Raw genomic sequence first — 133,964 nt, 5'->3', positions numbered from 1 at the left:
CTGAACCAGCTGAACCTGCAGCTACAAGGGAGAGGGAAAACCATTGTGGACCTGATCGAGAAGATGGATTCGTTTACAAGGAAACTGGAGTTGTTCCAGTCAGATATATCAAGTGGAAGGCTCTTGCACTTCGCAACATTAAAATCACAGGGAGGGGGGCGAGTGACAGGAATAATGACTGAATTCATCGAAAAGCTACGGGCCAACTTTCAGTCACGGCTCCAACACTACTGTGTCCCAAGGGAAATCGTTGGCTTTGTCCACGACCCATTCTCCGTCCGAAGCGAGGAATTCTCCTCATTGGTGAAAAAAAACCATCAGCTCGTTAGACGAGGCAACGTTTCAGTTGGAGCTCATTGATTTCCAGACAAGCTCCCTCGTCCGTGATGCGTTTAGTGAGCATTCCGTGGAGGATTTCTGGATCGGATGCTCGGAGGAGTACACGGGGATTAAGAAACTTGCCCTTTATGTGCTGACAATGTTTCCATCTACCTACACTTGTGAGTCAAGCTTTTCTTCAATGAACGCAATCAAAACACACGAGAGGAACCGTCTGACCAATACAAACCTGGAGAACTGCTTGAGGATAAAAGTGACATCCCTGTCGCCCGACATCCACAAAATTGTGACCGAAGGGAAGTGTCACTTTTCCCATTGTGTACTGGCCTTGTTAATAGTCTTTTTAAATAGTCATATTGTTTGATCTTATTTAAATCGTAATTTCCTCTTTTTTCTTTCTTTATTTAGGAGCAGCGCAGATCCTTCTCCCACGCCGCTGATGTGCATTCGCTTTCTTCTTCTTCTTTTTTTTTTTTTAAATTAGGCTATTTGATATTTGAGCCGACCTTATGTTTTTTTTTTAATGTAGCCTAATGAAACATAGGCTATTTTTTCACCTTGTCCGTTGCGAGAGGGAGACAGGACACTTTTTTGTTTTCCATGAGATTACGCGCACACACGTGCCAATTACCGTTCCGACCTGTGTGTCAAGTAGGCTAAACAGGCTGCAAGGATGTTCTACCTGTTGCTTTTGTCACGTTACTTATCAGCTACACTTCAATAAATGTTACGAAATCGGTGGAATTGTTGTATTTTTTAAAATAAAACATGAGGTTTAAAAAATATATTAAAAATCATATTTTTTAAATAATAAATTAATGTCATCTCGCGGGCCAGATAGAATTGATGGCGGGCCAGTTTTGGCCTGCGGGCCCCTAATTGCCGACCACTGTTCTACAGGGTCGCAGGCAAGCTAGAGCCTATCCCAGCTGACTACGGGCGAAAGGCGGGGTACACCCTGGACAAGTCGCCAGGTCATCACAGGGCTGACACATAGACACAGACAACCATTCACACTCACATTCACACCTACGGTCAATTTAGAGTCACCAGTTAACCTAACCTGCATGTCTTTGGACTGTGGGGGAAACCGGAGCACCCGGAGGAAACCCACGCGGACACGGGGAGAACATGCAAACTCCACACAGAAAGGCCCTCGCCGGCCACGGGGCTCGAACCCGGACCTTCTTGCTGTGAGGCGACAGCGCTACCCACTACACCACCGTGCCGCCCATTGAAAATAGTACAAAGACAAAATATCAAATGTTGAAACTGAGAAATGTTTTTTTTTTTTGAAAAATATATGCTCATTTTGATGTCAGCAACACATTTCAAAAAAGTTGGGACAGGGGCAACGAAAGACTGAAAAAGTTGTGTACTGCTTAAAAAATAAACCCTAATCTGGTTAATTGGCAACAGGTCAGTAACATGATTAGGTCTAAAAAGAGCATCCCAGAGAGGCGGAGTCTCTCAGAAGTAAAGATGGGGAGGGGTTCACCGCTCTCTGAAAGACTGCGTGGGCAAACAGTGCAACAATTTAAGAATAACGTAACATTCTCAATGTAAAATTGCAAAGAATTTGTGGATCACATCATCTATGGTCCATAATATCATTAAAAGATTCAGAGAATCTGGAGAAATCTCTGTGTGTAAGAGACAAGGCTGAAAACTGACATTGGATGCCTATGATCTTCAGGCCCTCAGGAGACACTGCATTAAAAGCAGACACGTGTCTGTAGTGGAAATCACTGTATGGGCTCAGGAACACTTCAGAAAACCATCATCTGTGAAAACACTTCATTACTGCATCCACAAATGCAAGTTAAAACCAGATATAAACAATATCCAAAAACACCACTACCACCTCTGGGCCCAAGCTCTTTTACGATGAACTGAGGCACAAAGAGGAGAGGGACCATCCGGCTTGTTATCAGTGCACAGTTCAAACACCAGCATCTGTGATGGTATGAGGGGGCATTAGTGCACATAACATGGGTAGCTTGTACATCTGGGAAGGCATCATTAATGCTGAATGATATCTACATGTTTTAGATCAATATGCTGCCATCCAGACAAAATCTTTTTCAGGGAAGGCCTTCCTTCTTTCAGCAAGACAACGCCAAACCGCTTTCTGCACATATTAAAACTGCATGGCTCTGTAGTAAGAGTACAGGTGCTAAACTGGACTGCCTGCAATCCAGCCCTGTCTCCTATTTAAACTGTTTGTCGCATTATGAAGCGCAAAATATGACAAAGGAGACCCTGAACTGTTAAGCAACTGAAATTGTAAAAAATCAGGCAAGAATGGGACAACATTTCTCTTTCAAAACTACAGCAATTGGTCTCCTCAGTTCCCAAATGTTTACAGTGTTGTTAAAAGTAGAGGTGATGCAACACAGTGGTAAACCTGCCCCTGTCCCAGCTTTTTTGAAACATGTTGCTGACATCAAATTCAAAATGAGCATATATAATATATATGTGTGTGTGTATACTTGTGTGTGTGTGTATATATATATCTCATCTCATTATCTCTAGCCGCTTTATCCTGTCCTACAGGGTCGCAGGCAAGCTGGAGCCTATCCCAGCTGACTACGGGCGAAAGGCGGGGTACACCCTGGACAAGTCGCCAGGTCATCACAGGGCTGACACATAGACACAGACAACCATTCACACTCACATTCACACCTACGGTCAATTTAGAGTCACCAGTTAACCTAACCTGCATGTCTTTGGACTGTGGGGGAAACCGGAGCACCCGGAGGAAACCCACGCGGACACGGGGAGAACATGCAAACTCCGCGCGGAAAGGCCCTCGCCGGCCCCGGGGCTCGAACCCAGGACCTTCTTGCTGTGAGGCGACAGCGCTAACCACTACACCACCGTGCCGCCCCATATATATATATACACACACACACACACACACACACACGCAGGTAGTCGTCGACTTACGACCTATGCGACTTATGACCGATCGGCTTTACGACCGTCTGGTTATGACTGGCAAGTGTTTCCCAGCTGAGCTAGCTGAGTGTACGACAGTTTCCGCCCCAGCTCCCAGCAGCGCCTCTCGCCGCGTACAACAATTTCTGCCCCAGCTCCAGGCACATGCGCAGTTTCTCTCACACTCCCTCGTGCACTCCGTCATACAATTTCCACCCCAGCTCCTGCTTTATGAAACGAGCAAATCCTCCCGCCAGCCCGAGCGCTGCAACAGCTGATGATGACGTAGTCGACCCACAGCCAAGCACCAGTGATGCCAGCGGTCACTAAATTTTGTATTTTGCTATGTTTTACATTTGTATTTTGGTATGTTTCAAACTAAAATATTTTCTATTTTTCACATCTGTATTTTGTATTTTTTGTTTTGCACATATTAAACGAATTGTACTGTACGCAGTGTAGTATGCAATGTTTGACTTAAACCAAATAATGAGCCAAGGTAATGAAATAAGAAAATGTTGATAAAATAAGACTTTAAGATGATTACAATATCATTACACATCACAATATACTTACGTTCATTTAACATAGGCCGACTTACGACCAGATCGGTTTATGACCGGTCAGTCGTAAGTCGACGACTACCTGTGTATATATACTAGTGCATCTCAAAAAATTAGAATACCATGGAAAAGTTCCTTTTTTTCATAATTTAATTCAAAAAGGTAAATTTCATATATTCTATATTCATTACATGTAAAGTGAAATATTTAAAGCCTTTTTTGTTTTAATTTTGATGATTATGGCTTATAGCTCATGAAAATCAGAAATCCAGTATCTCAAATTATTAGAATATTCCCTAAGATCAATCAAAAAAAGGATTTACAATACAGAAATGTCCAACTTCTGAAAAGTATATTCATTTATACACTCAGTACTTGGTTGGGGCTCCTTTACCATGAATTACTGTATCAATGCGGTGTGGCATGGAGGTGATCAGTCTGTGGCACTGCTGAGGTGTTATTGAAGCCCAGGTTGCTTTGATAGCGGCCTTCAGCGTATCTGTATTTTTGGGTCGGGTGTTTCTCATCTTCCTCTTGACAATACCCCATAGATTCTCTATGGGGTTCAGGTCAGGCAAGTTGGCTGGCCAATCAAACACAGTAATATCATGGTCAGCAAACCATTTGGTAGTAGTTTTGGCACTGTGGGTAGGTGCTAAGTCCTGCTGGAAAAGGAAATCAGCATCTCCAAAAAGCTCGTCAGCAGATGGAAGCATGAAGTGCTCTAAAAGATCCTGGTACATGGCTGTGTTGACTTTGGACTTGATAAAATACAGTGGACCAACACCAGCAGATGACATGGCACCCCAAATCATCACAGACTGTGGAAACTTCACACTGGGCTTCAAACCCCTTGGATTCTGTGCCTCTCCACTCTTCCTCCAGACTCTAGAACCGTGATTTCCAAATTAAATGCAAAATGTACTTTCATCTGAAAAGAGGACTTTGGACCACTGAGCAACAGTCCATTTCTTTCTCTCCTTAGCCCAGATAAGACACTTCTGACATTGTCTCTGGCTCAGGAGTAGCTTGATATTAGGAATGCGAAAGTTGTATCCCCTTTCTTGAAGATGGCTGTTCATGATGGGTCTTGATACACTGACCCCAGCCTCAGTCCACTCCTTGTGAAGCTCTCCCAAGTTCTTGAATCAACTTTTCTTGACAATCCTCTCAAGACTGCGGCCATCCCTGTTGCTTGTGCACCTTTTCCAGCCACCCTTTTCAGCAATGACCTTTTGTGGCTTACCCTCCTTGTGGAGGGCATCAGCGATCATCTTCTGGACAACAGTCAAGTCAGCAGTCTTCCCCATGATTGTGGTTGTGTGTACTGAACTAGACCGAGAGATACACTGTGTTCATACTGTTTTACTCAAACTCGAAATGAAATATTCTAATATTTTGAGATGTTTTTTTTTATGTTTTTGTACTGTATGCCATACTGATTAAAATAGAAAAATGCTTGAAACATTTTAGTTTATGTGTAATGAGTCTATAATATATCACATTTTCACTTTCTTAAATAACTGATGGAAAATATTGAACTTTTTCACAATATTCTAATTTTTTGAGATGCACTAGTGTGTGTGTTTAATTCTCAGTTTCAACATTTGATATGTTGTCTTTGTACTATTTTCAGTGAAATATAGGATTTCCAAGATTTGCAAATTATCACATTGTTTTTTTATTTACAGTTTACACAGTGTCCCAACTTTTTTGGAATTGGGGTTGTACCTCATGCACTGTTTAGATGTACGTATTGCAAACCGGGATTTTGCTTAGTGCCACTGTTCCACTTACATGCATGTGGTTCTCCTGGTCAGTAGATGGTCCCATAGGTTCACTGATCGCCTTAGTGTTGTCAGCAGGCTCTGTACCCTCTGATACAGCTGGAATGGGCACGTCATTTTCACTATGACCTTTTGCATTATGTATTTCAATGGAAGCAATCTCCGCAATACTTATGTTCTCAAAAAAGAAGGGGTCCAATCCTTTTTCAATGGACTCGCTCAGTTCAGGTCCATCTGACTCAGGTTCCTCAGTGGGAGCCATTTTGGATGGACATTGCTCTTCAGTCTCTATTTCACTTTCTTCCAAGCCAGCTGGAACCTCTTGGACCTCTTTAGTGACTAAGAAAGAACCTTCAGAGATTTCTACTGCAGCACAAATTGAGCTAAAAGTCACTTCCTGAGCAACTTCAACTTTTGTCGCAATTTCATCAGGGTCCTCATCCACTTTATTATCAGCATGAAGGTTTTGTTTCTCAGGCAGAATGTCATGTTTCACGTTAAACTCGATATCTTGTTTATTGTTGGTCATCTCAGTCCCAGGGAAGTTTGGTTCATCACCACAGGTTGCAGTTTCCATTTCATGGTCACTGGTAGAAGCAGCTACTAATGGTTCATCTTGGATCATGTTTATGTTTTTCCCAATAGTGGGACTTCCCAGCGTTTGTCCCACCTCTTCTGTTACATCTTCTAATAGGTTAAGCTCATGTTCTAAAACCATTTGTTTAGCAGTTCCTTGGTCATCCACGATTACAGTACTGTCATTTTCCTCTTCTAAGATGCCTTTATTCAGAACATCTCTATTATCTGTGTGCGATTCATCTGTGGTTATCTTGTCATTCATCAATTCAGTGCATTTATTCATGTTTCCCAGTGCATATCTATTTTCTTTTTCTGCTACTCCTGTTCTTTCATCATCCATCACTGCAGCATCATTGTTCTGCTTGTCTTTCAAAACCTCTTCTTTTTTTTTACATGCTGCTCTGGTAGTTCCTTCATGGTCCATTGGTGTGGTAATATCATTCTCCAACATTGTGCTATACAGGTGCTGTACACCTTTATTTCCTTTACTAATTCCTTCTTCCTTCGGTCTTCCGACAAGACCCTGCTGACACTGGTGTCCATCAAATGGGAGCTTCCTCTTCCTATCTCTTAGGCCACACATACCCATTCTTCTTTTTAATCTTTTCTTTGCTGGAGGCTCCAAAATTTCAACCTCTTCAGTCACCTGCAATTGTATCTCACTATGAAAACATGTTTCTTCTAAATGCTCTGGTACTATACCTGATAACCTTCCAGGACAATCATCTCTGTCCTTTGGAACTATCCTAATCTCTTCTATTTCTTGAAAAAGCATTCCATCTCCATTCACATCCAGAGAATGTTCACGGGAAGGGTTTGGGGAGCTTTGGTCTTTGTGAGATGTCTGTGGTTCAGGACTAGAAGTTGTCTTGGTCCCATTCTCCACCTCATCAAATTCCCCAAGGAGTTTAATGACAGGACCTTCCAAATCTGGCTGGTCCTGAGGCTCATTTTTGAAATCAGTCCTATGTTGTTCTTCAGTTTCCGTTGTGGTTACATTGGCTTGATTCACTTCATAGAGGACTTCAGAAAGGGCTGGATCAATTTGATGAAGATTGGCAGGCTCCAAGGCCAATTCTGTAGATCCTAATCTGTCACTTACTGCATTGTCTTGTATCACATCAGAGAGGATCACAACAGGAGCTGAAACAGCTTCTTGCTCAGCAACATTGATGGATACCTCTTTGTCTGATTCTTTAACTTGTACTGCTTCACGTTCAGGCTGATGCTCTTTAAACTTGTTTAAATGTGGTTCGGTTCCACAGCTGGAGTTTACCATTTCCACAAACTAAAAGAATTGTGGAAACAAACCATTGGGGAGATGAACTGATATTGAACACCAATCATTAAGACTATTCTTATTGGCATATCAAGTTGTATGGCTAAAGCCTGTTTCACACTGTGTGATTACACCCATCTTCTAAGATTGTTACCGGCCACACTCTACAAGCTTGCTTCAACAAAATCAGCCTGAAAATCATACAGCAGAAACCCAGATTAACAGTTCTTGAAAGCCTGAACTTCTGCAAAATGACCTACCAATCTGCAGCCTATAGGCTGTAACTCTTCTTTTTCACCAGATGTGGAGCTTTCTGTATTTTACTGACTTCTTACCATCACTTATCTTTGATGAAGAGGGCTTGAACTTTGATGGTATGAAGAGATCACCTACGTTTCATGAGGTATATTAATGTTAGGGTGGATGAAGATCAAATGGATATTGTACAGCTTTTTAAAAACGAAATAGATACATCTGTCTAAAACGTGAACGAAAAATAATGCCATCATTGTCAAAAAGTCTGTTACAGACCCCTTATAAAATAAAACTTTTGAGGAAACTCAGAGGGTGGATTGAAGATAAATGGAGTGAACACACATTTTAAGTAAATTAATTCTTCTTAAGTGTGTGAGCCTGTTGTTTATGCTAACTCATGGTTTGTGTGGTTCTTTTCATTGTGGATCCACAATAAAGATGAATATAATGAACTGCCAGCACATTACAGTGTTCTCCACGGGCGCTTTTAAAGGAACAGTCCACCGTATTTCCATAATGAAATATGCTCTTATCTGAATTGAGACGAGCTGCTCCGTACCTGTCCGAGCTTTGCGCGACCTCCCAGTCAGTCAGACGCAGTCAGACGCGCTGTCACTCCTGTTAGCAATGTAGCTAGGCTCAGCATGGCCAATGGTATTTTTTGGGGCTGTAGTTAGATGCAACCAAACTCTTCCACGTTTTTCCTGTTTACATAGGTTTATATGACCAGTGATATGAAACAAGTTCAGTTACACAAATTGAAACGTAGCGATTTTCTATGCTATGGAAAGTCCGCACTATAATGACAGGCGTACTAACACCTTCTGCGCGCTTCGGCAGCGTATTGATACGGAGCTCAGATATCAATGCGCTGCCGAAGCGCGCAGAAGGTGTTAGTACGCCTGTCATTATAGTGCGGACTTTCCATAGCATAGAAAATCGCTACGTTTCAATTTTTTTAACTGAACTTGTTTCATATCACTGGTCATATAAACAGGAAAAACGTGGAAGAGTTTGGTCGCATCTAACTACAGCCCCAAAAAATACCATTGGCCATGCTGAGCCTAGCTACATTGCTAACAGGAGTGACAGCGCGTCTGACTGCGTCTGACTGACTGGGAGGTCGCGCAAAGCTCGGACAGGTACGGAGCAGCTCGTCTCAATTCAGATAAGAGCATATTTCATTATGGAAATACGGTGGACTGTTCCTTTAAAGTGGCACACTGCCACGTTATAATTCTGGCCCGCTGCCCTTCCCTTGGCCAAAAAACAAAAACATAACTTCATCAGTATGCACCAAATAAATCGTATTCGCTTTATTATAATTTTGTAACTATTTAACACACCAAAGACCCTTAAACAAATGCATATGGGGCTACCTGAAGTGGCCACACGATTGCAATAGAAAACCAGATTAAGGTCTATCCCTGCGTTACCCTACACCGCACCACATTACACTATACTGACACGTAGTAACGCTGGAAGCTGCAGCTAGCCAACAACTAAATAACTTTGTGAGTGTTTGTCGCGTTATTGTGCAACGGTTACGCTTATCTATCGTCTTTTCTGATCATACACACTTACAGTAATCATATAACAGCACACACACACACACACACACACATTAGTTAAGTTCAGGTCTTTTGTTTTCCGTATCTGTGATTGTGTCGGCGAGAGCTGCATTTTCCCGTTGCTTCCCTGTGGTTGTTTACTGCAGGACTTCCTGGGTCAAAGGACCCGAATTACGGAGGCCGGGGTGGCTTTGTAGTGCCAGTCTCGGGCACATGCACCAGCTCGTGCATGGATTGGAGTGGTTTCACCCAGTTAACATTAATTATGTGTATTGTAAAAAATTTATGCATTTAGTGTAATTGGGTATTTTGTTTATGCATGGAAGTTCACTCATTTTTCACACACAGAAAAAAAAACATAGGGCGGCACGGTGGTGTAGTGGTTAGCGCTGTCGCCTCACAGCAAGAAGGTCCTGGGTTCGAGCCCAGCGGCTGGCGAGGGCCTTTCTGTGTGGAGTTTGCATGTTCTCCCCGTGTCCGCGTGGGTTTCCTCCGGGTGCTCCGGTTTCCCCCACAGTCCAAAGACATGCAGGTTAGGTTAACTGGTGACTCTAAATTGAGCGTAGGTGTGAATGTGAGTGTGAATGGTTGTCTGTGTCTATGTGCAGCCCTGTGATGACCTGGCGACTTGTCCAGGGTGCACCCCGCCTTTCGCCCGTAGTCAGCTGGGATAGGCTCCAGCTCGCCTGCGACCCTGTAGAACAGGATAAAGCGGCTAGAGATAATGAGATGATTTAGCATTTGATGAGTAGCATGCTATAGATGCACAATGGTGTAACATAGGGAAAAAAATTAAAAATTCAGGTTTTGATTTTATGTACTGAAATAACTATTAGGCACAATTTTTACAATATCTATATAAATTAGTTGTTTTTACCCATTTTAACCTTGAAATCAGCATTTTAATGATTACCCATAATGCATTGTTTATCGCGCTAAAACAAGCAAAAACGTCATAAGACAGTGGAAATACTACCTTTACTACCTTCACGTGGCGTCTTTCTCGATTGCACGTGCCTAGAAGCGTACCTTCTAGAACATTCCTGGGTGGTCACGGACTGTCATGTAGCCTAGTTCGGTTGTGAAACTCGCTAGGATGGCGTATTTTCGCGAGTTTAGTGGCAAACTTTTGCGCCGCAATTTCTCTATTCTCGAAATTTGTAACCTGAAACCCGACAAGAAATGTTTCATAATGTTTTGAGATTTTGAAAAATGCTTCTAGCAAATTTATTTCGCTGTATTTTTCCGTGAAACTCGGCATAAATCATCCTTAAGTGATGAGCGTGACATTGTTATTTTGGTCTGGGTCACGGAGTTAGTTGGAAGTGGGAGAAATGAGAGTTTCTCAACTACAGCAGCACTTCTCACCATAGATGGCTGGCGTGTTTCACAGCGTTTGGGATTTACTAAATCGACTAAATCTCTAGATCTACTGAAGCTACGAGGATATAAATCACCAGGATTCTAATTTACTGGGTGAGAAGTAGTGTATATTCTTTTGAAAGGTTTATTCGCGCTACAAGTCCACGAAAGTTGGAATTGTTTGTGAAGGGGTTAGTTAGATTTTGGTAGCGTGACGCGCACAACAAGCAAAAGAAAAAACAAATTTTCTTCCGAATTTCCTTGCTTTATCAAAATTATTTTTGATACATTAAAAGACTGTGTGTTTATAATATTTAAGCTATTTTTTATTATAGAGAATATTTGATCAAAACTTTCAAAACAGCATTCAAAGTGATTTTTCATGGGTGTAAATGTTACGCGTGACGTCCATAATTGCGTTAAATTTTAAGAACTAAAATTCTGTTAAAAATTCTAGATTTGTGCTATCATTCTGGGGTTTTGCTGAATAATACTTTAGGGAGTCCTCTTACAATGCTGAAAATTCAATGAGTTTTGGTGAAATTCTAGAAATGTTATTTACATTTTAACGCGCCTGATAGCGATTGTGCTCACACAGCGTGCTACTCATAACAAGAAATGTTTCATAATGTTTGGGATTTTGAAAAATGCTTCTAGCAAATTTATTTCGCCGTATTTTTCTGTGAAACTTGGCATAAATCATCCTTAAGTGATGAGCGTGACATTGTTATTTTGGTCTGGGTCACGGAGTTAGTTGGAAGCGGGAGAAATGAGAGTTTCTCAACTACAGCAGCACTTCTCACCATAGATGGCTGGCGTGTTTCACAGCGTTTGGGATTTATTAAATTGACTAAATCTCTAGATCTACTGAAGCTACGAGGATATAAATCACCAGGATTCTAATTTACTGGGTGAGAAGTAGTGTATATTTTTTGAAAGGTTTATTCACGCTACAAGTCCACGAAAGTTGGAATTGTTTGTGAAGGGGTTAGTTAGATTTTGGTAGCGTGACGCGCACAACAAGCAAAAGAAAAAACAAATTTTCTTCCGAATTTCCTTGCTTTATCAAAATTATTTTTGATACATTAAAAGACTGTGTTTATAATATTTAAGCTATTTTTTATTATAGAGAATATTTGATCAAAACTTTCAAAACAGCATTCAAAGTGATTTTTCACGGGTGTAAATGTTACACGTGACGTCCATAATTGCGTTAAATTTTAAGAACTAAAATTCTGTTAAAAATTCTAGATTTGTGCTATCATTCTGGGGTTTTGCTGAATAATACTTTAGGGAGTCCTCTTACAATGCTGAAAATTCAATGAGTTTTGGTGAAATTCTAGAAATGTTATTTACATTTTAACGCGCCTGATAGCGATTGTGCTCACACAGCGTGCTACTCATAATTTCCTATCCATTTATTGGCCAGTTTCACTGTCAAAAAAGCCCAAAGTCGTCAGCTTCGTCCCCCTGGCCCCCGAACAGGGCTCCGCCCCGGACCCCATTAGAGGCCTAGGTGGCCCCAAACCCCCCGCCACCACCTTTTATTTTTGAAAAGTGGAGAACACTGCATTATACCAGTATTTTAGCATGCTGTAATATTAGAATCATGTTTCTAGTCAGAGAGGAGCTTAGCATCCAAGCTAGCTAGTTAAGTAGCTGTAGAACCACCTGCTTTCTTGTTTTTTGGTCACTTACCTGTAATAAAGTACCTTTATGAGAAAGTACAAAATTAGACTACATTATTAAAATTACTAAATTGAGTTCAGTGCTCTAAAGAGTCCATTTTTCTGTCAGAGTTTTGAATCACGTCAAGCTTTTTTCTTTTAGGCGGGAAAGGACTGAGAGACTGCGCACGAGCGTTTTCTCATCATCTTCTCGGTAGCTAAGCAGCTAGCTACTTTTTAAATTACTTTTAATTTACCACTATTAAATCAATTTAACAAAACACACAACGATAAATTACCGTAGCTTATCCACTAGCACACAGTAATATCGGGATTTTTTTTTTCCCTGTCAGAATCGGTGAAGAATAAAAACACTTCCGAATCATTAAGGAAAAACAGGAATCGATTCTTTTTAAGGAGTCGATTCTTTGGTTCAAGACATTGACATGGATATAGATGAAGTTAATGTACAAACGACGGAAAGTAAAAGAGTAAAGAGTTAAAGTTTTCACTCTCTGACCTCAAGACGTCTGGAAATAATAATCTCATGAGTTTGTAGAGCCAACACAAACCCAGGAATCGGCACAGAGTCGACTCTAAGAGTTTAGAGACTCGAACAGGTGAAGGAAAGATGTTAAAGGACTGCACTCAGGAATTATTATTACTTTACTGTTTAATAATGATAGAATATTCCAAACATTACTGCTAATACTAATATTAATAATATTTAGCCTGGCTTTCTTTTTGCTCTTTGTTTTATTATTATTTGCTTCACAAGCTAACATAAGGTACTGCCGTAAAGCGTGTAGTTGTCGTGACAAGACGGAAAGCAGGAAGTCGTAAGAGTGAGTGAGTGAGAAAGTGACAGTAGCTTAGGACAGTTCTGGGGATTAGAAGAGGTTTATGTTCGCTGAATAAGGTATTATTTCGCTAAAAGGACTTTTAATACTACACAGCACTACATAACAGAAGAGGAAAATACATGTTGAAGGTGAGAGTGTTAATTAGACGATGGAAACTCGATGTGTTTTGTTGTTAGCCTTTAGCTGTGAGTTTAGCAGCTAGAGGCTGCATCTCAAATGGTTCCCTAACTAAGTGCACTATTTAGAGGGTTTCCTGCGAGATGTAGTGCACTATTTGTGCCACTTAGATTTCAGAAAAACCGCCTTATTTGCTGATTTATGTTAAAAAGTATTGCAAAATGTTTAACTTAAGATCAATGTTTTGATCCTTGTTGCTGTCCAGCTACACAACTACCAAACATAGCAGGTAATCAAAATATGTGGTGATATACACTAAATAATAAAATCTCCAGAGAAATGAGGTGAAAAATAAAGAGATTAGGACGACTGTGTATTCCCGGAAGTGTTTATACTTTGAGTGTGACGTCACACAGGTGCCAAGTCCTTTGATCAGATTTCTGTGCTGCTTAAAGATGCAGGTCAGAGAACCATCTGATATGAGTGGTGTAATTTCTACTTTTACCCAGAGATATTATTATATACACTACCGTTCAAAAGTTTGGGGTCACCCAGACAATTCTGTGTTTTCCATGAAAAGTCACACTTTTATTTCCCACCATAAGTTGTAAAATGAATAGAAAATATAGTCAAGACATTTTTCTGGCCATTTTGAGCATTTAATCTTCCCCACAAATGTGATGCTCCAGAAACTCTGTTTAAAAAAAGGTACAAAAAATATTTTTAAACAAGTATATAGAAGAGGAAGTATGTTAATGGAGGATGATGAGGGATAAATAGAATAGGGTTGATTGTTATGTTAGAACTAATTTAGCATATGGTATATATTTATTTATTTATGGGGATAGTTTATATCTTCATATTTACAGGGATGGGTATGTAGTAGATATTTATTTTTGTAATTATATATTTATATAGATATTTATGAAGTGTATATATGGAATGTAGTATATATTTAATTTTGTAATTAAATATTTATATAGATATTTATGAAGTGTATATATGGTATGTAGTATATATTTTTGTAATTATATATTTATATAGATATTCATTTAGTGTATATATGGTATATATTTTTATAGGTGTATTAATGTAGTTTGGATTTCAGGGTAGTTAAAAAGGGGTGGGAAATTAAAAAAGTATTGTACTTCTTCCCACTCCTTTTTCAAACAATGTGCGGTGTATTGTAATGTCTTAGCTCTTTGTTATTTCATTTATTCTTTTTTTTTATCACTTTCTCGTTTTCTTTCTTTTGTATGTACAAATAGTTACATACCTTTTTTTATACATGTTCGAAATAAAATAAATTCATTCAACGCAATCTGCTCAAAGGAAGGTCAGTTTTATAGCTTCTCTAAAGAGCTCAACTGTTTTCAGCTGTGCTAACATGATTGTACAAGGGTTTTCTAATCATCCATTAGCCTTCTGAGGCAATGAGCAAACACATTGTACCATTAGAACACTGGAGTGAGAGTTGCTGGAAATGGGCCTCTATACACCTATGGAGATATTGCACCAAAAACCAGACATTTGCAGCTAGAATAGTCATTTACCACATTAGCAATGTATAGAGTGTATTTCTGATTAGTTTAAAGTGATCTTCATTGTAAAGAACAGTGCTTTTCTTTCAAAAATAAGGACGTTTCAAAGTGACCCCAAACTTTTGAACGGTAGTGTATAGTTAGCCAAGTGTCTAAATTCTGCTCATTTTTTCCTCCTTACTGTTTTGTTGTTTCAGCAAACACGTCACCCGGAATCCTTTTTTTTTTTTTTTTAAATCCACACCCATATCTTTGTAATCTTGCTTCAGTGCTTTACATTTTTTTTTTTTGAGTCTGGTTGGTCAGAAGATCTTAATTTTCACTGCCACCAGCTTTATATTCAGTGTCTTCTATCGAGTACATTATAGTTTCAACTGTGACAGCTGTTTTTTTTTTTTTTTTTACTTTCTTAAAGAACAAATAATCCTTGATATCAGATGATTTTTGTAATAAGGAGTCTCCGGTGTCAGAGCTTTATAACAGTCATATGTTTTCTGACTAACTATAAGAAAGAGGAAGAAAAGAATTGAGGGAATATATTTATAGCTGGGCGGCACGGTGGTGTAGTGGTTAGCGCTGTCGCCTCACAGCAAGAAGGTCTGGGTTTGAGCCCCGTGGCCGGCGAGGGCCTTTCTGTGCGGAGTTTGCATGTTCTCCCCGTGTCCGCGTGGGTTTCCTCCGGGTGCTCCGGTTTCCCCCACAGTCCAAAGACATGCAGGTTAGGTTAACTGGTGACTCTAAATTGACCGTAGGTGTGAATGTGAGTGTGAATGGTTGTCTATGTGTCAGCCCTGTGATGACCTGGCGACTTGTCCAGGGTGTACCCCGCCTTTCGCCCGTAGTCAGCTGGGATAGGCTCCAGCTTGCCTGCGACCCTGTAGAACAGGATAAAGCAGCTAGAGATAATGAGATGAGATATTTATAGCTGCTATAAAGTAAGTTAGAACAGGAGCTAACTTGTTTGGTGGATGTTTAACAACATGTAACGTAACTATATAGAGGGTATTACACGGTCACATGAAGATTTGAAGTTTATCTTCAAGTGGAGAGTGTATGTATCACAATTGAATATATTTGCAACACAAGAAGATACGAAACTTATCTTCACACCACTGTGTAATGTTCTTTTATATTATCTGGACACATCCAAAAAAAAAACCACGCAAGTTAATCGAAAGAATTTTAATTTTGTCACCATTTTGACAACGCACATCTAGTCACACTGGGAGTGACGTCATCAGAGTGAAATATCAGGAAATATGTCACTCAGATCTGCGATGTATCTTGTATGAAAAAATGCGAGTTTTCAGCACGAGAAGATCTTCAAGCCAACTTGTGATTTTTCTTTTTATTATGTCGACACATTCACAAATAAAAAGTCCCCAAATTTATCAAAACAACTCACTCGTAGATTTCCTCACGAGTGGCGTATAGAGATTTATGTCACGGTTTTGGTTCTCCATGTCCCAGATAGAGCTCGGATGAAAAATTAACACAAGTGGTGTATTTCCCAGTAAAACACTTGTGTCTATGGAATATAAATGGATAAAACATACTTGTCATTCTTTAATAAAAAAAAAAAAGAATTGGCCTGATTACACTCCTGAATGAAAAGTCCAGGAATATGCTATTATAGAAAAATAATCAATGTAGGTGTTGTAACAGTAACTTTTTTTTTTTCATCATGCCAACCCATTGTTGATTATTTTACTCTAACCGCACAACAAGTAATAGTGTTTTTTGTTCCTTACATATCTCATTTCCAAATAAACACTTCTGTAAAATGGCTGATGTTCAGGATTCCTACATTTGAATTAAAGAGTAGATTATCTGCATCTCTTCCAGCTTTCTGCGATGAGTCCACCTTCAAAAGTGTGGGAGGCGGGGCTTAAGTGGGAGGTGGAGTCATGCCAAACTGTGCTGAAAGGAAAAAAAAAAAAAAGGCGATTCTGGTTTTCCAGCTGGCCTGAATTAAACAAACAAACAAAAAATCCCCTGTCATTCAGTTACGTATTGTTTGTTTTGAGATGAAATGAAGGCAGATTTTAGGTGAGGCAGAGCTCCATGACTTGTCAGGTTCAAGTCAGAAGTGAAGCAAATGTCAGACACCAAACATGTCATGGCTGGATTACAACCCCGATTCCAAAAAAGTTGGGACAAAGTACAAATTGTAAATAAAAACGGAATGCAATAACTTACAAATCTCAAAAACTGATATTGTATTCACAGTAGAACGTAGACAACATATCAAATGTCGAAAGTGAGACATTTTGAAATTTCATGCCAAATATTGGCTCATTTGAAATTTCATGACAGCAACACATCTCAAAAAAGTTGGGACAGGGGCAATAAGAGGCTGGAAAAGTTAAAGGGACAAAAAAGGAACAGCTGGAGGACCAAATTGCAACTCATTAGGTCAACTGGCAATAGGTCATTAACATGACTGGGTATAAAAAGAGCATCTTGGAGTGGCAGCGGCTCTCAGAAGTAAAGATGGGAAGAGGATCACCAATCCCCCTAATTCTGCGCCACAAATAGTGGAGCAATATCAGAAAGGAGTTCGACAGTGTAAAATTGCAAAGAGTTTGAACATATCATCATCTACAGTGCATAATATCATCAAAAGATTCAGAGAATCTGGAAGAATCTCTGTGCGTAAGGGTCAAGGCCGGAAAACCATACTGGGTGCCCGTGATCTTCGGGCCCTTAGACGGCACTGCATCACATACAGGCATGCTTCTGTATTGGAAATCACAAAATGGGCTCAGGAATATTTCCAGAGAACATTATCTGTGAACACGATTCACCATGCCATCCGCCGTTGCCAGCTAATGAAATTTAAAATCACCTAATGTTTCTCTTTAAATGATACATTTTCTCAGTTTAAACATTTGATGTCATCTATGTTCTATTCTGAATAAAATATGGAATTTTGAAACTTCCACATCATTGCATTCCGTTTTTATTTACAATTTGTACTTTGTCCCAACTTTTTTGGAATCGGGGTTGTACTTCATTTGTCATAAAGGGAACGTTTTTCTGAGAAATTCTTCATTTAATTGCTATCCAGTGTTTGGCTGTTATAGAGGACACCAGGTAAACTTCCTTTGCGTTATGTTTCTGTCCCAGCAGCCGTCATGAGTCGTAGCAGAAATCCGCCACAGAAAGGCCAAGGAGCCGCCCGAGCCAAACAGGTAAACATCGCACCACGTGAACAACAGATATCCGCTGCTGGGTTTGTGATTGTGGGTTGCTTCAGAAGTGACGTTTCCTCCGTGTCTATCTCAGATGGGTTTGCTCTTGGATCTGACTCCGGACACTGGCCTGGACGATTGTGGTGGAAATGAAGAGTTAGAGGCGGAGCTTCTTTCTCTGATTGGTGGAGGTGGCAGGGGCAGCCTGCCTGGAAAGAAACAGGATGGGAAAGGTGAGAAGAATAACTGAACTAACACGGATAGAATAACTGATTGATTTGTTTAAATGATTAATTTTTAAAATTGTGCTCCTGTGGTAGCTCCTGTCCCCATGGAGGACATTGAGCGAATGGCTGCCCTGTGCATGAAGGACCTGGACGAGGACGGAGAGGACGACGCGGACCTGGAGGACGACGCCGATCTCCTGGTAATGAGAGAATTGGGAATCGCGCAGTACGCTGGGGGTTCAGTTGGGATTGTTCAACCCTGAGTCGAAAGCCATCACTAGATTGTTTACTAGATTAGTTTTCACTTCCAAGCTCAGCTTTTGTTTTATCGACAAACTTTCATCTGTTGGTGTACGTTTCAATCTCTGCGTTAAAGTGCATATCCTGGACCAATTTCAGGTTTTTTTTATATGAAAATATGTCCCTTTACACACTCATCCAGAAGGGTAATTTTGCACAAGGCCATCTGTCTACAGCAGAAAAAAATAAAATAAAACGCGTCTGGAAAAATCCCAAGGGAGTCTGGAGCCAGATTCGTGACGTCACCTGCGGAAGCGCCAACAGGCTGCGAGAGCTTGCACGGTTTCAGTGCACAGCCTGTGTAGACCAAGTTTAGCAGCGAGCGATTTTGGATTGAAATATGGAATTGTCACCTGAGCGCAATGTTACTTCACCTTTGGATGAAGAATATAATGAGATGTCAGAATTATTTCTTACCCTGGAAACAGTCAACTTGTGAATTGCCGATTTTCTTGGTCTTTTTCTCGGCTCTGCTTGGTCCTCGGCTTCGAGGGCCTCAGTGGATGCGGCACTTCACCTTCTGTCAGAGGAGACGAACACAGCTGGCTCCTTTGGTGACGCTGACGCAGATGGAGACGGTGTTGCTTTAGCCTCGGTCACAACCGGCCGTACGTGCTCCTACGGCCGGTCTACGTGCAAAAAACGCAAGAAACGCACGGAGGGCGCGCGTGTGACGTGCTGATTTTCGAGCCGCAGACCGGCCGCAGAGGTTCTTTGTCATGTCAAACAAACTCTACGGGCGCTTACGTTTTTTCAGGTTGCAAGACAAACTTACGGCCAACGTGCGTCTTTCTCCATGAACAAAAAAACCGCAGCGATTTGGGAAACGCCAAAAATCGCACGGCCAAAAAAATCGTACGTCCAGTTGTGACCTAGGCTTTTGGGCATTCTGACAGATGGAACTGCGTCTTTTTTCAGATCAAGTTGCCTCGCGAAGCCCATTTCCCACTGCAAATAGTTCTCAAAGTCGTCGGGCCTTGTGAAGTGAGCCCCGCAAATAATGCTGCAGTCTGTAGCATGTAGCCAATTTTTCCAGGTGCCTTGCACAAAGCGCTTCCATTTCTCTCTCATTGTCCGGTCTTTTGGGAAACGATGAGTACTAATCCCATCAAGATTTGTGTTGCTACACCCTCCTACGATACATCTGTTAACCATTTTAATAATTACATGATAACGTTGAAGAAATTTGCAGAAAACCACCAGGTCGTTTTCTCATAAACAAACCAGCACTGATGTAGGATTCAGAGGGAGGCGTCCCGCACGCGACGTCACAAAAATCAATGTTTCCCGGGAAATCCAAACGCCAAGTTTTTTCAGAGGCGGACCAATTTGCCCCAAATGGCTCGATTTCAACTGAATTTTTCTGGTATTGCGCAAGGTAAAAAAATTGCACAAAATGTGACAGATATTTGACCAAAGTTTAATATAAAATAGGAGAATTACATTGATCTCGCTCCTGAATTTACCCGTGATATGCACTTTAACTTCAACTGGAAGACTTTTACTCACTCGCTAGATTTTGGTGAGTAGATTAGAATTTTGCTTCCATATGCAGGGTTAGGGTTTTCTTGCTAAGCCGCTCAAAGTTAACGAGGCATTTAATCGTGAATGTAGGTTTGATTACAGCTCTGTATCGAAGGGATGACCGACATTAGCCTTGTCATTGGTGAGAATTGACAGTAACGGCACTTAAGGCTTACGGAATCAATTTTGTGCCAAAATGTTCATACAATACTTTTGAAATATCAAACAAAAACGACAAATCAAAATACAAAAAACTAAAAAAAGTCAATTTTTTTAGACTGGCAAACAAATTATTCGTGTAATCGAACAAAATATCAGTCTGTTACTCTTCAGAAACCTTTTATTTTTGTTCCGCGTCTTTCTCGGTTTTGTTTGCTGTAATTTATTTTGGTTGCGATTCCAGCTTTCTCGTTTGCGCTCCCTGACTTTTTGCTTGCGGTTTTGGCACAAACTTCACGTGTGGGTGGGCTGTCCAGGAATGCGTTCCCATTGGCTAACTTGTGTTTGACTGACAGCTACGCTCAGCCGTTCCCTACTCGGATTCTGGCGGACTGTTTGACGAGTGACCGATCCATTGACGGTAAACAAGGATGGAGTGGACTTCAGTGGTGACTATGATATTGAATTTACACTTTGTTGAATTAATTCAGTATCATAGTCGCCACTGAAGTCCACTCCATCCTTGTTTACCGTCAATGGATCGCTCACTCGTCAAACAGTCCGCCAGAATCCGAGTAGGGAACGGCTGAGCGTAGCTGTCAGTCAAACACAAGTTAGCCAATGGGAATGCATTCCTGGACAGCCCACCCACACGTGAAGTTTGTGCCAAAACCGCAAGCAAAAAGTCAGGGAGCGCAAACGAGAAAGCTGGAATCGCAACCAAAATAAATTACAGCAAACAAAACCGAGAAAGACGCGGAACAAAAATAAAAGGTTTCTGAAGAGTAATAGACTGATATTTTGCATGATTACATGAATAATTTGTTTGACAGTCTAAAAAAAATTGACTCTTTTTTTTGTTTTTTTGTATTTTGATTTGTTGTTTTTGTTTGATATTTCAAAAGTATTGTATGAACATTTTGGCACAAAATTGATTCCATAAAGACTAGCCCCGCCCACTTTAAAGTAAAGGAGAGGTTTTGAGGAGCGTTGATTTAGAACATCAATGATTCAAGATTTAAAAGTTCATTCGTTGATTTTGTTTATTCCTTAATTGTACAAATAATCTGGTAGATATGTAGAACATGATTTAAAAAAAAAAAAACAATTAGGAAAAGTTTTATACTGCTAAAGAAACCCTTCTGGAAAACTGACTTGTAATCTGGAATGCTGTTTGATGCCATTATCTAATCAGTTAATGTTCACAACGTTCAAACATCAGAATGGGAAAAATTGTGATCTCAAAAAGTGTGCCTTTCTTTCACTGTGGTATGGGTGTTGGTTTGAGCCAGATGGGCTGGTTTGAGTATTTCAGAAACTGCTGATCTCCTGGGGTTTTCACACACAACAGTCTGTAGAGTTTACACAGCATGGTGCAGAAAACATCCAGTGAGTGAGCGATAGTTCTGTGGGTGGAAGCAAACGCCTTGTTGTTAAGAGAGGTCCAAGGGAAAAGGCCAGGTTCATGGTTCGAGCTTTTTTTGCCAGGAAGGATATAGTAACTCATCACTCTTTGCAACTGTGGTGAGCAGAAAAGCATTTCAACATGCAACAGCAGAAGAACACCACATTGGGTTCCGTTCCTGCAGCCAAGAACAGGGATCTTAGAATCAACAAGTTCCTATGAAAGTGACCAGTGATGCCCCTTTTCCACCAAATCAGTTCCAGGGCTGGTTCGGGGCCAGTGCTGGTGCTGGTTCACAACTCGTTCAACTTGCGAGCCAGCTGAGAACCAGTTTGCTTTTCCATAGCTCGCGGTGCTAAGGGAAGCTATGTCATTACGTCGCTGTATACATCAGTTACGTCGCTGCGTTTGCATAAACCTTGGTGCGAATATCGAAGCAAAAACAACACGGAAGAAGCAGCAGCAACAACAACAGTAATAATGGCTGACTTCGCGTTTGTACAGCTGCTGCTTCTCGTCGCTTAAAATTGGCGATCTTTCGCGGTCTTGTTATTGTTGTTGGTCTTAACAACTCCGCCCCTCCCCCGCTGACGTAAGAGGTTCTTTCCTCTGGCCCAGCAGAGAGTTGGTGCTAGCCTGGAACCAGTTTTTCTGGCCCCAGAGCCAGTTCTTTGTCAGTGGAAACAGAAAACCCGGTTCCAAACTAAGCACTGGCCCCGAACCAGCCCTGGAACTGCTTTGGTGGAAAAGGGGCATGAGTGTACAGTCCATGTACGACCTTGAGGGTGGAGTTTTATGACCTATAACCATTACAGACTTCATCTTACCTAATAACACTTACAGCTTGATTATAATTTATAGCTCTAGTTTCTCATGCCCGCCCCAGGTTTCTGTCTACATCCACATCAACAAAGACCTTCAGAATTACAGATATGCCTACTCGTACGTATTGGCTGTATTTTGTACGGAAAAGTTATGTAAATACGATGTTACGGCAAAGGGTGTTTATTCTGTACAGAATAGTTGAGAAATCTGTAAAATGTTTTCCAACAAGTTATGTCTACAAGACGTTTTCGATCCATGCGACGTGCCTCTCCGACTAGCTTGACAATCTATGTGGACTCGACTAGATATGTGTGCCAGTCCACCGCCGCTACCTAAATGTAGATAAGGTGCTGGCAGAACAGCTGTGCGTGCAGATCACCGAGTGAATCGAGTGTACGCTGCGTCATACGCAATCGAGTGCTGCCTGTGATTCAGTGTTGTTCAGCATGCTTACAACGACCACACGTGTTGTGTGCATGCGCAGATACTGTGTTTTCGTTTGCGCTATTTTCGCTTGACACCACATGTGTTGCCAGCGTGATGCATCAATAGAATACATTTGAAAACATGAAACGCTCAGTGTCGGGACAAGTAACATGGTTTTCCCCAAAGCGTTTTAGCGTGTCGGGCCCGATCCGCTCGCTCTGCCTGCCGATCCACTCAGCCGCTTTAGTTACAATCCGATCCACTTAGATTTATACCGATACGTTACATTTCCTACCCACAAGTAACGAGATCCACAGGAGAGCAAATAACAGATCCATTTACATACTGATTGATATGTGTTAAACAAGCCGTCTCTTCTTCTGATGTTTGTGTTGATTCTGTCAAAGTAATATGTCCGCGCGGTATGATGTAAGCAAACGAATCTGTTGACTATGCAGGGCTAGAATTTCGTGAAAATTTGCAGGAATCTGTTTGGATTCTCGCAAAACCATTTTGCGAGAATCCTGAGAATCCAATAAAATTTTTCCCATAACTCATAACGTCATTAACGACCTTGCCTCTATATCTGAAAAAGTAAATTCAATATTCTCTGTAATTGCATGTCTTGATAACTTATTTATTTCAAATTCTGATGGTGTTCATTTTAATTTGAGTGTAATTTTATTAACGTAAAAAAATTATCGAATTTCTCATGTCAGTAACCTGTATTTTTGTGTGTTTATCATATATTTATTCATTTCATTGGTCTTGTCTTTCTGATTCCGAATGACTGCACTAGTGTGTGTGTGTGTGTGTCAGACTCCTGTATAGGGTATATATCATTATATGCGTGACGATCATCGACCGTGAAACAGAATGCCCACCGTGCTTTGATTCTGTCATAGTGCAGGCTGCATGTCTTAAGGCCAATTTATGCTGACAACCCAGTCCTCGCAGATGGCGTCGCAGACAGTGTCTGCGTAGCCTCCCCACCTTCGCAGACGCTCTGCGCGCGCCTCCCAAAAGTTGTGACCACCGCGGAAGCCTCGCAGACAAGAGGGCTCTGTCCACTCTACATCCGCTGTACACGCACTTCCGCTTCCCTACTTTCCCGGTTTGGTTTGTTTTCACGACCGCCATTTTTAAAAACACGAGCGAAGATGGAGCAGCACGAAGAGCGGTTGATCGAGGAAGTGAGGAAGTACGGACATCTATACGACTCCAGTTCTAGTCATTATAAGTAACCAGAGGATAAACACTACACTAACCACACCCACCAACTACTCCTAGCGATTTCGCGACTTTGCGCCCCCTTGCGTTGTGGCGGTGAATAACATCGCGCACGCCTATTACTCCCCGCTCAACGATAAATTACAACTGTCTGCGAAAAGCTATCTGCGAAAGCCTTGTCGCAAGAGCATGCAGAGGCCCTTACACCTCGCCTTGACCGCGAAATCGTCTTCAAAGTCGAAGTCATAATTGTCTAGTAGGTCATCGCCCCACGCCTATAAACCGTGCCGCGATATTCTTTTCATTTTTTCAACGGATTTCGAGGTGTTTGGCTGACTATCACTTGAGCTGGAGTCCGCCATCTTGTTATTCTTGACAACAAAAGCCACCTGGCGAGTACTCGGCGGACTACATGCAAGCGACAGCAAGCGAGTGAAACACACTTTGCACATGCGCAGAACGTTTGTTTATCGAAACCGTTTGTGGAATTTTTGTGTTGAAGTGATTACTTTGATATTTTACGATAAAATTACGATATTTCTTGAATATTTTGCGCGAATCCGTTGAGATTCGCCTGGGGAACAATTTACGTGAATACTCACGCGAATCAATTCGCGCCAAAATTCTAGCCCTGGCTGTGTCAAGATCACTTGTTCAAACCGTCCAATAAAAATATCGAAAGAAAACGTCAGACATCCCGGAATTTTCCGATTCGTTATAAGCGATCTCATTGGCTGCCGATGTTGTCCCGCACCAGACGGACAAAGCCGACTGACTTTAATCACAAAAGTTTGACCGAGTCTATTATCATTATGGCTTCGATCAAAGATTGGTTGACTAAACGTCAACAAACCCACGTGAGTGATGGTGCACAAAACCAGACAACTGTCACGATGACGAAAACATCAATTTTGATCACAGCGACTGGCTCAAAAAGCACAACTACTCTGTCCACCGCCACGACGATGACACCTGGCACTACGGTGTCTACACCAGCGTTCTCTCAGCGCCAGAACTGATCAGGCCTGTGATCTTCCTTCTCACCGCCTCGCTGCTCTGTGCTGGAGTCGAGCTGACTGACAGGATGCGTCCTTCCTGTGTCCAAGCGGAATTAATCTGCTCTAAAGGAGGAGAAAACTTCATCCATTAGTTTGGGTTTGCAGAAAGATTATGTGCTTATAAACACTCTCACGAAGTGAAGTTGTCCAAATGTGTCAAATACAGCATAATTTCAAATAATAATCATAAGCAGTTTTGGCAGTGTGATGTCACTGGGATCCATTTAACAAAAGGCAGCTCCAGATTATTCTTTTGTTAAAGGCTCACAGTGACATCACACTGCCAAATACGCTTATTATTATTATTCAAAATGATGCTACATTTGACGCTTATTAACGAATTCTCTTCATGAATGTGTTTATCGGTACATAATCTTTCTGCAAACTTAAATGTATGAATTAAGTTTTCTTTTCTTTTAAATATGTTTTAATCTTAATCTAGTCCATTTAATAAAGTGCCAAAATTTAAACTTTATAATACGCAGTTGCCTTACTTTTCTTTTCAGTGCATCTTAGTTCTACATGTATTACGGTAATTGTATCAGAAACATTCTAAATCATTAGTTATAGTAATACAGCAACTTATTTTAAGGTGGCAGGTCTGAGGTTCAGATCCCTTTGTGATCAACAGGAGGTCATGATGATCGATTCTCTTCACTGGATTGCGTAAGATGGAGCAAATGACTGGTCATATTTTCATGCATATTTTTGTTACAACACGACTTGATCAGAGATAATTAAGGAATCCCCGTAGATTTTCAGTCGATCATATACCTCAGTAATCTATAACAAAAGAGTTTAACTTGCATGTTGAACTTTAAGGTCTCATCTCATTATCTCTAGCCGCTTTATCCTGTTCTACAGGGTCGCAGGCAAGCTGGAGCCTATCCCAGCTGACTACGGGTGAAAGGCGGGGTACACCCTGGACAAGTCGCCAGGTCATCACAGGGCTGACACATAGACACAGACAACCATTCACACTCACATTCACACCTACGGTCAATTTAGAGTCACCAGTTAACCTAACCTGCATGTCTTTGGACTGTGGGGGAAACCGGAGCACCCGGAGGAAACCCACGCGGACACGAGGAGAACATGCAAACTCCACACAGAAAGGCCTTCGCTGGCCACGGGGCTCGAACCCGGACCTTCTTGCTGTGAGGTGGCAGCGCTAACCACTACACCACCGTGCCGGCCGTACTTTAAGGTGAAATTTCAAATGTGTTTACGTTAAAGGTGCCCTTCCACCAAAAATGTTTAATACTGGCTCTTTTTGAAATACCATAGTTCACTCCGAGTTGCATATGCATGCTGCACGTGAAAAATGTAATTCTACCCCTATTCCCTGTATTAGCTTATGAAAGAAAATAGTCGGAAAAACGAGCGGATCAGAAAAAGCCCTGTGAAGTTGCGTCACTTCGAAAATTAGTATTCATGGCCTCGCCCACCTTGGCTTGCTACTGCCCACGGGAAGAAAGCGTGAGGAGAGAGACGTAATTCGCCCCGCGGCGCGGTGCTCCGCATCAGTTTCGTTTCAACGGCGGCTCCAGCCCGACTTTGCACGCTCGTAGCTCGGGCAGGGGAGGTCCCAGCCTCCCCAGACTTGGCAGCCAGCGACCCCTGCCCTCTCCCGAACGAACCAGCGCTGCCAGGGCCCGTCAGCTCCCAGCAAGGGGACGTTATTCCCCCCCCACCCACCCCGAGGCGAGCTCCGCTCCGTGCCTCGTGCCTTGATGAGAGCCGCTGCCGCAGGGAGTATTCAAATAAATGAATGAATGAATGAACAACTCCCTCTCAGTCACACGTGCGCGTGCGCACAAGTGTTCTGGTTGGGGAGAGAGCCCCCTTCCTCTGCTCTCCCTCTCCTCTTCTAGGGCGCGGTCACTGGGGAAGACACACAAACACACGTTAATTCCCGTCAGGTGCAGTGATTCTGCCACTTACCTTCCCTGACTCCGCCCTCCATTCATAGACCGCCGGTCGGCCACGCCCCCGCTGCCACATCTACATTGTTATTGGTCAAAACATCGATGTCGAGACCATAATAGCCAATCGAAACAGTTTTTACAAAGACATCCGCTTGTTCTGACTCACTGGAGGTAGTGTCACAGTGCTGTTAGCCAATCGGAGGTAACACGTTTACATGTCATGAATATTAATGAGTAAGAGCTGAAATCCTGTTGCTCTCCCGCCACCCACTCCTCCACCAAACTAGAACAGCCTGAAACAGGAGAACCACAGCATTTTTTTCACCAAAACCGGCTCACAGGGCATTCATTCATACTAGAGACCACCGCACAATTAATGAAAAAACGATGCAAGGGGACCTTTACTATTTAGGTCAGAAATAATTGAAACACTGGTAAAATCGATCCTATAATCATCATGGATCTAAAACGTCTCAGAGACCCTGAAAATGCACCTGAGAGCATCCATTTTCAAAAATCCCCCCCAGTTTCGCTTCACGCCGTTGGCGCTCAACTGTCTGTGTGTTATCATGCCAGAATTTAGGCTTCAATTTTTTTCGTGGGGAAAACACTGAAGTAAAACAAAGATCCCGAGTGTTTCTCCCGCGGTATACCCAGGGCTCGAAATTAACTTTTTTTCTTTGTGTCCCCCAGTGGTCCCGAATTCTGTGTTGTATTGTCCCGAATGGAAGCAATAGTGTCCCCATTTTTTTCCTCTCTGAAATAACCAGTGGTTAATATTATCATATGAAGTTACTATTATATTTGTAACTATGCGATTTTGAACCCTTTATATCATATCATTTTTACAATAAGTCACAAGACACAAGCGACACATATCCTATACATCATCTACTTCAAAATTACAGTTATTGCATTTTCAGTTTATTAAACTTTGGCGATCTCACTGTATGAATAGATACCCGTTTATTTAAAGGGCCCAACTAGCTCATTCAGAAAATGTTTCAACTCCCTACATCTGCAGTACACTTTAGTTGAAAATAAGACCCCTTTTATGTTCATTTCATCTACTTATACCTTGAATATCTGTTGGCACTTATAAGGCCAACTTATCATTTTCACCATTACCGTTATCCATTTTTATGAACTTTCCGTTATCCATTTTTATGAACTTTCCGTTATCCATTTTTATGAACTTTCCGTTATCCATTTTATGAACTTTCGCTGCCGAAACGTGGGTGCAAATGTTAGCAACATCAGCATAGTGCCAGCAGGTCCGAGCCTAGCTGTGCTGCTGACTGACTAAACTTTCTGAACTAGAAAGACACCAAGAAAACTCACTTATTCTGTTGAACAGTATCTTCCGTCAATATCATCCACATCATTCCTGTTGTATTTTATAACGTGTCTAACAGTGTTCATTCAGTTCATTCAGTTGCTAGCGTTGCCTGCAGACCAGGCGATGACACTTTGGATCCTGAAGGTCCCGGAGACGTTATGTCTGGGCTTTCAGTTTCTTCCCCGCGGTCGGTCCGCTTCAACCACATAAGCATTTTTGTTCTGGCAAGAGTCGGCGCAGCGTGTGCGGTAGCAATTCCATTCCAAGTCCATATAATGCGGACTCCGGCCGAAGATTCTAGAACAGAATGCGCTGCTCTGTAGCCTACGGATGCAGGTGCATCGAAAGTGTAGCTACTATGTATTTTTCGCTGTTAACGTTTTAAAATTAAAATTGACAAATTAGGTGAATGTCTACGTATGTGTTACGGCTTTGTAAATAATATTAATGTAGAACTTTTTTTCTAGATCTATTTTTTTCCATTGTCCCGGGATTGTCCCAGATATGATAATTTTGTGTCCCGATGACATTTTTTATGGTCCCCGGGACATCGGGACACCGTTAGTTTCGAGCGCTGGGTATACAGCTGAACAGCCGTGTATAATATCCAGTAAGAAGGGTAATGAATGCACGCACTGCAAACTGTGTAGAACAGACTTGAATATCGCGCACAGCTTGTCAGAAATGTTCAGGCATTTTTTTGTAGAATGTACCAAAAAGGTTTTTGTGCAGAATCGGTGATCACGTGCAGATAATCTAGAAGCTGGTCAAAATGAGTTGAACACATTTTGATTTATGTGAGCATAACTGATTTTTATTCACTTAGAGCAGACCTGGGCATTTTCCGGCCCTTTGGTTCATTCTGACCGGCCCGCGCAAGGTTAATTAGAAATTACAAAATAAACGTATTTCCTAATTTTACCTCATGCATGGATTGAATGTGCATTGCTTTTATTTTGAAATTGTGTTCAACAAAAACGCAATGCGCGCGACAGGAACATGACATGAAATCCCACGAAACCTAATCCCGCGATAACTACTTCCGTAATTTGTCCAGACCAACCACAAACTTGTACGTCATCCTTCAAACGGTCCAGCTAATCACATAGCGTGACGTCACCAGCAGGCGCCGGAGCCCGAGCCGATCTGTAGATCTGATTCCTACACCGAATCGACTGATGATCATCTGTCAGCTGTGCTTCGCATCTCCACCTCAGACATTCAGCCTGACTCTGATGCACTCGTTAAAGACCAACAGAGACTAGATTCCTCTCACTGAACAAATAAAAAACTGAAAAACACCAAATGAGGTGATTAGACTACAAATGTGGGCATCATTATTATAATCTGATGTATCTTGCTTGATATTTGGAGTAGAAAGACAATATTGTGATGTCTTTATTGTGTTTTGGGGTGAATGTGACTGAAAAAAAAAAGGTACAAACGTTCACATTTTGTTAACCATTGCTTTGGGAAATTTGATTGAATAAATGACATTTTTTGTAAGGCAACCTCATTTTTTCCATACTCTTACCAGTCTTAGCAGCTTGTAAAAACAATGATATTTACTGCTTTATATAAAGAAATACAATTAATATTATGCAGAATTTAGTTCAGCCTTTTGGTCCGGCCCTCCACTAAATTTTCTGTTTCTCATGTGGCCCCATGGAAAAAATAATTGCCCACCCCTGTCTTAGAGGAATGTCCAGCACTTCTTGATTCAGTGACTACGTTTACATGCACATCCAAATCAAGCTGCTGTCGGTAATCGAGCTAAGGGTCCCAGCAGGGTGCCAGAGAAATCCAATCCTACATGCACAACAATGAAATCAGGCTATTGTGTGAGGTGCATTGTGCACCCGAGCCACAGGTGGCGCTACACGCTCCATCGTGTTGGTACACCTCCGGTTGTCGTCATGAAGAAGAGCTATTCAAGAGTGTAAACAAAGTTATCAGTTCCGTGTTCTCCATTGCGCGTTTTTCTCCCGTCCATGAATTTTAATATATTCAACTCCTTAAGCTGAATGAGCATGAACTCTGTCTCCTCATTGCTCCAGAAGTGCACGTTTCTGCTCGCCATTTTCTCTTCTCCGTTTGTTCCTCCTGACCTCTTCTGCTGCTCGCTACTACTGTTGTCATGCCGACCGAGGCTGTTGTGTTTCCCGCTTGTGGTCTCGTCACTCGTCACTTCCGGAAGGGGCAGTAAGTAGCTCGACTACTAGCTCGATAGGGTTTACATGCACTAAGTAGCTCGGCAGAAATCGCATAATCTAGGTCGTGTAGCTCGATTCCGAGAAATCAAGTTCGGTTCAATTTCAGCCGAATTAAGGTGTATACATAGCATTTTGAACTTCGATTTCAGTCGAGCAACGGCAGAAATTCGATTCTCTCTATGTGCATGTAAACGCACTGAGTGTCTTTTCAGTTTTGTGTGTGTACTACCGTTCAAAAGTTTGGGGTCACTTTGAAATGTCCTTATTTTTGAAAGAAAAGCACTGTTCTTTTCAATGAAGATCACTTTAAACTAATCAGAAATGCACTCTATACATTGCTAATGTGGTAAATGACTATTCTAGCTGCAAATGTCTGGTTTTTGGTGCAATATCTCCATAGGTGTATAGAGGCCCATTTCCAGCAACTCTCACTCCAGTGTTCTAATGGTACAATGTGTTTGCTCATTGCCTCAGAAGGCTAATGGATGATTAGAAAACCCTTGTACAATCATGTTAGCACAGCTGAAAACAGTTGAGCTCTTTAGAGAAGCTATAAAACTGACCTTCCTTTGAGCAGATTGAGTTTCTGGAGCATCACATTTGTGGGGTCGATTAAATGCTCAAAGTGGCCAGAAAAATGTCTCGACTATATTTTCTATTCATTTTACAGCTTATGGTGGGAAATAAAAGTGTGACTTTTCATGGAAAACACAAAATTGTCTGGGTGACCCCAAACTTTTGAACGGTAGTGTACATGTGTAGTGCATGATCACAAATCAGTGCCTTATTTGATGATTACCATAGTTTGGTGTTTGGCAAAAGATTTAATTATCATTCTAGTGTGTTTGTGGTCATTTGGCATTTTTGTAAGAGTATTTTGTTACTAGAATCAGTTAAAGGTAACAAAGCATTTTGCCGGCGGCACGGCGGTGTAGTGGTTAGCGCTGTCGCCTCACAGCAAGAAGGTCCTGGGTTCGAGCCCCGGGGCCGGCGAGGGCCTTTCTGTGTGGAGTTTGCATGTTCTCCCCGTGTCCGCGTGGGTTTCCTCCGGGTGCTCCGGTTTCCCCCACAGTCCAAAGACATGCAGGTTAGGTTAACTGGTGACTCTAAATTGACCGTAGGTGTGAATGTGAGTGTGAATGGTTGTCTGTGTCTATGTGTCAGCCCTGTGATGACCTGGCGACTTGTCCAGGGTGTACCCCGCCTTTCGCCCGTAGTCAGCTGGGATAGGCTCCAGCTCGCCTGCGACCCTGTAGAACAGGATAAAGCGGCTACAGATAATGAGATGAGATGAGAAGCATTTTGCTAAATTATGTAAAATAACACGATAACTTGATGTGTAACATTGGTGGTTAATCATAATGTCTGCGAACAACATTGATCTTAATACTGACTGTGGTATTGTCTGCTCTGGAACGGAGTTGAGTGAAAATACAGTGGCTAGTGTTTTGATTTGTTTTTGTTTTTTTCAATTGATTAGAAAACAATTTTTGTTGATAGATAAGGTGTTATGCATCTCTTCATAATTTTTCTTGATAATTAAGGTGTTAATATGTTGGTATATGCATCTTTACATAATGGAAATGTGCATGAATTAGTGTTACTGAAATTTAGCCTGGCAAGCCAGACTAAGGCCATGTACACACGTAGCCGGGTATTTTTAAAACCGAACATTTCCCCCCCCCCCCCCCCCCCCCCCCCCCCCCGTTTATAAAAATGTTTTATCCACACCACCTCGTCTTTGAAAAAAATCCCTTCCACACATAACCGAACATCTGCGTTTTCAGTCACATTCATAAGCATTCCAAACCTGTAGATGGCATTATTTCCCCAAATCCTACCCCCTAATCACATCAGAATAGCCCTCTGTTGGCGTCACTTCCGCCTAAACATAAAACATGACGCCAAGCTCGTTCGTCTGGACAGACTCGGAGACAGAATTGCTTCTAAACGCAATTTGAGTATAAACTTCAAAAGACGCAAGAAAACGTTGATTGGGAATCTTGTCAGTAGTTGGGCTTCTAAAATTAAACATGTAAATAGCACCTGCACAATAATTAACGCTTTCAAGGCACTACTCCGATCCATTACTCTTTGTCCATGCTTAATCTGGCTTCTGCAGTAAACAAAGGTCGCACGTTTGACGTCAGGGCAGATTTGTTGTAATTTTTTTGGCGCAGATTGTGACGTTCTAAAACACAAAACTCCGGTTATCTCTGTCTACACGAAAAGGCATACACGGAGTTTTCAAAAATCTTCACTTTGCCCGGAGTTTTTTTAAATATTCGTTTTTGATGTGTTTTCATGTGGATGACAGGCCAAAACGTAGAAAAATATCTTCGATTTAGCAGATACCCGGCTACGTGTGGACGGGGTCTAAATGTGAATATTTAGTCTGGCCTCGATCCGTAGACATTTCTGACGGGTGTGGGAGGAACAACCCGCTGTCTTTCAAACTCTGTGCGTATAGGCCAACGGTCTGACCAATCAGCGCAACAGTGACTGTGACGTAGTCAGAGCGACAGAAAGCAGTGGGGGAGGCCTTGAAATAAATAATTTTTCAAAATGCGTATTAATTAATAAACAGGTTCTAGATATTAAGAAGTTTGGAGATAATGACCACAAGTTTGGAGTCTGTACCACATACTTAACATACACTCTTTATTTTTTTCAAGTGTTTTTCAAGGGTTTGCTTAAACTGTTTTTGAGAGTTTTTATTTAGTGGTGTTTGGTGAAATAATTTCCCTTAAATTTAAAATAACGGGAAAATAAGAAACAATCAAAAAGTAATGTTTCAAAGCTGTTTATTAATTCTTCGTACTGCACAAACTAGCCCCATCCTTTTGGCTACGAGTGGAGCCAGCTGGTAGATCAGACTTTTGCCATAGCCGGTCGGCAAAACAGCGAAAACGTCCTTCTTGAAAAGGAATGAGCGGAGAGCCTCTTCCTGCTCATGTTTCAACGAAAACTCCAAGTCTAATTCTTCTAAAACTGATTCCAAAGCGGAGTCAAACGCGCGCTGTTCACTAGCCGTAGCCATCTTTTCTGTTGCGCTTTCTCCAGCGTCGCGCAGCTTTGTTGTCACTCCTGCAAAAGCCCGCCCAAAGAATCCAAACAAAAACCTTGCGTTGTGATTGGCGGGCACGATTTGATGCCCGGGGTGTTTTTGTTTATATGGTGCGAGGCTAGACCCACTCGCTAGGCGGGTGGGTCTAGTTTACTAGGCTAACTGAAATTCATTTAAAAATACGTATATATTATTCACCAGCTGGGAGGTCTGTATCGTGAAATGCCATGACCGAGGTCAGTATTCAAGGCTGAGGTCACGGTATTTCACCATACGGACCGACCTTAAGCTGGTAAATAATATATTTATTTTTTTCTTTACCAAATTCTAACAGAAAACGAGAGCGCCTGAAAGGGAAAACCGAGCCGAGGCGCCATTTTGAATCCTCATTCACGGCTGTAATGCAAATTGCTTCCTCCTCGGTATACAAGTGCACTTCCATGGCAGGAAAAAAACTACATTTTGCCGCCTATGTCGTCCCCTATTTATACAAATAGGAGTCATTCAGGATTCAGCCATGGTTTTACTCGGCGTTAGCAACAGTTAGAGGTTTTTAGCTTTCTCCTGAAATGTTTTCTTTTATTTCTTCTTCCTCAGGGTAGTAAAACTCGCTTTCGCTCTGAACACTGTCGTTATCGCTATCCATGCTGTAAAATTAATGCTATTCTCCTGAGAAATGCTGGCAAAAATTTACAAGATTTTTAATAATCTTATAAATAAATCTTATTAAAAAAAGATAAATGTTGACAAAAAAATGCTACTACATTTGTTGTTGTGAACGAGCGAGTCGCTAGAGGTCAATAACCGGGGTGCGTAACTCCCGCTCGCCAGCCAATCAGAGCGCAGGATTTGCTGGAAACTGGACCGCGAAAAAAATAATGAAAAATATTTTCAAGAATACTAATTCAAAATTTTGGGTAGGCATCTCCTGGAATTCGACAAAACCGTTGTTGTGGGTTTTGTTTGTTTGTTTGTTTTGTTTTTGTTTCCCTGACTTCTCTGTCATGTCTCTCTATAAACCAGGCCGAACTGAATGAGGTTCTGGAGGATGATAAAGAGGAACCGGCTCCTGCACCAGTCCTGACTCAGCGCGCTAACGTAACACCAAAATCCACCCCCACTACCCCGAGTGGTGCAGGTGGACTGGAGTCCTGCCTGCAGGAGCGTATCGAAATGTACCAGGCAGCCATCAGCAACACCAAAGCTTCAGGAGAAGCCAGCAAGGCTCGCAGATACGAGCGTGGACTGAAGGTGATCTGACGGCTCTCATGCTCCTATCATAATGCTGAACTAATTCCAGTTCGAAGGTCTAATTTGTAGATTAGAGCAATTATATATAACTTCAGGTACGTTATATCTGTAAAATTACTATGCTGTGAATATCGGCACTTTAATTTGGCATTTTTCAGGGTCAGAAATGAGCTCCGCCTCCTGCTGAAATGTAGCCAGGGAAGGCAACTGATGAGACGAAAGTCATCTTGAGGAAGGAGTTGATTGGAAAAGGGAAGGGGAAAGCTTGTTGATGTTTTCTTTACACTTGCAATTCAATCAGCAGGGGGCCCTGAAAATTACATACTGCTGCTTTAAATGTGTGTTCATGTTAAAGGGATAATTCCCTACGAGTACACACTTCTGCAAATCAGTCATCCATTCATGATGTCTAGTCTGTGATGACATTACTTCAGCAACCGTTGGTTAATGTTTTTTTTTTTTCCCTCTCACTTTTTACTGTCAGGATCAAATTTGATAGTTTTGTGTCCCGGTCATATTTACATTCAGTTTTCACAGTATCAAATATGCATAGCGCAGACATGTCGTACTCGTCATAGCTTCTCTTGAGGATCCCTTTTTATTTGTAAAGTTACAATTCTTTTTTGAAATGAATTTGTGGGGGGGAAAGGCACAGCAGCGAGAGAATGAAAGTTAGCACAAACTGCTAGATTCCCGTCATTTGTCGTTTACATTAGCACTTCAGGTCAGATTAGCCTGAGTGTGCGTTTAATTGTTGTTACAGACACTACAGTCCATGCTGGCGTCAGTGAAAAAGGGAAAACCCATTAACGAAGAAGAGATTCCGCCTCCTGTCGCTACTGGCGCTAAACCCGCCCCTGCAAAGCAAGAACCAATCAGAGAACAGGAACAGCCTGCACCGGATTCCAAACCACCACCACCAGCGACCAATGAGAAGCCGCTGCAGGAGGCGAAGCCTGTAGCCCCGCCCAAACCTCAGCTCCTGCAGCCGCCCAATCAGAGAACACCGGCTGTGACGCCTGATACACCGGCAATATCACCCTTAACTCCCATCCAACCCCACGCCCAGCATTCAGGTACACGCACGCACTCGCACTGAGTCTCCGAACATATTGTGCTATATCAGAATTCATTTATTTGGATCTTCAACAAACAAACATAAAGCATAAAAAAGCAAAAATACTTGAAATATGAAAGATCCAGGGGACCTACATTAAGGTAATGAAAATAAAACCGCTATCATGCAGGCCACCATAGGCTCTCTGCAGGAACATAAAATATTTGTAATTGACTTTTTTTAGATTTTCATAATATGATGTTTAGGTATTGTGATAAAATTCACATTTGACTTGATAAATTTACACATAGCAATGTCACTTTTGAACAATCTTGCATATATAGCATACCGTATTTTTCGGACTATAAGTCGCACTTTTTTTCATGGTTCGGCTAGCCATGCGACTTGTACTCCGGTGCGACGTATATATGTGTTGTTGTTTTTTTTCACCGCGGAATAACTGGAGCTGATGCTGAGTCTGACGACAGCCACGCAGAAGAAGAGGAAACGGCGCTTCATCTGCCGCTGGAGTTGGCAGAGTTGTTCAGAAGCGACACCGAGGATGAGGAATTCAATGGATTTGCTGATCTGGAGTGAAATCAATCATCAGCTTGATAAACTTGACTGACCTGTGTTTTATTATTAATGATAGGCCTATAGTTATTTAAATAAGTTATGTAATGATTTTAGGCAGTGCTTAATTTGTGAAATGGGAGGTCCCAGAACGCAGGAGGTGGGTGGGTCCGGCGACTCAAAAAAAAAAAGGCGGGGGATGGTTTACTATAACTTTACGCACATGCGCTTATTGTGTGTGTAAAATAATAATAATAATAATAATATCAGACATTATGATCTTAGAAAACGCTTTAGTGACGAACAGTTACAGACAGTAATATGTCGTGATATTGTATTATAAAATATTAATTTTTACTAGTCTATATATTAAATTATATATTACATTTATCTTCTAAAATAACAGACTGTACTCATCACAACCGGTTTATTTCACCATTGGAGATCAGATCACACAAGACATGAGTTAAATGACTCATTTTAAGGATTTAAGTAGGGGATTTAAAAGCAGTTGTTGTTGTTGTTGTTGTTGTTTTTTTTCACTAGACGGTTGTTTTTACTACCGTACCTGTCTTTGGAGATGATATACCTATAGCCTACTTGACCTCTGATTTGATGAAATAAAATTCGACAAAAATGAAGAATGACACTCCTCGATGATGACTACAGCTTTAATAACACAGATGAAAGAGCCATGGGGCGATAATAAGCCCTACCGGTAAAAATATTCTAAAAGCAAACTGATTAATGCATCAGTAATAGGCTACTAATATTAGTTATAATAATAATATAGGCTATTAGTAATAACGATAGTGATAGTATTAAAGATAGTAGTAGATAGTTAAAATAATCAGACGAGGCTACTTACAGGGCAAAGGGCGCGTTATCACTGCTCAGCTGTTCATTTATTAAATAAACAATGCAGTCGCGCAGTAACCACGCGCTGCTTATCAGATACAATCACAGATTCTATGGATAGAATAACCCTTCAAAAAAGTGCGACTTATAGTCCGGTGCGACGTATATATGTTTTTTTCGTCTTCATAATGCATTTTTTGGCTGATGCGACTTAAACTCCGGAGCGACGTATAGTCCGGAAAATACGGTACTTAAACATAGTAATAGGCATGCAGTCAGTGGTGTATAAACAATATTATTTTTTATATTATATATATATATATATATATGAAGAACATCTATCTAGAACATGTATAACAATTCACAACATTACAGCTCACACTATAGTTCTGAATGATATGGCGTTTAACATATGGAGAGAACCCTTGAAGACTATGTGTATGAACCTTTTCTAGAATGATTTTTGGTGTGGATTTAATAGTTTGAGGTCGATCATATCTAACACATTTTTCAGCAAATTTGTGTTTAGTTCTTGGTTGATAAATTTGACTTGATGAGCGTGTATTATGAATTGGAGTTACAATATTAAAAGGTAGAGATTGAAAATAGCTGGGAAGAGTGCCTTCATGATATTTGAAATAGAATTTAAGTTTCTGTAGATAGAAAATATCTTCAAGCTTCAACAAATGGACGTTCTTAAGCAAGGGTTCTGTATGACGATTATATTTAGCACATGAAATGACTAATAATTTTCTTCTGAATCTTAAAAATCCGTTCACAATTAAATCCCCAAAGTAAGATACCAAAGTTTAGATGTGATAACACAAGAGAATTGTAAATCTTTATTTTTGCATCAAGGGGTAGAATATTTTTTAGTCTGTTTAGTATGCCTAAAGTTTTAGAAATTTTGTTTGCAATTTTGTCAACATGATCTTTCCAACTGAGGTTTTCATTTATTGTTAAGCCAAGAAAATTAAATGTACTGACTCTTTCAATAGAAATATTATTTATTTGGAGATCAATGTGCCCAACTGATTTTTGTGGTGTATGAAATACAATGAATTTAGATTTATTAACATTCAGTGATAACTTATTCAACAGCAACCAGTTGTTTACTTTTTGTAATTGATCATTTACTGTGGAGATGTTTGTAATTTGTTTATTATTTAAATCTATTATCAAGTGTGTGTGTGTGTGTGTTGCAGAGCTGAAGGCCAGTGTGTTGAGCAGACAGAGGGAATATAAACTGGCTGCTATTGAGGCCAAAAAGAGCGGAAACACAGACCTCGCTAGACAACACCTTGTCGTCGCCAAGGTAACCATGCACTGTCCAGCAGCTTGAAGTTTTAAATCCTGTGTATAACTACAAAGACAAAACATGTACACTACCGTTCAAAAGTTTGGGGTCACCCAGACAATTTTATGTTTTCCATGAAAAGTCACACTTTTATTTACCACCATAAGTTGTAAAATGAATAGAAAATATTAGTCAAGACATTTTTCTGGCCATTTTGAGCATTTAATCGACCCCACAAATGTGATGCTCCAGAAACTCAATCTGCTCAAAGGAAGGTCAGTTTTATAGCTTCTCTAAAGAGCTCAACTGTTTTCAGCTGTGCTGACATGATTGTACAAGGGTTTTCTAATCATCCATTAGCCTTCTGAGGCAATGAGCAAACACATTCAGTGCGTTTACATGCACATAGAGAGAATCGAATTTCTGCCGTTGCTCGACTGAAATCGAAGTTCAAAATGCCATGTATACACCTTAATTCGGCTGAAATTGAACCGAACTTGATTTCTCGGAATCGAGCTACACGACCTAGATTATGCGATTTCTGCCGAGCTACTTAGTGCATGTAAACCCTATCGAGCTAGTAGTCGAGCTACTTACTGCCCCTTCCGGAAGTGACGAGTGACGAGACCACAAGCGGGAAACACAACAGCCTCGGTCGGCATGACAACAGTAGTAGCGAGCAGCAGAAGAGGTCAGGAGGAACAAACGGAGAAGAGAAAATGGCGAGCAGAAACGTGCACTTCTGGAGCAATGAGGAGACAGAGTTCATGCTCATTCAGCTTAAGGAGTTGAATATATTAAAATTCATGGACGGGAGAAAAACGCGCAATGGAGAACACGGAACTGATAACTTTGTTTACACTCTTGAATAGCTCTTCTTCATGACGACAACCGGAGGTGTACCAACACGATGGGGCGTGTAGCGCCACCTGTGGCTCGGGTGCACAATGCACCTCACACAATAGCCCGATTTCATTGTGTGCATGTAGGATTGGATTTCTCTGGCACCCTGCTGGGACCTTCAGCTCGATTACAAACAGCAGCTCGATTTGGATGTGCATGTAAACGTAGTCATTGTACCATTAGAACACTGGAGTGAGAGTTGCTGGAAATGGGCCTCTATACACCTATGGAGATATTGCACCAAAAACCAGACATTTGCAGCTAGAATAGTCATTTACCACATTAGCAATGTATAGAGTGGATTTCTGATTAGTTTAAAGTGATCTTCATTGAAAAGAGCAGTGATTGTCTTTCAAAAATAAGGACATTTCAAAGTGACCCCAAACTTTTGAACGATAGTGTATTTGTCCAAAAAAAATGTGACTTGTCATAAAACCACTCCCCATCTTTTCTAGACCTTGGTGCTTACTGGTCGACTCGGAGCCTTTTGTGATCCAGTTTCTGCTTGACGCGGATAAACAGCATCTTAATAAACTAGGGATGTGCGATATGGGAAAAAATGAATACCCCGATACATTTTCTCCATTTCACGATATACGATATATATCTTGATATATTTAAATCTCCTCTAAAGGACCCCATGAAATCTAACTTTTACTCTTTACTGTTTTCACTACAATCCCTGCAGATTAAATAACATTCTTGGTTAACTTTACAGGTGGTTTTCAACAACTCATTTTAAATTTTCACGTTAGTGATTAATCACAATTGAGTTGAAATAAGACTATTTTTATTCAACAAAGATGTGGCACAAACTGCAAAAACAATCTTGAAAATTGCAACAAAGGGGCAACACAATACAGAGCTGCTCAGAGCTTGAACCAATAAAGTGCAGCTCAACACTGAGAAAGACATTTAGCCTAAATAAGAAAAGTGCTCATTCATTAAATTATTTAAAAAAAAATAGATCTCCAAGCTATTAACCTGACTACTGAGAACCACTGGAACATTCACAATAGAGAGAGAGAGATTGAGGGAGAGAAGAGAGAGATCTGCAAAACATCATTTTTCTCTTTGCACACTTTTGAACTGAATGTTTTCTGGCTCTGCCTCTCAGCAGGCAGCACTGTAAACCGAAACTAGAAAATCTTCCCGGAAGTTCCTTTCAGCACCGAGATGTCGCCCGGGATTGGTTGGCAAGTGCGTGATGTTATTGTTTTCTTTACCCTTAGGCAGCCTCTTACGTTACTGCCTGAGGGACAGGGAGAAAACCACCGGAAAAGGTTTTAAACAAACACGAAACAAACGCAAGTCGGAAGATGACCATAAAATACTCGATAGTTACGATATAATAATTTTATGTATCGCACACAGAATTTTCGGCAATACATCGAGTATATTCGATATATCGCACAGCCCTATAATAAACTAATATTATTGTTTCCTATTTATTCTTTACGTCAGCTCCGTTAATGTGTGAATGCTGAAGCAGAAACATCCTCAGTGCATAACTTCTTTGAAAGCACACTTTTGGAAAGATCACAGTATAAGAATTTTAGCGATATCACCCGTGAGTGATCATCTTACTCTGCAACAATAAAGAAATCGATTCTATTATCTGTCTCTCCCTTTCGCAGAAGTTGGACTCTGTAGTCGAAGCGATAGACAGAGGAGAGCATGTTGATGCCAGCTCACTTCCGCCCCCTCCTGGTTTGTCCTGAACATCACATGTCATTAATAATGAGATGCGAATACTCACTTGTACATGTTCTGTTCAGTACACTATTTTCCTCTCTGTCATACTCACTCACACACACACACACTCTGCTCTTGTCCCTGCAGGAGATGTTGTAGTTGAGCATTCTCCTCCAGCTCCTCAATCTGCCTCCACCAAACCCACCCCTGCTGCTCCACCTGCTGCTGCTCCAGCACCTGACGCTCGTAAGTTCTCTGCTTTTGGGGTTTGGGTGAGTGTGTTTAGGCTACACTGCAAAATGGATACTGAATACTAGGCTGGAAACAGGGTTTCCGCGGAGTCTTAAAAAGTCTAAAATTTGATAATCCTAATTTAAGGCCTTAAAAAGTCTAAAATACGAGCATATTTTGCATTGTAGGTCTTAAATGTCATTTTGTGAAGTCTTAAATCCTTACGTCCATTTACCCCATTCGCGCTTTTTTTTTTGTTAAATGCGTTGGTGATATTCATAATTAGTCATATAGGCTAGGCCTACTTAGTATCAGTAGGCTACGCTGCAAACTACAAATATGACACAGTGGAATCCGGCGTCTAGCCCGGTCAGGGATGAGAGTTTTCCGCTTTTCGGCGGATTTCCGCTTTTTGAGCGAAAATCGATATTATGCCAAATCCGTTGAGATGTTTTTTTCATTGAGGGGGGTTGGGGTATGTTCCTTCATGATACTCAAGCGTACAACGATGTTACATGTTTACATTTTCGCCATCTTTAGTCTCGCTAAGTCTCGCGGTAGAATACGTGTTATCTACAATGTAATTGGCCAAAACATCGCTGGCGAGAGCATGATAGCCAATCATAACAGTTCTTACAAGAGTGTGGGAGAGAACAAAAGCCAATCATAGCAGTTCTTACAAAAGTACCCGCATCTGTTCTATTTTATCGAAACTTGCACATGTTCATCGTCGCTGCGCTTCAAAAATGCGTTTCTCTTTCGTATCGGCTTTTTAACTCAAAATGCCGAATACAATTGACAAGCGAGACGAAGCGAAGGTACGTGAAATCAATGCTGGTATAAAAAACAGAGAGACAAGCTCTTGTCTTTGGCCAAAAGGCTGAAGAAGTCGTCGAAATGATTAAATGAAAATGAGAAGTGACTGTGAACTATAAATAATTGTATAAAGTGTACATAGACATTATCCCATAAACTTAGCATTCGTTTGATTTAATACATCGAACATGTATATGATGGTCAGTAAATCTGAATTAATGCTGACAGTTTTGAAAACTTAAATATTTCAAAAGACTTTGAAATCATATGCAACTAATGAGGACATCGGGTGACTGACCTTTTCTCCCTAAGAAATTTTATTTAATATATGTACATTTTGATAATTAATAAAACTTACGTTTAATGTGAATTTAGTTTGTCATTTTTGTTGATCATAAATTATAACCAAACCCTTGAATGTAGAATGTGACTTTATTTTGAATTCAAACAATTCTCCTATTGATTTGAAACATATTTTCATGTAAATATATAAAAAAAAGACAACAGATTTTTTATCTACTACAGCTCAGACTGCAGGAAAAGTGGTTTGTAAGGCCCCATTTTTCAAAATTTTCCTGGGGGGGTATCCCTCCCAGACCCCCGGCTTCAGGCGCCATCTTGTTTTCTGCTTTTTTGGTGACCACCCACTCTCATCCCTGCCGGTTGGCATGGTGATGCACAGAGCATGGTACGCGCGCATTTAGACAGTAGAGCCTGAAAGAAGCGAGGGAGATCGTCACGGTTTGTAGCAAAATGGGCAAATGCAAGTTTAACGACTGCTGGCTTGAACGCAATGATTTCGTAGACTGGTTAAAACGTGTACCAAACAATCCGTTTGAGGCGTACTGCACATTGTGCAAAAGAACACTCAAACTCGGCACCGGAATCGCACGCGAAAGCGGAGAAGCACCAGGCTGCCCATAAAAGTCTGCAACAATCGCATGCCATCACTCAATTTTGTTCACCGTTGTCAGGTCCAAGCACGTCTCGAGACGGTGCATCAGCTAACTCCGTGCGAACTGTAACGTTACAACACACAAACCGTACGGAATCGAATGCCTCATCCTCAAGTGATTTGCGGGATGTCTTTGGCTCCACTGCAACTTAGTTCCTCATTAATGCAAGAGCGCACCCTAGGGATGTAATGAGTTCATTGGTGAATGATGATAAATTTTGTTATTTTGAAAGTAATTCATGATCTCCCAATCTTTTTTTTTTTTTGTGCGGCATACACTACCGTTCAGGGCGGCACGGTGGTGTAGTGGTTAGCGCTGTCGCCTCACAGCGAGAAGGTCCGGGTTCGAGCCCCGTGGCTGGCGAGGGCCTTTCTGTGTGGAGTTTGCATGTTCTCCCCGTGTCCGCGTGGGTTTCTTCCGGGTGCTCCGGTTTCCCCCACAGTCCAAAGACATGCAGGTTAGGTTAACTGGTGACTCTAAATTGACCGTAGGTGTGAATGTGAGTGTGAATGGTTGTCTGTGTCTATTGGCCCTTTTCCACTACCCTTTTTCAGCTCACTTCAGCCCAACACGGCTCGCGTTTCGACTATCTCAGAGCAGCACGACTCAGCTCGCTTCAGCCCTGCTTAGCCCCTAAAACTCGCACCGTTTTGGAGTGGGGCTGAAGCGAGCCAAACCGAGCCAAGTGGGGCTAGGGGCGTGAGCAGACACTCCCCTGTGCACTGATTGGTGAGGAGGAGTGTCCTCACATGCCCACACACGCCCCGCGAGCACGCTGGGATCTGTAAACACCGTAAACCCGGAAGAAGAAGAATTACGAGAATTTCTGAAGCCTTATGCGCCTCGCCTCATCTATACGCTCTTGCCAGTATCTGTTGGCGTTGTCGGTGACAATAAGCCACAGCACCAAGACCAGCAACACTAACGACTCCATGTCCTCCATGTTTATTGTTTACTATCCGGGTTGTGAGACTACCGCTTAAAAGATCACTGATGTCACTGTTTGCGCCGCCTAACGACATCACATGACGTCCACCCACTTTCGCTAACTCCACCCAATGTGTCCACCCACTTCCAGCCAGCACGGTTCAGCGCAGTTGTAGTCGAAATGCAACTCCAACAGCCCCGCTCAGCTCGACTCAGCACAGCATGGCTCAGCCCGACTCAGCCGCGTTGGTAGTGGAAAAGCGGCATATGTGTCAGCCCTGTGATGACCTGGCGACTTGTCCAGGGTGTACCCCGCCTTTCGCCTGTAGTCAGCTGGGATAGGCTCCAGCTTGTGTGCGACCCTGTAGAACAGGATAAAGCGGCTACACATAATGAGATGAGAGACACTACCGTTCAAAAGTTTGGGGTCGCCCAGACAATTTTGTGTTTTCCATGAAAAGTCACACTTTTATTTCCCACCATAAGTTGTAACATGAATAGAAAATATAGTCGAGACATTTTTCTGGCCATTTTGAGCATTTAATCGACCCCACAAATGTGATGCTCCAGAAACTCAATCTGCTCAAAGGAAGGTCAGTTTTATAGCTTCTCTAAAGAGCTCAACTGTTTTCAGCTGTGCTAACATGATTGTACAAGGGTTTTCTAATCATCCATTAGCCTTCTGAGGCAATGAGCAAACACATTGTACCATTAGAACACTGGAGTGAGAGTTGCTGGAAATGGGCCTCTATACACCTATGGAGATATTGCACCAAAAACCAGACATTTGCAGCTAGAATAGTCATTTACCACATTAGCAATGTATAGAGTGGATTTCTGATTAGTTTAAAGTCATCTTCATTGAAAAGAACAGTGCTTTTCTTTCAAAAATAAGGACGTTTCAAAGTGACCCCAAACTTTTGAACGGTAGTGTAAATCTTAAATTTAACCTGTTATGGTCTTAAAAAGTCTTAAATTGAACTTGTTCAAGCCTGCAGAAACCCTGTGGAAATGACGTGTGTGTGTGTGTGTGTGTGTGTGTGTGTGTGTGTGTGTGTGTGTAGCCCTTCCTGCTCCCCGTAACCTGGCCGAGGCCCTGCAGCAGCGCATGGAGAAATACAAGAGTGCAGCCGAGAGCGCCAAAAGCAAAGGAGATGACCGGAAAGCTCGCATGCACCAGCGTATTGCTAAGGTACAGAGGCCACGCCTCCTTCACTGGGACTGACGCGCACACAGACCACACCTTCCTTGCCTCTTTACTATATTCAAACTAATGCTTGGATGAATCTGTCTAGGATTATACACACAATAATATTATTTGTTCTGTTTTTGTGTACGTGTTTAGCAATATCAAGATGCCATTAAGGCACACAAAGCAGGACGACCTGTCAATCTAGCAGAGCTACCAGTACCACCAGGTATAACATGCACACCTGAAGTGTGTGTCCAAGCATGTCCATATGTGCCCCAGTGTGTTTATGGTAGCATTTTATTCCCCTTTCTCAGGTTGTCCTCCTCTACAGGGTGCCGAAAATGCAGAGCAAAACTTCCTGGGTGTCCTGGAAACAGCCATGAAACTGGCCAATCAGGATGCAGACGCAGGGGATGATGATGACGATGATGGGCCACAAAAGGAAATGGCAAAGGTAACGTACCAAACAGGACATTAAGAGAAAAGGATTGTTATTAAGATTCACTCTGACAGGTTACCGTGATCAGGAAGGTGTCGAGTTGCTATTAATTTAGCTAAATTATGTGGGTTTTGTTTTTAAACATTGTCTGTCTGTATTTTTTCTGCTAATCTTTTATAGCCGTTTAAACGAGATGTAAAAAGTGCTCTATAAATGAAGTTGTCTTGCCTGGAGGTTACAAATTAGCTTAAACCATCCTCTTTATACTGATCCTGGGTTTGGGTTGTTTTTGTATGTTTTCCGTTGTGTTGTTTAGCCAGCGGTGCGTCCTGCTGCTCAGAAAGCTCGAGCCGCCGCCCCCTCACAGTCTTCATCCCCTGCAGTGACCCCCACGGCCTCCACAGACACCCCCAAAATGGGGCCTAAAGGTAGGTGTGTGAGAGAGAGAGAACTGGACAGAGGTTCAGTATGTTCTTCACTTTGCTGTATTAGCCTTGTTGATAGAGCAGCTGTATAAACCATACTGTACGGCCTCTAAAGCTTCCCCTAGTCGTGTAGTGTAGTGTAGTTAGTGTTTATCCTGTTGGTGTTGCTGTACTGTTTGCTGAGCTGGACTCAGTAATTTCATCATTGTTCTACAATGGCCTCGTGATAATGTCTTAATGTGCTTAAACCACATCACTCGCTTTAAATAGCTGATTTCCAGCTTACAAGTTAGCTTTATATATTGATGACAAACTATTGTAACTGCTGAAGCGGCACGAACTGTAAATGCACTAACAAATGGGTACATTTACTGTAATTGAAGCAATGCAGTAGCAATGACTGTATGAAACAGTAATTTATTCAGTAGCACTCTAAACGCGTGAGCAAATGGGCAGGGTTACCATAAATGTTGGAGTAGCGCTTTAAAAATGCTAACAAATGGAAAATCATCATAACTGCTGGAGTAGGACTGTAGAAGTGCAAACAGGTGGATGAAGTTGTGATAATTTAAGAAATAACAAGTGGACAAATTTACCATAATTTCTGGAGTAGCATTCTTAAAAACAATAAAATTCCTGCTGTTTACCATTTTGAAATGACTGGTGTATCTGGCGGGCGGCACGGTGGTGTAGTGGTTAGCGCTGTCGCCTCACAGCAAGAAGGTCCGGGTTCGAGCCCCGTGGCCGGCGAGGGCCTTTCTGTGCGGAGTTTGCATGTTCTCCCCGTGTCCGTGTGGGTTTCCTCCGGGTGCTCCGGTTTCCCCCACAGTCCAAAGACATGCAGGTTAGGTTAACTGGTGACTCTAAATTGAGCGTAGGTGTGAATGTGAGTGTGAATGGTTGTCTGTGTCTATGTGTCAGCCCTGTGATGACCTGGCGACTTGTCCAGGGTGTACCCCGCCTTTCGCCCGTAGTCAGCTGGGATAGGCTCCAGCTTGCCTGCAACCCTGTAGAACAGGATAAAGCGGCTACAGATAATGAGATGGTGTATCTGGCGTTACAGCCAGCCTTCTCTGATTGGGTGGCTGCAGGAGCTGAAGTTTGGGCGGGGCTACAGGCTGTGCGTCCTGCAACAACTTCTCACTGGACTTTGGTGGTGGTTTGTAAGCCGGTGCAGGCTTTTCCTCTTTTCTGATTGGTTCTTGCTGCGTAGAGGTGGGTTTAGCCGCAGTCACAATAAGGGGGTGTGATCTCCTCATGCGTGGGTTTTCCCTTTTTCACCGATGCCTGCATAGACTGTCAAATGGACAAAAATACCATAATTGTTGAAGTAGAACTGTAGCACCACTAAAAAAAACAATGTTGTAGAACTGTAACACGCTATAAAATGGACAAAAATACTGTAATTGCTGGAGTAGGACTGGAGCACCACTGGAAAAAAAAAATGGGCAAAATGCCATAATTGTTGGAGTAGAATTGTAGCACCACTATAAAATGGGAAAAAATACCATAATTGTTGGAGTAGAACTGTAGCACCACAAAAAAATAATTGGACAAATACCGTAATTGTTGGAGTAGGACTGGAGCACCACTGGAAAAAAAAAATGGGCAAAATACCATAATTGTTGGAGTAGAACTGTAGCACCACTAAAAAGAAATGGGCAAAAATACCATAATTGTTGGAGTACAATTGTAGCACCAATATAAAATGGACAAAACTACTGTAATTGTTGGAGTAGGATTGGGGCACCACTATAAAATGGACAAAAATACCGTAATTGTTGAAGTAGGACTGTAGCACCACTAAAAAAATGGACAAAAATACCATAATTGTCGGAGTAGGACTGGAGCTCCACTGAACAAAAAAATGGGCAAAACTACTGTAATTGTTGGAGTAAAACTGTAGCACCAGTATAAAATGGGCAAAAATACCGTAACTGTTAGAGTAGAACTGTAACACCCTGAAAAAATGTACAAAAATGCTGTAATTGTTGGAGTAGACCTGGAGCACCACTATAAAATGGGCAAAAATACTGTAGTTGTTGGAGTAGAACTGGAGCACCAATTTTAAAAAAATGGGCAAAAATACTGTAATTGTTGTAGAATGAATGAACCCTTTGTCACTGTTACCAGTGAAATTGACCATCAACCTGTCCTTACAGAGGGGGAACAGGACAGGAAGACAGGGATAAAAGAAAAAGAAACACAGTAGTAACATGAGGAAAAAAAGAACACCCCCCCCCCCCCACTATGCTCCTATCAGGAGTACAGTGTGGGAGCATTTAAAAACCTCCGCACAAGCACACAATAACACAAGTACACTTTAAAACATGGGACTTGAAGGGGGGAAGGAGGGGGCAATCAAGGGTGAGGGGTGAAGGGGGGGAGGAGGTAGAGGTAACCCAGCGCAAGCAAGCAGCCGTCCGCTCCTGCAGCCATGCAAACGGCGCTGGTCACGCACCCGCTTGTCACACTGGGGGTGAAAAACGGCGACTGTGGAAAATTGGGGAAGGAATGCGAAGAATGCGAGAGTGTCTCCCAGCAGTGACCTTCTGGGGGAAATGTTGCCCCAGCAACGGCCTTGATCGAGGCCAGTGCTGTTCAGGGAGCTGAATGTTGATAAGATAGAGAACTATAATGCAGCAAAAAATAGACAAAAATACTGTAATTGTTGGAGTATGACTGTAACACCACTTAAAAAAAAAAAATTGGGCAAAAATACCATAACTGCTGGAGCATCAATAAAAAAATGGACAAAAATACCGTAATTGTTGGAGTAGAACTGCAGCATCACCACTATAAAATGGGCGAAAATAACATTAATTGTTGGAATAGGACTGTAACACCACAAAAAAAGGAACAAATTACATGAATATAAAACTGATAACGCACATCTGTGTGTGTGTGTGTGTAGCTCAGCAGCAGCTGGACTTCCTGCTCCGTCGTAGGCAGCAGTTTGTTAAAGCGGCCCTGCGCTCGAAGCAGATGAAGGACGTTCAGGGAGCAGCGCAGCACTTTCGCAATGCCAAGGGACTCGACCCCATGATCACTGCAGCCAAAGGAGGCCTTCCTGTTGATATCAGCAAGGTGTGTGTGTGTGTTTTCACAATACTATCATGATGATTGTAGTAGTGATACCCTGTATATAATAATACAGCTAGACCAGCGTGCACCGGAGAGGATTCCATGGTGTGGTAAAGTCCTGGGAATCTGACAGTGGAGAAAATCGAGACTGCATTATTGTGTTGGACCTCAAACAGCTCTTTATTGACTTGCAAATTTGTTCACTAATTTGTTTCATTGACCTTTACCTGCCTCTCTCTCTCTCTCTCTCTCTCTAGGTGCCCAGTGCCCCAGCGAATGAGGAAGACTACGCTCTCCCTCATGCTCGCTCTTCCCGCTCGTCCCAGCAGTACGCTCAGCTCATGGATCGCCTCAGGCAGCAGCATGAGGTCAGCACATCCTCACCAACACCTACGTGCCTGTTACATGCTTATTACACTCACATCACACGTTAGACTGCAGTCTAATCTAATCTCCTGCATTAACTAATAATCCTGCCGTTTCATAATCCTGTTACTAAAATATGTAAAACGTGTGTGTGTTGTTCGAGCATGTTATTATTGTGAAACATGTGGTAGTCACACCTAAGTCGGGTTAATTGAAGTTTGCACTGCATGTTCAGAATCGGGAACCAGTGGAATTCTCTAGTCTGGCTAACGCGACTTCAAAGCTCTGTGAGCATTTGGTCTGGCAAAGATATTAAGCCCAACCGTTTCCCAAAGCGCGTGGTTGACCCGCCTCCCTGAAATGCCTCAGTTTGCTACTGGTCGAAGCCAGAAAAGGCTGTGACGAAGCTTAAACCAATCACATCACTCTTTCCTCTGACGTATGTGACGTGACGGAAACTGCTTGAGTAACAGGAAGAAGATAAATACCTCCAGGGCTGCTCTTTGCTCCGTTTTCAATGAGAACTTCCTGTTGAATGCTTTCAATACAGCATCTACCGCTGTGTCAAAGGCTTGCCGCTGCTCCATGTTCGTAATGTTTCTAGTGAATGAAGCGCTTCCGGCATAGATTCTGTAAACAATCTATGGCTTCCGGTCGCAGTTCTACTACGTCAGTGGCTTGAACACGCCTCTACCCAGGGCCGTTGGAGATGCTCAAAGTTGATTTGCTCCCAATTTTTCGGGAGCTTGGAAGAGCTGGAGATAGCTTGCCTTGCCAGACTAATATTCGCAACAGGCCCTCGTGTTGCGTCACACTTAGGATGGGCGGGCCCAGGCTAGGAATTCTCGGGCTTCAGGTCATTTTCCACCAAGCGACTGGAAATGATTACAGTAAAATCAGCAAAGAGCAGCGATGTTCAACGTTGAGGAGTCGTAATAATGACCAGGATTTAAAAAAACAAAAACAAAAAGACGCATTACAAAGAAATGAAAATGATTTTCTTTATTTTATCTGATTGGCAAAGAAAAAGGCACCGCATGACGAGGAATTAAAGTATTTGTTCGCTCATGTCGCGTGTCTTTAGTTTTTCAGAAATTAAATGTAAATACAGTTCTGTGCAAAAGTCTTAGAGAAATAATGGCTTCAAATATAATTAAATTAAATGTTTCTACATGGAAAGATACTGTAAAGAGCAGTAAACAGTAATAAATGAACCAAACTCAATAATTTTTATATTTTGCTTGTTTAAAAAAAAGTCAGTGTGTTTTTGTTTTATCATGAAATGAGCTGTAGGTTTTACTGAACATCTTACAGAACCATCCTCGGTTCTTCTGGACACTTTGTCACAGTCGCTCCTTATTCCTGCAGCAAAACCCCGTAGCCTTCATTATGTTTTATGTCTGAAAACTGTCTGTTATTCTGCTGCTTTCTTGACTGACGTACATACATTTAATTTTGTGCTGCAAAGCTGATGTTTGGAATCTAAAATGTTTTTGTACTGACTCGATAATGTAGAAGTCATAAAATAGAAATTTGTACTAAAAAAAATAGGATACGTAAAACTTTTGCAGTGCCAGGTGCGAAATAAAAAAGGACGGTGTTGCAATTTAATGCCGCAACCAGCATAACCCATTAGCAAATAATAACAGTAATGCTAGCCCCGCCCCTTAAAAGCAATATGCCGCGTTTGATTTAGCTCAGGAGCGTGATGTTAAGAAATTGTCCTTTTCGACATTCGAGCTACAAAGAGTTAACAAGTGAAGACGTCTGGATGTTGATTGATTTAAAGATGATTCATGTGTGTACTATAGTGTTACTGCTTTGTTTACTCTTGATGCCATATTGTTACGACGTCACTTGCTGAACGTGGGGTCGAGGAGACTGTCCTGAGTTTCCCAATAAGAGTTCAGGGCGATTATTTTTTTTTTTCTCTCTTCTTCTTCTTGGTCTAAGGATAGAAATTGAGTTACAACCTTAAATCGACTACACCGTTAGTTCCTGCTGGTGCTGATTTTGAGTACCAAATACTGAAAAAAAACACTCAACTAGAACTTGTGTAGTCAAGAAGGTGTTCCGGAATTCCGGATTTTTAGATTTTCCGCCGGATTTTTTCCGCTAATGACCCGGAAATCCGGATATTTGACAAAACTCTTGAAAATCTCCGGTTTTCCGAATGGAGAATTTTTTATTTTTCGGATTTTTCGCGTTCCTAGACGCGGCGTAATACTTCGCATCGTCCTCGCATGGGCGCAGTCCTTAAATAGCCCAAACATAGTTCATTGATTAAAGACAGGTGTTCTTTGTTAACGGCGCGCGTGCCGGAGCTCGTTCAGCGCGCCTTCAAGTGCACGTGCTAAGGCGCGCAGGACTGACACCGTTCTGCGCAAGCGCAACACAATCGCACTAGAAAGCGTGTTCAAGCTGCCAGTGTAGCTGCAGGCTTTTTAGTTGCGAATTACGAGTATTTCCTCTTGTTAATAATTCGCCATGTGAAAACAAGCAAAACTTTCCTCCTTCTTTCAACGTGAAGAGAGGTAAGCAATGTATTTGTTATATATGAGTGATTCCACACTTATGGGTACTGAAATGGGGACATGAACTTATTTTTAAAAATTCACCTAAAACCATTTCTTTTTTTACCATCAGGTCACAAAACATGTAATCTTTAATGAATGATATGTTAAAAGATAACTTTAATTTTCTGAGATGTAATAAAAACATATTTATATGCCAAAGTCAGAACGTAACAGAAGTGTTGTGGACATATATATTCTCAATTTTAACAATGTAGAATTACTTTTTGAAACATAGGAAGGTGATGTTTTAGCAAATATAATTAATAAACGTGTGTAGTAGAATAAACATACACATTCTTTCAATAAGATTAACATGGTATAGAGCTAGATTGTAATTAATTTGTAACAGACGCGAGATGGACAATCGTAACAGAAGTAATGTAACAGACATCATTTTGGAACTCATAGGCTTGACTTTGGCATATAAATATGTTTTTATTACATCTCAGAAAATTAAAGTTATCTTTTAACATATCATTCATTAAAGATTACATGTTTTGTGACCTGATGGTAAAAAAAGAAATGGTTTTAGGTGAATACGTTCATGTCCCCATTTCAGTACCCATAAGCGTGGAATCACTTTTTATATATATATATATATATATATATATATATATATATATATATATATATATATATATATATATATATAAATTTTTCCCCATCAAAGTTGCATTTTGTGGTTTCGAAGCTGAGTTTTAGTGCCGTTTCTAGAACACAATATCAAGAAACCGTGGAAGAAACAGCAATAATGGAAGAGCCGGTTTCTAAGCTGCCTAAAACTAGCAATGGGAATTTATTTTTTGTTACATACTGCACTCAGGCTGCCAGTCAGTGTGTGACACACACACACACCCTACGCCCCTGATTTACATGAGAAGTTTGGTATTCATTGGCGTGTTTAAATTTACAGACAATACGAACTAATGTAAACAATTGGCTTCAACTCGCATAAATCTGAATTGGAAATGTTTAGTTCACTTTAGCTTCTGCAAACGCACAACTCTACTAAAAGATTGATAAACGAGGCTCAACGTCCCCAACATTGAAACCTGAAAGCTTTAGAAACTCTAACAGGCCTTTACTTTTTAACAGCACTGAAGACCTTCACATTAACAAAGTTTTTCACCTCATTTCAGTATTTTTTCAAGTTGAGAGCCTAAAATAGTGTGAACTTTACTATGCTGATCTTTTTTTAATGGAAAAATATTTTAATGGAATTTTATTCTTATTTGAGGCTTACAGAATAGTTCTCATCACCGTTACAGTAAATGATGAAGCTAGATCATGAGTTAAAAACATTTTTTGACAATTTATTTCATATTTCCACAAAATATCCCATTAAATGAACAGCACAGTCCATGACAATTACTTTTTTTTTTTTGACATTTATTTATTGCCCTCACAGTGCATGGTAATGAGAACATTGAGTAACGGTAATGAGATACTCTTGGCTAATTTCACAAATAACCTGAAATGCTAGCAACCTATAACTTTGCCACATGTTAAAGCCTTATATTGTGATAATAATCATAAAAAAATATATTTTTTTTATTTTTAAAAGTAATGAGTATTAAACCATAACGGTAATGATAATAGACAGTTTAACTGAGGACAGATTTAGCAACATTAATATAAATATCACAAAGTAAGAGAAGAGTGAGCAACTGACCTTGTCTCCATTTTGAATCTTGTATCTGAAGTGATGCATCATGGGATAGCTGATCAATTTAAAGGCACAGTGTACTTTTTATAGGGGGGTGAAATCAGGAAACGGTAATGAGAAACATTTGGTGCGGACAGAGTTATTTTGTTTAAAATCAAGTACCTTTTTTTGTTCAACAGAAAAAATATTAATATTATGCATAAATATGTTTTAAAATAACTTGACACTGTATTTTTTTTATATAATTAGGAATTTTTATATGATTTAAAGTAAACATTAAAAAAGGGATGCGGACACATAACGGTAATGAGAATTTCCATAGATTTTTTTGTTTAATTGATATAAAAATTAGTTTATATGATGATGAAAACCATTTGTCCATACAGTGCTCCCTATTTTCTTTACACAAAATATCAGAGTTTATGTGAATTAAGTATTGATTTTGGAAAATGCGTCCTGGACATGTTCACTGCAGCTTCATGAGAATCACCTGAGTTTACCTTCAACTGTCTGATTTTTTTTTTCAAAGTAATGAACTGTGTAGCAGGAAAATCACCGCGTTTTCTAAATGCACTCCTGAAAATTACTCATTAACTAGGGGAATTAAATTTTATATTTTTGACATGTTAATCATTAATATACTTGAAAGAAAAAGGCTTAAAAGTTATAACTTGTTTTAGTGAAAATAAGTACTAGAATGCAGCGTTTTGCGTGTTATGTTATTAAAATATTTTCGGGGGACGTTGCCCCGCCCCCCCGGTTTCAGGGTTTTTTCCTTTGCTCCACTTTCATCTCTAACTTGTGGTACTGAAAAGTTCGGCAGTGTAGATGATGTGAAATGTGGACTTGTTAGTTCGTCTTAAACAGTCAGTGTGTTCACTAATCGCTGTTCTCTCGCTCTCTCTTGTTGTGCAGAAATGTCTGAGCTACTCGCAGCAGTTCACTCAAATGGGCAACATGGCCGAGACCGTGAGGTAGGAGTTCATCCAAAACGAAATCATTCCACTGTGGGATACTGGATTCTGATTGGTCAGTTCAGGAACTTGAATCAGTGTGTATGTGTAGCTGTATGTACTTGGACAAAGATTAACAGTTTGGTCTTATTAATGGAATTGTTTAACAAAACTAAAGTGTATCTGAATGTAATCTGTTAGCTGAGACGTGACCTGATGAAGCTAATGAGTGCGTTTACAGCTAGTGGACTTGTGTAATTTGAGATCATTTGACTTGTCATTGAAATGTAGTGTATACCGTAGAATCAGCTGGTGTTTGTTTGTTTGTTTAGTGAGGAGGCTGAGGGAGGAGTGTAGCAGATGAGAGCTCTCAGGCAAAGGGCTGTTTATTAGAATATTAGCCCACAGCCACTAGTGCAGTTTTCTGATCAGTGGGTTCAGCTGGGCTGGATGTTTAATATATAACGCTTAGAACTTGTAGTACAGCATGAAATGAGAAATATTGGTGTGTGTGTGTTTGCTTGCAGATTTGAGAAGCTGGCAGAGGAGTGTATGAGTTATATTGAGCTGCTGAAGAAAGCTAATGCTAAAGGCTATCCAGTTCCAGGTCACCACACAGAGGAACGCACGGTCAACACCGTCAAGTAAACACACACACACACACACACACACACACACACACACACCATACTTACTCTACCTCAAACTGGTTGGGGTGGTGATCTCTACCACTGGAACCACTTTGTCCGTATAGACTGGATGCAGATTTTGAGGCGCGTATTCGAGTAAGTTAAAAGAGAAAAGAGTTTATATCATAATTTATTTATTGTAAAATCACACACTTGGTATTATAGTTGACAGAAAACATCATGGTTTTAAACAGGGCTGAGTGTAATGAAGTATGTCTCTGCACTAACAGCACTCACAATACATGAAGCTCTAGTACTTATCTCTCTCACACACACACACACACACACACACACACACACACTATGAGAAGATGACCTGGGCTGAATTGCGTCTGTCTCTCTGTAGGATTTTCCCCAGTTTGACTGCCAGTGAGATGGAGCTGTCAATCGTAAAAGGAATCAACCTCCCCACTCCAGGTGTGTGTCGTGTCGTGAAGGGAAATGAGTTCCTTCTTACTTGTACTTGGGTCATTCTGCCATTTTCTCAGTCTCTCTCTCTCTCTCTCGCAGGATTTTCAGCCAGTGATTTGGACGCTAGTGTGCGCTTTGAGTTCCCTTTCCCTAGTTCGGTAAAAAAAAAAAAGTCTCTGTCTCTCTCTCTCTCTCTCTCTCTCTCTCTCTCTCTCTCTCTTTCTCTTTGTGTGTCTCTGTCTGTCTCTCTCCCCACTACCTTTGTCTCTCTCTCTATCTTTGTCTCTCTCTCGCTCCCCCCTCTCTCTCTCTGTCTGTCTCTTGCTCCCCCACCTCTCTGTTTCTCTGTCCCCCTCTCTGTTTCTCTGTCCCCCTCTCTGTGTCTCTTGCTCCCCTGTTCTCTCTCTCTCTCTCTCTGTCTGTCTGTCTCTTGCTCCCCCACCTCCGTTTCTCTGTCCCCTCTCTGTGTCTCTCGCTCCCCTGTGTTCTCTCTCTCATTCCTGTCTGTCTGTCTCTTACGTTCTCTCTTTCTCTGTGTGTCTCTCTGTCTGTCTCTCTCCCCACCACCTTTCTCTCTCTATCTTTGTCTCTCTCTCGCTCCCCCCTCTCCCTCTCTCTCTCTCTCTGTCTCTTGCTCGCTCACCTCTCTGTCTCTCTGTCCCCCTCTCTGTGTCTCGCTCCCCTGTTCTAGCTCTCTCTCTCTCTCTGACAAAATAGTGTCTTTTTTTTTTTTGCAATTTTATAGTTTATTTTCTGTGTAGGAAGAAGCTCAAAGAGACAAAACCAACACTGTTAAAAGCACCAACTGCCCAGGTACACACACACACACATATATATATATATATATATATATATATATATATATATATATATATATACACACCTCAACACTGTGTTCCCACTAGCAAGTGACCGATGACTGTTCAGCTCTTGTGTTGGTTTGAACAGAGATGAGCTCCATGTCGCATTATAATGTTCTAAAGTGAAAAATCTAAACGATCCTCTGCTCTCACTACTTCATATCTTGTATTTATTCTCCGTGTCACTGTTTTGGCTGACAAACATGGAGGCAAGACCGATAATCATGGTCTCATTATCCCCATCCATCCATTATCTCTAGCCGCCTTATCCTGTTCTACAGGGTCGCAGGCGAGCTAGAGCCTATCCCAGCTGACTACGGGTGAGAGGCGGGGCTCACCCTGGACAAGTCGCCAGGTCATCACAGGGCTGACAAACAACCATTCACACCTATGATCAGTTTAGAGCCACCCATCATCTCCTGGATGATATTACAATATTTAAAAAATGGTGGTTGTGCAGCAGCTCTAAACATCCTGTCAGTCAGTGACACTGGCCAATCACAGCTGTCCATTATGTTGAGACTTCTTGTGTGTCCAAAGTTGTTTTGCTTTAATCTTCAAACCCCCAGATTTGTGAGTAGGTGTTGAGATGGTTACGAATAGGTTTTGGAACTTTACACGATTAAATTGAGTGATGATGTTTATAAAATGCATGACGACATTTTAGCTACTGACATTTCTACTGGAACGTAAACATGAAACCTGGAAAGGCCACACCCACGAACGACAAACCTGAAGTGCTGTCAGTGACTCATCAGGTTGTGTAAATCATGGTTAGAATGTTTTTTCTTTCTTTTTTTCCCCCCTTTTCCTCTGTGAATGACAGAGTTCAGAGCGCAGTTTAAGTTGCACATCAACCGAACACACCGAGGCTTTAAGAGAGTGGTGCAGACCAAAGGCATCAAGTTCGAAGTCATCCACAAAGGGTGAGGTTTTATTTTACTTCTTCTGTCATCCAATAAACTTTGTTTTAAAATGCGGTTAAAAAAGCATGAGCTCACAGAATACAGCTGAATTTATGGAGAAAAATCACACCATCTGTTCACAAGCCTTACTGTGTGTGTGTGTGTGTGTGTGTGTGTTGTGCACGTACGGGTTTAGTGGCCTCTTCAAAAATGATAAGGTGGTGGGAAATGCTCAGCTGAAACTTGAAGCACTGGAGAATCAGTGTGAGATCCGAGAGATTATAGAGGTGAGTTCTATGTGTGTGTGTGTGTGTGTGTATATATATGACTACCGTTCAAAAGTTTGGGGTCACTTTGAAATGTCCTTATTTTTGAAAGAAAAGCACTGTTCTTTTCAATGAAGATGACTTTAAACTAATCAGAAATCCACTCTATACATTGCTAATGTGGTAAATGACTATTCTAGCTGCAAATGTGTGGTTTTTGGTGCAATATCTCCATAGGTGTATAGAGGCCCATTTCCAGCAACTCTCACTCCAGTGTTCTAATGGTACAATGTGTTTGCTCATTGCCTCAGAAGGCTAATGGATGATTAGAAAACCCTTGTACAATCATGTTAGCACAGCTGAAAACAGTTGAGCTCTTTAGAGAAGCTATAAAACTGACCTTCCTTTGAGCAGATTGAGTTTCTGGAGCATCACATTTGTGGGGTCGATTAAATGCTCAAAATGGCCAGAAAAATGTCTTGACTATATTTTCTATTCATTTTACAACTTATGGTGGGAAATAAAAGTGTGACTTTTCATGGAAAACACAAAATTGTCTGGGTGACCCCAAACTTTTGAACAGGTGTGTGTGTGTGTGTGTGTGTGTGTGTGTGTGTGTGTGTGTGTGTGTGTGATATACACACGCACGCATGCACACACACACACACACACACACACAGTGAGAGTAAAAAGTATTTGATCCCTTGCTGATTTTGTTGGTTTGCCCACTAATAAAGACATGATCATTCTATACTTTTAATGGTAGATGTATTCTAACATGGAGAGACAGAATATCAGAAAGAAAATCCAGAAAATAACTTTAAAGAATATATTTTAATTGATTTGTATTTCATTGAGGGAAATAAGTACTTGATCCCCTAGTATGCATTAGGAGTTCTGGCTTTCACAGACCAGTTAGACTCTACCAATCAACTTGTTACCTGAATTGAAGACACCTGTTCTAACTAATCACCTGTATGAAAGACACCTGTTCACGGAATCAGACAAATTCCAAACTCTCCAACATGGGTAAGACCAAAGAACTCTCTCAGGACCTCAGAGACAGGATTGTTGACCTGCACAAATCTGGAATGGGCTACAAAAACATTAGCAAGATGCTGGGTATTAAAGTAACAACCATTGGTGCAATTGTGAGAAAATTTAAGAAGTATAACATGACCATCAATAGACCTCGGTGTGGTGCTCCACAGAAGATTTCACCTCGTGGGGTGGCAATGATCATGAGAACTGTGAGAAATCGGCCTGCAACCACACAGCAGGAGTTAGTGAATGACCTCAAGGCAGCTGGGACCACAGTCACCAGGAAAACAATTGGCAACACTTTGCGCCGCAATGGATTAAAATCCTGCAGTGCCCGAAAGGTACCCCTGCTTAAGAAGGTACATGTGGATGCCCGCCTAAAGTATGCCAATGATCACCTCAAAGATGTACAAAGTGATTGGGAGAAGGTTCTGTGGTCAGACGAGACCAAAATTGAACTATTTGGCCTAAACTCTACTCGTCATGTGTGGAGGAAGAAAAATGCTGCCTATGACCCCAGGAACACTGTGCCCACTGTCAAGCATGGAGGTGGAAGCATTATGTTTTGGGGGTGTTTCTCTGCCAAGGGCACAGGGCTACTTCACCGCATCAGTGGGAAGATGGATGGAGCCATGTACCGTGCAGTCCTGAGGGACAACCTCCTCCCCTCTGCCAGGAAGTTGAAAATGGGCCATGGTTGGGTCTTCCAACATGACAACGACCCGAAGCATACAGCAAAGGCAACAAAGGAGTGGCTCAAGAAGAAGCACATTAAGGTCATGGAGTGGCCCAGCCAGTCTCCGGACCTCAATCCAATCGAAAATCTATGGAGGGAGCTGAAGGTCCGAGTTGCCAAGCGACAGCCCACCAACCTTAATGATTTAGAGAGGATCTGCAAAGAAGAGTGGGCCAAAATTCCCCCTGATATGTGTGCTAACCTTGTGGTTAACTACAACAAACGTCTGTCCGCTGTGCTTGCAAACAAAGCCTTTGCCACCAAGTATTAAGTGCTTTTGGCTAGAGGGATCAAATACTTATTTCCCTCAATGAAATACAAATCAATTAATATATATTCTTTAAAGTTTATTTTCTGGATTTTCGTTTTGATATTCTGTCTCTCCATGTTAGAATACATTTACCATTAAAAGTATAGAATGATCATGTCTTTATTAGTGGGCAAACCAACAAAATCAGCAAGGGATCAAATACTTTTTACTCTCACTGTGTGTGTATATACGCGCACGCACATGTCTACACACACTCATGTTTCTCATGTTTTACCCTCATAAAATATCACTCATCAGAATCTTCATCACATCTGTACATCACGTACCGGTGCATACAGAAATGTGAGGCAAATACATGAGGTGCTGAGCAAAAGTGTGTGTGTGTGTATGTGTACAAGGTGCTGGATGGCAGGAAGGCGACAGGAGGGAAGCTGGAGGTGAGAGTGAGGATTCGGGAGCCGCTGGGTGGAGTCCAGCTTCAGTCCGTCACGGAGAAATGGATCGTAGTGGATCCACCGGCCATCACCCCTGACAGAGAGAGAGTGAGAGACCGGGTAAGGACAGAAACTCGGAGCGAAAGAGGGGTAAACTAATGACATACTGGATAGAGGTCAAGGTATCTTTATTGTCCCAAAACAGGGAAATGGGTTTGCAGCCAGAAAGATGCACACAAAGATATTCACACACAATACACAACAACAGACAACACGTCATGGGCAGGGTCCGTACAAATTAAACATGAGCACTAGACGATTACAAACATGGAGCTAACTGCCGTTCAGCACCTGGATGGCAGTGGGGACAAAGGAAACCTTAAATCTCGTAGCCCGAAGAGCAGACACCCTCCACCGACGGCCTGAGAGCAGCAGTACAAACTCAGACCGAAGGGGATGATCTACACACTCCAAGATCAAAGAAGCTTTCCTGAACACTTGTCTGTTATACAGATCAGTTAACTGGACTTGACTCCTCCCTGTAACCTTACTGGCCACTTTAACAAGGTTACCAAGCCTGTTTTTATTGGCCAGGGTCAGGTTTCCATACCAAGCAACAATGCAGAACATAAAAACTGATTCAATAAAACTTCTATAAAAGAGGGTCATCATCTCTGATACCCCTTTTCCACCAAATCAGTTCCAGGGCTGGTTCGGGGCCAGTGCTGGTGCTGGTTCACAACTCGTTCAACTTGCGAGCCAGCTGAGAACCAGTTTGCTTTTCCATAGCTCGCGGTGCTAAGGGAAGACACGTCAGTTACGTCGCTGTATACGTCAGTTACGTCGCTACGTTTGCATAAACCTTGGCGCAAATATCGAAGCAAAAACAACACTGAAGAAGCAGCAGCAATAACAACAATAGTAATAATAATGGATGACTTCGTTTGTACAGCTGCTGCTTCTCGTCAATTAAAAATGGCGATCTTTCACGGTCTTGTTATTGTTGTTGGTCTTAACAACTCCGCCCCCCTGCTGACATAAGCGGTTCTTTCCTCTGGCCCAGCAGAGAGTTGGTGCTAGCCTGGAACCGGTTTTTCTGGCCCCAGAGCCAGTTCTTTGTCAATGGAAACAGAAAACCCGGTTCCAAACTAAGCACTGGCCCCGAACCAGCCCTGGAACTGCTTTGGTGGAAAAGGGGCATGAGCGAACATTAAAAGAGTACATTTTCCTCAAAAAAAAAAAGAAAGTAAAGGAAGAAAGAATTAGGAGTGAAAAAACAATCAGGGAGCCAATTAGGGGGCCAAGCACCAAGAAACGTATCAGGGGGCCAAGCAAGGAGGAATCGGATTTGGGGGCCAGTCACCAAGTATCATATTGGGAGAGCAAGTCCAGAGCTCTCTCACACTTCCTGGGACACGGTTTTCGTGAACAACGACGTTGATGTATCATTTGTCCAATTGTTGTCCAAAAGATCTGTTTTTATCTATTGTTGAAAAACAGATCCCTAAAGTGCGTGTGCGAAATTCTGGTCATTCGTGGTTGGACAAGGAACTTTTGTCTCTCATTAGAAAGAAAAATGCACAAAGGAAAAAAGCATTAAGAACTGGCTGCCCAAATGACTGGTCCAAATTTAAAGACCTTCGATGAAAAACCGAACAGAAGCTGGCTTGCAAAAAAAAAAATCATGCCTCCAAGCTCAGAGACTCTTTGTTTGAGAACCCCAAGCATTTCTGGTCACTCGTCAAATCATCCATGACACAGCGTACTAGTCCCACGTATCTACGTGATGGTCAAACTTTTGTGACAGTGTTGACAAAGCTAATTTGCTGAGTTCATTCTTCCACTCAGTATTTACTACTTATGATACAACACCTTCAAGTACTGACAATACTCCAACTGTAACATTTACTTCTTACTTGCCAAGTATCCAGCTCACTTCTGATGGTGTGATGAAAGTTCTATACTTGTTGGATCCAAAGAAAGCAAGTGGACCTGATGAAGTCCCTGCGAAGATTTTAAAGAACATGGCTCAAGCTGTTGCACCATCATTGTGTCGACTGTTCAATTTGTCTCTATCTTTAGGAACAGTTCCTAATAAATGGAAATATGCCAACCTAACACCTATTTATAAACGAGATGATGCATCTATCACTGCTAATTACAGACCGATCTCTTTGCTGAGTATCATTTCCAAAATGCTAGAACGGTGTGTCTTTGATCATTGTTAACTGTACCACCTACTGTACTAGTCTGGTTAACACCAGACCATATCACAAGTGAAATATGGTCTGGAATCCGCCTATTGAATTTCTCGTAGGGGAGGTGTGGTTTACGATTGTCAACGGCTGTTTATTGGACGTTGCGAATGTCTATCACTTGGCGTATACGTAGCCCATGGCCAATCATGGCAGTTGTACCTGGTGACGTAGTTAGAGCGACGAAGAGGCGAAGAAGAGAAGGAAAGAGAAAGAGAAGGCAAAACAAAAATAGGAAAACAATGGCACCGAACGATTACTGCCGTTTGTGCAAGACAAATATGAGAGAAGCTGGTTTGGTTAGTTTGGTTCGTATCGCTCGCCGCCATGTTAAATGTGATCCGTCAACAGTCCCAAATAAACTACAAGCTTCCGTTTGTCGAGTAGTACGCGTCACCGTCTTTCCACCCCTCCCCACTCTCTGATTGGCTCCCTAACTCAGGCGAGCCTTTAGACCATAGTTTCCATGCTGTCTTTTCAGATCGGAACGATTGTGCAAAGCAGCATGGGATTTCCCAGGCTAACCACCTACAGCATGGATTCCAAAAGAGGAAATCAACAGCGACACAACTAATTACAGTCTACCATGATATTGTGGGAAGTCTAGCCAGTGGTAATGAAGTTGACGTGGTTCATCTCGATCTATCAAAGGCATTTGATAGGGTATCACATCAATTGCTGTTATCCAAACTGCAGTCATATGGGATCTCAGGATCTCTACTTCAATGGTTTAAGAGCTGTTTGTGTGATAGACAGCAGCGTGTCGTCTTGGATGGTGCTTATTCTGATTGGTTACCCGTATCATCTGGTGTTCCTCAAGGCTCCATACTTGGACCACTGCTCTTTATCTATGTCAATGATATGCCAGATTATGTACAAGGTGACTCCAAACTTGCCCTCTTCGCTGATGACTCGAAGTTGTACTTAGTTATCAAATCTGAACCATGTAAGGAATCCCTTCAAGATGACATTGATTGATTGTATTTATCGCTGGAGTGTTGATTCATATACGTCATTCAACGCTTCCAAATGCGAAGTTGTCAACATGTCTAAGAAAAGAACCCAAACTGTTAATTACCAGTACCATCTTGGTAATCAGGTCCTTGAATATGCAACTGAAACAAAAGACCTTGGTGTTACTGTGTCAAGTGACCTAACATGGAACAAGCACATCGAGGATAGGTGTGCGAAGGCGAACAAGATCCTAGGACTGGTGAAGAGAACTTGTGGAAGACACATTAAAGAGGTGGCAATGAGGAAGACTTTGTATTGCTCGCTGGTAAGACCGCAGCTTGAGTACGCCTCCAGTGTATGGTCACTATACACTGTGAAACACATCAAGCTAATTGAAGATATTCAACGTAGGGCAACAAAGCTTATTCTGAACTATCCAGAAGACATGTGCTACATTGAAAGACTCCGCGTACTTAAGCTCCAACCATTGGAGCATAGAAGGAACATCACTGACCTTATTCTTCTATACATGATAAGAAACAACTTAATTGATACTGACTTCAAACAGCACCTGCTACCATCTGCATCCTCTTACAACACAAGGAACTTTGACAGAAATAACTATACTCCGCCTCAACACCACAAGCAAACCTATTACAGAGCCACCTTCCTCCCAAGAACAGCTGGTCTCTGGAATAAGCTTCCAACTGAAGCGAAGTCAGCAAAATTGAAACTATCGCAATTCAAGAAATATGTAATTAGCTATTATCATAATCAACTGTCACAGTATAAACCTCATTAATTCTTTACTTGACTATTGAACCCTATTTTAGATAATAAATTTATATATACAGTGAGAGTAAAAAGTATTTGATCACTTGCTGATTTTGTTGGTTTGCCCACTAATAAAGACATGATCATTCTATACTTTTAATGGTAAATGTATTCTAACATGGAGAGACAGAATATCAAAACGAAAATCCAGAAAATAACTTTTTAAAGAATATATTTTAATTGATTTGTATTTCATTGAGGGAAATAAGTATTTGATCCCTCTAGCCAAAAGCACTTAATACTTGGTGGCAAAGGCTTGCTTTGCAAGCACAGCGGACAGAAGTTTGTTGTAGTTAACCACAAGGTTAGCACACATATCAGGGGGAATTTTGGCCCACTCTTCTTTGCAGATCCTCTCTAAATCATTAAGGTTGGTGGGCTGTCGCTTGGCAACTCGGACCTTCAGCTCCCTCCATAGATTTTCGATTGGATTGAGGTCCGGAGACTGGCTGGGCCACTCCATGACCTTAATGTGGTTCTTCTCGAGCCACTCCTTTGTTGCCTTTGCTGTATGCTTCAGGTCGTTGTCATGTTGGAAGACCCAACCACGGCCCATTTTCAACTTCCTGGCAGAGGGGAGGAGGTTGTCCCTCGGGACTGCACGGTACATGGCTCCATCCATCTTCCCACTGATGCGGTGAAGTAGCCCTGTGCCCTTGGCAGAGAAACACCCCCAAAACATAATGCTTCCACCTCCATGCTTGACAGTGGGCACAGTGTTCCTGGGGTCATAGGCAGCATTTTTCTTCCTCCACACATGACGAGTAGAGTTTAGGCCAAATAGTTCAATTTTGGTCTCGTCTGACCACAGAACCTTCTCCCAATCACTTTGTACATCTTTGAGGTGATCATTGGCATACTTTAGGTGGGCCTCCACGTGTGCCTTCTTAAGCAGGGGTACCTTTCGGGCACTGCAGGATTTTAATCCATTGTGGCGCAAAGTGTTGCCAATTGTTTTCCTGGTGACTGTGGTCCCAGCTGCCTTGAGGTCATTCACTAACTCCTGCTGTGTGGTTGCAGGCCGATTTCTCACAGTTCTCATGATCATTGCCACCCCACGAGGTGAAATCTTCTGTGGAGCACCAGACCGAGGTCTATTGACGGTCATGTTATACTTCTTAAATTTTCTCACAATTGCACCAATGGTTGTTACTTTAATCTCCAGCATCTTGCTAATGTTTTTGTAGCCCATTCCAGATTTGTGCAGGTCAACAATCCTGTCTCTGAGGTCCTGAGAGAGTTCTTTGGTCTTACCCATGTTGGAGAGTTTGGAATCTGTCTGATTGTCTGATTCTGTGAACAGGTGTCTTTCATACAGGTGATTAGTTAGAACAGGTGTCTTCAATTCAGGTAACAAGTTGATTGGGAGCGTCTAACTGGTCTGTGAAAGCCAGAACTCCTAATGCATACTAGGGGATCAAATACTTATTTCCCTCAATGAAATACAAATCAATTAAAATATATTCTTTAAAGTTTATTTTCTGGATTTTCTTTTTGATATTCTGTCTCTCCATGTGAGAATACATTTACCATTAAAAGTATAGAATGATCATGTCTTTATTAGTGGGCAAACCAACAAAATCAGCAAGGGATCAAATACTTTTTACTCTCACTGTGTATATATATACGAAAGTCCTGTAGCTTCTACCTGTCTCAAAATTTAGTTTTAGAAATTTTATTATTACTTGATTCTTGTTTCATTTTCTTTTTAACTGTATTTATATACATTGTGACTAATAAATAAAAAAAAAAAAAAGAGGGTTATGTTAGGGGACCAGGCACTAAGGCAAAAATTAGGGCACCAAGCACCATGGAACATTATTATGGGGCCCAAGCACGGCGGGACCGGCTTTGGGGGGGCCCCCCCAAGCACGGCGGGACTGGATAGGAAAGCAAGTACAGAGGCAAAGATTAGGGCACCAAGGACAATAGTAGGGGCTCAAGCACAGAGTTTTATTCATATTCGCACCAGGGGAAGTATTTTACCTGTGATCAGTTGTTATATTTTTTGGCTTTTTAAATTGTTTTCAGTCTCCTGGGATGTTCCCTACTTTTTCATTTTTGTTCTTTTTGTTTGTTCTTCAGGATATTTTACCTGCTTCACCATTTTTTTTTTCCATCTGTTGCTTTTTGCTGATGTTTGGCACATTTTTGTCTACTTTTTATTGTCTTCTTTTGTCTTTCCTTTTGTTTTTGTTTGTGGGAATATTGCACTTCTTTCCCCACTGTCAGACAGGTTTGACAGACCTGTTAGTCTCAGTCTGTTAATATGGCCAAATGTACGGTTACATCCTACATATGGGAGTTTAATTTGGCTCTCTTTAAATAGGCTACAAAGCTCATCCTGTCTCTCCACTGGGCATATTCTTCAATTATAAATTAAAGATTTTTTAACATAAATTTATTTTTCAGTGCATCATTTAGTAGGTCATTGTCTTACATGCATTCTTTTACTACCATAAAAATCCCATGAAATCCTCCATCACTGCGTGCAGCTCCATTTCATGTTTAATTCTTTCCCAATAGGCACCTTCACCAAAATCCAGACCCCGCAACGATCACGGAAGGAGCGGCCAGTCAGGGTAAGTGTGTGTGTGTGTGTGTGTCCTGTTAGTATTAGACACCTTAAAGGTGCACTATGTAGGATTTAGGGGGATGTATTAGCAGAAATGGAATATAGTATTCATTAGTGTGAAATTACCTGTTATATCAACCTGTTTGGCATTTTTACAAGTTGCAGCTCGACTCAGTCGCTAAAATAAACCAAAAAAGTGGCCACGCGTGCCATGCCACAGCTCTTCAGACAGGGATTATTGCACCTCCTGTCCACCGTAGGTTCTAATACACTCTTGGAAGGAAAGGATGAGGGAGGGGTGTTCAGTTGGTGGCAGTCTATCTGCAACCTCACCTCTAGATGCCTCTAAATCAGACCTGGGCATTTTACGGCCCGCGGGCCGCATCCGGCCCTTTGGTTCATTCTGACCGGCCTGCGTAAGGTTAATTAGAAATTACAAAATAAATGTATTTTCTAATTTTACCTCATGCATGGATTGAATGTGCATTGCTTTTATTTTGAAGTTGTGTTCAATAAAAACGCAATGCGCGCGACATGAACATGACATGAAATCCCACGAAACCTAATCCCGCAATAACTACTTCCGTAATTTGTCCAGACCAACCACAAACTTGTACGTCATCCTTCAAACGGTCCAGCCAATCACATAGCGTGACGTCACCAGCAGGCGCCGGAGCCCGAGCCGATCTGTAGATCTGATTCCTACACCGAATCGACTGATGATCATCTGTCAGCTGTGCTTCGCATCTCCACCTCAGACATTCAGCCTGACTCTGATGCACTCGTTAAAGACCAACAGAGACGAGATTTCTCTCACTGAACAAATAAAAAACTGAAAAACACCAAATGAGGTGATTAGACTACAAATGTGGGCATCATTATTATAATATGATGTATCTTGCTTGATATTTGGAGTAGAAAGACAATATTGTGATGTCTTTATTGTGTTTTGGGGTGAATGTGACTGAAAAAAAAATGGTACAAACGTTCACATTTTGTTAACCATTGTTTTGGGAAATTTGATTGAATAAATGACATTTTTTGTAAGGCAACCTCGTTTTTTCCATACTCTTACCAGTCTTAGCAGCTTGTAAAAACAATGATATTTACTGCTTTATATAAAGAAATACAATTAATATTATGCAGAATTTAGTTCAGCCTTTTGGTCCGGCCCTCCACTAAATTTTCTGTTTCTCATGTGGCCCCATGGAAAAAATAATTGCCCACCCCTGCTCTAAATCTTACATTGTGCACCTTTAACCAAAAATCTAACAGTTGAACTGATGAAATTGTTTTGAACAAGTATCTGATTATAAGATGTATATCTTTTCTTCTGTTCAGTCTCTCACCTCCTCAGTACAAACTCCACAGCTTCAGCCTCCTCAACTATAACAAGGAAAGAATAGAGGGAAAGGTCAGTGTGTGTGTGTGTGTGTGTGTGTGTTTTTTTTTTTTTTTTTAAGTTAGGCTCGTAATTATTAGGTTGTACATAATGGTGTGATGTTTCTTTTTGGAGGAGTGTGTGTTACACAGAGTTTTTCCTTTGGAGCCCTGGTTAAAAAATATCCAGTACTGTGCAAAAGTCTCTTTGGCTCCTTTTTTTTTTTTTTTTTTTCTTTTCCCTTTTCATCATGCTTTTGTAACAGTTCCTGATCTGGGTGGAGCACAGAAGCACGGTAGGTGAGAGTTGATGTTTACACACAAACACTTTATTGAGGTTTTCCGCTTTCTTTCTTTTTCTTTTCTTTCTTTCACTCACTCACACATGCGTTGTGGTCAGGGAGAGAAGGCCTTTTCTCTGCTCTCTCTCTCCTTTTATGCTCTGTCCCTGTAAAGCTGGGCGTACACTGCAATTTTTTTTTCAATCGCGGTATTCAGCTGCTGCTCACACTGTACGAGTGAACCGCAGGGGTAAACAGCACGCAGCTTACGATTCCTGTTCTCACACTATACGATCGGATGCGATGCTCAGGATTTCAAACAGGTTTGATTTTCATCCGATCGATCGGGAGGAGGTCGTGAGGTGTTAATCGCTTGCCGTTACCCCATGTATACTACACGATCCGAGACGCACGATTGAGCCAAAACTCGGCCCGATCTCCAAAATAGTCGCACGAGTGAAAATCGTGTCAAAATCGGGCCAAAAATCACACAGTGTATGCCCAGCTTAACACACACACACATTAATTGACAGCAGGTGGAATGACTTAAGGGGTGTTCACACGGCAACTTTTACTCCGGTGTAGCACCGGGGCTGCCCCGGTAGAGCGTTCACACGGTACAAAGTTATACCGGTGTAGCCCATGAAAGCTGCTTAAACCGGTGCAAATCTAACCCTGCTCGGGAGGTGGTTTAAGAAATTTACTCCGGAGTAAATGCTAGTTTGCGGGGCAGTACCGATATAAAATGGGACGTCTGAACGCTACAGGGGTAGACTCGCTACGCGCGAGGAGAGTTGATTACATACGGGCATTGCATAATTTTGCATCCTGGTATTTTGCGCTTCCAAAATGGCAAATATCAACAACAACAGAACTGCGTGTCTTCCAGTGTTGCCAGATTGGCAGTTTTAAGTGCATTTTGGCAGATTTTAACATATTTTGGGATGGAAAAAGTCAGCAATATCTGGCAACACTGGTGTCTTCATCCACATTGTTTTCCCGGCGCTTGGTGATGCCATGACAACCGGGAAAAGGAAGTACATTTTCACGCATGCGCATATTTCATTTCCGCATTATTACTATCAGAAATGATAGTAATAATGATAGGAAATGATAATAATAAAAGGAAATGATATCAAAACTTTATTACTATCAAAGGAACTATCGCAGAAACTGCCGTGTGACCGCAAGTGAGGCTGCACCGGTGCTAACACGCTTCTCTCTAGTAAGCAGGGTTGTGACGTGTGAACGCTCCACAAAATTTACACCGGTGTAAGATATATCGCAACAAAATACATCGGTGCAGCATCGATGCAAATATGTGCCGTGTGAACAGGGCTTTAGCCACTTACCTTCCCCGACTCCGCCCTCCATTCACAGACTGCTGCTTGGCCACGCCCCCACTGACACAACTTTTGTTCTAGATTTCTGTTTTATGACTTTGACGTTACCGAGTCAGTACAAAAACATTTTAGAGTCCAAACGTTCGTTTTCCAGCACAAATTTAAATGTTAGAGAAAAAAACAAGTTTGTGTCTGAGCAGTATATTCATAAGAGAGAACTTTTCCGATTAAAAAACAGAAAAGGCTGCTGGGTTTTGGTGTAAAATGAAGACGCAAGTGTGACAGTCAAAGTGTCCAGAAGAACTGTGGCTGGTTCTGGAAGATGCTCAGTAAAACCTACAGATCATTTCCGCACTCACTGGACCTCAGACTACTATTTTTTTAAAGCAAAGGGAATTTCATCTCGCACCAAATATTGGCTTTGTTTCATTTATTATGGCTCACTGATTAAAAAAAATACTATAATGTTGAAACATTTCATTTCTTTTTTTAAACCATTTTTGCTCCATAGCATTTCTTTACATGTGCCTAAGACTTTTGCACAGAACTGTATCAGTAGTTTTATAATTAAGTTATTCCATGAAATCGAGTCGTACGTGAGCTGATAGCTGACCAGGCGAGTTGTCTATAAGCCATGTACAATGTGAGCGAGTAGAATAACTGTTTTTTTCTCTCCACATTCACTGGATGTTGAGAAACGGCATTATTTTTTTGCAAATTCGATAAATTAAAAACTTCATACAAAAAGTCGTACAAAATCATTTCTGCTTGGAATGTAAACTAACCAGCGAAATGACAGGAGCAATTTGTGAAAAAATGCATTAAAAATAATTCTTTGAGGGGGGGGAGATACTTTTATTCCATGTTTTGTTGGGGTGTTTGTATTTTTTGGGGTTTTGTTTTCGAGTAGAGTTTTTATTTCGTCCTCAGTTGGTTCAGCAACGCGCTCCGCCATTTTGTTTTTCTCTACTCACGGTATATGCACTGATATCCTAGTAGTAGAGCAGCTAATCAGAGCGCGCGATTGCTCATATCCGGTGAATGTGGACAGAATAAATCCAGTTATATATGGAATTGTTTTAGGACTGTTTGCACAAATTAACAACAAATAGTGTTGACCAAATAAAAATACAGGCTTAGAATGTTCGCTTTGTAGATGTGGCTGTACCTTGAGCTTTGAAATCTTTTTCTTTCAAGAGTGAACCGAGATTTAAAACAAGATTTAAATGTTTAAAATGGATGTTTTACATTGAGGAAAATTGTATCTTATACCCTGCTTTCCTTTACATATCAGAGGAACTGATAGACGGTGAAAAGCCCCACCAAAACAGGGTTTAAATTTTAATGCGTTTTTGGTTCATGGTACTGTAACCTTACGTTTGTTTGCTTGTTTGTCTGTCTGTTTTCTGTCCACAGATTGGTGACTATAAGAGAAATAGACGGGATCCACCACCAGACCTGCTGAACCAGCATAAAGAGATTTGCCACCACCTGTACTGGCAAAAATCCTACTTGGAGAGAGGATCTGCAGCGGTGTTAACAGGTAACGCGCGCGCACACCATCCGGCAATGATACAAATCTTCATGGATTATAAGATTACAAAATAAAGTAAGATGATATTTTGCCCTCCAAGAGGTATATGGTCTCGTTTTGTTTCATTTATGCTTATGATGCATGACGGTAAACGTTAAAAGTGACCAATGACATCACACACTTCAATATTTATAGCTCACGAAGAAAAAGGTGTGGCTAATGGGTCCATTACATAATGTGACCCTTTTCATGATGATGGTGCAGTAGGCTGTGTATATTGCGGTCGTTACCATTTTAAAAAAGCCAGATAGGCCACGCCCACAAAAGAAAAGCCGGATGTAATTGGTCACTTGCCAGTGTGAACATGGTGATGGTACAGAAAGTACGACGGATCAACTAGAGCATGATTCCCCCCCCCCCCTCGCTCTCTCTCCCCTTCTTTCTTTTAGAGTATGAAGGTGTGCTAAAAAAGTTCGCTCATGGTCTCGAAGATTCAGTGCAGAAGTTTTCCAGTGAAGGCAACAGAGTGAGTAAATACACACTCGCACACCATCGTAAACACGCTGCTGTTCCTTTCTAGTTATCTTTATCGCTCTGTCTGTATCCAGGAAGCAGCTAAAGATGCTCTCGGAAGGCTGAAGCTGGTGCGGGCTGAGGTATGTTTACTGATTTACCCGGTTACCAGTTAACTAGCCGAATTTAGCGGAGCAGGTTATGGCTGTCGAGTAGGGTGCATCAGTTGCCCTCACTTTCATAAAATCTGATGCATTTTTGTTTGGGTGTTCTTTTTCACCAATAAAGACAATTTTTTTGACCATATTCAAAGTCTAATGGTGGCACCATGAGGTAGAGCCCTGCACTCCCGCGGGAGTCCCGCGGGACCCGACGCAAAGCAGTGCGGCGCGGGACAAATTCTGAAAGCTCATTGCGGGCGCGAGCGGGAGGGGGAGCGCACAATGCGGGCAGGAGAGGTGATAAGCTGCAGTCCCGCTAACTAAAAACATGTTTAAAATAAAATTTATAAATTATTAATTTATGTCTATCGTATATAATTTGTGCTGGATATTTTATTTGGCATTAATAAAAACATTTTAAGATGCCTGAATTTGCGGATGTGGTCTAATCTCGCGTACGTTTCCGATTCCTTTCCACTCTTCCGTGTTTGAGGTCTCCGATCATGGCAGAAGAGCAGAGCTCCTCTAGTGAAGCTCACAGTGCTTCAGAAGTAAGTGCTGCTTTAAAAAGAGGTACATTTACCGTTAAAAAGTCAAGAGTATTAGTCCTAAGTATTAAAAAGTATTAACTAGTATTAAAAAGGACTGTGTATCACACAGATTGTTCAATTTAAAGCTAGAAATAGGGCTGTGCCGATAGACGATGCCATCGACGATGGTGGTCATCCATCACGATGGAGAGCCACCATCGTGATACCACGCCCCCTCCTGTCATAAACATGCATATACGGTATCATCTGGGCCTATTTAACCTAAAAAGTTAGTTTTTTGTTAGTTTAGTTAGTTAGTTTTGTTTAATATATAAATATATTATATAACATATATAAATACATACTTATATAAATCATTATAAAGTAATATCCTATTACCGCTTGTTCACGTAGGCTATGGTGCAGGGACGTGCTAGTGAACATAACGTGGTTACACAAATACAGTATGCTACTAATAATAAATTTCGACTTCATTTTTTAGCCTACACTATACTTTTAATGTAAAATTTGTCATGTTGTTCAAACAAATAGCCACTATTAACAGTCGGGAAATATTGCACCTTATCAAACGGCAGTGAAGCGCAGACTTCGGCAGAAGTCAAATAACTTTAATCTGGTAAACAGGCCTACTTTCAGACTCAAAATGGTCCACTCTAAGCCATAATGTCAAACCAAATGGAAGAATGAAGGTGATTCTGATAAATGTAAAGACAGTTAAAAAAAACAATATTAAATCATGATTTTAAAAGCTGGCGCAATAATTCAAACACTAATAAATTGGAAAAATTAGCGCGTTCAAGTGCGCACTAAAGGCCGAAACGCATCTTCAATTGATATGGTGTAAATAAACAATGAGTAATAGCTTAAGTGTAGTTTCTTCTCATAGTTTGAATACTAGTCTTTCATTGTTAGAGCAGATTAATATCTTGCCGTGATCAGTGAGTGCTCGGGGAGGTTCATTTCCACCTGCGCTTTGCGCAGCTCATTTCTCCGAAGCCAGCTGTGCGCAAACGCAGTGTTGACTGCTCGGCAAACTCCAAACGCTCGGTCTGTACTGGCCCTCTGTTGCGCAAGCGAGTTGGTTATGGCCAGGTTCAAATTGTGCCCAAAACAACTTAACCACGGCCATTTCAATTGCCTGATGGCTGTGACAATATTCGCCCCATTGTTGCAGGCGATCTTTTTCTCCTCTATTTTCCATTCGGCAAGTGTCTCGCGCAATGCGTCTTCTAAATTGTCCGCTGAATGTGTCTCTGGCATGAAACTCGTCTGCAGGCATTTGGACTGCATTGCCCACTCTCGGTCCACATAATGTACGGTAGCTGACATATAAGGCATCATGTTGCAGCTGGACCACATATCCGTTATCAAGGCCAAATATTCCACATCACCTAGCGCTTTTTTTTTCCTTTACGTGCCAAAGCCTCGGATGAGTATCTAATACTTTTAATAATAATAATAATAATAATAATAATAATATATTTAATAACGTAGTATTAAAATCCCCCCCGCCCACGATATCATCGTCCATCACGATGTTTGCACTGTAAACATCGTCGATGCCAATTAAGGGGACATCGCACAGCCCTAGCTAGAAATAGACAGTGTATAATCTGAGGAGCTGGTTGTGGTTGCGCAGCACTTCATATGAGAGGAGAATGAAATTGCGGTTGGAATCATAACGCCACAGACTCGGAAGTGGGAGTGTGAGTGCGCAAAGCGAGAGCTGTCAATCACAGCGAGAGCTGTCAATCATGAGCGCATGCAGCGCTCAACTTGGAATGTGTCAGCAGAATGTCAGAGTCTAAACAATAAACTTACAATAAATGAAGGATCGGTCAGTGGAGAGCTCAGCTAAGCTCAGCATGTTTAATTCCCCAAGCCAATGACAAGAACTTTCGTGAGAAATAACGCGAACGTCTGCATCATGCGGGATTTGCAGGTGGGAGCGGGACAAAATATGGCAGGTGCGGGCGGGAGCGGGACTGAAAATCATAATTCTTTGCGGGAGCGGGCGGGAGCGGGACTGCACAGTACGGGAGCGGGACTGAAAATTCTGTCCCGCGCAGACCTCTACCATGAGGTTCATTTTTTTGCCAAAAAACGCTTATTTTATGTTTTCGCGTGAGGTTTGAATCACAATGTTGGACTCCGTTTATTGATTTCTTGTGGCCTTCAAACTGGAAAACTTCATAGGTGAAGACTCCTGGCTGTTCTTTGCAGCTTTTGATATATTTGATGATCATCTGCTCTCAACACCAGTGTCACAATGGGATGGCTTGGCATCTTACCAGAGGATAAAGGCAACACTCACAAACTTCATTGTGACAAATGATGTGGCAGAGCGTGGGGTTAAACTGGCCCATGAGAAAGTTGGTTCTGCCACAATAGAAGAAAGATTCCAGAACATTGTGCAAGTTGTAGCAAAAGACAGAGTAATGGTTCCAAATCTGAGACGGCCACATAGGAAATAGACATTGAGAATTTGCTTCTTGACATTTCACTTGTATCTTCAGTTGTCTTGAAAACAGGTAATCCAGCATCATTATAACGTTAATAGGGGCGAGCACGGGCGGCACGGTGGTGTAGTGGTTAGCGCTGTCGCCTCACAGCAAGAAGGTCCTGGGTTCGAGCCCCGTGGCCGGCGAGGGCCTTTCTGTGCGGAGTTTGCATGTTCTCCCCGTGTCCGCGTGGGTTTCCTCCGGGTGCTCCGGTTTCCCCCACAGTCCAAAGACATGCAGGTTAGGTTAACTGGTGACTCTAAATTGAGCGTAGGTGTGAATGTGAGTGTGAATGGTTGTCTGTGTCTATGTGTCAGCCCTGTGATGACCTGGCGACTTGTCCAGGGTGTACCCCGCCTTTCGCCCGTAGTCAGCTGGGATAGGCTCCAGCTTGCCTGCGACCCTGTAGAACAGGATAAAGCGGCTACAGATAATGAGATGAGATGAGGGGCTAGCACATGCATAGGCGGCAAGCTTAAAACCAGGGTTATAGCATTGATTGATAGATAATGCTAGTGACACCCTAAAATAAACCTCCAAATATTTTTAGACATTCTAGACATACTGTCTACAGCAGGGGTTTTCAAAGTGTGGGAGAGTCAGCCCCCCCTCGGAGAGCAAATAAACAACAGCGCCCCCCCTCACAATTTTTGTTGTTGCTATACTTAATGTTCCATTCGTATTTTTAAAAAAATGGTTGTTGTACACATTATTTTTTTTTCTTTTACACATTTTAAACATCTGTGCTTTTTAAAACATCTTGTTTTACACATTTTAAACATCTCATAGCATCATTAGCTAGCACCTCTTGGCAGACAACACACTGTGGCAGTGGAGCATCTTCAGATCCAGTCCATAAAAATCCAAACTTTAAATAATCGTGGTCATACTTCCTTCTTTTTTCAGTCCCCCAGGATTCCGCGGGCCTTTTTTGTGATTGTTGCGGGCTAAAATGTCTGATGTTGCGGGGGGTTTTCCAAAAAAATTGCGATGAAAGTTGCGGTGTTTTTTAGGTTTTTGTTGCGATTACATTGCGGGAGGAAGTGAAAGTTGCGAGAAATTGTTGCGATTTTCTTTTTGTGATTAAAATTGAGTGATATGTTAAATATTAAGTTATTACTGAAAAACTATTGATTAAAAAAAACAGACACTGAGAAATGGTCCTATAAACAACTTTACCAATATAAAAGATTACCAGGACTACAAAAATGCAGAAAACTAGGTTTTACTTATCCAAATGCACCTGTTGGTTCAAAAGTTAAAGTGCAGAGAACCTCACAGCACAACATGAAGTTACCTTCAAGTATAATATAAATGCCTCAGCTTTCATGTAAGAAAAAAAAACTATTAATACTAGTACTGTGTGCAGGCAGTCTCTCCTGAAGACTAAATTAAACAATAATTATAAACTAATAAAATAAATGGCTCAGGCTTCATAGAAGAAAAAAAAACAATTGGAACAGAATCTCACAGTATGATGCTGAAGCTGCCTAAACAATGGAAAATAAAATACCATTTTGGCAAAAATGTTGGCATCCATTAATTTCTTGTATTAAGTAAAAAAATAATGTAAAGTGCGCACAGTCCTTCACTGTAAACATTGTCTCGCACATGCAGTGTTGCCAGATACTGCTGACGTTTTCCAGCCCAAAATGTGTTCAAAACCTGCCAAAATGCACTTGAAACCGCCCAATCTGGCAACACTGCGCGCATGCTGCTTCTCTTGAACGTATACATGGAAGTAAGGCGGAAGGTAGTTTGTCGACGTCACCAAGACGACGCCAACGATTGGTCAAATTTGCGGGAAGGTTGCGGTGATTGGATATAATTGCAACACTGCCCTGAATTCGCGGGGATTGGTTGAATTTGCAAATCGCAACATCGTGAAATCCTGGAGGCTCTGTTTTTTTGCTTGGCCCAGACTCTGTCTCCTCACTCACTGTAGCTTTAGGTGCTAAAAATCGATCCATTTTGTCTCTGGCAAAGGCTAGCTGAAGTTCGCTAAATGTCCGCAATAGTAACTTATTCTGGTTTATTTTTCCTCACGTTGCGCCCCCCTGAAGAACTCTGGCGCCCCCCAGGGGAGGCGCGCCCCACACTTTGAAAAGCCCTGGTCTACAGTATCTAAGATATTTGGTATACTCTATAAGGTGCCATAATGTTTCATGAAAAGTGATCGAAATTTTGTCATAAAAGTCATAAAATAGCAGCTTTTTCCATAACTTTGAGCTCCTGGTGCCACCATTTAACTTTTGAATTTTGTCAAAATATTTCACCCAGTGTGTTTTCTTACCAAAAGGAACATAAAAACAAAACTGCATCATGATCGGAGGAACTTTTCATTTTTAGGGGGAAACTGATGCACCCTACTGTCGAGCTAACTTTGAGCCTCCTTTTGAAGAAATTCAAAACAAGCCTCCATTTTTGGTGTCGCAGATGAGCAAATGTTTGAAGGTTTTTCTTAGAACGTGTTTTTCAGTATCAGGCCTTAAACATGGTATTAAGTTCTAATCACAGAGATGTGAGAACTTGCAGTTAGGAGTCATCTCGTCTGCTCTTGCCACTGAGAATTCTGGGTTCCAGGTGTTTGAACCGTCTCGGTACTGGCACTGCAGCTAAAACCTGCAAGCAAACAGGAACGCAGATTGAGGCACATTCGAAGTGTGTGCTTTAACACTCTTTTTTTTTTTTTTTTTTTTCTCAGATGGAGTCTCTGAGGAAGAAGCGTGCTGCGTGAGCATGTGCAGGAGGTGGAACTTCACTGTGCATTGGAGAACTGTTCTCACACACAGGGGCAGTCAATAACTCTCTCTCACACACACACACGTACTTCATTTCCTTCTCTTCCTCACAAATGCACCTTAAGCATATCACACACATCTCTGTTTCTCATCTCTGCTCTCTCACGCCTCTTATCCAAACACTCCTGATATTTTAATCCAGACTCGGAATCACCTGAGATTCACTGGACTACTTTACTACTCTGTATGGAAGGCCAATGAGGCCACGAGTAGTTATTATTTTGTTTCTTTTCTCTTCAGCTGAAGTGTAGCTGTGTAACCCTGTGTTTGTGTGGGAGAGGGACGTGAACAGTGATATCATTATATATTAACCTAGCTACAATTAAATGTAACTTTTTTTTTAATCAACTTTATGCAAATTAGTTCTGAAGCACATCCAAATGATTAGTATTCCGAGATAACCTACAATTTCTTATTGAAACAGCAGCAGTCCAGGCAACACGCGTGCACACACTTCTCACTTGCTAGTGAGCAAGAGGTCCCAGTCGCTAACTATGGAATCAATTTTGTGCCAAAATGTTCATACAATACTTTTGAAATATCAGACAAAACAACAAATCAAAATACAAAAAAAGAAAAAAAAAGTTAATTTTTTTAGACTGGCAAACAAATTATTTGTGTAATCGTGCAAAAAAGTTTTGTTTGACGTAATTTATTTTGGTTGCGATTCCAGCTTTCTCGTTTGCGCTCCCTGACTTTTTGCTTGCAGTTTTGGCACAAACTTCACGTGTGGGTGGGCTGTCCAGGAATGCATTCCCATTGGCTAACTTGTGTTTGACTGACAGCTACGCTCAGCCATTCCCTACTCGGATTCTGGCGGACTGTTTGACGAGTGACCGATCCATTGCCGGTAAACAAGGATGGAGTGGACTTCAGTGGTGACTATGATATTGAATTTACACTTTGTTGAATTAATTCAATATCATAGTCGCCACTGAAGTCCACTCCATCCTTGTTTACCGTCAATGGATCGGTCACTCGTCAAACAGTCCGCCAGAATCCGAGTAGGGAATGGCTGAGCGTAGCTGTCAGTCAAACACAAGTTAGCCAATGGGAATGCATTCCTGGACAGCCCACCCACACGGGAAGTTTGTGCCAAAACTGCAAGCAAAAAGTCAGGGAGCGCAAACGAGAAAGCTGGAATCGCAACCAAAATAAATTACGTCAAACAAAACCGAGAAAGACGCGGAACAAAAATAAAAGGTTTCTGAAGAGTAATAGACTGAGATTTTGCACGATTACACGAATAATTTGTTTGCCAGTCTAAAAAAATTGACTTCTTTTTTTGTATTTTGATTTGTCGTTTTTGTTTGATATTTCAAAAGTATTGTATGAACATTTTGGCACAAAATTGATTCCATAGCTAACTAGCGTGGTTTCTGAATGGTTTATTACACGACGGGTGAAATTCGCAAAGAAAGGAATCCGTTTGATGAACAACTTCGCCGCTCACAATCTGCGACTCTGTGCATGCAGTCGATGATCTCTGTCACGATTCTTATTTCAAGAGAATTAAAAGGAAAACGATGGAGGATCGTCATTAAACGTGCCATCTGTGTATGCGACGTCTGTATGATCAGAATCGGGTGACTAAAGTGTCGTACTAGCGTGAAGCACTAGTTATTGTTCTGAATGTCTGCTTTTTTTTTTTTTTGAGTCATGTGACCCAGGGCTTTAATAACAGAAGATTTTAGCCTGAAATGAAATGTACACACTACAAGACATGTTTACTTATTTACTATAAAGCTAATGCAGCTAACAAGTAACTGACACACTTTTATTTTATTGATATACGAATCAAAATGGAGCTATGTGTTTTATCTGACTCATGTTTGATGTACAAGTTGCACCTCCTTCCTGAGTCTCGTGCTGGGAACAAACTGTCCTGAGAAACAGGTTGGGCTGGCTTTAAGAGGAAGCAATGTTTGGGTGTCCTTTTTTAAAGCTCTGATTTTGCGTTTTTTTTTTGTCCATGTTCGGAGATAACTGTGTCTCATACTGGGGGGAAGCTGCATCACGAGGTCGTACTGAAACACTCACCAATGCCGCCTGACAAGACACAAGGTTCTGAAGGTTACAGGCTGAAACCTAATCATGAGATCCAGTCGAATTTGTGGTTCGAAGACAAAACTATAGAAGCACCTTGGTATTTAGGCTAAAGGGGTCATGGTGTGCATTTAGTTTTTGGCCAAACTGCTTCTTTAGTTTGCGATAATTTTCACATTTGATGAGGCGTGCAGCAGCAGTACTGCTACGTTTCTGATTTCTCCATCTGCCATCCATCTCCACACACCTCCCTGTGCCTTGTGAGAGAGAGAGAGAGAGAGAGAGGGAGGGAGGTGTAAATCCTTACATTGAGCATATGAAGAGTAATCTGGTCTCTGCACTGGGATCTGCTTAATCCTTCCTTTGTGCATCTCAGCATGCTGTGATACAGGGGAATAGAGGAGGGGTGAGGATCATAGCCCATAATCGAGCATTAACCCTCGTCTGGTTGCCCAGGTGACCTTTGATCTACCATGGAACGGTAAAGCAAACAAACTGACTGTGAGATGTTTCGTAACCAGCATTTGGATAAAGTAACGAAAGTCCAGAGAAGCCATGCATTGTTGTTGTTGTTGCTGCTGCTCCCCCTCCCCGCTGGACTGATGTACACGACTGACACCATATCAGGTTTCAGCTCTCAACACACCTGAGCCAGGTGATCGGGTGCAGATCATTGTCTTCAGGGACCACATAAGGAAATGAGGGCTGTGTCCCAAACACTATTTGTGAGAAAAGAGCTCATTCTGAACCATTTGTGAAATTGATTCATTTTACGACAAACGACGTCAGAACTTTGCGCTCTTGAAGCTTGCTAGCTAATCAGCAGATTAGCGGTTATCGTATGGGAGAGCGTTATAACTGCATAGCTCAGCACCATTAGCTAAAGCCTGACGGAGAACACGGCAATGACGTAAATAAGCATGACCGATATTGTAGCTAATATGGCACTCACTTTCAGCATGCAATCCTTTGAATGCTAATAGGATTCTGTTTCTCAGTGTTAAAACTGACGTACACGTTTGTTGTGCAAATTGTTCGGCTGCTGAAACTAGACCATGTGAGGACTCGAACACCGATGATCCTGAAGTGCGCCCCCTCATGATCGGGAACAAATCCGAGATTTAATGCGTCTCTTTGCAAGGCCGAAAGTGCTTCGGTTTTAGGGAGGGGCTAATTTCCGCTGCCTCGTTCTACCTCGTTTCTCATTCATCAGCCTGTTACTGAGAACTTCATGGTCTGAATCTGTGCCGTCCCAGACTCGAGTTTGACTCCGCTAACGTGGTTGGGTTCCTGTCCGATGTTAACGCAACACCAAAATTGCAGTTCTTTTGAAATGCAAATTAATCAGTTTTGTAAATCTGTAGCTTGACACCATGTGTAAGCTGCTTTTTTTTTTTTTTTTCCCCATGTGGGATTAGAAAAAACATCACATTTTACTTTTCCATGTTGCCATTTTACCTGCAGCGTTTTTACTGTTTGTTTGTAGTTGTGTGTATTTCAGCCCCGCCTCCTCACAGATCTGAGACTCCTTTCCATGACCCCACCCCCTCGGGTTTCTGGACCCATCGTACAATGATGACAAAACCGTACAGAGTATAATACAAGCTTTTATGATATAGACACAAGTGTTTTACTGCGAAACGAGCTCCATCCGGGACGTGGAGAACCAAAACCGTGACCTCAGTCTCTATCTGTCATTCATGAGGAAATTGATGAATTGTTTTGATAAATTTGGGGACTTTTTGTTTGTGAATGTGTTGATATAATAAAAAGAAAATCACATGTTGGGTTGAAGATATGAAGTTTATCTTCTCCTGATGAAAAACTCGCATTAATACATCGCGGATCCGGGTGGCATATTTAAATAATATTGGCTGGGTTTGAGTGGTATATCAGATATATTCCATTCAGCTAGCATGATACTGAACAAGGTGAAGACGAGCAGCAGAATGGAATATATCTAATATACCATGAAAAAAGCAAATTATTATTATTATACACATTCCTTTTGGGTGTTCAACGCATCTTTCTCTTTCAAAATTCTCTCAATTTTATGTATTTAACGAAGCAAACCTGGTGGGTATGTTTGTTTACAAACTGTCCCAGTCGCTCGCTAGCACGGAAGTTTTCCATCTCCGACGTGTGACGTCATGTCTTGACAACCATGCAATATCGTAAACCATCTTCAATGCTCATTCTCCATTGGGTACAGTGACATAATACACATAGGATAAGCGATATGCTAACAATATTGCATGCTATTAAATCAAATGAATGAAACCCGCTAGAAGGGAATAGAACGTTTTTATTCCATGGAAAAAGTGTCCTGCATGTACAACCCCAATTCCAAAAAGGTTGGGACGCTGTGGAAACTGTAAATAAAAACAGAATGCGATAATTTGCAAATCATGGAAACCCCATATTTCATTGAAAATAATACAAAGACAACACGTCAAATGTTGAAACTGAGAAATTGTATTGTTTGTTGAAAAATGTATGCTCATTATGAATTTGATGTCAGCAACACATTTCAGAAAAGTTGGGACAGGGGCAGGTTTACCACTGTGTTGCATCACCTTGACTTTTAACAACACTCTGTAAATGTTTGGGAACCGAGGAGATCAATTGCTGTAGTTTTGAAAGAGAAATGTTGTCCCATTCTTGCCTGATATACAATTTCAGTTGATCAACAGTTCAGGGTCTCCTTTGTTGTATTTTGTGCTTCATAGTGCACCAAATGTTTTAAATAGGAGACAGGTCTGGACTGCAGGCAGGCCAGTTTAGCACCCAGACTCTTTTACTACGGAGCCATGCAGTTTTAATATGTGCAGAAAGCGGTCTGGCGTTGTCTTGCTGAAAGAAGGAAGGCCTTCCCTGAAAAAGATTTTGTCTGGATGGCAGCATGTTGCTCTGAAACATGTAGATATCATTCAGCATTAATGATGCCTTCCCAGATGTACAAGCTCCCCATGTCATGTGCACTAATGCCCCCTCATACCATCACAGATGCTGACTTTTGAACTGTGCACTGATGATAAACCGGATGGTCCCTCTCCTCTTTAGCCTGGAGGACGTGGTGTCCATGATTTCTAAAAAGAATTTTTAATTTTGATTCATCAGACCTCGGGACAATTTTCCACTTCACTTCAGTCCATTGTAAAAGAGCTCGGGCTCAGAGAAGGCGGCGGTGTTTCTGGATATTGTTTCTGTCTGGTTTTAACTTGCATTTGTGGATGCAGTAATGAAGTGTTTTCATACATGATGGTTTTCTGAAGTGTTCCTGAGCCCATACAGTGATTTCCACTACAGACACGTGTCTGCTTTTAATGCAGTGTCTCCTGAGGGCCTGAAGATCACAGGCATCCAATGTCAGTTTTCAGCCTTGTCTCTCGCATACAGAGATTTCTCCAGATTCTTTGAACCGTTTTAATGATATTATGGACCATAGATGATGTGATCCCCAAATTATTTGCCGTTTTACATTGAGGAATGTTATTCTTAAATTGTTGCACTGTTTGCCCACACAGTCTTTCACAGAGCAGTGAACTTCTCCCCATCTTTACTTCTGAGAGACTCCGCCTCTCTGGGATGCTCTTTTTAGACCCAGTCATCTTACTGACCTGTTGACAATTAACCAGATTTTTTTTTTTTTAGCATTACGCAACTTTTCCAGTCTTTTGTTGCCCCTGTCCCAACTTTTTTTGAAACGTGTTCCTGACATCAAATTCAAAATCAGCATATATTTTTCAAAAAACAATAACATTTCTCCGTTTCAACATTTGATATGTTGTCTTTGTACTATTTTCAATGAAATACAGGGTTTCCATGATTTGCAAATCTTCATATTATTTTTTTAATTTGTTTTACAGTGTCCCGACTTTTTTGGAATTGGGGTTGTATAATAATTCCTGATATTTCACTCCGATGATGTCACTCCCAGTGTTTTTCTGCTGACTAGATAGAGGTGTTTGTCAGAATGGTTCAAAATTAATTTTTTTTTTTTTGTGGATGTCCATATAATATAAAGGATGTTTTCTTGTATTGAAAAATGTCACTTGTTTGCTCCGCTCACTTGTGATGTATACATTCACCACTCAAAGATAAACTTCATATCTTCGCCCCACCGTGTAATATTCATATATTACATGTTCATGAAGGTGGTTCCTCACGGACGTCTTCATACTAAACATCTTGACGTGTTAAGCTAGAATGTTTGTCATCACAAGGTTTTGGGACTGTAACGTTTTTAACTTTCCACACTCCCTCCTCCAGAATACTGAATAATAAGCCAATCTGTACAAATGTACAGTATGTATTAAAGTATGTGGTTTGGGTTTTTTTTTTTGTAGTGACCCTGTAACACTGTGTATCTGTCTGAGGTGATGGCTTTGATTTCTTACTGTAGAATGTATGAGACAGATGGATTTGGGTAAATGTCTTATTCAGATGACTTTAATAAAGTATGAAGCCTGTCTGGTTGTGGGTGTGTTTTGATCTCGGGTTGGGAATGAAATGTCCTCTGGAGGACAGGAATATCTGATATTTATGGAAATCCGTGTGGAAATATGCAACAGCCACAAATCAGACTTTAGATGAAGAAGCAGCCTTTATTTGTCACATGCGCAGTCGAGCACAGTGAAATTCACCCTCTGTATTTAACCCATCTGAAGCAGTGAACACACGTGCGCGCGCGCACACACCCAGAGCAGTGGGCAGCCACACTACAGCGCCCGGGGAGCAGTCAGGGGTTCGGTACCTCGCTCAAGGGCACCTCAGCCCAAGGCTGCTCCATGTTAACCTAACTGCCTGTCTTTGGACTGTGGAGGAAACCCATGCAGATACGGTGAGAACATGCAGACTCCACACAGAAAGGCCCTCGTCAGCCACTGGGCTCGAACCCAGAACCTTCTTGCTGTGAGGCGACAGTGCTAAGATTGGAGCATTATTTAGATCATAAAGACACTCGGGTGTTGAACTAGTGTGTGTGTGTGTGTGTGTGTGTGTTTTTTTTTGTTTTTTTTTATGCCTCCGCCACGGTAAGGTGCAGGAGGCATTATGTTTTCGGATTGTCCGTCTGTCTGTCCTGAAACCTTGTGAACGCGATATCTCTAAGGCAAATGAAAGGAATTCCACCAAACTTTCACCATTTGTGCGCTTTGGGCCAAACATGAACTGATTAGATTTTGAGATCAAAAGGTCTAAGGTCACTGTGAGGTCAAATGTCTGTCCGAAAACCTTGTGAACACAATATCTCCAAGGCTGATGCAAGTAATTTCACCAAACTTTCACCATTTGTGCGCTTTGGGACAAAGATGAACTGATTAGATTTTGAGGTTAAAAGGTCACAGGTCAAGATTACTGTGAGGTCAAATGTCCATCCCCAAACCTTGTGAACGCGATATCTCAAAGACTAATGAAAGGCATTTCACCAAACTTTCACTGTTTGTGCACTTTGGGACAAACATGAACTGATTAGATTTTGAGATCAAAAGGTCTAAGGTCAAGGTCACTGTGAGGTCAAATGTCTGTCCGAAAACCTTGTGAACACAATATCTACAAGGCTAATACAAGTAATTTCACCAAACTTTCACCATTTGGGGACAAACATGAACTGATTAGATTTTGAGGTTAAAAGGTCTAAGGTCAAGGTCACTGTGAGGTCAAATGTCTGTCTGAAAACCTCATCTCATCTCATCTCATTATCTGTAGCCGCTTTATCCTTCTACAGGGTCGCAGGCAAGCTGGAGCCTATCCCAGCTGACTACGGGCGAAAGGCGGGGTACACCCTGGACAAGTCGCCAGGTCATCACAGGGCTGACACATAGACACAGACAACCATTCACACTCACATTCACACCTACGGTCAATTTAGAGTCACCAGTTAACCTAACCTGCATGTCTTTGGACTGTGGGGGAAACCGGAGCACCCGGAGGAAACCCACGCGGACACGGGGAGAACATGCAAACTCCGCACAGAAAGGCCCTCGCCGGCCCCGGGGCTCGAACCCAGGACCTTCTTGCTGTGAGGTGACAGCGCTAACCACTACACCACCGTGCCGCCCCTCTGAAAACCTTGTGAACACAATATCTACAAGGCTAATACAAGTAATTTCACCAAATTTTCACCATTTGGGGACAAACATGAACTGATTAGATTTTGAGGTTAAAAGGTCTAAGGTCAAGGTCACTGTGAGGTCAAATGTCTGTCTGAAAACCTTGTGAACACTATCTACAAGGCTAATACAAGTAATTTCACCAAATTTTCACCATTTGGGGACAAAGATGAACTGATTAGATTTTGAGGTTAAAAGGTCACAGGTCAAGATTACTGTGAGGTCAAATGTCCATCCCCAAACTTTGTGAAGACCATATCTCAAAGGCTAATGAAAGGAATTTCACCAAACTTTCACCATTTGTGCACTTTGGGACAAACATGAACTGATTAGATTTTGAGATCAAAGGGTCTAAGGTCAAGGTCACTGTGAGGTCAAATGTCTGTCCGAAAACCTTGTGAACACAATATCTACAAGGCTAATACAAGTAATTTCACCAAACTTTCACCATTTGGGGACAAACATGAACTGATTAGATTTTGAGGTCAAAAGGTCTAAGGTCAAGGTCACTGTGAGGTCAAATGTCCATCCCCAAATCACAACTTAATAAGGCGTGTAGTCTGGTGGAGGCCGTTGGCGTCGAGTTCTATCTAGTTCTTTAATTCTTTTATTTTCTTTTATTCCCACACCATCTGTCAGAGCGACTGAAGTCTCACGTGTGCGCGCCTATATTAAGGTGACGGGAGCGCGCACACGCGAGACCTGAAAAAAAAAAAAGGTGGGCGTGGCCAAAACCCGAGCCGTCCGTTTCCTGCCGGATTGAGCACGTGCTTCCGCGAGAGGTTCCTCTGTCAAGTCGGTGTGGACTGTTGTGGCTGCTGTCGCGCGCGCAGCCCTTTAAATACCGCACGCACGCACGCGCCAGGCTCGGCCCAGAGACCGGCCCGGTGTCCGAGGGTTCCGAGTTCTTTTCCTTCCCACTTTCTCTTTTCTGTTCTTCCCTCCTCCTTTGTGTCTCTCGTGCAGAACGTTAACCGGAACCTGCGCTCGAGCTGAGCTGAGCTGAGCCGGTGTGAAGCAGGGTCATGACGCTGGAAGCGATCCGGTACCGGGGCGGGTCTCTGCAGATCCTCAACCAGCTGCTGCTGCCGCGGGAGAGCGTGTTCGAGGAGATCCGCTCCGTGCAGGACGGATACGAGGCCATCAAGAGCATGAAGGTACCAAAGAGCAGGAGATCCCCCCCCCCTCTCTCTCTCTCTCTCTCTCTCTCTCTCTCTCTCTCGGTGGCGGCCTTTTATTTCTTTCTTTTTGTTTTTCTTTGTTTGTTTGTTTTTTTTTTTTTAACTGCCCGAGACGGCGCGTGAAGAGCGCGAGCCGCGCAGACGCTTCTTTGTGTCAACAGCTTTTGTTCGCTCGTGCGCGCGCGTGCTCGTGCGTCTCCGCGCTCGCGCTGCGATCAAAGTGAAAGAACCCAATTAAAGTCTGCACTACAAAGAGATCAAAGCCCGACTGTAGCGGCTTGATTTTATTTTATTATTAAATCTCCTGAAAAAGTGTCACCTTCTTAAAACCATCTTCACCTCCTGGTTTCTCGCGCACACACACACACACACACACACACACACTTCCTTGGTGTGTGTCATCGTTTTTAATTAGACGTGCACGCGCCCTGCTGTCACAGCCGAGCCGAGGTGCAACATGAATTATTGATGCTGCAGCTGAGCTCGCTGAGGTTCTTCCGCTGTTCCCCGTCACAAGTCTCGTGCCAAACCGAGTGCACGCGCCTGCGAGCTGTTCGCTATCTGAATTCCTTCCTGAACAGTTGTTTTGCTCAAGTTATTATGAATTATAGGCCGCACGGTGGTGTAGTGGTAAGCACTGTCGCCTCACAGCAAGAAGGTTCTGGGTTCGAACCCAACAGCTGGCGAGGGCCTTTCTGTTTGGGGTTTACATGTTCTCGCCGTGTCTGCATGGGTTTCCTCCACAATCCAAAGACGTGCAGTTAGGTTAACGTGGGGCGGCCTTGGGCTGAGGTGCCCTTGAGCGAGGTACCGAACCCCTGACTGCTTCCCGGGCACTGTAGTGTGGCTGCCCACTGCTCTGGGGAGGTGTGTGTGCTCACGTGTGTTCACTGCTTCAGATGGGTTAAATGCAGAGGATGAATTTCACTGTGCTTGAAGTGTGCATGTGACGAATAAAGGTTTCTTCTAATTTATTGTCTCATCTCATCTCATTATCTCTAGCCGCTTTATCCTTCTACAGGGTCGCAGGCGAGCTGGAGCCTATCCCAGCTGACTACGGGCGAAAGGCGGGGTACACCCTGGACAAGTCGCCAGGTCATCACAGGGCTGACACATAGACAACCATTCACACTCACATTCACACCTACGCTCAATTTAGAGTCACCAGTTAACCTAACCTGCATGTCTTTGGACTGTGGGGGAAACCGGAGCACCCGGAGGAAACCCACGCGGACACGGGGAGAACATGCAAACTCCACACAGAAAGGCCCTCGCCAGCCACGGGGCTCGAACCCAGGACCTTCTTGCTGTGAGGCGATAGCGCTAACCACTACACCACCGTGCTGCCATTATTATTATTATTATTATTATTATTATTTCCCTACTTTAATATATTTGTTTACTACAGATAATTGCAGCTACTTCATAGAACTTGTGGGACATAAATGTGTTGATGAAGTGGCTCTGATTGCAGAATATATATTTGACATCTGTACATACTGAGGGGGGTGGCACGGTGGTGTAGTGGTTAGCGCTGTCGCCTCACAGCAAGAAGGTCTGGGTTCGAGCCCCGTGGCCGGCGAGGGCCTTTCTGTGCGGAGTTTACATGTTCTCCCCGTGTCCGCGTGGGTTTCCTCCGGGTGCTCCAGTTTCCCCCACAGTCCAAAGACATGCAGGTTAGGTTAACTGGTGACTCTAAATTGAGCGTAGGTGTGAATGTGAGTGTGAATGGTTGTCTGTGTCTATGTGTCAGCCCTGTGATGACCTGGCGACTTGTCCAGGGTGTACCCCGCCTTTCACCCGTAGTCAGCTGGGATAGGCTCCAGCTTGCCTGCGACCCTGTAGAACAGGATAAAGCGGCTAGAGATAACGAGATGAGAGAGACATACTGAAGGTATTAGAATGGTAATACGGGCGGCACGGTGGTGTAGTGGTTAGCACTGTCACCTCACAGCAAGAAGGCAGAGGCGATTCTAGAGTCTGTTGTGGCCCCAAGTAAAAATTTCCAGGGGGCCCTTCTGACCAGTGTTCATCACCAAGATGTTATAAATAATCTGACACCAATGAAAAATGTATGAAACCAAAGTTTTTTTTAAATTCCAAATGTGAAAATACAATGGTAAAGAACAATAAAAACAAAATAAATAAGCCCTTGGGCCCTGACTCTTGGGGGGGGCCCCAAGTAGTTGCCTGCATTGCGTGTTCACAAGCTGTACGTCTGCAAGAAGGTTCTGGGTTTGAGCCCAGCGGTCGATGGGGGCCTTTCTGTGCGGAGTTTGCATGTTCTCCCCGTGTCCGCGTGGGTTTCCTCCGGGTGCTCCGGTTTCCCCCACAGTCCAAAGACATGCAGGTTAGGTTAACTGGTGACTCTAAATTGACTGTAGGTGTGAATGTGAGTGTGAATGGTTGTTTGTCTCTGTGTCAGCCCTGTGATGATCTGGTGACTTATCCATAGTCAGCTGGGATAGGCTCCAGCTCACATGCAACCCTGTAGAACAGGATAAGCAGCTACAGATAATGGATGGATGGATTGGTAACATTTTCTGAAAGAAACTTTTTTTTATATCACTTCACACAGCATGGCTACGGTCACACTACAGCTCACGATGGGTTATTGATGACAAATGAGTCCACGAGCTAAAAGTTGTGGTCAACGATGACGATGGAAATCTGGCAGGTTTTTTTTTTCTAGGAGGCATTCTTGATGGTTTTGTACGTATCAGCATCTGGAAGGAAAATGATCGCAGATGCCTTGCTCAATAGATTTCAACAGTGCACCAACCAATCAGCGACAGTCACAAATGCGTTGTCTAACCGTCACCGAATATTCAATAACCCTTCACCCAACCAATTTTGAACCTTGGTAAAGGTTCCCTGAATGTAAACACACGTCAAGTCTCAGCAAAGTTAGGCTACGCCTCACTGCTGCGTTACGGGTATATGAATTCGAGACAAATGCATCTCAAGAGGCTCGACAAAGGTTCCCTGAGCTTTGGGAAGTCTTCCTAAACCCATCTGCGAGTATTCGTCGCTTAGTTTGCTGACAAGAACATCGCCACAAATTTCAGTGCACGAATTGAAATGTTTTGTGACGTTTTTGGCCACTCATGAGGCGCACACACACGCACACAGAGGGGAAAAAATACCCTATGGGTACATGTGGCTACTGCTTATAAATACAATTATTTTCTGATACCATGTCCATACTGTAAATATAGCATATGTACATGTTATCAGTTATACTCGCTTCATCTCTTGCGAGCAGCATCAGGGCTTGTAGTATTTTGGTTACTGTGTTTTGTTCAAAATACGGTGCTGTGAACTATATTTTCAAAATAGTCAGAAAGCACTTGTTCGTAAATTGTATTCGAAGCGTTATTTAGTACTAATGACTCATCTCCCATAACCCGGTACGGAACGGGACAGAACAGTACCATCATGTATTTTAATGTGGTGTCACGTATTTTCTTATATTTGCCTTCCGGGTTTTTATATGCTGTTCCGTCCCGTAATAGGGCAATTCCATGTAAATGTCAACCTCACCATGCAAAAATAAAGCAACATGTAATACATCAAAACCACTCCCAGAGATCTCACCTAGGCCTGTATTTTACAGATGTGAATAAGTTGAACCAATTTGTAACCAACCTAATGTGTCACAGTCAGTCTTTCTTTCTTATAATGTAAAACCCAAGCTAAAATCAACTTTGATCATGTACAATTCTATATTATTCCCACAAGCCACAGAAATGTATGCTAAAATCCACAAAACAGCAAAACAATAGCCATCCTAAATATTATTTAAGAACTTTGATAGTTTTAGCTGATATTTAGAGAGTTTTTCAAAGGGTTATGGTGGTTAAATTGCTGATTTTCTAAACATACGCCATGTCTATTTCAGACGCGTCACATCCATAACGGAATTTCATCACATCCATAACGCTGACTTTTCCTTCTGAAACTCTGCATGAAATACAAAATATTTTAAACAAAGATTTTTTTAATATTCACCTTGGACCCCTCTATCAAATGGATATCTCCATTTCGACATTAGGTTTACAATTTCACAGAGTTTGATAAAAATGTACAGTCACCCAAGAAAAGTGATACTTTTTCTGTCACATCCATAACGCATCTTTTATTGGCGTTTTCTGGCATGCCCTAGATGTACTATGGGAATTGTTCTTGTTCTATCACTTCTCCAGTATGGTACAGCCTTAAAATATGCAACACCTGTTTAAATACTGGGAGACAATAAAACATGCACTGGGTCATTTGTTGCCATTTTGAGTTCAAGTGTCACGTCCATAACGCTGGAATTGCTCAATACTGCTTTTGTGCCGTTTATTTACGTAATGTATAATCTTACCTTTTTTGTTCCAGTTTCACAGAGACATCCATCATTTTATTAATCGGTACTTGCATTAGTCATCCCGCCTTTATAGATGAACCTGTCCCGTCACGCATGATAAAGTTAGAAGAAAAACAAGACACAGTGGTGCTTGAAAGTTTGTGAACCCTTTAGAATTTTCCATATTTCTGCCTAAATATGACCTAAAACAACATCAGATTTTCACACAAGTCCTAAAAGTAGATAAAGAGAACCCAGTTAAACAAATGAGACAAAAATATTATACTTGGTCATTTATTTATTGAGGAACATGATCCAATATTACATATTTGTGAGTGGCAAAAGTATGTGAACCTTTGCTTTCAGTATCTGGTGTGACCCCCTTGTGCAGCAATAACTGCAGCTAAACGTTTGCGGTAACTGTTGATCAGTCCTGCACACCGGCTTGGAGGAATTTTAGCCCGTTCCTCCGTACAGAACAGTCTGCCAAAAAGCTTACAAAACCTTTCAGAAAGACCAAACAAAAGCTGTGATAATCAAAAGGTACATTTTCTTGAAATAAACACCACTTACTCAATATCGAATCAGTAGCCTCGGCGAACCACAAGGTGAATTTCATTTATCTTTTTATCTGCCGATTATCTTCCGATACTACGAAGTTATAACGAGGTTTCTCTTATTTCATTTCTGGTTCTGATTGGTTCCGAAGTTTATCAAGAAGTAGAACGGGTAATTGAACTTGATCAGGATAAGTGCTGATTGGTTACGAAGTTTTGCTATTGTTACACTCATTCTTACAACACGATGACATCGCGGCTTCGCCACTAGTTCTTGTGTACCTTTGATAACATGAGATCAACTGTTCGTATCGCGAGATCACGATTTGCCGTTCTGGTGATTGTAATGCTTATGCGCATGTGCGGTACACTATTGTTACACTCATTCTTAGATGATGACATAGTGGCTACTGCCTCGTTTCGCCTCTATGAGGCAGTAGCCGCAAGAACTCGCCAAGCTTGGGGAACAATTGCCATACATCATGTGATTGGTGGTGATGATGCCAATTTTTTATCGCCAAGCAGTGATGGGAATATCGGCGTTAGAAATAAATGGTGTTACTAACGGCGTTACTTTTTTTAGTAACGAGTAATCTAACTAATTACTTTTTACATCATTATAACGCCGTTCCCGTTACTTACAATAAAATACTATGCGTTACTTTTATTAAAGCTGTTCTCATCTGGCACGCTGCTCGTTCAGCCTTTCTTTCCTCTGCTTTAATGTGGGGCGGGGAGATGCGAGACAACGGCATAGTAAGCCAATCAGAGTAGATTTGGACAGCATACGTAGGTAGGCTCCGCCTACTGCACTACTGCACACACTTTCAATCGGAAGACACAGCGATGGCGAGCGGTCAGCCCAGCACTGCGCTTTCACATTGGAAATACAGCCATTACTTTTCATTACTTGAAATAAAAGGCAAAAATGTCTACGTGCAATGCACATTATGTCGAGGAACAAGGCATTTGTCCTCGTCAGTGGCCAGTAATTAGTAACATAATTTTAATAACTACAAAAATATATTAAATTTGATAGATGTCTTGTCTCACATTGTCCCACAAAAATATTAATATAGTGTAGATAACGTTACTAATTGGTTCTGTTAAGTGTCCATTTCAGTCATTAAACACATTTAACATTCACTTTTATTATGATTACACTAATTGAATTAATTTTTTTTTTTTTGCGGGGGGGGGGGGGAACAAAATGTAACGGAATAATTACTTTCCCTGGTAATTAGTTACTTTTATGACAAAGTAACTCCGTTACTAACTCAGTTGCTTTTTGGGAAAAGTAACTAGTAACTATAATTACTTTTTGAAAGTAGCGTGCCCAACATTGTCGCCAAGTATTTGCAAACCCATCACGAGCTGTAGTGTGACCAGGCCTTAATAGGTGACTTTCCAAGAGTGTGAGGTCATAATTCTCATCTCATCTCATTATCTCTAGCCGCTTTATCCTTCTACAGGGTCGCAGGCAAGCTGGAGCCTATCCCAGCTGACTACGGGCGAAAGGCGGGGTACACCCTGGACAAGTCGCCAGGTCATCACAGGGCCGACACATAGACACAGACAACCATTCACACTCTCACATTCACACCTACGGTCAATTTAGAGTCACCAGTTAACCTAACCTGCATGTCTTTGGACTGTGGGGGAAACCGGAGCACCCGGAGGAAACCCACGCGGACACGGGGAGAACATGCAAACTCCACACAGAAAGGCACTCGCCGGCCCCGGGGCTCGAACCCAGGACCTTCTTGCTGTGAGGCGACAGCACTAACCACTACACCACCGTGCCGCCCGTCATAATTCTGATTTCTGTAAAATAATATAGTTAATAACTTCTCCCAGAGTGTGATTTCCACTGGTGTAAATATCAGCAGCATTGCCGGTGCCCAGAGACTGTCGAGGACCATGTAGGAAGCCAGAAACGATACTTTATCACCTTTTCACTTCTCACAGCAAGTTCAGCGGTTTGCCTAATGATATTTTTGATATAGAGTGCAAAGTGAACGCGTCTTCCTCTGCTTTATTGCTGGTCCTGGAGTTTGAAAAAAACCCAAAAATGTTTTGAATGGCTCTCTTAAGTGAGTGCAGTAATTCGAGTGGAATCATGAACCTGCGAACTCAACTACAACCAATTTTCCAAGACTATATCATGGAAATTTCCAGCACTTTCAGGGTAACATTTAACTCCAAGCATTTCGAATATTTTAGACAGGAAAAAATGCCTCTACTATGTCACACAGCTCAGCTCGGTATGGTACTGTATGACAGGGTTGTAAGGTTTGCAAGAAAAATATTTGCACCAGGTCCAATCATGACTATGATGTTACGCCACTGGTGATGTCATAAAAGTAATAATGTTCCCTAGAGTGTGATGTCATTAAGGTAAGCATGGTCTCATGATGGCAAGAACGTTTTCCACAGTGTGACTTTGACAATTGTAATAACCTTTCCCAAAGTATATTGTTATGGTAATATGTATAATAAGTACGATTTTAATAACTTTCCCAAGAGTGTGAAATAAAATAGACATGATTTTTTTTCCCCACAGTTTGACACCACAACCATAATCTGTTTTTCTTGTCATAATGACGATAATTTCCCTCAGAACATAATGAGTTTCCATACATGTCAACCTTTGGTCAATCAAACCTGTATAACCAACCTCCAAAATCCGTATTTCCCTTATAAAATCTGTATAACATGCAAATTAAAATAATTTTCCTAAAATTTGAATGATAATTAACAATGATATATCCCAGTTACTTTTTATTCAATATTAATAACAATAAACCTTCAGAATGAATACAAAGCTCCAATGTTTGACAAAAACACAAAGTGTTATCAGTGTAGTTACGAAGAAAATACTTCGTTGTTTGGAGACAGGTTTCACCGAGCGGCTATTATGCGCGAGACTTCATATTAGCCACAAAGTCAGGAAAATCTGTTCGTAAAATTACGTTATAATGACCAAATACAATGAAAAGTATTTTTCCAGTCTCACCTGTGAAAGGTAATCCCATGTGATCTCGTTTGGACGGTAAACCTGTTGGTACAGTTAAACGCAGCACATGAATGAGGCATCTTTATTCTCGGCTACTGTCTAGATGCTATACCAGAGACGGTTGAAGAATCTCCACTTTGCCACATCCAATATGGCAGCGAGGATGACGTATGATTCTACGCAGAAGGCAGCGTCTATGTTTATATGTCTATGACTTCACGGTTGGCGGGATTCTCGCAATGCGGTGTGCGCATGATCAAAAGTGGAACGAAGTCTCGCTACCACAAGATAACGCGCGATTTCGTAAGACTCTTTACTGGCTGTCTGTGGTGTACAGTACGTTTGTAAATGTTATGCGCTCTTTTATCATCGTGGGAATTGATGATAGCTCTAAATAAATATTGAAGTTTTTTTTAAAGAATCCGTATAACTTTATTTATACGCCCGTATACTACGTTTATTGAATCAAATCTGTATAAAATACGGACGTTCTGTATAGGTTGACATGTATGAGTTTCCCTGAAATGTGATGTCATAGTGGCAATAACCATTTACCTCAGAGTGATGTCATTTATGGTAATAACTTTTTTTCTTGTAATAGTAATTTCTCTGATGTACTCTGAGTTCTCGTTGCCATACAAATTTTCTTTCCATGTGACTAAGCCTCTTGCACACTATTATATACTGTATATTCTCATCCTCAGTCCATATGCCATCCCTGAAAAGCCACCCTAGTAAATGCCCTAATGACGCTTCTGTCTCATGACCTTTGACCTCTTAGGTGCGCGGTGCTCCTGCCATCGCCATTGTGGGTTGCCTGAGCCTGGCAGTAGAGCTGCGGGCAGGTGCCGGGGGTGATGACCCCGTGCCCTTCATCAGGGAGTCTCTGCGTCACCTGACCTCAGCACGACCCACTGCTGTCAACATGGGGCGAGCAGCACGAGAGCTAATGGAGTTCACAGAGAACGAGAGCATGGAGAAAGGCGGGCTGCAACTTGGAGCAAGGTACAAGTGCAACGCTACGATTCCAATTAGGCTTGTGTATGTACAGAACCAGTCAAAGGTTTGAACACACTTGCTCATTCAAAGTAGTGATTGTGTGCAAACTTTTGACTGGTATTGTACTATTCTTATTTGGTTTATTTTTTTACTAATTACCAAAATGGGTCATTTAAATATCGAAAAAGTCCCCGTGAAACAGCAAATACCTAAATCATACATGCTACGATAATGGAATTGCATCCTCCTTTAAGAACTTTAGCTTCTATAATAACCTCCTGTAGTAAATGTGACTGTACTGATAACATCTTGTGGGAAATGTGGCTATACTGATAGCTTCCTGTGGTAAATGTGGCTATGCTGATAACCTCCTGTGGTAAATTATGTGATAGCGGTAACCTCCTGTGGTAAATGTGCCTATAGCGGTAACCTCCTGTGGTAAATGTGGCTGTAGAGGTAACCTCCTGTGGTAAATTACGTGATAGCGGTAACCTCCTGTGGTAAATGTGGCTATAGCAGTAACCTGTGGTAAATGTGGCTATACTGATAACTTCCTGTGGTAAATCTGGCTATAGGGATAACTTCCTGTGGTAAATTACGCTATAGCGCTGACCTCCTGTAGTAAATGTGGCTATCGCGTTAACCTCCTGTGGTAAATGTGGCTATACTGACAAGATCGTGTGGTAACTGTGGCTATAGCGGAAACCTCCTTTGGTAAATGAGGCTATACTGACATCTTGTGGTAAATGTGGCTATAGCAGTAACCTCCGGTGGTAAATGTGGCTGTAGCGGAAACCTTCTGTCGTAAATGTGGCTATACTGACATATTGTGGGAAATGTGGCTTTAGCGGTAACCACCTGTGGGAAATGTGGCTTTAGCGGTAACCTCCTGTGGTAAATGTGGCTATAGCTGTAACCTCCTGTGGTAAATGTGGCTATAGTGGTAACCTCCTGTAGTACATGTGGCTATAGGGATAACCTCCGGTGGTAAATGTGGCTATAGCAGTAACCTCCTGTGGTAAATGTGGCTATAGCGGTCACCTCCTGTGGTAAATGTGGCTATACTGACATCTTGTGGGAAATATGGCTATAGTGGTAACCTCCTTTGGGAAATGTGGCTATAGGGATAACTTCCGGTGGTAAATGTGGCTGTAGTGGAAACCTTCTGTGGTAAATGTGGCTATAGTGACATATTGTGGGAAATGTGGCTTTAACGGTAACCTCCTGTGGTAAATGTGGCTATAGCGGTAACCTCCTCTGGTAAACGTGGCTATAGCGGTAACCTCCTCTGGTAAACGTGGCTATAGCGGTAACCTCCTGTGGTAAACGTGGCTATAGCGGTAACCTCCTGTGGTAAACGTGGCTATAGCGGTAACCTCCTGTGGTAAACGTGGCTATAGCGGTAACCTCCTGTGGTAAACATGGCTATAGCGGTAACCTCCTGTGGTAAATGTGGCTATAGCGGTAACCTCCTGTGGTAAATGTGGCTATAGCGGTAACCTCCTGTGGTAAATGTGGCTATAGCGGTAACCTCCTGTGGTAAATGTGGCTATAGCGGTAACCTCCTGTGGTAAATGTGGCTATACTGACATCTTGTGGGAAATGTGGCTATAGCGGTAACCTCCTGTGGGAAATGTGGCTATACTGGCAAGATTGTGTGGTAAATGTGGCTGTAGCGGAAACCTTCTGTGGTAAATTACACTATAGCGGTAACCTCCTGTGGTAAATGTGGCTATACTGACAAGATTGTGTGGTAACTGTGGCTATAGCGGAAAACTCCTGTGGTAAATTATGCTATAGCGCTAACCTCCTGTGGTAAATTACCTCCTGTGGTAAATTACGCTATAGCGGTTACCTCCTGTGGTAAATTACGCTATAGCGGTAACCTCCTATGGTAAATTACGCTATAGCAGTAACCTCCTGTGGTAAATTACGCTATATTGACAAAATCGTGTGGTAAATGTGGCTATACTGTCATCTTGTGGTAAATGTGGCTATAATGTCATCTTTTGGGAAATGTGGCTATAGCGGAAACCTCCTGTGGTAAATTACGCTATAGCGCTAACCTCCTGTGGTAAATTACCTCCTGTGGTAAATTACGCTATAGCGGTTACCTCCTGTGGTAAATTACGCTATAGCGGTTACCTCCTGTGGTAAATTACGCTATAGCGGTAACCTCCTGTGGTAAATTACGCTATACTGTCATCGTGTGGTAAATGTGGCTATACTGTCATCTTTTGGGAAATGTGGCTATAGCGGAAACCTCCTGTGGTAAATGTGGCTATACTGACAAGATTGTGTGGTAACTGTGGCTATAGCGGAAACCTCCTGTGGTAAATTACGCTATAGCGCTAACTTCCTGTGGTAAATTACCTCCTGTGGTAAATTACGCTATAGCGGTTACCTCCTGTGGTAAATTATGCTATGTAACCTCCTGTGGTAAATTACGCTATACTGTCATCGTGTGGTAAATGTGGCTATACTGTCATCTTTTGGGAAATGTGGCTATAGCGGAAACCTCCTGTGGTAAATGTGGCTATACTGACAAGATTGTGTGGTAACTGTGGCTATAGCGGAAACCTCCTGTGGTAAATTACGCTATAGCGCTAACCTCCTGTGGTAAATTACCTTCTGTGGTAAATTACGCTATAGCGGTAACCTTCTGTGGTAAATTACGCTATAGCGGTAACCTCCTGTGGTAAATTACGCTATTTTGACAAAATCGTGTGGTAAATGTGGCTATACTGTCATCTTGTGGGAAATGTGGCTATAGCGGAAACCTCCTGTGGTAAATGTGGCTATACTGGCAAGATCGTGTGGTAAATGTGGCTGTAGCGGAAACCTCCTGTGGTAAATTACACTATAGCGGAAACCTTCTGTGGTAAATGTGGCTATACTGACATCTTGTGGTAAATGTGGCTTTAGCGGTAACCTCCTGTGGTACAACCCCGATTCCAAAAAAGTTGGGACAAAGTACAAATTGTAAATAAAAACGGAATGCAATGATATGGAAGTTCCAAAATTCCTTATTTTATTCAGAATAGAACATAGATGACATATCAAATGTTTAAACTGAGAAAATGTATCATTTAAAGAGAAAAATTAGGTGATTTTAAATTTCATGACAACACATCGCAAAAAAAGTTGGGACAAGGCCATGTTTACCACTGTGAGACATCCCCTTTTCTCTTTACAACAGTCTGTAAACGTCTGGGGACTGAGGAGACAAGTTGCTCAAGTTTAGGGATAGGAATGTTAACCCATTCTTGTCGAATGTAGGATTCTAGTTGCTCAACCGTCTTAGGTCTTTTTTGTCGTATCTTCCGTTTTATGATGCGCCAAATGTTTTCTATGGGTGAAAGATCTGGACTGCAGGCTGGCCAGTTCAGTACCCGGACCCTTCTTCTACGCAGCCATGATGCTGTAATTGATGCAGTATGTGGTTTGGCATTGTCATGTTGGAAAATGCAAGGTCTTCCCTGAAAGAGACGTCGTCTGGATGGGAGCATATGTTGCTCTAGAACCTGGATATACCTTTCAGCATTGATGGTGTCTTTCCAGATGTGTAAGCTGCCCATGCCACACGCACTAATGCAACCCCATACCATCAGAGATGCAGGCTTCTGAACTGAGCGCTGATAACAACTTGGGTCGTCCTTTTCCTCTTTAGTCCGAATGACACGGCATCCCTGATTTCCATAAAGAACTTCAAATTTTGATTCGTCTGACCACAGAACAGTTTTCCACTTTGCCCCAGTCCATTTTAAATGAGCCTTGACCCAGAGAAGACGTCTGCACTTCTGGATCATGTTTAGATACGGCTTCTTCTTTGAACTATAGAGTTTTAGCTGGCAACGGCGGATGGCACGGTGAATTGTGTTCACAGATAATGTTCTCTGGAAATATTCCTGAGCCCATTTTGTGATTTCCAATACAGAAGCATGCCTGTATGTGATGCAGTGCCGTCTAAGGGCCCGAAGATCACGGGCACCCAGTATGGTTTTCCAGCCTTGACCCTTACGCACAGAGATTCTTTCAGGTTCTCTGAATCTTTTGATGATAATATGCACTGTAGATGATGATATGTTCAAACTCTTTGCAATTTTACACTGTCGAACTCCTTTCTGATATTGCTCCACTATTTGTCGGCGCAGAATCAGGGGGATTGGTGATCCTCTTCCCATCTTTACTTCTGAAAGCCGCTGCCACTCCAAGATGCTCTTTATATACCCAGTCATGTTAATGACCTATTGCCAATTGACCTAATGAGTTGCAATTTGGTCCTCCAGCTGTTCCTTTTTTGTACCTTTAACTTTTCCAGCCTCTTATTGCCCCTGTCCCAACTTTTTTGAGATGTGTTGCTGTCATGAAATTTCAAGTGAGCCAATATTTGGCATGAAATTTCAAAATGTCTCACTTTCGACACTTGATATGTTGTCTATGTTCTATTATGAATACAATATCAGTTTTTGAGATTTGTAAATTATTGCATTCCATTTTTATTTACAAATTGTACTTTGTCCCAACTTTTTTGGAATCGGGGTTGTAAATGTGGCTATACTGGCAAGATCGTGTGGTAAATGTGGCTGTAACGGTAACCTCCTGTGGTAAATGTGGCTGTAGCGGTAACCTCCTGTGGTAAATGTGGCTGTAGCGGTAACCTCCTGTGGTAAATGTGGCTGTAGCGGTAACCTCATCTCATTATCTCTAGCCGCTTTATCCTGTTCTACAGGGTCGCAGGCAAGCTGGAGCCTATCCCAGCTGACTACGGGCGAAAGGTGGGGTACACCCTGGACAAGTCGCCAGGTCATCACAGGGCTGACACATAGACACAGACAACCATTCACACTCACATTCACACCTACGCTCAATTTAGAGTCACCAGTTAACCTAACCTGCATGTCTTTGGACTGTGGGGGAAACCGGAGCACCCGGAGGAAACCCACGCGGACACGGGGAGAACATGCAAACTCCGCACAGAAAGGCCCTTGCCGGCCACTGGGCTCGAACCCGGACCTTCTTGCTGTGAGGCGACGGCGCTAACCACTACACCACCGTGGCTGTCGCGGTAACCTCCTGTGGTAAATGTGGCTGTCGCGGTAACCTCCTGTGGTAAATGTGGCTGTTGCGGTAACCTCCTGTGGTGAATGTGGCTGTAGCGGTAACCTCCTGTGGTAAATTTGCTCATTTATAGGTTTTCCTAAAATTTTTACCTAATGTCTTCCTCTCTTGACTCTGGCCCTCTGCAGTGTGATTGGTTGGATTGAGGACATGCTGGATCGAGATGTGAATGATAACCGGAAGATTGGTAACTATGGCGCCCAACACATCCTGTCCGGCGTGCCGAGAGACTCCGTCACCATCCTTACACACTGCAACACAGGCAGCTTGGCCACTGCTGGATACGGCACTGCTCTCGGTCAGTGCATGTGTGTAAGACCACCGATGTAATTCAGGCCGTAATCTGTGTGTATGTTTACGTGAGTGTGTGTGTTTAGGTGTGGTGCGGTCGCTGCATGCTCTGGGTCGTCTGAAGCGAGTGTATTGTACAGAGACGAGGCCGTATAACCAGGGAGCCAGGCTTACAGCGTACGAGGCTGTGGCCGAGGGCTTCCCTGCTACACTCATCACAGACAGCATGGCTGCTCTCACCATGAGGGAGAAAGGCATCACAGGTATGTGGCTGTGCGCACACGTGCACGTCTAAACGAAAGGTCGTCTTGACATTAAATCATGTGAAAACTAGCCACTCTGATACTGATGTATAAAATAAAATCTAATTATGATCTCGATACAGTGATTTTTAAATTTTTTTTAATTTCTAATAAATTTTTTGTTCGTTTGTGAAATTCCCTCAAGTCCTGCCTGTTTTTGCATTTTCATTGGCTGTTGCTTACAAGTTAGGAGAGGTATAACTCCAACAAACTGGTGTGTGTGTTTAGCTGTCGTTGTCGGGGCAGATCGGGTCGTCGCGAACGGTGACACAGCCAACAAAGTGGGCACATACCAGCTGGCCATTGCTGCAAAGCATCATGGGATACCATTCTACGTGGCAGCTCCTAGCACGTCATGTGACCTGAGTCTGGAGAGTGGGAGAGACATTGTGATTGAGGAGAGACCACCAGAGGAGCTCACCAGCATCAACGGTGTCCCTGTCGCTGCTCCAGGTGTGTGTGTGTGTGTGTGAGAGAGAGAGAGATGGAGACAAGGGCTTGAGAGAGCTGAATCTGTACTGATCTGTCTTTTAATTAAACATGTTTGATATATGTGTGTGTTTGGCAGCGATTTAATTAAAGGCAGGCTGTGTGTGTGTGTGTGTGTGTGTGTGTGTGTGTGTGTGTGTGTGTGTGTGCGCGCGCGCTGGGGGAGAAGAGGCTCGGAGCAGATTGACACAGATCTGAGATCAGCCTCACAGACTGTCTGTAATAAGTTTCACACACATGCATACAGCAGGGCTCTACATTAACTTTGAATGGGCAACCATTTGTAGAAATCCGGTTGCCCGAACTCAGAACATGGTTGCCCAAATATTACATATTATTTTTTTAATTTATTATTCAACCTTCTCAGACGCTGTCTGTATCAACAAGCATTGACACTAGCGCCCCGTGCGAGTAATGCGGTAATTAGTCATGTAGTGAAGGACATACCATCAGTCAGTCCCCCCAGGATTCCGCGGGCCTTTTTTGTGATTGTTGCGGGCTAAAATGTCTGTTGTTGCGGGGGTTTTCCAAAAAATTGCGATGAAAGTTGCGGTGTTTTTTAGGTTTTTGTTGCGACTACATTGCGGGAGGAAGTGAAAGTTTCGAGAAATTGTTGCGATTTTCTCTTTTTGTGATTAAAATTGAGTGATATGTTAAATATTAAGTTATTACTGAAAAACTATTGATTAAAAGAACAAAGACACTGAGAAATGGTCCTATAAACAACTTTACCAATATAAAAGATTACCAGGACTACAAAAATGCAGAAAAATAGGCTTTACTTATCCAAATGCACCTGTTGGCTCAAAAGTTAAAGTGCAGAGAACCTCACAGCACAACATGAAGTTACCTTAAAATATAATATAAATGCCTCAGCTTTCATGTAAGGAAAAAAAACTATTAATACTAGTACTGTGTGCAGGCAGTCTCTCCTGAAGACTAAATTAAACAATTATAAACTAATAAAATAAATGGCTCAGGCTTCATAGAAGAAAAAAAACAATTTGAACAGAATCTCACAGTATGATGCTGAAGCTGCCTAAACAATGGAAAATAAAATACCATTTTGGCAAAAATGTTGGCATCCATTAATTTCTTGTATTAAGTAAAAAAAATAATGTAAAGTGCACACAGTCCTTCACTGTAAACACAACACACTTTCAGTAACAGAATTTAAGCCTATATAAACACTGACTCGCACATGCTGCTTCTGTTGAACGTATACGCGGAAGTAAGGCGGAAGGTATTTTGTCGACATCACCTCAAGACGACACCAACGATTGTTCAAATTTGCGGAAAAGTTGTGGTGATTGGATATAATTGCAACACCGCCTTGAATTCGCGGGGATTGGTTGAAGTTGCAAATCGCAACATCGCGAAATCCTGGAGGGTCTGAATAGAACACTGAATATGCACTACGCGATAATTATTAGCAATGGGAAACTGCATTGCGAGCCCGCGATGTGCAAATGTGAATTCTACTAGTTGTTGAACATCCCGGAATGATAACATGGACGCGGTCTTTCCGAGTCAAACAATCGCAAATCGTGATGGAATTTCATCATCATATGAATGAATAAACATCGTTTTTCACGCAAGTTGACATATTTGGGTAGTTGCCCGATCAGGCAAGCATTTGTGAGAGTCTGGTTGTCCGAATCTGTTGAATGGTTGCCCCGGGCAATCGGACTACTGTTAATGTCGAGCCCTGTGACTGAGTGAATCTGAACAGAGTTCTAACGTATTTGCCAGATGAGGTTAAGTGTGTGTCCTCATGTCCACCTGTCTTTGTGCTTTTTCTTTTCATTCTCTCCATCTTTCCTTTCTTTTTTTTTTTCATTCCATTCAGGCCTGAGCACCAGAGGTGCAAGGCCTTATTGTTTTCCTAAGGATTCTTATTATTTATTGGTCATCATCTTTTTCTTCAAGACTTGGCCATTTTTGAGGTGGTTCCCATGGGTGAAAACTCATGTAATTTGGTACACAGATCTGTCCTGGCCACCGCTACTCAGGAATAGAGACTTGGCCCCAGGTGTGTCCAGGGGACTCCATAGCGCCCCTGCATGTCGTTAAGACTTTTGGCCAATATATAGTTTCACTTATCCGTCTCAAATTTGGTAGGTGTGTGTGTAGTGCCTCAAGATGAACAAAATTGTAAGGTATATTGTATTAACCATACTCAACAGGAAGTAAGGTATGTTTGGTTTTATGCGTTTTGACGTTACGTTATGATGTTCTCCTCCTCGGCAGTTTGTTGGATTCATGCCAGATTTGGTATGCCGGAGGTGCTCAGGCCCTTCATCGCCACTTGTGGCTATGTTGTTCTTTTTCTCTCTCTCTCACCCTATCATGCTTTTCTTTCCAACTCTCCTGCCTTCTCTCTCTCTTGTTATCCCTTACATTATTAATCTGCTGTGGTCCTCTCCTTCTGACCTCTGCAGGTATTGATGTGTGGAACCCGGCTTTCGATGTCACTCCTCATCAGCTGATAACGGGTGGGATCATCACCGAGCTCGGTGTGTTTCTGCCGTCTGAGCTTCAGGCCGCTCTCACTGGCCGCCTCACCGCTCTGTAGGGTCCACGCCGCCCCCACAGGGCACAGTGTGTTACTGCACTTTCATTACCACCCTACAGCTCACACTCATTTCACTCATTACTTCATACAGGGTGGGAATCTCACATTGGTTAAAAACATGCATACACACACACGGAGTGAAGTGAAAATTACAAGATGATACATTTTCACAATCGTACAAGAACCTGAACGCTTAGAAATCTCTCACACACACACACACACACACACACACACACACACACACATAGATACCAACCACGTTGTTTCATGTCTGTGTATAACGCAGCTTTCAACAATGTGTTCTCTGTTAATGTGATTTATTCTTTAACTACCCTTCCCTTTCCCCTTCTCGCTCAGCTCCAGTCCTTACTGAACGGTGTATTACAGAGTGTGGCCCAGGTGCGGCCGTCTTGTTTTATTATAGCTATTTCAGACATAATAACGTTAACCGAATTCAGTTCATTTGCAAATGTCTTTCTTTTAAAGCATTCATTAATGGATTAGCATATTAGCTTAGAATTCAGTTTTAGCTCCAGAAAATAAGGGCTATCTGGTAGTGTATACGTGTCCAAAACCAGCCTTCTGTACATCTGTTATTGCAGCTGAACACAGACTTTTTGACCCATAAATCCGAGATTGAAATGAAGTTCCAAGTTAGTTTCATCAGCGACGCCTGCAATCAACACTGAAATTATCTCATCTCATCTCATTATCTCTTGCTGCTTTATCCTTCTACAGGGTCGCAGGCGAGCTGGAGCCTATCCCAGCTGACTACGGGCGAAAGGCGGGGTTCACCCTGGACAAGTCGCCAGGTCATCACAGGGCTGACACATAGACACAGACAACCATTCACACTCACATTCACACCTACGCTCAATTTAGAGTCACCAGTTAACCTAACCTGCATGTCTTTGGACTGTGGGGGAAACCGGAGCACCCGGAGGAAACCCACGGGGACAACATGCAAACTCCGCACAGAAAGGCCCTCGCCGGCCACGGGGCTCGAACCCGGACCTTCTTGCTGTGAGGCGACAGCGCTAACCACTTCACCACCGTGCCGCCTTGAAATTATTATAATGAAGTAAAAGTAGTGTGACTAGTTGCTTTGGTAGTAGGGATGCACTAAAACAATTATGCGTACACCTGCTATGGCAGTTAGCAAAGTTCATAGGGGGCGTCCTTACAACGAGACCTGTCAGTCATTCTCTGCAAGTATTACAGTAAAACATGATCAGTATCAATGCTGACGCAAAACAGGAAGTTGTTCAGGAAATGTAATATTCCTCAGCTTCTTCAAAGGTCCAGGCACATATCCGATATTTAGAGCGCTGATAGGAAAACATGGAATCTGTGCATCTTCATGCGTTATGGTCCGTGTATGTTGCGTTCATTTGTTTTTGAGTTTGAAAATGGGGGAAACGAGGTTTTTCGTGACGAACACAGCAACGGAAAGTGCCTTTTTTTTTTTCCTCCTACATAAAATTTTTCAATTATAAAACTATTGACTTTTGTTTCTACTTGTTTCACCACACAAAGTCTAGAAATCAAATATTCGTAAATCCTAGTACACGTCGGCTGTTCTGCAGACTCGTCTCTGGTTAAGGCGTGTAACTCTGGAACCGGTTTGAGTTTTCATGAAGGATCTGGTTTAAAAAAAATTCATGATTAAAATATTCTTAAATTACAACACCTGGAAAATTCTGATGCTCAGTCTTGTCTTCTTTGACCAATATTCTTTTACTGTTTTTTAAAACCATGTAGTCATCTATTTTGTTTATTTATATAATATGTATTTTCTCTCCACATTCACTGGACATGAGCAATTACGTGCTCTGACTGGCCACTCTACTACTAGGATATCAGCTCATGTACCATGAGTAGAGAAAAATAAGATGGTGGCATGCATCAAGTCAGATATCACTTTATCAAGTATTTAAAAGAAACCGAAATGGCTAAATAAAATAATTTATTTTTTTTGCGGTCCAGTTTCCATCAAATCCCGTGCTCTGATTGGCTGGCGAGCGGCTCTGTATCCTACGATACGGACCCCGGTTACGGACCTCTGGCGACTTGCTCATTCGCAACAGCAACAAACATGGTAGCATTTTTTGTCAACATTTATCTTTGTTTTTCTAAATAAGATTTATTTATAAGGTTTTTATCAAAAATCTTATATATTTTTGCCAGCATTTCTCAGAATAGCATTAATTTTACAGCATGGATAGTGATGATAGTCTTCACAGCGAAAGCGAGTTTTACTACCCTGAGGAAGAAGAAATAAAAGAAAACATTTCAGGAGAAAGCTAAAAACCTCTAACTGTTGCTAATGCCGAGCAAAACCATGGCTGAATCCTGAATGACTCAATTTTGTATAAATAGGGGACTACATAGGCGGCAAAATGTAGTTTTTTTCCTGCCATGGAAGTGCACTTGTATGCCGAGGAGGAAGCAATTTGCATTACAGCCATGAATGAGGATTCAAAATGGCGACTCGGCTCGGTTTTCCCTTTCGGGCGCTCTTGTTTTCTGTTAGGATTTGGAAAAGAAAATAATTAATATATTTACCAGCTTAAGGTCAGTCCGTATGGTGAAATACCGTGACCTCAGTCAGTACTTTCAAGACCTCGGTCACGGTATTTAACGATACAGACCTCCCAGCTGGAATTTTTTTTTTTAAATATATCCCCAATATTGCCTGTTCTGTTCCACACTCCAGTCCAGTCGGTGGTGGTAATGCACCTTTAAAGCTAGACGGCGTTTTGATTTCATAAAATCTGTGAAATGTAGTTCCCGCTGAAGTGTGGTGATTGTGATATCTGTTTATTTCTGTAATATCTCACAAAATATCAGGCCATTCTGTGGCTGGGAAGTTATTTAATTTGAGGGGATTAAAGCAAATAATGTGCATGAAATCGCTCGCTTCACGCAGTCAAGCAGACAGAGGAAGTCCGTGTGTGCATGCGCAGGTTTACCTTCTTTTGGGTTTTACAGCAGCTGGCATCCACAGTGTTGCATTACTGCCATCTACAGGTTTCCCTTTGAGCGTGCACTGACAGTTCCATCATTCTGTCGCTAAATGAACAGCTGATCACACCGAGGTGCTCGCTGAGCGCCCATATTTATTAGTTTGGTCCTGCGTTTCCTTTCCTTCATATAGAACATAACATCTTTTCTTCTCGCTTTCTTTCCGTTACTGTAGTCGGTCTTTCACGTTTCATTCGCACACTCACGTCCTCCATTTTTCTCTCCTGTTTCAAATTTGTATCCCACAATGCCTTGCGTGAACAGAGAAAGCCCACCATGTGATGCATGATGTAGTATCTTGAATTGGGTCATGGTGAAGCAGGAAAAAATAGCAGAGAATTTAGGGCCATGTGTCCTGAAATTCATTAATTGTTCTATTTTTATAAAATAAAATAAAATTGTAAGTCTCTGGTTTGAATTCAGTAGCTTTCGGTCCACTAAACAAAAGTAATTGGGTATCAGGGAAAATTCTTCTTATGACGTACACTTGAAAAATCTGAAAGGCAGTCAACCTTTAAGTTGGTTTGCCAACTAGCAAAAAAAGAAAAGAAAATGGTAGAGCGTGTTACTGAACCAACTGAGGATGAAATAAAAACTCTACTTGAAAACAAAACCCAAAATATACAAAAAAAAAAGGGCAACAAAATATGGAATAAAAGTATTTGTGGGAAGAACAGAACTTCTTTATTTTTCAAGAATTATTATTGCATTTTTCACAAATTGCTATTGTCATTTCGCTGGTTTATTTACATTTGAAGCGGAAATGATTTTGTTGGACGTTTTGTATAGTTTTTATTTATCGAATTTGTAAGAAAATAAAATAAAAATGCTCCGTTTCTCAAGATCCAGTGAATGTGGATCAAATAAAACAGTGATTCCACTCAATCTCATTCACCGTGTGACTCGTCAACTATCAGCTAATGTACGACTCGATTTCGTGGAATAACTGTTAAATATTTTTAGGTGCTGCCTAAAAGCGGAGTCCCGATGAGTGTAAAACGTGTTAGTAAATAATCCCATGTTACTTTTTAAAAAGCAAATTAAAAATAAGCGCTGGATTAAAAACCCATCTATCTTATGGAAATCAACATACAGATTTTGTTGTCCTGGTGGTCAGGTGTTTGAGAGATGTTGCCTTGCGCTTGTGATTGGGTTCCCTGTGGTGGTACACGGATGCAAAAGCCATCAAAAACCAAGTTGATGTGTTACCATATTCTCTGAAGTACGGAGCTCCGCTATTATCAGTACGTTTGGAACTAAATATGATCTGTAATCTACTCAGTAATCACTGATGCACATCCGGGTCATTCAAGATCACTGATTGATTTTAGCCGGAAAATGAATGTGAAAAACAAACAGAGGTGAAAAATCAGAGCTTTTTGTAATATTTGTTTTAAAGCCAAAACTTGTAAAATCTTGTGTTTATCCTGAAATGCAAAAAAAAAAAAAGAACGCAACATACACTGACCTGTTATAAACACCTCATAATCTACAATGATCTAAATCACTACTACACACTTTCCTCCTCATCATCTGCACAGAAAATATTTAACGTTAAGCTACGGTCACACTACAGCTCGCAATGCTTTGCGATGGTTATTGATGACACTGCGGTGTTTGGTGGTGAAGGTTCCCCAAGCTTCGGGAAATATTCCCAAACCCATTTGTGAGTATTTGCCGGTTAGACTGCCGACGAAAACATCGCCACTAAATTTCAGTGCATGCGTTTAAATTTTTTTGTGATGTTTTTGGCCACTCACGAGGCAGAGACGCACCAAAAAACAACTCCTGAAGCTCTGAGAATATTCGCCGTGTATCGCACGATTGGCGACGATGATGCTGATTTTTCATCACCAAGTATTCACAAACCCATCGCGAGCTGTAGATTGACAGCAAGTTCATTTTAGAACAGAAACTAACCAGAAAAACATTGTGGCAAGTAATTTACCAACCCAAAGTGGACTGAACATGTATAGTAACTATATTGTTCCAAACTGAATTTTTTTTTTTTTTTTTTAAAGATATTTTTTGGGGGGGCTTTTTTTTTTTTTTCACTTTTATTGGATAGGACAGTGTAGAGACAGGAAATGAGCAGGAGAGAGAGACGGGGAGGGATTGGGAAATGACCTCGGGCCGGAATCGAACCCGGGTCCCCGGATTTATGGTATGGCGCCTTATCCACCTGAGCCACGACGCCCCCACCAAACTGAAATTTAATTGGGACCTCGTTCTTGAGTTTATTTTTTCTCAGTGAAATGCCTGAACTGTCCTTTAATGCTAACAAAGTTCTCTAATATGAGCCGATCTTTTCTTTAAAGGATATGGGACATGGATTTTTACCTGGGCACAATTATGTATAAAGGACATAAGAAATGCCATCGAAATCACTGCAGGGCGTCAAAAATGTGAAAATCATCACATTATTCAAGTTTTTCTGTACATCAGCGTAAAACAAGGATTCGTTAATGAGCTAGGTGGTCACGTGACCCGTGACGTCACAAAAACTTTCCAAGGAGCCAGCGCTTGGGAATCTAATGTAAACAGGTTACCGAAATGGACACCATCGACAGTGACATTCCCGATGTTTCACAGAGATGTGAAGTTAGACCCTATCAATTCGAACCGATAGCTGGAAATTCACATGAACATGGATCTTGTCTTTACTCTGACGGGTCAGATGATTCTGAGAGTGAGAGTTCATTCAATCCCCATGAAACTGAAAGTGCTCGGCTCCATAACACTTCCTGGTAAGTTAAAAACAATTCTGCTCAAAGGCTAATGATCTGTTGAAAGAAGTATTATTTTTGTATCATACATTGAAAGTTCATCATAGATCTAGCTAAAGTCTGTTGCAAGCTAGTTTTTTTTTTTTTTTGCTGATATTTTTCGAGATTGATTGAGATACAATGCTTCCAGAGTCCGAGATGAAAACATTCAAAATGGCGAAACGAGTCAGAATTATGATAATAATTGATGCACCCAAAATTATAATACTAATCCTTACCTCGGCTTTCAGTCGCTTAGCGCAGAGGTCTTCAACAGGGGGGTCACGAAATCGCACCGGATCACTCATATCAACAAAAATATTCCTGCCCTGTCCCCTGGCCTCCGTGCAGGGATGCAAACAGCGCGCCTTTCGGCGGATGCCGCCTTTTTCACGGCTGAATCGCGCAGATCCGATTTTTTTAAAAAAATAGCGATGTTGGTTCATGGAGCATGAGGCATGAAGTGTAAGGATGAGAGAGAGGCGGTTTGGGTCGGGAAGCTGCGCGCATTTGTGCAGCCTGGCGCAGGTGTGCGCGGCTTCCCGATTTGAATTTTTTTTTTTTTTCTCATCCTTATACTTCCTGTTTCATGAATTAATATCACTCAGTACCTGAGTATTAATGTTGAAAGAATCCTCAGTGAAATGGTCCGAATACAGTTTGTGGGAAACAGTAGGTGCAAAGTTTTTTTCAACAGGTGTTCTGTAAAGTTGTCCTACGAAGCCTACTGCGCATGCGTGAAGCCTATTGCGCATGCGCAGGTGAGCCCACACTTTCCTCAGCTTTGGGTCCTTGGGGAATGCAAAAAAAAAACTTACTCCAGGGCATTTCCCATTGGAATTATTGCAACCATAAGCAGCACAATACACCATGATGTCCAATGTATGATGTCCAATGTACTTTAAAGACTATAAAAACAATTTTCTTGTCATCCACTTCTCCATTCATCTACCCGCTTGTGCTGTGCCCGAAAGTTTTTGTGACGTATGATCACGTGACAGCGGCTCTTCCGGTTGCAAAAAATGCATATCGGAAGTCGATCAGAAATGCCATATAATCATCACGAATATAACGATTTTGCTGAATTTAATAGATGATTTTGTATTTGTTGATGCAGTTAATTCATATTTTTAATGGAAAGAAACTGATATAGCGTGCATTTATGTTTCATGTCCCATGTCCTTTAAGATCATCAAGTCTTATGTAAATGGGTAAATAGCTATTGGTAGTTTATAGCTGGAGCGAGTAAACGGTGCTATGGAGCTAGACGCTACACTATACCTCATTAGATTACCCAGAATCCTCTGTTCCTCCTACTGAGTTGCTTTTATTTTTCCGCTCTAAGTTGCAGGACCGTGGGCCGTCTCACCGTATACGCCTGTATGTAGACACAGAGCAAGAATCTTGCAATCCAGCCTGAGCCTTTACTTTTTATACAGGAGCATGTCGCGGTTACGTCAGTGTGAAGGCAGAGTGATGGTGAAAAGTAGACAAATCAGTTTGGAACGTCAACGTTTTCCTCAGATATATTACTAAGAAAGGCGCCTTATAGCTAATATTCCTCCGTAATTACACTTAGCTTTAATTGCTAACTGAACTCCCACTTGTTCCACCATATTGGGTCAAAAAAAAAAAGTCAACAATGTATTGTAAATTGTATCATAAAAATTTACTTCTGAAGTCCTAAATAATATACTATACAATAGATAGTTTTCACTGACGTCACGGCATTCCAGGGAACACCCCTCCAGCCGCCATCTTGCGGGGCAAACAAAACGGACCATCGCCAGTACCGGCTACGTTATCTCGGACAAATTTATGAAGTTATATAGTCAGTTTTCTAAAATAAAGATCAATGTCGGCAAAATCAAGCAAACAGAAGTATATAGATACATTAGACGACATCTCATGACAACGGTATGCAGCCAAACTGGCCTTGATTGGGGGAATTGACCCCTACGAAGTGGACAAAGATGCATTTTCAAGTGACTATACAGGGCTGCCAAAGCCTGAAACTGCCAAAGCCTGAAACTGACTTCATCAAACTTTAAAGGCTGTCTGATATATACAACTTTATATATTCACAGCGCGCCTTTTGGCGGATGCCGCCTGAATCGCGCAGATCCGATTTTTTTTTTAGGGGGGGCGTTGGAGTGTCTGATTATAATTTCAAAGTAAATTCTGTATTAAAATTACTAAATAAGAAAATCCGTTACAGTCCATGAAACAGGAAGTATAAGGATGAGAAAAAAAACAGTTTAAATCGGAAAGCTGCGCACATTTGCGCAGTCCTGCACACCGCTCGGGCTGCGCAAATATGCGCAGCTTTCCGATTTAAACTGTTTTTTTTCTCATCCTTATACTTCCTGTTTCATGGACTGTAATGGATTTGCTTATTTAGTAATTTTAATACAGAATTTACTTTGAAATTATAATCAGACACTCCAACGCCCCCCCTAAAAAAAAAAATCAGATCTGCGCGATTCAGGCGGCATCCGCCAAAAGGCAGGCTGTTTGCATCCCAAACACAAATCAAATCATACAGAATAGACCTAAAATGTTTTTCAAAAATGACCCTTGCGTGAGTGAAGTGACAAGTGTCAAATAGAAACGTGACAAACGAGCGATATTAAGTGTACATTACAATGTAAACGTACACTCAGCGGTTCCAGTTAGGCATTCTCCAGAGATTGTTCACATGATGTTTTGGTTTCCAAAAACAAACTTAAACACAATTGATTGTTTATTTAAACAACTTACCACTTACAAAATGATCGGAGCAGACTTTGCTGTGTTTGGAAGGCTGATAATCCTTGCGGTTGATTCTCGCAAGCCATAGATTTCTCCTTTGTATGCTGAGTTTGTTTGCTCGCCTTCGTGCTCCCGTACAGTGGGAATTCCATAAAAGCTCCGCTTGACGTCATCATCTGACCTATTACGACAGCCATGAATACAACAGGTGTGCACCATTGCTAGCTTTAAATAGCCTGCTTGGGTTCTTTTGAAGACTTTGTACTCGCGCGTTACAATGTGTGCTCAGTCACCTGTACGGTAAGCTTGACCCGCAAGATGGCCGCCACTAGGGAATCCCCGACTCTGTGACGTCATGTGAAAACTATCTATAGTGAGTAAACAGAGCAAGTGCGTAACTCTATTTAAAAGTAGCTGATTAGCATGAGGTCATTGGTGCAAAAAAAAAAATCTGAACAAATTGAAATGAAAGATTGTTGAACCTACAGTAATTTTGACGTTTAAATGTCATGCTAGCTTGCAACATCAGCTTTCGTTCACTTTTAGGCGCACAAGCTAACTAGGAAAGTCTTAACAGTTAGCAGGTGTATCATGATTGGTAGCGTTGATGTTTTGGCCATTTGGGCCCTAAAGGCCAGTGGTAATGGTGATCGTGTCTCTGTGTTCCTGAATGTAGCAAAGCCGTTTCTCCTCACTGCCACCAGCAGAAACATTTACCCGTGTCCTGTTATCAGTGCCATCACTTGTTAGCATAGTAAAGGAGATCGCTGTTTTAAGGAACAGACACAACAACTAACCATGAAAGAATTATTTTTTTTTTTTGCATAAAATAAACTGGAAGTTCGGAGAGGCTGTGAATTATTATCTCAAAATACTGTCAAGTTTATGGTGAATTTTTGTTTGTTGCGTGTGAAGTTTCTGGATGGTCTGTAGTTCTCACAGTTATCAAGATCATCAAGCAATAATTTACAAGTTGCCCCTTTTTTTTTTTTATTCTGTTATATATGACAGGCTTAAGATGTCGTTAGCTAGCCATTAGAAGTCATATATCTGAACAGTGTGAAGGAGTGATGGTGAAAACTGGGGAAGCCATGGACTAAAGGTTAGAGAAGCAGCTTTGGGACCAAAAGGCCATCGGTTCAATTTCCTGGACCAGCAGGAATGGCTGAAGTGCCCTTGGGCAAGGCACCTAACCCCCAACTGCTCCCCAGCTCAACTGATCTGGGTGTGTTGTACTGGTACGTTGCTCTGGATAAGAGCGTCCACTAAATACCTGTAATGTAATATAATGAGAACAAGACAAATCAACTGGAAATGGCAACATTTTCCTTAGATGTGTTGATGAATTAAGTAAACCAGGGGTTTTCAAAGTGTGGGAGAGTCAGCCCCCCCCCAGAGAGCAAATAAACAACAGCGCCCCCCCTTACAATTTTTGTTGTTGCTATACTTAATGTTCCATTCGTATTTAAAAAAAAATGGTTATTGTACACATTTTTTTTTACACATTTAAAACATCTGGGTTTTTTAAACATCTTTTTTTTTACACATTTTAAACATCTGTGCTTTTTGAAAATATCTCTTACACATTTAAAACATCTGGTTTTTTTAAACATCTTTTTTTTTACACATTTTAAACATCTGTGCTTTTTTTTTTTTAAAAAATCTTGTTTTACACATTTTAAACATCTGTGCTTTTTAAAACATCTTTTTTTACACATTTTAAACATCTGTGCTTTTTGAAAATATCTCTTACACATTTAAAACATCTGTTTTTTTAAACATCTTTTTTTTTACACATTTTAAACATCTGTGCTTTTTTTAAAACATCTTGTTTTACACATTTTAAACATCTGTGCTTTTTTTTAAATCTCTCTTTCACACATTTTAAACATCTGTGCTTTTTTTTAAAAAACATCATGTTTTACACGTTTTAAACATCTGTGCTTTTTTAAAATCTCTTTTTTACACATTTTAAACATCTGTGCTTTTTAAAACATTTTTTTACACGTTTTAAACATCTGTGCTTTTTTTTTTTTTTTAAACATCTTGTTTTACACGTTTTAAACATCTCATAGCATCGTTAGCTAGCACCTCTTGGCAGACAACACACTGTGGCAGTGGAGCATCTTCAGATCCAGTCCATGAAAATCCAAACTTTAAATAATCGTGGTCATACTTCCTTCTTTTTTTGCTTGGCCCAGACTCTGTCTCCTCACTCACTGTAGCTTTAGGTGCTAAAAATCGATCCATTTTGTCTCTGGCAAAGGCTAGCTGAAGTTCGCTAAATGTTCGCAATAGTAACTTATTCTGGTTTATTTTTCCTCACGTTGCACCCCCCCCAAGAACTCCGCCTCCCCCTAGGGGAGGCGCGCCCCACACTTTGAAAAGCCCTGAAGTAAACAGTCTGTACAGCTAAATTTATTTAAATTCTGCCATATTACAAAAGGTCAACAAGTTGTGGTTTTTTTCTTTGTAAGAGGATTGGGGGGGGGGGGGACGAAAGGATGGCCTGTCTGGAAATCTGGAAAGGAAATGTAGCATGATGAAAATGAATTAGTCAAAACATGTGTGTAAGTCAATTGTATAGCTTGAATCATCATCACCATCATCATTGCACATCTGGATCAAGTTTCCAAAAAGCATTGCAGTGTTAAAATCGGAGAATGTGAGCCGTCCTGGAGCTGACATTTACACACTACGTTGTGGTTTTAATATGTTTAGAGAACAATGTCTGTATTAGTTTTTTTTTTTTTTTTTTAATGTTGTATAGAATAATATATATTCGCACACAACTGTAGCAAATCTGTGACCAGACCAGCTGTGTGTTCACTAGATTTCATTCATCCAAAAGGTACAAGGTTTGTATATTTTCATGTTCATGATTGTTTAGCTTATATACACACACTTGCCAGTTTTTGGGTTTTCCTACCATGTAGCTCCACTTCTCAGTTTCTGTGAGACAAACCTTACAGGACAGTTTGTAGGTGTAAAACTACTGACTGTACCCCACGAGGAAACCTGATAACATGGCATTTCGGTGTGTGTGTGTATAAATATAAAATCAGTTTGCTGTTTATCTTCGACTTGTGGGTGTTGGTGATAAAACTTGTTTAAAAGCTGTAAAGGGAAGGCCTTCTTCACACACAGCGTGTCTTCATACACCAAACAGCACGTCTCGGACATCCACGTGAGCCGTCTGACGATAATCAACTCCACAATACTTTATAATCTTTGTTGCTCACTTTTTTTGTTCAAAATGTCAGGCTCGAGGCTTTGAGGCAATTTGTGTTTTAAAAAATAAGAATTTACTCCACTAAGTCTTGGGGTTTTTTTTAGGTATAGAAAAACCACACATCATGTTTTGGTTATCATATATCTGTTGAGGAAATTTGAGCTTGAATTTAATTAAAACAAGGATATGATCTAATAGTATTAGAGACTGCAGTCTGTTATTTGGTAAGAACGTAATAATGCCAAACTAGCTGCTTCCAGCCAATCAGCACATCTGGGTACTTTCTTGACCAATAGGAAGCGTGCTTGGTGGATGACTGCATGAGTTTGAAGAGACCTCCCCCATACCATACCGATATTTATTCTCATTCTCATTTATTATAACCGATCATCACAGCTAGGTTCTGTTTTGTATAATGTGGGAAAATATTGAGGAGAAAAAAAAACACATTAGTTTTTTTATACATATGTATATGAATATAATACTGTATACAGCTTACATATACTACAAAACGTCTCTTTCACATCAGTACAATAAAGAAGCAATGCATTTCTGGAGTCATTCATTTGCTGGTCAGTGATTTTTCTTTTTAGAATTATTATTTTTGATAAATAGGAGTATGGTGCACACAGTATCATGATGCTCATCAACACTGGTTTGGAAAATATAACACTGTTGGGTCTGATGCATTTCATCCATAGTGATTTTATATTTTGGATTTATTTTTTAATCGTTATCAAGCCATGGTCTACAGCAGTGGTTTTCAAAGTGGGGGCCGCCAGGGGGCGCTGGGGGGCCTCAGAAAGTTGGAGGGACGATAACAAAAAAATTGCGAAAAAATGTATACTTTTTAAAAATAATTATTAAATATATTGTAATTAGTTTTTAATCATTATTATAAAATATAATTATTAATAATAATACATCATATCGAAACGTTGTTTGCCATGCTCATCTCTCCGATTGCCTGTGACGTTGCAGTTTGTGCCATTTATCAAGCTGCTTTGCTCCTCAAGCTAGCGTATTGCTAGCGCAAAATGGACAGGATTTTGAAGAAGAGACCGAAGGAACAAACCAACAGCCCTGCTGTGGAGGACACTGCTGCGAAAAAAACTAAGAAGTCCTGGCCAACTAAAATCCGAAAATATGAGGCAGCATACATTAAGTATGGCTTTACAGCCATACAGAAAAATGGCCATGATTGCCCGAAATGCATCCTCTGTCTGGAGACCCTGTCAAACGAGTGCTTAAAACCTTCGAAACTTCAGCGTCACTTGGTACAAAACATCCGACAGATGCCGAAAAAACAGTAGATTTCTTCAGACGCAAAGAAGAGCATTTGGTCAGGCAATCTGCTGCATTCACCCAGCAAGCTACTGTCCCCGAGCGGGCCCTGAAGGCATCATTTTTAGCCTCGTACCACATTGCTCGTGCTAAAAAAAACTCACTCGATTGGAGAAGATTTGATTTTACCAGCCACCAAAGACATTGTCCGAGAATTGCTTGGTGAGGATGCTGCCAAAAAAAAATCGATGCTGTCCCACTCTCTGATAACACCGTGAGCCGACGGATCGGTGACATGGCTCAAGACGTATCTGCTCAGCTGCTGGAGCAGGTGAGAGCCAGCGAATACTTCGCACTTCAGCTGGATGAGAGCACAGATTTATCCAATGAGGCCCAACTGCTTGTGTACATCAGATTTATTTCACAGGAAAGATTTGTGGAGGAAATACTATTTTGTAAAGCACTTGAAAGAAGAACTACTGGGAAAGACATTTTTCAAGTTTTGGACGATTACATCGAGTCTAACGGATTGGACTGGACCCGTTGTGTGGGGGTGTGTTCGGACGGAGCCGCAGCAATGACCGGGAAGATCAGTGGAGTGACCGCGCTCATTAAGCAGAAGGCCCCGCATGTAGTGGCCACACACTGCATGCTCCATCGCGAGGCACTGGTCGCAAAAAGGATGGATGACGAGTTGAATCAGGTACTACAGGAGGTTATACGGTTTATTGTTCAGTGCAAACATATTTGTGTTGAAAACATATCTCATTATCTCTAGCCGCTTTATCCTTCTACAGGGTCGCAGGCAAGCTGGAGCCTATCCCAGCTGACTACGGGCGAAAGGCGGGGTACACCCTGGACAAGTCGCCAGGTCATAAAAGTTGATGTTTCTTTACATATTTTGTAGCATTGTCTGTGGGTTTACAAAGGGGGTCCCCGGCCAGAAGCTAATGCTGTTTGGGGGGCCTTGGCATGGAAAAGTTTGGGAACCCCTGGTCTACAACACTGACTTACAACAATGTCTACAACACACACAAGTCAATTTGATAGTGGCCTTCAGCGTATCTGTATTTTTGGGTCGGGTGTTTCTCATCTTCCTCTTGACAATACCCCATAGATTCTCTATGGGGTTCAGGTCAGGCAAGTTGGCTGGCCAATCAAACACAGTAATATCATGGTCAGCAAACCATTTGGTAGTAGTTTTGGCACTGTGGGTAGGTGCTAAGTCCTGCTGGAAAAGGAAATCGGCATCTCCAAAAAGCTCGTCAGCAGATGGAAGCATGTCTCCTGGTACATCGCTGTGTTGACTTTGGACTTGATAAAATACAGTGGACAAACACCAGCAGATGACATGGCAGCCCAAATCATCACAGACTGTGGAAACTTCACACTGGGCTTCAAACACCTTGGATTCTGTGCCTCTCCACTCTTCCTCCAGACTCTAGAACCGTGATTTCCAAATTAAATGCAAAATGTACTTTCATCTGAAAAGAGGACTTTGGACCACTGAGCAACAGTCCATTTCTTTCTCTCCTTAGCCCAGATAAGACACTTCTGACATTGTCTCTGGCTCAGGAGTAGCTCGATATTAGGAATGTGAAAGTTGTATCCCCTTTCTTGAAGATGTCTGTTCGTGATGGGTCTTGATACACTGACACCAGCCTCAGTACACTCCTTGTGAAGCTCTCCCAAGTTCTTGAATCAACTTTTCTTGACAATCCTCTCAAGACTGCGGCCATCCCTGTTACTTGTGCACCTTTTCCAGTCACCCTTTTCAGCAATGATCTTTTGTGGCTGACCCTCCTTGTGGAGGGCATCGGTGATCATCATCTGGACCACAGTCAAGTCAGCAGGCTTCCCCATGATTGTGGTTGTGTGTACTGAACTAGACCGAGAGATACACTGTGTTCATACTGTTTTACTCAAACTCGAAATGAAAAATTCTAATATTTTGAGATTTTTTTGTTTTTGTACTGTATGCCATACTGATTAAAATTAAAATAGAAAAATGCTTGAAACATTTTAGTTTGTGTAATGAGTCTGTAATATATAACATTTTCACTTTCTTAAATAACTGATGGAAAATATTGAACTTTTTCACAATATTCAAATTTTTTGAGATGCACTAGTATATAAAAGTTTGAGTAGTTTGAGATGTCGGGGAACTCAATGGATGGATAATTTTCCAACTTGTAGGAAAAATCCTTCTTTGTTAGTGTGTAAGGATCTAATCCCATTGAGTGGTTTCTAGATCCACTTCTTGTTTTAATAACTTGCTTGTTTGCTGAACACAAACATGGCAATAAGTTCTTGTGTTAATGGACCAGACTCCACTTTTGGATCATTAATCCCTTCTGACTGAGAATCACCTGCATGCATGGGTTTGGCTTCTGGCACATCCATACAGTTTTAAATACAATACCTACAATTAAAACAGTTTGTTTTTATTGCATTTATTTAGTTCCTGGGCTCCCATCTGTAACAGGGAGTGATGTCGCATGCCATTAGTACACTTTACAATAGATTATTAGATTCTAATAGAAGCAATGAGCCAAAATAATTGTGGATCTTTTTTAATGGGCTCTGACTTGTTAGAAAGTATGAATAGGTGGGCCTTAAAGCAGAAAAGGTTGAGAACCCCTGCTCTAGAACACATTATGCATTAAAAAATGTTTAATTAAAAAGAAAATCAGACCATGCCTGAATGATATTAGGGGCTCATCGTCAATGCTTTTTTTTTTTTTTGGCCGGGCACAGCCTGAACTGATAATCACCAGTTTTTCTTTGGCTAATCACTGATTAAAAAAAAAAAAGAATGATTAATACATGTTTACTATTCTTGTTTTTTTATTTTAAAGAATTTTATCATGTTATTAAAATACAATTTAAGTTGAAATTTAATTTTCAACAAAGTAGTGACACAAACTGTAACGTAATATTTTAAAATATTCTACTTTGTTTAATTTGCACAAATTTGATATTTCGAGCTCATTTCTGAATTTATATGTATGCTATTTGTTTCTGTAACATGTTTATATACACTGTATGGTCAAAAGTACAGTATGTGCCCCCTGACCATCATGTCCATATGTCCTTGTTGAACGTCCCATTTACTGTTGTATTAAGCTCCACCCTTCTTTTCTGGGAGGGTTTTCCACTAGATTTTGGGGCGTGGCTGTGGGGATTTGTGTTCATTCAGTTCAGCTACAAGAACATTACTGAGATCAGGTACTGATGTTCAGATGGTGAAGCTCCAGTTCTAGTTCCAGTTCATCCCAAGGGTGTTCAGTGGGGTTGAGTTGAATTCAGTCAAGGTTCTGTTCAGGACACTCGAGTTCTTCACTCCAACCTTCACACCACGGGCGATTGCTCTAAGACAACGAGGGAGGCTCAGCCTCCTCTAAAAATGCCCTTATAACTTTAATGTGTGCGTGAGTTTTTCCCCCTCGTGACAGCGCGATGCAGCGCAGCCTCAGTGCACTTCAATGGCATTGGGAGCTCTGCGCTTTTCAATCTCAAAATGCAAGATGGTTATTGGACAAATACTGCGAAAACGCCCGCCCACGGAGTCTCACGGACTCCCAGCCTCAGTGGACTTCAATGGCATTTGGGAGCTATGCGCTTTTCGATCTCAAAATGCAAGACGATTATTGGACAAATACTGCGAAAACGCCCGCCTACGGACTCCGAGCCTCACATGGGAGGGACATGGCAGTTTCCGCGAGGAGACTGGTGATTGGTGAAAGCGGCCGGATATTTTCTTTGATTGACAGCTCGTTTCAACTATAGACAGGCAGCGGTGAATTTCAGTTCAGTCCCATGCGGATTCGCAAGTGCTGTGGTGTATTGTAAGAGATCAGCTTACATTTCGATTTCATTCATTACATACGGTTTCTACCAGCTTTTTTAGTTTGTATATATTTTCATTGTAAATAAAGTGTAAATATAGTGTTGTCAAGTTTGCTATCTTAGTTCCAGAAATTTCGTTTATTTGAGTGACTGAACTTGAACTTGAGGGGGCTAGTCAGCTAGCAAGAAAGCTGCACACGGATGCCAAGCATTGCTGATTTAATTTTTGCGAAGCCATTTGCCAGTCTTCCTTTCGAGGAAAAAATTAAAATTAAAGAGCAGGGTAGACCAACGCCTCAAATTGACTTGGTGAAAAAGGTAGGGAATAATACTCGTTCCTTTCAGCTCTCCTGGTACGAGAAAGTGAATTGGCTACGTAACAGCAAGTGACCCACATCAACAACAGTAAATAGGCTACTTTAGTAATATGTCATGGATGGGCCAAAAATATAGAATCTATTTAAAATGTTTATGCTGAGTATATTATATTGGAATATATATTTCTCTGGATATGAATTAAACACAGCTACAATTTGGAAAACATTTTTAAACAAAAACACAGCCGAGAACATTTCACACTACAGACCTGGATTAAAAGTGAAGGGTTATCAAAATTGTCAATAAAACATTTCTCAGTCAAAATAAGTAAAATATAGGGAAAGTGTCATTGAATGAAATGTGTGGCACCCAGCTCTACTGCTGAGGTTCCTGACAGAGAGCTGCTTTCAATAATGATCAATTTTTAAACAACATGCCACAATTTTAAAATATAAAATGTTAAAATATACCCCTCCCCCCCAACACCACCATCATGTATATTGGACAGTAGGCTAATGGGCCAAAAGAACCTGTTATTTCACAGTTTGTGACCCTGCCAACAATCAGCCAGATCAGAGGCAAGAGTATGGGCAAAACTGATGTTTTTTCTTTTAAAATCTGGAAATATCGTAACCGACCAGCCTCCCCTGTTTGAAAGACTACCAGCCGCCACTGCTTCACACCCCATGTCTTCGTGGAGCTTGTGAGCTTTGGGTACAGGAGCATAGTCATGCTGGAACAGGCTTGGACCTGTGAATTCCAGTGAAGGGAAAGTGTAAACCTACAGAATACTAAGATATTATATACAATTGTGTGGTTCAGACTTTGTGGTGAAAGTTTGGAGAAGAACCATGTATGTGTATGATGGTTTGTTGTCCAAAAACTTTTGGCCATGTGATGTAGGAGAATACTGAGCAAATTATCTGAGACCACCTGCTTAGAACCTCTCCACATCCTTGGTCCGCTTCAATCTTTCCCGTAGGGTTTAGGTCAGAAGGCTGCGATATCCATGGGATGGTCACAGTCTTGGTTCTGTGGAGTTCTTCACTCCAATCTTCACACACCATGTCTTCATGGAGCTCCTGTGCTTTGTGCTCGGGGGCATCGTCTTAGTTCTAGTGAAGGGAAATTGTAAACCTACAGTCTAAAGAGATGATCTATATAATTGTATGCTTCCATGTTTGTGGTAACAGTCTGAGGAAGAACCACATATGGGTGTGATGGTCAGACTGGACAATGCTGAGCAGCAATGAGGGGAGCCAATATTAGGCAGGCTCTCAAAGAGGCCCTTTCTGCTCGCAAGGTCCGACTCCTTGACAAGGTCAGTGAAGGTTGAGGTACAGTGGTTTCTGCTGTTCATCACAGTCCTGTGCGAGCAGTAACTGTTCTGAGTCAGAATGCTGCGTGACGTCATGCTGTCAACATCGGGACTTGTCTTATGTGTCTATGTGGATTTGCAGCTTTACTAAGCAAACTTAAGCAGAGAGCAAACATTATGGCAACAGAGAGTTTTGAAACACTTCATGAGCACAGACCTCGAAAATGTCCAAGGAACTGGGTGCATTACTTGTCAGGATCATTGGATCACCCTGTCCTCTCGTCGTCCTCCAGTGACATTCTGCTCCTCTTGAAGCGTGAATGCGACTCAAAACACCTTGTCCAGTTCGTTGTCATAGTCTTGCTTGCTGAAGCATTTCAAGGGTTTCCATTGTGGATTTGCTCTCTGCTCAAGTTCGAGGTCCATAGTAAAATCACAAGTGCGAGCATGCAGGTTGTCACAAAAACGTGTGTAACACAGGTCCTGATGTTGACAGCACAACATCACGTGGCATACTGGCTCACGAAAGTTACTGCACGCACATGACTATGCTGTTCGTTCGCAACAGGAACAGTCTCGGAAATTTTCAATCATGCCTCAGAATGACCTGTACTGCCATCTACTGGATTGTAAGGTATCTCAATGTTAGCAAAGGATCCAATATTTAATGGGTCCTTCCACCAAGTTTCAAGGAAATCGGGTCTGTAGATTTTACACAATCCTGCATAAAGCAGACAAACTAACCACACCAAAACATAACCTCCTTGGTGGAGGTAAATATAGAAGAGAATATCTAAACGTGTATCTCATTGTCACTGTTTTTGGTGTTCACCCTGTTCATGAGAGATGAACCGCCCCGTCTTGTCAGATTCACAAAATATTTTGAAATTTCATGAGATGTGACGTGTTTGGTGACGTTTTCAGAAATGGTGGAGGCTGTGTAAGTGTTTAAGTACACCTTTCAGTGGATGGTAAGTTAACATATTGTATTTTTTTTTTAATTAAATGAGCAGTTCTCATGACAACGTACGACCTGAACACCAAGCACTTCATGTTTATGACTTCTTATGTCGTAATCACAAGCTTTTTTTAAAAATAACATTATTGAAAAAGGGGCGGCACGGTGGTGTAGTGGTTAGTGCTGTCACCTCACAGCAAGAAGGTCCGGGTTCGAGCCCCGTGGCCGGCGAGAGCCTTTCTGTGCGGAGTTTGCATGTTCTCCCCGTGTCCGCGTGGGTTTCCTCCGGGTGCTCCGGTTTCCCCCACAGTCCAAAGACATGCAGGTTAGGTTAACTGGTGACTCTAAATTGAGCGTAGGTGTGAATGTGAGTGTGAATGGTTGTCTGTGTCTATGTGTCAGCCCTGTGATGACCTGGCGACTTGTCCAGGGTGTACCCCGCCTTTCGCCCGTAGTCAGCTGGGATAGGCTCCAGCTTGCCTGCGACCCTGTAGAACAGGATAAAGCGGCTAGAGATGATATGAGATTATTGAAAAAGTACACATGTACAAAACCAGTATCATGTTATTTATCATCCCATTAAATATACGGAAGAAGAAAGAAATGATCAAAGGGAACAATCTGATAAAAATCTAGTATAAACAACTTGATGCAAAATTTAAAATAAATTACGTAGGAAGTGCTGTAGTTAAATATGTACATGGATAGAAAGATAAAAAGGAAAACAAGTAAACAAGCAGAAAAAGAAAAAAATTATAATAACCATACATACATGCATACAAGGGAAAACAGTTTTATCTCAGTGATCTAACTCAGTGGGAAAATGTTTTAAAAATCACACAATCTTTCTGCTTTTGCCCCTTTTACAAATTTTAAGGATCTTAAGTATAGTTTAAATTCATTCAAGGAAAAAAACCACATTTGGGGCATGATTTTAGGATTCTATTCTTGTGTACTTAAAAAAACCAAACTTGGCCAGGTATAGAATTACATTACTCGTGAATTTATCGTTTTTATTTTGCGAGATTATACCAAATGTTATATTTTCTCTCGAAATAGAATCTGGAAATGATGAGACTTTTTTTTGTTTTATCCAAACACTTGTCATGATCATCATCATCCTGCGGCCTCGGCCGAGATGTTGCATACAACAGTTCGCCACACCTCTCGGTCGGCTATTGTGGATGGAAGATCCTGCAAAGATATTCCTGAGTCCCTTGCAATGGTGGCAGAGAAAGTTAGCTTTCGTGACCTCACAGGGAGCCGGCTTGGGCTCCACAGTACCAGTCAGGAGATCGCTTCATCCTTGGCATGGTAGCAGTGCCCAGCGAACTTCAGCCTCCTTTGCCTAACCTGAGTAGAAATTGAGGACAGGTCTCTGTAAATCTCCTGTAGCGTAGCATGCATTGACTAGTGACCACTTGTGAATGTCAAGGCAAGTAAAGTTTGTTTGTATAGCGCTTTTAATAATAGACATTGTCCCAAAGCAGCTTTACAGAATCTGAATGACCCAAGACATGAGCCAATTTTATCCCTAATCTATCCCCAATGAGCAAGCCCATGGCGACGGTGGCAAGGAAAAACTCCCTCAGACGACACGAGGAAGAAACCTCGAGAGGAACCAGACCCAAAAGGGAACCAATCCTCACCTGGACAACAACAGAAGTTTGCCGATGACACAGCCATCGTTGGGTGTATGAGTGACGACAGAGAGGAGGAGTATAGGAGCCTGGTGAGGGACTTTGCTGTGTGGTGCAACAGGAACCAACTGCAGCTCAACACCTCGAAGACCAAGGAGCTGGTCATTGACTTTGGGAGGTCCAGACCAAGGTCACAACCAGTTCCGGTCGAGGTGGAGGCTGTGGATTCCTACAAGTACCTCGGGCTGTGGCTGGACAGCAAGCTGGACTGGTCTTGCAACACCAGTCATTTATACAGGAAAGGACAGAGCAGGCTATACTTCCTTAGAAGGCTGCGGTCCTTTAACATCTGCAGGAAACTCCTGTGGATGTTCTATCAGTCTGTGGTTGCCAGTGTCCTGTTTTACACCGTGGTGTGCTGGGGGGGGCAGCACATCCAAGAAGGACACATCCAGGCTGGACAAACTGATCAGGCGGGCCGGCTCTGTGGTCGGCATGAAGCTGGACTCTCTGGTGACGGTGGCAGAGAAGAGGTCTACGGACAAACTATTGAACATCATGGACGATGCCAGTCACCCTCTGCACACTGTCATCAGCAACCAGAGGAGCCTGTTCAGTGACAGAATGCTCCTTCCTAAGTGCAGGACGAACAGACTCAAAAACTCCTTTGTCCCTCACGCCATCAGACTGTACAGCTCCTCTCTGGGGGGGAGGAGGGGTAACAGGAGGACAGAGGACGGGAAGGAGCAGTAGCCTCGCCTAACGATAAGCAATACCGGACAATGTGCAATATAAAGTGCAATACCTCTCCTGCTGCCCCCCTTCTCCCCCCCTTTTTTTTCTTTTCCCCCCTCCTCCTCTCTCTCCCCCTTCCTCTCTTCCCCATATCTTATTCTTTTTATATTTGTATATGTAAATACTTAATTTATTTTAATTTTATCTAGAAGTTTTCTCTATTTTTTTTCTCTGTTTATCTGTAATGATGCTGGTGGAATCTTAATTTCCCTGAGGGAACCCTCCCAAAGGGATCAATAAATTTTTATCTCATCTAATCTAAACAGACAACATGACTATAACATTAACAGTTTTAACATAAAGTCCATTTCGTTGATGTTATAAACTCTTCATTAATGGAAACTTGAGTGCAAAACTGCTCATGACAACCGCAGTCCCAAAGTTAGTAAGCCAACTGGAGTCCTCAGCCATAAAAGCATTACTGTAAGAGTCCAGAGTGTCTTCCAAGTGTGACTTTCAACTGTCAATATGGGGCCGTCCTCCACAGGAGCGATGTGATGAGGCTCCAATCAGACACAGGGCATCAGGACGGATCAGGCAGGTTCGAAGAGCAGCATCTCGATCCCAGGATTGACATGTAACTCAGAGGGGCAGATTTTGGGGGAAGAGAAGAGAGAGAAAAAACAGGTTGTTAGGTATGCCCAATGTCACCTGAATAAGTAGGAACAGTATACATATTGCACTGAGTACGAACAGGGACTCTGGCAAAACTAACTCTGACAGCATAACTAAAAGGGGAGAGCCAGAAGGTAACACAGGCATGAGGGAGCCCCGGGACATAAAGCAGCAGCCACTACACCGTCAACAAGCTCGAGTAAGCAAGCGAGTGGGGACTGACAGCATCCATACATCCCAGTTTACCAAAACACTCTATGTCTGAGGATCCTCCAGATCTACACCTTTACCTCATAAACACCATTAACACAAGGCTTGACTAAACAGATATGTTTTCAGCCGAGACTTAAACGCTGAGACGGTGTCTGATTCCCGAACACTACTTGGAAGGCTGTTCCATAACTGTGGGGCTTTGTAAGAAAAGGCTCCGCCCCCAGATGTAGCCTTCACTATATGAGGTACCAACAGATAGCCTGCACCTTTTGATCTAAGTAGGCATGGCGGGAGCAGACGTTCACTCGGGTACTGTGGTGCGAGACCATTCAGTGCTTTAAAGGTCAATAGTAGTACTTTATAATCAGTACGAAATTTGATTGGCTCCCAATGCAGTGTGGATAAGACAGGAGTGATGTGCTCATATCTTCTAGCTCTAGTAAGGACTTTTGCTGCTGCATTTTGAACTAACTGGAGCTTGTTTATGCACTTACTGGAACATCCAGACAGTAAGGCATTACAATAATCCAACCTGGAGGTAACATATATGTAAGTATTACACCACATGAGAGAAATGCAGTCAAGCCGGAAAGTCTGCACACCCCTTTCACCTTCTCCACGTTTTATTACATTACAGACTTTTTCTAGAATAGATTTTCATTTTTTGTCACAAAATTCTACACAGGGCGGCACAGTGGCGTAGTGGTTAGCGCTGTCGCCTCACAGCAAGAAGGTCCGGGTTCGAGCCCCGTGGCTGGCGAGGGCCTTTCTGTGCGGAGTTTGCATGTTCTCCCCGTGTCAGCGTGGGTTTCCTCCGGGTGCTCCGGTTTCCCCCACAGTCCAAAGACATGCAGGTTAGGTTAACTGGTGACTCTAAATTGGCCGTAGGTGTGAATGTGAGTGTGAATGGTTGTCTGTGTCTATGTGTCAGCCCTGTGATGACCTGGCGACTTGTCCAGGGTGTACCCCGCCTTTCGCCCGTAGTCAGCTGGGATAGGCTCCAGCTTGCCTGCGACCCTGTAGAACAGGATAAAGCGGCTAGAGATAGAGATGAGATGAGAAATTCTACACAAAATAGCCCATAATGACAAAGTGAAAGCAGGTTTTTAGACATTTGTGTTAATTTATTAAAAATCAAAATATAAAATATACGTACACGAGTGTGCACACCCTTTGATATGACATCCAAAAGTGAGCTGAGGTGCATTTTGTTTCCACTGATACTGCTTGAGATGTTTCTACAACTTAATTGGAGTCCACCTGTGGTAAATTCAGTTGATTGGATATGATTGGGGATTGCCAACACCTGCCTTTATAAGGTCCCACAGTTGCTTGTGCATGTCAGAGCAAACTCCAAGCCATGGGGTCAAAGGAATTATCTGCAGGTCTCAGAAACAGGATTGTGGCAAGGCATAGATGTGTAGAAGGGTATAGAAAAAATTGCTGTAAAATAAAACTGCATATTTTCTCAAAACCTGCTTTCACTTTGTCATTATGGGCTATTTTGTGTAGACTTTGTGACAAAAAATGAACTCAATCTATTGTAGAATAAGTCTGTAACATAAAATGTGGAGAAGGTGAAAGCAGTGTGCAGACTCTCTGGCTTGACTGTGTATGGCCTGTAGTTTCAATATTATTGTCACAAAATGAGCATAAATTATAATCAATGTTAAAAGTAGTAATTCTTTAGAAGGATAGATGTCGTTCATCATTTTAAAGTCTATTTCCTTTGTTTTGGGGGGTCTTGGAGATGTTAGATACACAGATCTTAGTCTATTGATTGATTGGATTTTTATCAAACTTATGTAGAATATAATTTTTGTTCTGGCTTCCATCTTATCTCAGGAACATCCAACCATTATCCATAACCGCTTATCCTGTGCAGGGTCATGGGCAAGCTGGAGCCTATCCCAGCTGACTATGGGCAAGGTCATCAGAGGGCTGACACACAGAGACAAACAACCATTCACACCTACAGTCAATTTAGAGCTACCGATTTAGCCTAACCTACTGTATATCACGGGTGATTGCTCTAAGACAGCGAGGGAGGCTCAGCCTCCTCTAAAAATGACGAACATTGTGTAGGATGAATTACGCTAGGCTTATGTTATAGCCGACCTTATAACATTGCTATTTCAGATCCAGAATCATAGAAATATATGTGCTCAACCCAACTACAGTGCAAAATCATTCCGTTATAACTTTCCCCAGTTCGCCTGATGTGTGCGTGAGTTTTTCCCCCTCGTGACAGTGCGATGCAGCGCAGCCTCAGTGGACTTCAATGGCATTTGGGAGCTATGCGCTTTCAATATCAAAATGCAAGACGATTATTGGACAAATACTGCGAAAACGCCAGCCCACGGACTCCCAGCCTCAGTGGACTTCAATGGCATTTGGGAGCTATGCGCTTTTCAATCTCAAAATGCAAGACGGTTATTGGACAAATACTGTGAAAACGCCCGCCCATGGACTCCCAGCCTCACAGTGGGAGGGACATGGCAAAGCTTTCCGCGAGGAGACTGGTGATTGGTGAAAGCGGCCGGATATTTTCTTTGATTGACAGCTCGTTTCAAATATAGACAGGCAGCGGTGAATTTCAGTTCAGTCCCATGCGGATTCGCAAGTGCTGTGGCGTATTGTAAGAGATCAGCTTACATTTCGATTTCATTCATTACATACGGTTTCTACCAGCTTTTTTAGTTTGTATATATTTTCATTGTAAATAAAGTGTAAATATAGTGTTGTCAAGTTTGCTATCTTAGTTCCAGAAATTTCGTTTATTTGAGTGACTGAACTTGAACTTGAGGGGGCTAGTCAGCTAGCAAGAAAGCTGCGCACGGATGCCAAGCATTGCTGACTTAATTTTGGCGAAGCCATTTGCCAGTCTTCCTTTCGAGGAAAAAATTAAAGAGCAGGGTAGACCAACGCCTCAAATTGACTTGGTGAAAAAGGTAGGGAATAATACTCGTTCCTTTCAGCTCTCCTGGTATGAGAAAGTGAATTGGCTACGTAACAGCAAGTGACCCACATCAACAACAGTAAATAGGCTACTTTAGTAATATGTCATGGATGGACCAAAAATATAGAATCTATTTAAAATGTTTATGCTGAGTATATTATATTGGAATATATATTTCTCTGGATATGAATTAAACACAGCTACAATTTGGAAAACATTTTTAAACAAAAACACAGCCGAGAACATTTCACACTACAGACCTGGATTAAAAGTGAAGGGTTATCAAAATTGTCAATAAAACATTTCTCAGTCAAAATAAATAAAATACAGGGAAAGTGTCATTGAATGAAATGTGTGGCACCCAGCTCTACTGCTGAGGTTCCTGACAAAGAGCTGCTTTCAATAATGATCAATTTTTAAACAACATGCCACAATTTTAAAATATAAAATGTTAAAATATACCCCTCCCCCCCAACACCACCATCCTATATATTGGACAGTAGGCTAATGGGCCAAAAGAACCTGTTATTTCACAGTTTGTGACCCTGCCAACAATCAGCCAGATCAGAGGCAAGAGCATGGGCAAAACTGATATGTTTTTTCTTTTAAAATCTGGAAATATCGTAACCAACCAGCCTCCCCTGTTTGAAAGACTACCAGCCGTCACTGCTGTATATGTCTTTGGACTGTGGAGGAAACCCACACAGACACAGGGAGAACATGCAAACTCCACACAGAAAGGCCCCTGTTGGCCACTAGGCTCAAACCCAGAACCTTCTGGTTGTGAGATGACAGGGCTAACCACTACACCACTGTGCCACCCCCTCAGGCATGTTTACCTGCAATTCTGAAGTACATAACTACAACACAAATCTAATATTCACATGGTTGAAGTCTGGTTATAGATCCTTCAAATATTCTGCTGCTAAATTATTCAACACTTTGGAAAGAAAAGAAAGAAAGCACAACTTTATTCATCACACACTTGTGAAATTCCTCTCTGCATTTAACCCATCTGAAGCAGTGAACACACACATACCCAGAGCAGTGGGCAGCCATGCTAACAGCACCCGGGGAGCAGGTTCGGTACCTCACTCAAGGCCGTCCCATGTTAACCTAACCGCATGTCTTTGTACTGTAGAGGAAACCGGAGGAAACCCACGCAGACACAGGGAGAACATGCAAGCTCCACACAGAAAGGCCCTCGCCGGCCGCTGGGCTCGAACCCAGAACCTTCTTGCTGTGAGGTGACCATGCTAACCACTACACCACCGTGCCTTTGGATTCTGTAGTTAGAAACTCAGTGTGTTTCATTTTGCTCAAACTATTCGTTATGTCACTAAAAATGTTCTAAATTAACTCTAAATTGTCCAGTGTACTCAAACCTCTAAATTATTATAATTTTCACACTAAAGTTTCAATACAAATCGCTATAAGTTTTAATATTTTTATCCGCTTTATTATATATACACTACCGTTCAAAAGTTTGGGGTCACCCAGACAATTTTGTGTTTTCCATGAAAAGTCACACTTTTATTTCCCACCATAAGTTGTAAAATGAATAGAAAATATAGTCAAGACGGGCGGCACGGTGGTGTAGTGGTTAGCGCTGTCGCCTCACAGCAAGAAGGTCCTGGGTTCGAGCCCCGGGGCCGGCGAGGGCCTTTCTGTGTGGAGTTTGCATGTTCTCCCCGTGTCCGCGTGGGTTTCCTCCGGGTGCTCCGGTTTCCCCCACAGTCCAAAGACATGCAGGTTAGGTTAACTGGTGACTCTAAATTGACCGTAGGTGTGAATGTGAGTGTGAATGGTTGTCTGTGTCTATGTGTCAGCCCTGTGATGACCTGGCGACTTGTCCAGGGTGTACCCCGCCTTTCGCCCGTAGTCAGCTGGGATAGGCTCCAGCTTGCCTGTGACCCTGTAGAAGGATAAAGCGGCTAGAGATAATGAGATGAGAATATAGTCAAGACATTTTTCTGGCCATTTTGAGCATTTAATCGACCCCACAAATGTGATGCTCCAGAAACTCAATCTGCTCAAAGGAAGGTCAGTTTTATAGCTTCTCTAAAGAGCTAAACTGTTTTCAGCTGTGCTAACATGATTGTACAAGGGTTTTCTAATCATCCATTAGCCTTCTGAGGCAATGAGCAAACACATTGTACCATTAGAACACTGGAGTGAGAGTTGCTGGAAATGGGCCTCTATACACCTATGGAGATATTGCACCAAAAACCAGACATTTGCAGCTAGAATAGTCATTTACCACATTAGCAATGTATAGAGTGGATTTCTGATTAGTTTAAAGTGATCTTCATTGAAAAGAACAGTGCTTTTCTTTCAAAAATAAGGACATTTCAAAGTGACCCCAAACTTTTGAACGGTAGTATATTTGTCCAAAAAAAATGTGACACGTCATAAAACCAAGATGTGGATCAATGATCTTCTGCACCATTTGGTACTAGAGAAGATTCGTTATTCTACAAGAGGATGTATTCAAAAATTTGATGCTACATGGAAACCTTTTTTAAGTTATATAGAGAAATAAGATGTCACTAATATTGGTGTTCTGTAGGTATATTATTTGATCCTGTATTACGTATAATTTGAAACCCATGAGGACCACTGTCAATCACTTGTTGATTTACTTTTTTTTTTAGCTTATCACGCTGTTTTGTTTGAATTAATTATTATTTTTCTAATTATTTATTTATTTATTCTTTTTTTACTCTATCTGTATCATTTTTATCATGTAAGTGGTTGCACACCAGTACAGTATTATTGTTGCAGGGATGGGGGGGTGGGGTTGTTGTTGTTGTTGTTTATATTTGTGTCATTTTTGATCATATACGTTCTTGAATGTATGTACTTTGTACATTATCTTTTGAT

General features: G+C 41.7%; 2 protein-coding genes across 3 annotated transcripts; both read left to right on the top strand.

The window, feature by feature from the left end:
• The first annotated feature begins 12,977 nt into the window (after positions 1-12,977).
• cc2d1a (coiled-coil and C2 domain containing 1A) lies at positions 12,978-78,876 on the top strand. 2 transcript variants are annotated; one of them, XM_060899174.1, is made up of 29 exons: positions 12,978-13,333; positions 17,996-18,057; positions 18,152-18,290; positions 18,378-18,484; positions 34,782-35,009; positions 35,773-36,085; positions 38,703-38,812; positions 41,335-41,407; positions 41,540-41,638; positions 45,387-45,514; positions 45,668-45,740; positions 45,829-45,968; positions 46,270-46,381; positions 49,293-49,465; positions 49,720-49,830; positions 54,986-55,044; positions 55,551-55,667; positions 56,059-56,129; positions 56,223-56,281; positions 56,885-56,936; positions 57,810-57,909; positions 58,085-58,175; positions 60,601-60,756; positions 67,206-67,261; positions 68,596-68,668; positions 71,675-71,801; positions 72,242-72,318; positions 72,401-72,448; positions 78,223-78,876. In XM_060899174.1, exons 2-29 carry the CDS (start codon positions 18,001-18,003, stop codon positions 78,253-78,255), a joined length of 2,982 nt encoding a protein of 993 aa, XP_060755157.1. In that variant the 5' UTR covers positions 12,978-13,333; positions 17,996-18,000; the 3' UTR covers positions 78,256-78,876. The 2 variants fall into 2 exon arrangements, with proteins under 2 accessions (XP_060755157.1, XP_060755156.1); XM_060899173.1 differs by having other exon boundaries at positions 17,993-18,057.
• An 8,369-nt stretch (positions 78,877-87,245) lies between these two features.
• mri1 (methylthioribose-1-phosphate isomerase 1) lies at positions 87,246-107,802 on the top strand. Its single transcript, XM_060899589.1, has 6 exons — positions 87,246-87,635; positions 96,365-96,588; positions 101,832-102,001; positions 102,081-102,257; positions 102,525-102,749; positions 105,227-107,802. Exons 1-6 carry the CDS (start codon positions 87,504-87,506, stop codon positions 105,358-105,360), a joined length of 1,062 nt encoding a protein of 353 aa, XP_060755572.1. The 5' UTR covers positions 87,246-87,503; the 3' UTR covers positions 105,361-107,802.
• The last annotated feature ends 26,162 nt before the right edge of the window (positions 107,803-133,964 follow it).

The sequence above is a fragment of the Neoarius graeffei genome, chromosome 18 (genome assembly GCF_027579695.1).
Source record: "Neoarius graeffei isolate fNeoGra1 chromosome 18, fNeoGra1.pri, whole genome shotgun sequence".
NCBI classification, from domain to species: Eukaryota; Metazoa; Chordata; class Actinopteri; order Siluriformes; family Ariidae; genus Neoarius; species Neoarius graeffei.
The sequence above is the reverse complement of the archived record's forward strand: the minus strand, read 5'-3'. Positions and strand labels throughout refer to the sequence as shown.

Coding starts and splice junctions, on each gene's coding strand:
- cc2d1a (XM_060899174.1), top strand. CDS start 18,001: ATGAGTCGTAGCAGAAATCCGCCACAGAAAGGCCAAGGAGCCGCCCGA. Junction 41,408..41,539: donor CTCACTTCCGCCCCCTCCTG/GTTTGTCCTGAA, acceptor TTGTCCCTGCAG/GAGATGTTGTAGTTGAGCAT. Junction 60,757..67,205: donor GAGAGAGAGTGAGAGACCGG/GTAAGGACAGAA, acceptor CTTTCCCAATAG/GCACCTTCACCAAAATCCAG.
- mri1 (XM_060899589.1), top strand. CDS start 87,504: ATGACGCTGGAAGCGATCCGGTACCGGGGCGGGTCTCTGCAGATCCTC. Junction 87,636..96,364: donor AGGCCATCAAGAGCATGAAG/GTACCAAAGAGC, acceptor TTGACCTCTTAG/GTGCGCGGTGCTCCTGCCAT. Junction 102,750..105,226: donor TGTCCCTGTCGCTGCTCCAG/GTGTGTGTGTGT, acceptor TGACCTCTGCAG/GTATTGATGTGTGGAACCCG.